The sequence below is a fragment of the Meriones unguiculatus genome, chromosome 5, assembly GCF_030254825.1.
Source record: "Meriones unguiculatus strain TT.TT164.6M chromosome 5, Bangor_MerUng_6.1, whole genome shotgun sequence".
NCBI lineage: Eukaryota > Metazoa > Chordata > Mammalia > Rodentia > Muridae > Meriones > Meriones unguiculatus.
This window is the reverse complement of record NC_083353.1, coordinates 132,743,134-132,884,969: the sequence shown is the minus strand read 5'-3', so window position 1 is coordinate 132,884,969 and position 141,836 is coordinate 132,743,134. Positions and strand designations below refer to the sequence as shown.

Below are 141,836 nucleotides of genomic sequence, written 5' to 3'. Positions count from 1 at the left end.
GGACTAACTGTAGACCAGTTGGCTAGAACTCGCAGAGGTCCATCTGCCTCTGCCTCTGAGTGCTGGGCTACAGGAGTGAGCTGCCACTGCCCGGCTGTTTAGTGAGTCTTTTGACCAGGTTTTTACTTCAATTTTGCTAGGTAGTGATAATATATTTAGGGTGCTGCAGAGTAGCTGAAAGTATTTCTTTCCTGAGGAGCTTGCTGCAGTTGCACTGTAAGTGCATACGTATCCTTACTAATGAGGGAAGTACTTTCAGGTGGCTACGTCAGTGTACTCGGCCTTGTTACCTGTGACTGCCACCCTGTCTAGGGAGAGGCATTGCTGAAACTGGACCAGCAAGTCTTTCTCAGTGAGCAGATGTTGTGTTCCCGTTGTACTCCTTACGTTGGCAGTTTTAGCTGTATAAAATGTTTAACATTTTAAGATAAATCATTTATACTGTTTATTCAGATGACACTCATGTTGGACTTTGTATTTTAATCCTGCTTAAGATAGCTGTTTACTTTTTTATTGTTTTAATTGTGTCTTTTTCCCCCTTTGTTGGATTTCTCAGTTTCTTTAATAGCATTTATCACGATGGCTTTATTGACAATAATGGAATTCTCAGTGTATCGCGATACATGGATGAAGTACGAATATGAAGTAGACAAGGATTTTTCTAGGTAACTAAGTTTTTCTTTTTAATACCTTTATTAAAAAAGTTTGTTAAAATAACATCTTTTTAAAATGTCCTTTATTTTGTTTTTGCTTTATCTTAGTTTTGAAGAAATAGTACTGGAAATTCTCATTAGTTGCTTGCATAAGATGAGGCATTTTAGAATCATTTAAATACTGGGTAAATCCTACTAAAACAGATTCAGTATGCATTTGTTTAAAAAAGAAAAGAAAAACACCAAAAAAACCTAAAAGCATGCTTTTTCTTAGCTGGGGATGTGGTGGCAGTTATGTCTCTGCTAACCTGAATTTTGATATAAATTACTTTAAACCTTGAAGACAAAGTACTAGGAGACAGAAGTAGCCTGACAGTCACTCATTGGTTCATGTTTCTGATGGGTTCACTCTTCTTCACATCCCAGCTCTGCTAATGACCACAACACATACATGATTTGGGCATGTCAGTAAGTCTGTGTTGTGTGTGCTTTGACTTTCTAGTCTGTAAAACAAATAGTAACTATAGGATTCTTCTCCTGGGTTTGATGACCAAAATACCTCACAGTTTGTACATTACACATAACTTGGTGAACATACAGTGAACTCTCGTTGGGCCTTGCCGTTCACCTGTAGCATCACTCATCTGCTGTTCAGGTGCTGGTTACTTCTCGGGGGCCTCACTGCTGCTTCTACTTGCTTTATGTTTACTGTCATTGAAACAATTAGCGTTGTGTTTGGTCTCCTTGGCTTCTTGAACTTGACATGCACTGACATGGAGTGGTTTGAGTTCCTGACAGCTTTGAGACTGTGCTGCTCTGAAAATTTTTAGTTCCTACTGAAATCAGTTGAAAATAATCACTAGAAGCAAAGTTTTGATGCGCAGCACGACTGAATATGTTTATGTTCTGTTAAGTGTGTATTAGGGCTTCTCTGCTGTGGTAATAGAGTACCTTGGCCAAAGATAGCTTATAGAAGAGTTTATTTTAGCTTTATGGTTCCCAGGAGTAGAGTCCATAATATTAGAGAAGGCGTGATGTGCCCTCAGGAGCTGGCTGGGCACGGTTCCATCCACATGCAGAAAACGAAGGGAAGTCTCAGCAGTCTGGTTGTTTAATGTCATGCAGCAGTTCTTGAAGGAAGTGGGTCTAGGCTACGCAAAGCCCTCAAGGCCCTCCCCAGTTCTGTGCTTCTTTCGACAGGACTTTGAGGTTCAGTAACCTCCCCAAGCAGTACACAGGCCTATTGGGGACATTTTTCATTCAAACCACGTGATGGATGATTAATTCTGATGTTTGAAAGTTAATTTTATGTGAACCAGTCTTTGAAAATGAAGTGTTGGTTGGATCTTGTTTAAAGGCCATGGAAAGTGAGCTTTGGTGTGTACATCTGTAATCCCAGCTCAGGAGCAGAAGCAGGTGAATCTGGGGGTCCAGCTAGCCAGAGCTGTACAGTGAGAGCCTGTCTCAGAGCGAAAGGACGTGAAACCTGTAAGCGTCACATGCTTTCTTGCTAGTTTGCTCTCCTGTGCCCTGACGTCCTGACACAGGCCAGTTTCTAAGGCTGGGTTGATTTCTGTTGGCCGAGTCTCTGCCAGCCAGGTGTGCTCCTTTGAGCACTAACGTCTGAATACCCGATGCGTTGACTGTGAAAGTCCATTCCCTGGTAAAGAAAGAGCACTGATGGGCACCCAGCATATGTATATGTATGGTTTTATGATAAATGGAAGAAAAAAACTTGGAATTCCTGCTTTTTGATTCAGGTTTCCTGTTGTTAAGGGACTGTTGTAGCTATGTTTACATGGCCAGAGACTGAGATTTCCCTGGGGTTCTCGTCACTATTGACAAAGGTGACACGGACGGGTTTCAGCTAGTCACTAAGTAGAACTTAGGGGGCGAGAGGGACGTCTCAGTGGTTAAGAGTTCTTGTTCTTGCAGTTCTCACATCAAGCGGCCTACGTAAAATCGAGTGTTTTAAAATGCTCTGATTCTGACTTCAAGGAATGCAAGTTAGGTCAGAACTTGTGTTCTGCTGTCAGAAATCCACATTTTTTGTAGGTGAGTTGATTTGCATTTCTGGTCTGTGCTGTTGACAGGTACTGACGTCCTGCTTTTCTCTTACAGCAAGTTGAGAATCAACATAGACATCACTGTCGCCATGAAGTGTCATTGTGAGTACACCCTCAGCACTGCCAGTATGTCTGCCCCTTGACCTCTGCATGTGACCTTAGTGTAAAAAGAATCAGAGCAAGGTTCTTGCAGTCCGAGCTGTGATCAAGGTGGCCGCTCTGTCCCGTGTGGAGTGGCAGGTTTTCTGCCCACACTTGGCGTGGTTTACAGGTTCAGTGGATTTGCCTTACACTTTCTTTGAATCCTTAAGATACTTCTTGTGATTAATAGTGAATTCAGCACCTTTAGTACTTCAAGGCTGTTTACTTTTGGAAAGCTGGTCAGTCAGTTAACCTTACGCGTTCTTACCATGTGTCATCTATTTTTCAGAACAAAAGATAGAAAAAAAATCCTCTTTAAATTTTGGAATGCTATCTACAAAAAAAAAAGCTTCATAGTGCTACTGTTTTAACTTTTGAACAAATGAAAGTCACGTCACATATTTTGAGTTTCTTTTCATCATCTCTGTTTTATAGCAGGTGATATTTTGATCTGAGTGCTGAGTGTAAAACTTTGCTTTAATGCAGATGTTGGAGCAGATGTACTGGATTTAGCAGAGACCATGGTTGCGTCTGCAGATGGTCTGGCTTATGAACCAGTAAGTTTGATTTATATGGTTTTTAAGTGTTTGCTGAAAAGACTTTAGACATTTGCTCTTAGTTTTGATTTTTTTTTTAATTTCAAAATTAATCCAAACTCTGTAAAAACTTGTGATGGAGAAAGGTTATACCTAATATCAAAAACTTGAGATAACCACAGATGGTGTTTTGGATCTTCTGTCCTATTTCAGGTTTCTGCTTCCCGTCAGGTTCCCTTTCTCTTTTTATTTGTCTTAAGAATGTAGGATTGTACTTTGCTTATCAGGGGACTTTATGACCTTTGCTACCTTCACCATGCCTAACTCTTTAAAAACATCTGAGCTGTGGCTTTCTTATCACAGCCTGAGGAATTTCATTGGCCTTTACCTCTTCCAGTGTTGGTACTCTGTTAATAGTCTCAGAGCACAAGCTGTCATAAAGTAGCTGACTCACAACATAGCCGTTACAGGATGTGTGCACTCGCAATGGGACTGGGTCAGAACTAGCCCTAAGACAGCGCCAGGAGAAGCGTGCAGCCCGCGGCACCATGGCGTGTAGTTTTCCTTTCCATGTTTAAAGTGATTTCCGTATCATTAAGCAGGCTTGCAGAATGATGAGCAAAGATGGAGGAAGAGTAGGATTCATTGACTGGGCTGAAGTGAGAAAGTCCCTGGGCTAGTTCCGATTGCTGAATGAACTCTAGTTTACAGCACGAGATACATGCGTGTCTTCGCTCTGTGCTGTTTTCGTTTTTGTTACTTTTGTATTCATTTATTATTTATATAGCAGTCTGCCTGCATATGTGCCTGCATGCCAGAAGAGGGCACCCAATCTCATTATAGAGTGCTGTGAGGGATCATGTGGTTGCTGGGAATTGAACTCAGGACCTCTAGAAGAGCAGCCAGAGCTCTTAACGCCTGAGCCATCTCTCCAGCCTTGTTTTCGTTACTTTTAAGTCACTGTGACAAGCCCTGTGAGAGACAGCCTGAGGGAGAAACTGTCCGTTCCGGCTCTCACAGAACAAGGTTTCCTTGGCCTCTTGTGCTTGGACGGAACATCATGGATACTGGAATGTGAGGCGTCCAAATATTCATCCCATGGTGACAGAGACCCCTAAAGTCCACACCCCCAAGTCCCTAGCACAGGGACTTACTTCTTTAGCTTCCTTCAGGCTTCCGCAGTTTTCCATCAGCCGGGGTCCTGGGTTTTAACTTAGGAACCTGAGGGGGACAGTTCAGAATCAGACCACAAAGCACTGGTAAAGTGAATGATGATAGACAAATACTTTATGGTTGCTACGCTTCTCCCACCTTCTCATCTCTTGTTTTCCGTTTGCAGTGTTTATTTTATAGTAACTTATGTGGATAAAGTTAACCATAAATTCAGAGGTTGTTCCATCATGTTAGAGAATGAGCTGCAGATTTAGATTCAGTGGTCGCCAGTAGACACCGAGGCCTTTGCACTTTATACTGTTGGCGGAATATTTAGTTCTAGTGCTTTCCTGTAGCCCTTGTATGTGCTCATTCACATACGTGGAGAGACCTGAGGTCAGCCTCTGGTGTCAATGGGAAAGGTCTTCCACCATGTCTTTTGAGATAAGAATCTCTTTCGTCGTCCTGGAAACCATTGGGCTAGCCTGGCTGGCTAGTGAGTCTAGACACCTGCCTGTATCCACTCCCATGCTGGGATTACAAACGTGCTGTTTGCTGTTTTACATGCGGCTACTGACACCGCATGGTTGGCACTTTCTTAGCCTCCAGCCTCTGACCTGTCTCTCTACTATTCATAAGTTTGGAGGTTTCTTTTTCAGCGAAGATGTGTGGTTGTTTTTGTGGCTATTTCCTATCAGGAAGAAGGGTTGTTGATGCTTGAGTTCCCACTTACTCCGTGTCCCATCTGTCATCTGTCCACCTACCTCTGTGCTGCCCTTTCAGTTTAGTCACCTCCAGACGCAGTGGGTTCAGGTGACTTTAAATCCCGAAATACCATTGCTGTGCTTCTGCTTGATTGCCAGCGTACATTTGTTTCCTATGCATGCCAGTGACTGCTCACAGGAAAATAGTTGTCATTAGCGAAGTCTCTGCATCTTGCCTTTGAATAAAACATGACAAGATTGACTGATGGATACTTCTTAGTACTACTGTCAGTTGATAGTTCTTATTCATAGAAAAACAGTTAAACTTGTCATGTATGAAAGCTAGGGGGGGTTCATGCTCCAGTGACTGTGTTCTCTTCTGTTACAGGCAGTGTTTGACCTCTCCCCACAGCAGAGAGAATGGCAGAGGTAAAGTGCGCACAGTCATCAGCGTAGAATCCTACATCACCTCTGTCTCCTGGAAGCTATGCATGTGTTAAATACTTTAGTATGTAAATAACCCTTAATGACCTCAAAACTGTCAGGTCTTAGGAGAGTCATACATAATCTTTATTATGCTTTGAATCATAAGTTCCAGTTTTTATTTGAAAATTTATTTAGCTTTTAAAAAAGTTTTCAGTATGAGAGTTTATATGAACATTGTTTAGAATTTGGTTTGGAGCCAGGTATGGCGGTTCACACCTAGAACCCAGCCCCTGGGGCTCTGAGACAGGAGGGTCGCAAACATCACCTCCTTTCCGGGCTAAGCAGTAAGTTCCAGAACGTGGGTTACTTGTGGAAACTGTCTCAGAAACAATAGAGTTGATTTGGACCTAGACAGCAGAAAGGAAAAGCTTCCTCATTCTGGGAACCGCCTCATGGAACTTGAGGTGACGTGCTGGGAACTCTGTGCCTGTGAACCTGTGGCTTGCCAGGGCACTGGGCTGGTGCATCTGGAGTGTAAACGTGTTTGTAAGAACTGCTTCTGTGTTGGGTGCTTTCTCCTTGTAGTTCCTAGGATGCCTTCTGTTTAGGGTTGCCTAATTGCAGATTATTGCCAAAAACGTACCTTATATGTAGGATTTTGGCAGACGTTTTGTTTTCTAATTCCCAGTATACTTGCAGAGTCTTTTTCTTTTAGTTACCAGTTTCCCTGGTTAAAAAGAGCAGTGACTATTAGGGCGCTCTGGGTTTCTAGCACTTTCATTAGAAAACTCTACCTAGAGATGAAATAGAGTACTTTTACCCAGAGATAGGAAGAGTCAGGTATGTGGTGCATACTTTAATCCCAGTAATTAAGAGTGTGGGCAGGAGAGTCAATAGTTCAGAGCCACCCTGTTTCAAACAGCTCGAACACACAAAAGCCCCAATTTTTAAGAGTTTTATTTATATGTATATGCTATATTGTGAGCTGCCTGAGGTGGTTGCCTGGAACTGAACCCCAGTGTTGAGGAGTAGCAGTGATTGGGAACAGAGACTCTTGGTGACGAGAGGCTTTCCATCCTGTTTGTGGGCACACCTTCTTGTGGAGGCCACGTGGCATTTGGTTGCTGTGTTCCATGCAGACCTCACATACAGTTTCCTCAAACTCTGAACATTGCCTCCATTAAGCTGAGTGTGAAGTACAAGACCGATGGAACACGGAGCAGCCTGGGCTCTAAATAGTTTATGTCTGTAGGTGTGTAAATCTGAGGATGGGACCTGCTTTCTAGACGCTTCTTAGTTACCACGTTCTGCTTCCAAGGGGGCCTTGTCACTTCCCAGTCCTGTGCACACTAGAGCGTGCTCATCTCAGAATTGGCTCTCAGTAATAATCAGGATCTCAGTCTCTTTCTTTATAAGCAAATTTCAAACCCTGCACTCACAGCTTTTTGGGATGTCTGCTTTCTTTTTCTAGATTTAAGGTTTATTTCAAATTAAATTTACTGTATAAAATTGATTTGTAATGTTAACAAAACAGGCCTGTTAACCTAGTATTCAAGATAGATAACACATAAATATTTGCTCATTCTGTGTCTGTGCAGTACTTTTACCATTGCAATGAGCTATGGTATGTTAGGAAATTAATATTTTGTGTTTTCTAAGATCATGTGTTTGTGTAAGTTTTTTTCTGCTTTCAAGTTCAGTATTTTTTAGAGTAGAGTAAGCTCAGAGCAGAGGTGAGTGGGAACTACAGAGTCACCACGTGTCACTCCCCTTTATCAGCATCAGCACCACAGTGTTTCGCTTGTGGTAATCGGCTGAGTCTGCAGGGCTCAGTGTGCCCCGAGGTCTGCATTCGCCAGGCACCCCCTGAGGAGGTCACTCCTGAGTGGACAGTCGTGTAACACTGCATCCACCACTGTGCCATTGAGCACCGTTTCAGTGCCCTGCAAGTTCTGTCTTCCCCGGTGAGGCTTTCTGTGCTTGCCCAGTTATGGCGTGAGATGGTACTGAAGGTCATGTAAAGGAGGTGAATCTAAGCATCGTTTCTATTTTTATATTTTAAGATTCACTCACATTTCACTATGTATGGTTCAACACTTTATTTATTTATCTTTTGAAGTTTTAGGTTTATTTCTTTTATATGTGTAAGTGTTATGCTTGAATCTCTGTCTGTGTAGCATGGATATCCAGGAACTGAAGTTAGGACAGTTTTGACCACCACCATGTGGGTGCTGGGATCAGCCCTGGGACCTCTCTGCTGGAGCAAGTAGTGCTTTAACCCTTGAGCCCTCTCTCCAGCCTGCTGTGTGTGTGTGGGGGGGGTGGTTGCCTGCACGTATGTCTGCTCCACTGGTGTGTCTGCTGCCTGGAGAGGCCAGAGGCCATTGCATCCTCTGAAACTCGCCTGCCAGCCTGTGGGGGCTGGGAAGAGCAGCCAGTGGTCTTCAGCGAGCCATCTCCAGCTCCTTAAGCATTGTCTTTTAAATGATTGTTATAAAGTTGTGTGAAGACCAACTATAGTGTTTTGCTGAGAGTGGTCCTATAGAGTAACGTTTCCTTCTTTCGGGAAAGAACATGCCAGGCAATGTGCCAGCAACCCAGCGTGTGACAAGCCTGGGGCTGTAGCACGTGACCTGCAGCCTCCAGTGTGGCCCTGCTGTGCGGCCTGTGCCAGCTTCTTCAGATCTGCAGAACTTACTCAGTGCCTGACAGGAGTGAAGGTTCTATAATGGCATGTGAAAGATAGCCCAAACACGCAGCAGGGCCACAGGAGCCTTTTGGGGCCTCTGCCTGCCCCTCTGTTAAACTGCCTGGCTTCGAGCGGTTAACTGAGTGCTGTAGTGTGCAGTCCTGTGGTGAGCCTGTGGTTCGGAGAGCCGTAGAGGGGCGTCTTGGCTGATGCGTCGCTGCCTCTGTCCCCGTAGGATGCTGCAGCTGATCCAGAGCAGGCTGCAGGAGGAGCACTCCCTTCAGGACGTGATCTTCAAGAGCGCGCTCACCACGGCGCCGGCAGTGCTGCCGCCAAGGTGAGAGGCCGCAGGTGCTCGCTGGCTTGCCCAGATCGTGCTGGACACAGCCTTCCGGTGGCCTGCTTTTCTTCCTGGGAGAGTGTTTTAGGCCTTAGCAGTATCTCGTCCTTAAGTTCTAGCCTGTGAGTTTGACCTTTTCAGCCAGTTATTTCACTTTTGTCTCCATTTGGAATTTTGCTGTGTTTTAAGAACAAATTGTAAGACTGTAGACATTTTGGTTGAGAATTTATTTTTACTCCTGTGTCAGAGTAAACCATGAAAATCATGCTGTAATCATGAAAATGATTTTTCAAATTTAAAAATATGCAGAGGCTTTATATTGGCTTAGAAAGAACACACGAGTTTGCAAGTGGGCCAGGTGCCTTTTTCTGACATCAGTGTTCTTTCTGTCCAGCCTGCACCGCAGTGCCGGAAACATAAGGAAAGCGTGCTGTGTTGCACGTTTTCTTTGAGTTCATAGTTCTTCTGCATTGGATTCAGTCCTTTGGGTGGGCTTGAAGATAGGTAATGTTGTGTTATGTAAGTGTAGCTGCATAGCAGCTGGAGGGGCACTGACACTCCCAAGCCAGTCCTGACATTTAGGACATTAGCTAAAAATTAGGGGATCTTGGTTGCCCTGTGTGCCCTTGCGCACGGCTACGCGGTCACTGTGTCTGCTGTGCACTGACACCTGAACGTGCCTTGCTTTACAGGGAAGATGGTTCATCTCCGACTCCAGATGCGTGCAGAGTCCATGGCCATCTGTATGTCAACAAAGTAGCAGGGAATTTTCACATAACTGTGGGCAAGTATGTTCTTTTCACTTCCTGAAGATCTCTGCATGGGCTTGGAGTGCGATAAAACTCCCATCCTCTCCCGACCAGGCAGTGTGTAGGCAGCCACAGAGGGGCTCTGCGGGTAGCCAAGAGTGAACACCTACCTGGTAACCTAGCAGCCGGAGAGCCCAACCGTAGACACGCCATCGGAGCATTCCTGTGGTGATGGTACGTTTAGCCCCTACGAAAAGTAGAAAGCTGCTGGTGTCTAGAATGAAGTAAATTGGGTGAATTTAGGAAAATTGTCACCTATTCTCCTGAATAATTTCCAGTGTAGAAACCATCACAAAACCTCTTGGTAGAGGCCATTGTGGATGAACATCTCCCCAGCTCCCTCCTTCCAGAGAGAGGTGGGGACTTCTTCCCTATCGAAGCCATCGGTTGCACGTTTGCTGTGTGTAGAGTGCCACCAGGCCAGAGCCTCAAAGGGCAAACAGTGAGAGAGAAGCCTTTCAGTCTTCCTCCGTGCTGAAGTCCTGCAGGAACCTTCAGACTTTGACCAGGAATGGTATTTACTGCTGACCTGGCCCTGTGTAGAGGCTGGGAGGAGAGCTGATAAGGAGAGCTGCAGCAGGTTGGAGTCCTGGGGAAACCTTGGAACTGTGGGGAGTTCCGTGCTGGGGAAAGCTGTGCAAGGGCGGCTTCGGTTTCTGTGGTTTAGAGAGAGAGAGCGTTAGGTTCTTATCCAGAAAGACTTCAGTGTTGAGAATGAGCACAGCAGACTTCTGTTTTCTTTGTTGTGCTTTTCTCCTTCAAACTCAACCTTTGTTGTTTGTCTCTGCTCAGTGCATTCAGGATGGTCATTTACCCATTTGCAGCATGGTCCTGGGGACTTTGAACCCTTGGCAGCACAGAGGCCACACATGATTGAGAGAGCTCATTACAGCTTTGCATGTAGGCAGCAGGAAACACACTGGGGCCTCTGTGTTCTGCATTTTCTTTTGGCCTGTTTTCCCCTGACTAAGGTTCAGGGTGGCTCTCCTTCCATTGCTAGGTCCCATCTGATAGGTTAGAGGGTATGTCAGAAAATAAGCAGGAACATTGAAGCGTTTTTAACAAGTGTGATTTTTAACATTTGTGCTCTTTATGCTTTCTAACAAGAAAGGGGAATTTATAATCTAAAGCAGTTCTTAGTTCCTCATTGAGTAAAGCTTTGGGTTAAGAGAAGCCGTTGAAGTCAGTACAACACTGGAGTTTGTAACAAGTTAGGACCGTTCGGCACATACCAGGACTTGGCAGATGAGCACAGTATGGGGAATTTTATTGCCAGTGTCTTCGTTGCTAAAATTGGTAGCTGGTAAAACATAAGTAAGGAAGAGTGTGGGGGTCTCAGGGACTGTGCTTGGTGCCCCACAGCATTGTTGCCAGTGTGCTGAACGTTGCTGCGCCTTACCATGTAAACGCCCTAGACACACGGGCTTTTGTCATCTTTTAGAGCACCATCTAACTTGGCCACAGAGCATTGTGGTCCCTACCTATGACACCGTGACTGCATCAAATCAACATGTATATGTTGATTCTTCTGGGCTAACGAAGCGTTCATTACAGCAGTCCCAGCTCCAAGGAGATGCAGCGGTCAGGAAATTAGCTTAAAATGTCTAGTAGATTTTCTAAGTGAAACCAAGTTTGTACGTGTGCCGAAAAGAGAGATCTTGTACTTGTAATTTAATGGAGTATGTTTGATAGCAGCACCTGAAGAAGTATGTTCGTTGAAAGCAGCCTGGCTTTGGACCATTAGTGTTGAGTGAGAAGGTGCTCCAGCAGCTGAGGACAGTGAGCCCAGGGTCCAGTAGCCAGCCTAGAAGACAGGGCTGGGGCGTGGCTCCGTGGTAAAGAGCTGCTGCGGCTCTGTGAGGCTCTGAGGTCCTTTCCTGCACCTACACTGGGCAGTCCACTCGGCTCCAGAGGGTCTGACGCCCTCTTCTGGCTTCTAAGGGTAGTGTGCTCATATAGACATACCCACAAACAGCACCTACACATAAACACATATAATTATAAATTAAGCAAAATATACTTTAAAAAAATCAAAAAAGTGTCTGACTGGGCTCCCTGGGATCCTGAAGAGTGCACAGGTGTAGGGTGTGGGTGTTGGTTAGTGGACTTGAGGATCAATGGTACTTTTAAAGTGATGGTGGGACTGGGCTCTCTGGACAGCTGAGCTGAGGGAGATTGTTAAGTCGTGGAGACTCCGGTTCCACAGCGTGAAGTGATGTCTCCTAAAATGTGTTGTCAGCTGGCAGTTGTTTCGTTTGCTCTTGTTGGACCTCCTGTTGTCATCTCTGTGACTTGTTAAAGCTCAGCATCCCAGCAACTGGTGTGGCTGAGCAGTGGGGAAGAGCTCTAACATTATCAGGGAAAACAGTATATATGTATTAAATAGTGTTTAAACATAAACTAGTGTGGCAAGGTGCTGCAGTGAGACGTGAGGGTCATGGTTCTGAGTGGCTCTGGTAGCCATTGGTGTGTCGGCAGACTGAGGTGGATGTTGTCATGGGGCCAGGGCCTCCAGCGTCAGCTCAGATCCCACTCAGACACTAGGACAGGTGCAAAGGAGGGCTTGCCATCAGCTTAATTGTACAGAGTTGGGAATTACTGACCTGTGATACACAAAGCATGAAGAGAAGACTAATAGTTGTCTAGACATGTCTTCAAGGGAGCGGGCAGGAGTTGATGCATGCTTATGGGTTTGTGTTTTCAGGGAGGAAACATGAAGGGTTATTTCAGGCCATTTCCAGACACACTTGAGATCATTTTTGAAATTGGGAACACCAACTTTAAACCTCAGTGAGCAAAGCAGTTTCCCCAGAAAGCATATGTGAGCTACAAAGTGTGAACTGGGTAATTATGGTTGTGTTTTACTAATAATTGTTTCTGAAATGGTGTTCTCATTCCGTAACTGTGATATCCTTGGTGTCTGTAATTTTGCCTCGTAAATACTTACTGTGTTTCCCATGTGGCTTTCTTAGCCCTCAGCTTAGGACCTTGCAGAGCTGGCTTAGTTGTAGGCCACGAGCTCTCCCGTACTTATGATACATGTTACTGAGTAGCACAGGGAAGGTTGGCCTTCTGTTACTTATGTGTGTTTTTTCCTCCTTTCAGAGCAATCCCACATCCTCGAGGCCATGCACACTTGGCAGCACTTGTCAACCATGATTGTGAGCAATTTTTGAAATTTTGTTTCAGCATAGAAAAGTTAATTTTGTCTGTGTGTTTTTCATTTGCAAACACTAATGAGCTTTAAAAGTGAATTGTTGGCTCATGTGGTGGCATACGCCTTCTGCCTTTAATGCCAGCCATCCAGAGACAGAGGCAGGTGGATCTCTGAGTTTCAGGCCAGCTGGGACTAAATAGTGGGATTCAGTCTCAAAATAAGTAAATAAAAAATGTTAACTCAGTGTGTCAGTACCTATAACCCCAGTACTTGGGAGGCTTGAACAAGGGGATTGCCGTAAATCTGAAGTTAGCCAGTGGTACACAGTGAGTGCCCGAGTCAGTGGCCCTGCTTCAGGGAGCAAAAGCCAGAAAAGGTTAAGTTGTTCAGAAATTAGTATCCGAAAAGAAAACAAAGACTTGACACCCATCTAGAGGAAAACACATTAACTGTGCTGCTTCTGATCTGCTGTCTGTAAGTTCACCATGTTCCATGTTTCTCCTTGTTTACTGCTTAGAAGTCACTGCAGTGAGTGCTCTGTGTCATTCTGCATAAATCCAATGACAAGAGAGTGTTTTAAGTTTAGTTCAGTTTGTAGATCCAGACACAGACACGTTCACGCAGACACACAATTACTTTGGGGTAATGATTATTGTAAAATTTAAGTGTTTTTGGAGAGTGGGGTTGAGACATGTTGTCATGTAGCCTGCCAGGTTGGCATCAGACTAACCTGAAATACCTAACCCTCTTGTGTCTGGGTACTGGGGCTACAAGCATGTGCCACTGTACCAAGCAAGTCTTCTCTTTAAACTTTGCTTTTGAGAACAAAGCAAACTCTTTAAAAACAATCGGTCATATGTACTGGTGTATCTTAACAGTATCTGTGCTCACTTTCATTATTTGACCACCATCATCCTAGGTGCTCTCAGGGCACGAGCTTGTATTTGTACGATGTTTAGAATCAAGAATGTTGTACGTTTTGCACATAAGAATTAAATAAGACATTTCATAGAAATTAATTTGTATACAATAAGATTTGAGGTGGCATTTTATTAAAATTATTGTAGCATCTTGTATATTTTTTAAACATGTTAAATATTGTTAAACTTGCAAATTTTAGGTGATTTTGAGAGTAGATAAAAAAGTAAAATCATTTGTAGCATGGCCCTTTGAAGAATAATGTAATTTCTCTGCCTTTTTTATCTTAGCTTACAACTTTTCCCACAGAATAGATCATTTGTCTTTTGGAGAGCTTGTTCCAGGAATTATTAATCCTTTGGATGGAACTGAAAAGATTGCTATGGATCGTAAGTATTTAATGACTCTCCTAGAACTTCCATACAGGACATTGCTCTTAATGCTGTTTGGTTGTCATTCCTCCCACACTCGTGAAGGTTGTCTAAGTGGCTGGTAAGCGTGTGGCAGCAGTGAGTGGAATTTGAGTATTAAAAAGTAAGTCCTTAAACAGATCGAAGAGATACAAAGGGTGAAGAGAGTTGATTTGTTGGTAATCGTGCAGCTGTCCTTTTCGTAGTCACCAGGGGAAGAACTTCTCGTGTCACAGGTTCAAGGCTCTAAATGCCATGTGCTTTTGTAGGAAGCTCCCTGGAGAATGTCACCAACATAGGAAACTTTCGTAAGGCTACTCCGATCTGCTTTGCTGTGAGTGTGCTCAGACGTTAGGGCAGCACAGGAACTGTGTTTGTGTTTCCCCCTCCGCTCCTATGCTTGGCTCTACTTAATCAAGCACTGAGGATTATTTTCTTAGTTCCCTAGCAAGTGGTGCATAGCCTGTGTTCAGGTGACTTTGAGACGGTGTCTTACCACTGGCCTGGCAGTAACCATGTAGCCAACGGTGGCCTTGCACAGTCCTCAGTCACAGACTTAGGTTTCCATGTCAGCTTGTTTTTGGACATTGAAATTTGTGACTTGTTTTAACCCTAGTGAGGCCCTGTGACCCTAAAAATGACCTTTGATCGCATAGTAATCACTGAGCTCTGCTGTCGTTTCCAAAGTCTGGCAGTTCCAGCTGACTGGTGTGTTTTGGACTAACAGATGAGAACTGTGGTCACCGATACATGGGGTTTTATTGGTGCTTCTGGTCTGAGAAACCCTTGCGGCCTTTGCCTTCTTAGGTTGCCTGCGTGGTTTGTCAGTGCCAGAACCACTGCGTGTGGGCACTGGGAGTCTGGTTTATCAAATATGAGCGCATTATTTTCACTAGCCTTTCTGTCGTCCATGACATCCTAAATTAAATGGTTATTTATATTAAATTTCAGGTTGATACTTAATAGAAGAATAGATTTGGTAGTACTCTATTGCTACTGGATTGATGAGAAGGCATATTTTGTTTTTATTATAGACAACCAGATGTTCCAATATTTCATTACAGTTGTGCCAACAAAGCTACACACATACAAGATTTCAGCAGACACCCATCAGTTCTCTGTGACAGAAAGGGTAAGTAGGACCTAACTGCTAAAATGATCAAGGGGTTGGTTTTTATAGTTCCCCAACTGTAAGATAAGGTTGAGGTTAAACTCTGTGGATGTTTTGAAATGAATTAACATTTTAAGAAAAAAAAAAAAAAGTATCAGAAATGGGTATTAGTGTGTGTGTTCTAGAGGAAAAAGGTTTTTTTTTTTACAATCTAAACTACGATGGCGGAGGTTACCGCATGGATTTCAATTCACGAAATTCTGTGGAGTAGAGGCAGCCCGTAGCCTGCCGCAGGCCTCCTGCTCTCTTTCTGTTCGTAGTGTGTCTTCGTCTGAGCAGGCTGGCAGTGCAGCAGGGCTGACTGAAGCGTACTCCAGGCTTCAGGGCCATGGGCTTAGCAGTTACGTGAGACAGAGAGCAGGCCTGAGCAGTGGCTGTCTGTCCTTGTGAGAAAGGAGGTTGAGGTTGGTATTCCTCAAGGGCTGGTGTGCAGGTGAGTTTCAGGGCATGTGAAAGCTTTGCACTCCACGCTTCCTCCTGTGATAATGCTGCCATTGGTCATCTCTAGGGCTTCCGTGAACATAGGGTGTCCTTGTGCTTCTGAATCCAATGTTATTTCAGTGTTACATGTCTAATTTTCAAGTGGTTCAAGGAGTGAAAACAGGTGTGTAGTGTGTGTGTCAGTAGATAAGTAAGTGTTGTACTTCCCAACATTTCTGTCAGCGCAGGAAGACACTTCTCACAGCAGTATTGACAGATAGCGGAGAAACACTGTGTAGGTTTAGCAGGGCTTCGGGGCAGAGTGAGCAGGTAGATGTGGAGGGCTGTAGATGGCTGTGGAGGTGCTGAGAGCCATGGTCTGTGAGAGGACCTGGCGTGTTTTCAAGCCGGTGTGTGCCTGCTTCTGCTGCAGATGTCTTTGCTTAGAAGCCCCTTTCCAAGATGCAGTGGGAAAAACAGAGAACTACTGCATTCTGAAGTGGTTTATTGTGTTACAAGGGTAGAAGACCAGAAACAGCTCAAGTTGTAAACCTGCTTGGAGGAAGGACGTGCGGCCATATAAAAGAAGTGTCTGGATGTGAGATTGTCTCCAGGGCATATTTGAAAATAGCAAAAAGAAATTAAAAATTCCCTGTGTACAAAGTGTTCGCTGTGGTGACTGTTTATTGTAAAGAGGTTACACCGCAGAGTGGGAGGGCTGGCCACTGTTGGTTGTGGAAGCCCACTTTAATCAAGGCCCATCTTCTCAGTGCTGCTGTGCCGCCTGCTCCCCAAGAGAGCTGGCATTACTGTAGGTGGGCACAGGTTCCGTGCCTTCAGCGTGATGCTGCGCTCCTGAGAGGTTTCGAAGGAATGAACTGTTGGAGGCTTGGTTGTTGGCTTGTGTATATGCTTCTCTTTATTGTAATAAGGAAGGGGTTTTGCCACTGTCCGTGTTCCTGATGCTTGCAGCTTAATTTCAGCTTAGTAAAATAGCAGGACAGGAAACACGTGCAAAGAAACAGTACAAAAGCATGTCACGGTGTAACTCGGTTCTTACTGCTTGCTTGGTTGTAAGCACATGAAAAAAAATGGTATGTTTAAGATTACCACTTCTAAACCTAGTTAAGAATAGTTCAGTTCTGGGTCGTTTGCATTTTGAAACAGGGCCTGGCTCTTGAACACGTGGCCCTCCAGCTTTCGCTTCCTAGCGCAGGGTTACGGCTTTACAGCACAGTGGCAGGATCGAGGTGGTTCTTTGGAAAGCTGACCCCACCAAGAACACGGTGCTTGTCTGAAGCGCGAGTGGCCCAGGGCAGTCCATCCTAGGGACAGTAGGATGTCTTGTGTGGCCCACCTGTAGCTTGTGAGGAGTGTGTGTTAGTGCCCACGTGATGTGCACATTGTTTTTCTCTCCTCTTCCCTCCTTTCAGGAGCGCATCATAAACCATGCTGCCGGCAGCCACGGAGTGTCTGGGATATTTATGAAGTATGACCTCAGTTCTCTCATGGTGACAGTCACTGAGGAACACATGCCTTTCTGGCAGTTTTTTGTAAGACTCTGTGGTATAATTGGAGGAATCTTTTCAACAACAGGTTAACATTCATTTCTTTGCCTAATTTCCTTTTGTTTTGTTCTGAGATGAGCTCTCACTGGGATAATAGCCATGAGCTGCCATGTCCTGCTGTCTGTCTGATCTCTAACAGTGTCTGTTACCGCAGATGTTGTAAAGATAGTTCACTGGGGAAGAAGCTGCTAGCAGCTGTTCAAGGCCCAGAACAAAAAGAAAATACATAAAATGGTTACTGTTAAAAGTCAACAAAATACACATTTTCATATTTTAATATTTGGAGAATTCTTTAAATTCTAGAGCCCTAAAATATATTTCCTACCCTGTAAGCTTATCTACTTCACAGGAATCAGTAATGTAAGGAAGATTATGTGCTAAGCCACACATCCCGAGTGTTAGTTACCCCTAGAGTGTCAGACACAGCTGGGCTGGGATCTGTTGCACCCTTGACTTGGTAGTCCTTAGTTAACCTGTCTTTTCTGAAACATTACCTGCTTTGTAGGTGTGCTATAGGTGTATGTAAGAAAACGCCCAGGAAGCATCCAGGTAGAAATCCCCCGCGATTTAAAATTCCTTTCCCTATACACTATTTGAAGTCATCTTTTATGGTATTTTGAGTAGATCAGTAATGCTTTGGCGTCAGCCCAAGATTCGGGACTGTTTGCAGAGGTCACCCCAGCCCTTGCTCACTGTGAGCTCACCCTGTCACGTGTGACTCGTGTGTCTAGGACAAGGGCATGGCTTTTCCAGGCAGTTGTCTATGGCTTCATTTAAGGTCATTTAAATCTATGTTACTTGCAAAGTTATGTGAGAAAGTCTTGAATAGGTTGTTTGTAGGTTGTGAGTTTTGTGCGTGGAGTGTGGTTTTGACAGACAACTGCTTGTTTTTTTAATTTAACCCTCGAGCAGCTTTAGCCTGAGCCGCAGCTGCAGATGGCTCCTGTCAGCAGCCATGCTCTGTGGTGGTGTGCAGCTTCTCAGTCTCACCTAACAACATCAAAGCAGTTTAACTAAACACTGGGACTTCTTTTACTTATTGCAGGCATGTTACATGGAATTGGAAAATTCATAGTGGAAATAATTTGCTGTCGTTTCAGACTTGGCTCCTACAAGCCCGTCCATTCTGTAAGTGACACTGCCCTCCCGTTGTGCATGTCCTTCAGGCATGGTGTCATCATTAAGTCCAAATAGAAAGGACCCCCTCCCCCAGACCTTGTCAGCCGTCAGCCCAGTAGAGCTAACACTCTTCTCCTCCCCACAGGTCCCCTTTGAGGACGGCTGCACGGACAACCACTTACCTCTTCTAGAGAATAATACACATTAGCACCTCCTGGGTGGAGAAAAACTTTTTGCCTGAGACATAAAACCTTTTCTAATAATAAAATGTTGTGCAATATAGTCAGAGAGAAGAAAATATGAGAACCCAGAAACATACTTATTTAGAAAAAGGAAAAGGAAAAAAAAAAAAAAAAGAAGAACCAGCCAAGGAAAAAACCGAAGTCGTCTTGTATATGTTGTGTCTGTTACAAATGTCCTAGAAGAAATTATGCAGCTAACTGGAGAGCCAGCGCAGCCCAGAGTGCCCGGCGACGAAGCGGTGATGCTCTCCTAGCAACTGCTCTCCCAGACAGTGGAAAGCAGCGTCTAGAGGACGTGAGTGGACAGTGCTTAAAGACCATAGCATTGAAAAATGCAGATGTGTGCGTCCTTCTGTTTTTAAAGATGTGAGAATAAAGTGTGTAAAACATATGGAAAACTAGTCTAGACTTTAAAAAGCTGTAATCAGCTCACGTGGTTAATAGAGGAAGCAGGGACTGGACCGACCTCACAGCCATATTAATGTTAAGCCATAATGACTAGCCCGTGTTGTCCAGTCCTGGGTTCTGATGACAGTCACTGCTTTCCTCAGAACTCCAGGCGCTGACTTTCCTTACTGTTGAGGGTGGATCTCAGAGAACTAAGGTGAAGTCTCCCGTGGGCAGGGACATAGTGCTATGCTGTGTAACGGGTGTCACGCATAGCTGTACTTGACATGGCATGGAGAGGAGAGCGTGAACACTTACAAAGAGGAAAGTTACCAGTGTGTGCTTGTGGGAAGTAGAGAACAGGATAGCTGACCGAGAAGGCTGCGGCAGTGTTCCGTGCAAGGCAGCGTCAGGTCTGAGGCAGGGAGGGCGCAGCTGTAAAACTGCACGAGGAACCCAGTGCTGCCCCGGCCTGCATGGGGCTGAGGAGGCTGTCGGACCAGGTGCCAGCGCGAGGGTTCAGCACGCCCTGAGTGGGAAGGCTGGGGTTCGGTCCATGTCAGGTACATGTCTACGCTGGCAGTGCTGGCTCAGGGTGGCTTGTCACAAACTAGTGTTTCAAGTAAATGTTTTTAAAGATTAAAAAACGCTTTCTTGAAAGAGAGTAGGCAATCAGGGAAGGAGGAGATAGCAGGGCACTAAGCAAAAGGGTAGGAAAATGGTGTTTTGTAGAAAATAAAAATTTGTTTAAAACACACAGTATTAAGAGTTAAGAGGTTAACTGACTAATCTAATGTTTTAAAAAATTCAGGAAATTTTAAACAATGAATGACTCTTAAGGTTTTGTTTCCTTTTGTTTTGTTTTTCCTTAAATTTTATAGTTGGGCTAGAAACAGAGCATCTTTCCAGGAGGATTTTGTTGGTGAGAACTGGACTGTTGGCCGCTCGAGAGAGCTGTTGTCTTCGGGGTCTCCGTGCTAGAACGTTTAGTCAGGGTTCAGGGAAGGAAACACTGATTTAGAATTATGTTCAGCATTGCAATGTTTTTAAAAGACTTAAAATTATTTTAAATTATTTCCATGTTTTCTAAGTGCCACGTTAAAGTTTTATTGAGATGTATCTTTTCCATTAAAATTGACTCTGGGAATTTGTTTAAAGCAAAATTTCTTTGCTGTTAATAGACATTTTAAAAGTTAAGGCTTTCATTTGCAAGTAGTCAGGGTCACACTTTTCATTAAAAGCATGAACATTTTGACCGTCTGTTTGGGTGAGACAGGCAGCTGCAGCTAGGATTTGTGGAGAGAGCTGTGGCCTCCCCGAGGCTTTTTTTTCAGGTCAAAATGTCTCTGACCGGACAGTTACTCAGCTTTCTTTATACGGTGGATCTGTAGAGACAGGATACCTGAGGGTTCAGTTTTTTCTTTTTATTTACAGGCGTGTGCGTGTGTATTCTTCAGTCCTAATACTTTGTCTGAGACCCCGTTTACTTGAAATGTGTTTTTATACTATGTTTGTATGTATATACCTTGTCCTATAAATAATGAGTCAATAACAAGGAGAATAAATACTGTCAAGTGTCTAAACACTTGAATGTCCACCTCCTGCAATCGCCTGGCTCAGGGTTAGGACTGCAGACCACTGTCCCTTGACTTGAATGATGGACACTTCCCTCACCAGATACACTAAGAGCTATTTCTTCATCATCAGAATTTGTCACCTGAAACACAACTTACACTCTCAACTTGAAATGCATGAGAGTAAATTGTAATAGTTTGATAGGTGTGCTGTGATTCAGATGCCAGGAAGTTCTCCTTCATTTCAGAATCCTCCTTACACTTGTAGTCAAGACATAGTTTTTGATGGTTTAAGAAATATATCACCCAGGGCCTTGAGATCCTCAAAGGTTCAGCATGCCATTGAATCTAACCACTTCTTTTCCTGCTTGAGTTCCCACGCCCTTTGTAACAGTTCTGGAATAACACTGGAGCCTGAGGTCGAGCCTGCGGTGGTGGCATGGCTGCACTCCCAGGGCTGGGGACAGACCCAGCCGCAGCTCCAGGGCTTGCTAGCTTTGCTGAGTCAGCAAGCTCCAGGGGAGCCCAGAGACCCTGTGTGAAGAAATGGAATGGAAAGTGGTTGAGGAAGACTCCCCGTGACTGCTGGCCTACACACACACACACACACACACACACACACGCACGCACACACGCACGCACGCACGCATTGAGGAAGACTCCCAGTGTTGACTGTTGGCCTATATACACACATAAATAGGACCACAAACAGCCATCTGTGAACACAACACCAAGTGGTTTATAGGATTGTGTCTGAGCATTTGAGAAGATCATAGTAAAGCATTTACATGTTCAGGCTCTTCTAACATTCCAGAGTTAACTCTTCTTCGTGTAACGCATCTGTGCACCTTTGTGTAATACCTTAAAAGAACTGCTCAGAGGCTCAAGGAGACCCCTGAAGCGCAGGCTAGTGCCTGCGGGTATCACTGGGAGTGCTGTTGACAGCCCTTGATTTATTCTACAGGTGTGTGCAGGTGCTTGGGTGCTATGAGGTTGGGGTGTGGTGTGTGTGTGTGTGTGTGTGTGTGTGTGTGTGTGTGTGTGTGAGAGAGAGAGAGAGTTTGGGTGTTGGATTCAGGCTCCTGAATATTGTCAGCAGGCGCTGTGCCCCTGAGTGGTCCCTGCTGGTAGCTCAGCTTTTAATTAAAGTGTGTTTTCTAGAGTCGACTGTGGTGTTCTACCTCACGTCTCTGACAGCAGGACTCAGTATTTCAGATAAAATAGGAGGACACGGCTCTTCCTAACCTCTGCTCCAGGTAAACGGCGTTTGCACAGAAATAAACACACTTTGTCATGTATCCAAAGAAGCTGATGCAGGCGGTGTCTGTGTCCCCATTTCTCTGGACGTAGGGGACCAACCTGGCCTTTTACTGACCCAAGTCAGCAGGGCTGCACAGTTCCAGGAAAGTAAGCATGTGAGCCCTGCGGAATTTAAATGTTACTGATGGTTTGGGAAACTGTTTGCTCTGATTTAATCTGGTTAAAAATGTCCCTATAGGCTCAGGGTTAAATGCTTGGTTACCAGAGAGGAACTGTCTAAAAGGAATACGGGTGTGGTCTTGGGGGAGTGTGTCAGTGGGTGGCTTTCCAGGCCCTCTCCCCTCTCCCGCACCGAGCTCCCTGCCCTGAGAAAGGGGCAGCTTCTGAAACTGAGCCCAAAAGGAAGCACTAGCTGCTTAGGAGGGTTGCCGTGGTCACAGAACAGTGGCTGGTGTTCGCTCTCTCAACATTCTGATGTAGTAACTGAGTGCTGGGTGAACACGGAAGTGTGAGAAGTGCTTTCCTGGGCCTCGGGTCGACATCACTTGTCTCAGTGGCTATCTGAGCAGTGGATCCAGCATGGTGGGTACAGCCTGCGCGTTCTCAAGACTTCCTTTCGGATGTTCAATAGCATATGTTAGCGGTGTAACGTGTAATTGTTTGCATTGGCACCTTGTCAGATGCATAAAGATGCGCAGTCACGGGCAGCCCTCTCTTTACCAGGACTTCTTCTCAAGCCTGAACTTTATACGCCTCGCCTAAGTAGTTTTCCCCATTGCTGAGCGTGTGTTGTTAGGATTGTGTGGTAAGTGGTCCTGGTGTGGATCTCAGCGGTGGGGACCTTTCTCACATAATTACCCACTTTTCTGCTTACATGTTGCCCGGTGTGAGATGCCGCAGTGCGGTGGTGCGAATACAGCCCAGTTGCTATGGCGAGAGAAGATGGAGTCAGTGTGTCCTTTGTTTGTGTTCCTCTGATAATTATCCCTGTGGTTTTATTTGCCTGAGAGGTTTGAGAGGTCCCCTTCTTTTTTTCTGGGGACAGGTGGCAGGAGGAAGTGCTCATCGGTAGGGAACACTGAAGACAGGAGTTGGAAATTCAGTTTAATTTAATCGGAAGTTCACACTAACACTCGTTCCCTGGAGTTCTTGGCTTGATGGACCAGTGATCAAAAGGTAGCGGAGTTCTGGAGCTTACTTAATCTAGTCCTGGATCCTGAGCTGCTCTCATCAGAGTTCTGGAGCTTACTTAATCTAGTCCTGGATCCTTGGCTGTGTCTTTATGTGACTGTGTCTTCATGTGTCTTGTGGATGTCACACATGGGAATCCACGGGGGCTTTGTGTCAGCGCTGGGCCTGGAGAGTGGTCACTGACCTTACTCCAGGTTGCAGGCAGTGTACCAGGAAGGGCTGCCCAGCGTGTTCCTTCAGGGTGCCAGACGCGCTTCAGCCACCAGAACCTAAGCGTGCACTTACCACCTGCTTGAGTCAGTCCTCAGTCATTTGTGCGGCACGCACTTTTAGGCCCCAGATGTTTTGTTTGAACATTCTTGTTTTTAGTGTGCAGAGACCCTGCAGCCCAGAGCCCCCTCATCTCAGTGCATACAGGTTTTTCTGTGTATGCAAGATGCTTAAGCAGAACGCTCACTCTGCTTTTGACTCTGTGTAGCCTACAGTTCCCGTGCAGCTAGGACGACTGGGGTACAAGGGCCTCAGGTGACCCCTCCAACTCCACACCTCAAGACAGAACTAGAACTTCAATTTTTATTTGAAGTTTTGCTTTCCTCACTGGCAAAGATCAGGGGTTTTTTCTGTGGTTGTAGTCTGGGAACTTGCCTCCCCATCAGCCTTTCTGACTGAGGCCTGAAGAAGGGCTTTGGCGACATGGATAAATGAGAACAGGAGAGGGTTGTCAGGACAGTGGAGAGTAAACGTGAGGGATCATGTCAGAACCATAAGAACCGACTCGGATGAGACGCCCTAGGCCTTGCTCATTAGTTCTTCCTCGGTGAGTACCTACACTGTTTGTTCCTTTCAGGGCCAAGATGTGGACATGGTGAGAAATGGCAGACATGAGCCCGCTGTTTCCATCCCCCCCCCAGGTCAGCTGGGACAGAGGCCACTTCTGTGGACCATGAGGACATTGAGTCCCCTCGTTCACAGTGGCTGTGAGCTTTTGCCTCAGTGCCGAGGGCTGCTTCCCCAGCCTGCTTCGGCTCTGCCGTGCGGGCTTCATGCTCACTGAGCTGAACTTTGTTTTGTCTCGAAGGGAAAGCTAAGGTTAGGGAGAGGGTGCTTCCTGCTCGTGTGATGTGGACAGTGGGGCCATCAGGATGGGAGGTGGAAGTTGTGTCTTTGTATACAGCTAGAGGCTGACTCCTCACTGAACAAACCCTAGAAACCCCACAGACACAGGGAGGAAGGAGAGGAGATGGATGGCAAGTTTGACTGGAAGCTTGGGTATGCTTCTCTTTACTTTCTAGAGTAAGACAGTTTTCTGCCTTAGAGGTATCTGAGGTCCAGATGACGGGCTAGTGGAGTGGTCTCAGGCCTTCAGCATGCTGGAGGCTCTGAAGTACGAGAGGAACTTGTAACAGAAGCTCACAATGAAGAACCAGACGTTCCTGGCCACCTGAGACCTTGCTATGAGGAGGCGCCAGATGATGAGGAACAGGACCGTGTTAAAGAGGTAGTGGATGTTCCGGAGCCTGAGGGAGGAGACAGAGCACTGTTAGGCCCCACGCCTGCACCCGTTGTGTGACCTGCAGCCTAAAAGTTATATATGTGCCCCAACCACCACCCCCCCTCCATCACCTGCAGCCTGTCATGTCCCTGTGGTGACCAGCCAGAACCAGGCTCTCTTGAGCCCATGGCAGGGCTTGCTGCTCCTTTCTTTTCATGTCTTTCATTTTCTGTTTCATGACTAACCAGGTTTCCTTCATGTTTTCCTAGCTTCTTACTCTTCCCCTACTTCTCTGAAGCTCTTGCACAATCATAGTTCACGGTTGAAAGTAATATTTTAGAAATACGTTCTGGTCTTTTAATACCAAAAATCCTCTCTGGCCAGTGAGACTGCGGAGTTTATTGCCCTTCTGGAGTGAGTATGGAACTTGAGTGGGAACACGTGTAAGGGTCAGAGGCAGGGATCTGACTCCACAAAGTTGTCCCTTCACCCCCACAGGCACTGTGGAAGGCATACTCACACCTGTGCACAGTTTGAAGCCTCACTGTCTTGTTGGCTGGAGGGTGAACAGTGAACTCTGCAGCCCCTTGGTTTCTGCAGGAATCGTGACCTGAATCCTCTAACTTGTGTGTCAGGAATTTTGACTAAAAGAAGTAGGAAGGAGTTTTAGTAGTTACCTGATTTTCCAAGTCATGTGGTATGACCTGCCCTTTGGGTATTAGGTCACGCTGTGATAAGGTGCACAAGAAGCAACAAACGTCGAGCCTGGCTCCTGTGTTTTCCCATGAACAACATTTTTGTCTTATTTGAATACTTCCGTGTTGATGGGAAACGGAAAGAATCCCTGCCTCAGGAGTGAGGTGAGATCTGCATTCAGTGTTGTGCATCACAGGATGGTTTGGAGTGCAGGGTCTGTACCACTTCAGAAGTGGGAATCCAGCCTCCTCCTAGGTGCTGCATGAAAGCTGACTGCCCTACGTCACATGCATCCTGCTGGGGTCAGTCAACAGCAGCACCTCACAGATGCCAGGGAATGTATGTGCCTACCTTCTCAGGTGCTGCTTCGCTTTGGGGATACCAGCCAGATCCTCTTTCAGTAGATACTTCTTCACGCCCAGGACATAATTTTCAATGTATTCCAGCCAGTTCAACTGACGCACATCAAAGTTGAATACCTGCGAAGCAAGAGCTATTCTGGGCTGCCAGGCAGCCGCTTGTCCAGTGTAGATACTGGAGCTCATCAGTATGGCTAGATCTGCTAGCCAGTGATCCTCTGGCACACAGCTATCCCCGTCTCCTCATCGCTGGGTTATCCAGCGTGCCACTACCCAGCAGCAAGGAAGGTCAAATCATAGCCCACCAAGTAGCTCTCTTAGCTGCACTGACTTGTTTCCTGTGCGTGCTAGCATTATTGCCTGCTTTTCTCAGGATAAAGCCATCTGTCTGTATACCCGGCACTACTGTAATTCGGAGTTCCCAAGGTGCACTGCAGTCACGTCATACGTACTCTCTGATCCTCAGGACTCAGCTCTGACAGAAGCATCTCTGTGTTGTTTGTGCTCCATTCCCAGCTGTTGTTGATGAAATACTCCAGCATGGAAATGGTTTTCAGCAGCCGGTTCATGAGCTTCGTCATCCTGAGGGAAAGACCAGATAGGAGCTGGGGCAGCCCACCCACTGCCTTTTCTGCCATTGTCATTGAGGAAGTACAATAATGCCAACCCTCGGGAGGCCATGGCAGGGAGACTATTTCAAGATCAGTTTTGTCTGTATAGTTAAATCTAGGCCAGTAAAACTGTCTTAAAAAAACCAAAACAAAAATTTGTCCCTCTTGCCTCCAATCTCTCAGATTTCGTGTGTGTGTTCTTGGGTCACCTCCCTTATGGCTAGTTTACAGTAATGACAGTTTCTACAGCTTCACATTTAGCTTTTGTAAGGTATCTTACATTTTCCTTCATGTATGAGCAATACATTTATCTGTGATACTAGAAGGGTTTTTGCATTTCTGTGAAAGTTAGTGTTCTCCTCCCACTTCCCATCTAATTCTGTTAGCCAGCAGAACGGGAATGACTCTCCCCGTGTCTACCACGCAGTTTACACCCTCTCAGAGCACCCATTCCTTTCTTACCACACATTGCTTTTGGTTTTAATTTTGAGGCAGATCTTGAGAAAGCTAATTTCTTTTTACTGTACGTTCTTAAATTTGTAAAAACAAAAATAAGATCTCGGGTCCTAGTATATAAACTTTTGGCAGTGTTGAATATGTTATCACTTGGGGAACAAAAGCAGGTTATAGTTCAGACTTGAAGAAAGACGTAACATTCCTAATCTGTCTGACACAGTGCTGACCCTTCTAGGAAATACTAATTGCGGATTCTTACTACATCCTTATAGGTAGCTCTTTGCCTGCATTTTTCTGAATATGGTTCATCAGCTTAAGAGGGTCAGCATTCAAACGCCACCCTTGTCCGGACCCACCCTAGAGAACTGCTCCTGAGTTCCATTTCTTCCAGTGGACTACGCTAAGCTCCACGCTCACAACACGAGCCAGCTCTTCCTAGAAGCCTCCTAGAACTGTGAAGTAGTTAGGATTTATTTCATGCTAACTTCAGAGAAAGGTTATGTTCAAACACATAGGAAACGCTCCAGATAGGTCTCTGGGCCGAAAGTGTGGTTAAGCTCTGCTAGTTACCAGAGTATAGTTCCATTACACATTGTGGTGCTCTGGGAATTTGGTGTTGTTCTTGGTTCCCACGAACTGTTGACAGATATCTCACGTATCATGGGAAATGTCCTGTTCAGGAAGTAGATGTAAATGTTCTGTGGACAGTAGTGGCATAGTGAGTGCATCGCTATCCAAGAAGTGTTGGAACTAAGGTAATTTTTACAACATGTTACTCTTAGGTATAGACCTTTTTTACATACAACACAAACACAGACCTGTAACAAAAATCTTAAAATGTAGTCAAACAGTGATTATCACATTCTGTGCACCTTTATGACACACAGACTTGGCTACTGTCCCTTCTTACAGAAGAGTTGGGATCTAGGAAGAAAGTAGATTTATGACTCCTGGATAAATCAGTGAAGCCAGGGCCTTAAGACAGACTCCTAGCTCTGATGTCATCCTCCAGGGTCTGACTGGTCCTATAAAGAGTCGTAAAGATTATTGTAGGGACAGGTGGCTCAGTGGGCAAAGGTGCTTGCCAAGGCCAGCAATCTGGGTTCAGTCCTCACAGTACACGTGGTAGAGAGATCCAGCCTTCCTCGCCAAGGTGCCCTCTGACCTCCACGCCTGTGCAGTAAGAGTGTGCACACAGTCAATGTAAACAAACAAACCCTCATGTCACAGAAAAACAGCAGCCCATTGCTCCAGTATGGTTTGGTTTCTTACAAATTGTAAATTGAATTTTTTGTCTTCTGCTTTTCTCTTACTCAGCAAACCTTGCGTTATCCTGGCATTCCTAACCCTTCAACCGACCTAACCTGAATGACTTAGAATTTCTGCCTGTGGTTCTCTCCTCCCATCTATAGTGGATAAAATTTGCACAGATGTTTTTCCACATACAGTGACTCCTCACGTGGTTGAGCAAAGCTAGGTGAGGCACATGGCCTCATGTCCCAGTTTCCTATGCTAGTACAGGGAATGCTGGTGTGTCAGAAAGGCCTCCCACTCAGAAAGGGGTGTGCAGGGCCAGTCCTACTCTGTTTGGCTTGAGATTAGTGGGTTGTGGAGGTCACGGGATGTGCTTGTCACTGCTGGGTGGTGACAGCTGGCCTGGCTTTGGCCCCTCGCCTCCCTCGGGGTTAGAACCCTCGTTTGTGGTTAGAACCCTAGTTTGTGGTAGTGGCAGAGGCTTCCTGCACGTCCTTCTTTGGTCACGTCCTGCTACACTAGTATTCTCACACTTCCTATTGCTGTGCTCCGTTAACACAGCTCTTCATACGGTGACCCCACCATAAAATCACTGCACTTCACAACTGCAGTTTGCTACCGCTGCCAGCTGCAATGTAAGTATCTGATTACGCTACCCCAGGGCTTGTGACCCACGTTGAGACCCACTTGTTACCCTGCCGCTTCTGCCCCCACTCGTCTTTCGGTGGAGAAAGCGTGAGCTGAGCTGAGAGCAGTGACCTAGGACCTGTGAGCTGGGAGGTGAGCTGTGACTTGACCAGTGAGCTGGGAGCTTGGAGCTGTGAGTTGAGTGCTGCGATGCGAGCTGAGAGCTGAGCTGTGAACTGATCTGTGAGGTGAGCTGAGAGCTGTGCTGAGAGCTATGAGCTGTTTGCTGAGCTGTGAGCTGAGCTGAACTGTGAAAATGTGACCATCGTGAGTCCTTGCTGCAGTGTGGCCACACAACTGCATCCAGTGAGTGAGGCTGGCGTATCGTGTGTGTGTGTGTGTGTGTGTGTGTGTGTGTGTGTGTGTGTGTCTAACAAGCGGCATTGTCTTGCTCAGTCCTCAGCCACAGGGAGGACTGTGCAGTGACCTCTGAACGCTGCTGCACCTCTCACCTGGGTTTCCTCCCGGTCAGCCTCAGGTAGAAGTCATAGATGATGGCGGGGGCGCGGTGGCTGACAGCGTTCCAGTACTGCGTGGTGAAGCTGTTGGTGGTAAAATCAGCGTTCGGCCTTCTGAAAGCACTCTCAAATGGGATCTTTTCCATGGTCGCCAAGACCTGTAACCCTGGAACAAAAGGAGAAAGTGCTAAATCCCAGAGCAGTCAAGTTTTCAGTGTCTGCTGTGCTGTGCGGAATGACAGGTAGTGCTTGCTGTGCTTGTGAGGAGGTGAGGCTGTGCAGGCAGGTGAAGGCCTGCACACGTGAGTAGTGTGACTGCTAAGAATGGGTCCTTTGGGCGTGTGGCCTCCCTATGCAGCTCTGGTAGTCATGAAACTCACTGTGTAGACCAGGGCTGGCCTTAAACTCACAGATGTCTTCCTGGCTGGATTATAGGTGTGCACTTAAAACATTTACTCTCAGATACAGGGAGGAAGTTTTTGTTCACTCCAAGGACAGGCTGTGCTTGTTCTGCTCTGGGTTCTCAGGTCTGCTCTAACAGGCCCTAGGCAGGCCGGGAGGAATCCTTGCAGAGCCATGGGAGCGTTTCTTGAGCGTTGCTTTTCCTAAGGTTAAATGTTTTTAACAAAGGCTGGCATAACATTATAAAGCTGGGTTTCCCTGGGTGGGTCACTGTAGATAGTGCAGAGGTTTTAGAATTGTCTTTTCATTTTCATATTGTTTAGATTAGCTTAAATTTTTAACATTTGTAGATGCAGTACTTCCTATTTGTTCATTTAAATTCAGTTTTAACTTAATTGGATCCTTTTAAACAATGCAGTTCATTATTTAATTATGATGAAGTTAATCAGTTACTGTGGTAATTCAGTTATTGATGTTCTTCAAATGATACTTCCCCAGAAATCAACATGTAAAATATACGTGTTCATGGTTGGCTCTAACTCAAAGAGAGGAGAAAGTTAGTTGAAAAATTGTGGTGGCACATGCCTTTAATCCCAGCACCCCAGCACTTGCAAGGCAGAGGCAGGCGGATCTCTGTGAGTTCGAGGCCAGCCTGGTCTACACAATGAGTTCCAGGACAGCCAGGCTACACAGAGAAACCCTGGGTCAAAAAACAAATTTATTTGGAACAATTGAAACATTATCAGATTGGCATGTAGGCATGTCTCTATGTGATTTTCTTGAATATTAATTGGTCTCAGATGGCCCGGCCCACTCTCGTATGGAGGTGTGAAGAAGAATGGCCCCATAGGCTCATACTTGAGCCCCACTACTTAAGAAGGACTAGGAGGTGTGGCCTCGTTGGAGGTGTACTCTGTTGGAGGAAGGATGGTCCTTGGGGGTGGGCTTTGAGGTTCAGAGCATGCGGATCCGCTTAGGAACTCTGAGCTACTTCTCCACAGCTTAACTGCTTGCAGACCTCAGTGTTTCCTCCATAACAGACTACATCTCTGAAACTGGAAGCCAGTTGCCATGAATTGCTTTCTTCAAGAGCTGCTGTGGTCATGATGTCTCTTCGCAGCATAGAGCCGTAAGTAAGGAACCCAGACAGGTAGACTTAGACTGTAAGAAAGTCCAGCATAGCCTGTGCAGGTGAGCAAACATAGTTTGCCCGGGTCTTCCATCATGCTTTAGTTGGCTGAGGGTTAGTTCCTTGTCAGAAGTAACGCTGTGCAGAACTGTGAGCGAAATAAATCCTTCTTCCTTTGAGTTGTTTTTGGTCGGTGTATTTAATGACAGCAGCATAAATGAAGCCATAGCATGTGACTTAAAGGCACCCACAAAAAGAAAAGAACAGAAACACACACAGGGAATTGTGACATTTGCACTGGCCTCATCTGTGCATCTGCACGCTCCTCCACAATTCATTTGCCTCTGTGTGAACATTCACATCTGACAGGGCTAACGTGGACCTCGTTACATTCCCACCACCAGCTGCATTTCCCTGACACACTTTACAGCACTGCCACACGAGAATTCAGTTTTCTTGTTTCAGTGAGTCAAACCTTTGGAGTAATCTTGATCCTCCTCTTTGTTCAGCAGCTCTCCTAACAGTGACCATCAGAATAACTGGCCTTCCATTTGCACTGTTATTGTGGGTAGGAGCTGTCCCTGTTGCTTGGAATAGTGGGGCCAGCATCACTGGTGGACTCTGTGGCTCTTGTGCCCAGTAGTCTGACCTCCATGCAGCAGCTCTAGTGAATCTTTGAAAATGCAGCTCAGAATGTTATTTGGAGGGAAGCATCTGCATCTTTTTCTCAGAGAAAATGTTCAGTGTGGATGAAGCCTTGCAGGATCTACCTGCATCCTCCCTCCTGTGCCCATCCTTCTGGGTTCATAATTTATCATTTACCTCTCGTTGCTTTTGCTTGAGACAAAGTGCTCGTCCTATCCTTGACTGTGAATAAAGAACTTTCGTATTGATGGTTCAGCTGTCTGACAAGCCCTCACTTCCCTCGGGTCTTTGCTGAGCTGTCACATGCTGTTTCCTTGGCCTCCACCTCAGAAAGCACCTTCTTACCTCCCTCTACTTTTCTTCTGCACTTAACCATATCCATTGTACAGTTTTTACTTTTGTGCTTACACAGACCTTAAGACGTGTTTGGCAGGCAGTTGGTGGTGCTCAGTAAATGCTGTTGGGCTGAATGAATGAGTATCCTGGTAATGCATAATGACTATTTCCTGACTATCTTGACCCTTAGTTGTTTCACAGTGACCTCATGTCACCGAAACAGAATTCTTGGAGCAGTTTAGATTTAGATTAGGAGATGATTAACCTGTGATAGTTTAGCTGGGTATAAGATCAATACACTAGTCAATTTCATGTCTCCCCAATAACCATTAGAAAATGTATTTCTAGCTGGGTGTAGTGATTCACACTTTTAATCCCAGCACTCAGAGAGGCAAATGGATGGAGGTGAGTTTGAGGCCAGCTTGATCTACAGAGTACTAGGACAGCCAAGGCTACATAGAGAAAACCCTGTCTCAACCCTCCACCAAAGAAAGGGAAAAAAAAATATATATATATATATACATATATATAACAAAATATATACATTTCTTAGGTCCTAGGTATAAATCTGATTTTAAAAAATGCTTCAAAACTAATATCCAGAAAATATAAGGAACTCAAGTAGTTAAACAGCAACAAACCAAGTAACCCAATTAAAAAAATGGCGTACAGAGCTAAACAGAGAATTCTCAATAGAAGAATATCAAATGGCAGAGAAACACTTAGAAGAAATGCTCGACATCCTTAGTCATCAGAGAAATGCAAATTAAATGACCTTGAGATTTCACCTTATACCCATCAGAATGGCTAAGATCAAAAACTCTAATACAGTACGTACTGGAGAGTATGTGGAGAAAGGGGAACTTTCCTCCTACTGGTGGGAATGTAAATTGGTACAACCACTTTGGAAAGCAATCTGGTGTTTTCTTGGCACTATTAGAAATAGTGCTTCTTCAAGATCCAGCTATACCACTCCTAAGCATATATTCAAAATATGCTCAAGTGTACAAGGACATTTGCTCAACCATGTTCGAAGGAGCTCTCTTGGTAATAGCCAAAAGCTGGAAACAGCCTAGATGTCCCCAAACTGAGGAATGGATACAGAAATTGTGGTACCTTTACACAATGGAATACTATTCAGCAATTAAAAACAAGAAAATCGTAAAATTTGCAGACAAATGGCGGGATCTAGAAAAGATCATCCTGAGTGAGGTATCCCAGAAACAGACACACACAGTATATAATATAGGATAAACATACTAAAATCTGTACACTTAAAGAAGCTAAGCAAGAAGGAGGACCCTGGGGAAGGTGATCAATCCTCACTCAGAAAGGCAAATGGGACGGACATCAGAACAGGGAGAAAACAGGGAACAGGACAGGAGCCTACCACAGAGGGCCTCTGAAAGACTCTACCCAGCAGGGTATCAAAGCAGATGCTGAGGTTCACAGCCAAACTTTGGCCAGAGTGTAGGGAATCTTATGAAAGAAGGGGGAGATAGGAAGACCTGGAGAAGACAGGAGCTCCACAAGGAGAGCAATAGAACCAAGAAATCTGGGCCCAGGGGTCTTTTCTGAGACTGATATTCCAATCAAGGACCATGCATGGAGATAACCTAGAACCCCTGCACAGATGTAGCCCATGGCAGCTCAGTATCCAAATGGGTTCCTTAGTAAGGGAAACAAGGACTGTCTATGACATGAACTCGGCTGGCTCTTTGATCACCTCCCCCTGAGTGGGGAGCAGCCTTACCAGGCCACAGAGGAAGACAATGCAGCCAGTCCTGATGAGACCTGATAGACTAGGGTCAGAGGGAAGGGGAGGAGGTCCTCTCCTACCAGTGGACTTGGGGAAGGGGCATGGGAGAAGAGGGAGGGAATGTCGGGTTGGGAGGGGATGAGAGAGGGGGTGCAGCTGGGATACAAAGTGACTAATACATATATATTAAAAAAAAAAAGAATAACTATATGGAGAGATGAATCTTTTTGAAGGGCACTAATGGAGACAAATAAGTGGATGTTGCATGTCCATCCACCCAGCTGTCAGTTGTTCTGCACTGTCACTTGAAACAAATGTTCAGCCTATGGTGACTTTGCTAATGGTTCCAGTTAGAAGCATTTGGATCATTTCTATGAAACAAATGAGTTTCAAATTAAAGGAACTTGAATTAGTGGATAACGACATCCTACTACATTAGGCTTCACATGTAGCCGCTTGGCCCTGGATGAAGAACGTGGGCACCCAAGCATGTGTGAGGGGAAGGAAAGCATGTGTGTGCAGCAGTTGACGGTCCTCAAGTTACAGACTATCAGTCAGCAAGCCGCAGGGCCTGGCTGTTCTGCAGTACTACTCCCCAGATAGGGAAGGCGTGGAGAGAGTTACCGTGTAGCTCAGTGGAGGACAGCTGAGCTGCCTCCCTCAGTCTGTCAGCATTGGGTATTTAAGTTTATTCCCAAGGATCTTGGGTACTGAGTAGACCTGTGGTGGTTTGAATGAGAATGGCCCCATAGGCTCATGTATTTGAGTGCTGAGTCACCTGGAAGCAAAGAGGAAGAATTAGGTGTGTCTTTGTTGGAATAGGTGTGGCATTGTTGCAGGAAGTGTCACTAGGGGTAGGCTTGGAGGGTTCAAAAAGCCCTGCAAGCCAGGCCAAGGTACCTCTCTCCCTCCCTCTCTCACTGCATGTCAGGACGGAGCTCTTAACTACTTTCTGGCACCATGCCTACCATGCCTGCTGCCATGTTTCTCCCATGGCGACAATGGACTAAGCCTCTGACACTGTAAGCCAGTGACAGTTAAATGCTTCCATTGTAAGAACTGCCTTCGTCACAGGTGACAGCAGCACATCAGTGACAGCCACAGCCAATGGACTGTGTAGTATGGGTTTCCTAAAGCAGAGGCTGCGAGCTCATGTAAGCACATACAGCTTTCCTTGGCACTGCCTACGTTCTTTGATCAAGAACTCTGGCTTTAGTTTTATCTTCAACTGTTACTTATATTTTCTTTTATAAATTAGTAGGGGAATGGTCATTCACCCAGAAGAGAGACAGAAGACAAGGCTTTTACTTTTATTTCAGGGAACAAAGTTATGAATCTAAGAAGCTCATTCACTGTCTCTGGGCCTCTTGTGAGTTGAGCACCCTAGATTCTTTTTAAATCATCTCTAATTCCAGGAAGAGAATTTTAAGAACTACTACATCCTCTGAGCTCTTTTCAGCAACGATCTTACTTTTAATTGTGTGTATGCATGCTTGTATGGGTGTGTGCACCTGAGTACAGGTGCTTGTAGACTCCAGCAGGCATCCTATCCCCTGGAGCTGGAGTTACAGGCAATGTCAGTCACCAGCCCAGACCCTCTGCAAGAGCAATGCACAATCGTCCGTGTGATCTTAGCTGTGGGCCCTCTGTCCAGCCCCAAGTTCACAACAGATTATTTGCGTGTATTAATACACAGTTATGTGGGTGGGGGTCTTAGATATTCTCCATTACTGATGCAAAAATAAATATCTTACTATTCTGAAATCAATTCTGATTTAAATATGTGATGTAAGAAACTGGATTTATGAAGAAAAGAACATAGAAGAAATATCTATGAAGATAATTTTGTGTTTGCATCTTTGCAAATACAAAACTGTGTGCTCTGAATGGGAGTCAGATCAACACAATGGCTAGTGTGTAAAATCTCAGATGTTAGTAAGAAAAGCAACTTCCAAGTCAGCGAATTTGTATACCGTTGGCCTAGGCAGACCTAGAAAGAGATCTGTCACCAGCAAAGCACTTTGGGGCTGCAGGCACTTCACAGTCAAGAGGCAGCTGCAGACGGGGGAGCCCTGCCACTGCCAGGGACAGCTGGACTGTGTGTGAGTTGGCCACTGCTCACCCACATGCTCAGAGCGCAGAACAGGGGAAGGCTGCTGGGAGGGCACGGGGGGGGGTCGTGCTGATTGATGTTCTCTGTCAACCTTTGCCAACTTTGTTTTTATAACCCTCCTTTCAGACTTTCATTCTGTGTGACTGTGCGTGTTCTCACAGACCATCTCCTATCACTGTGCGTTCTGGCTAACTGCAGCGCATTTACAGATTGCAGAGATTTTTCTCTGGTTTTCTTTTGGCTCCCTCCCCACCTGTTCCTGGCTGCAGGACATGCTCTGTTTTCCCCTGGGCAGGACAGGTAGTTAGGCACTTAGAGAGTTAAAGTACTTACCCATCTTATACCAGTTACATGGATTGAGATTACCAGATGTGGAATGGTAGATTAATGTTGATTTAGGTCTGGAAGATAAGGTCAAAGGTAAGTAAGTACAACGAAACTGACACTAATGGAGGAGAAAGGACAGGAGCACAGAGGCCGGCTCCGCTGTTCCTGCGCATCTGTAAGCGCACAGCGCTTTCAGAGTCTTTAAAAAGTGTGTCAAATAGGTGTGACCTGTGGCGCACACATGCGTGAGTTCGCACGAGAGAAGCCCCTTTCACGGGGTCATTCGCTAGCGGTGCCCCACGCACACCTTTTCTTTGTGTCACCGGATTTCCTGTCTCATCTCCTGGCTTTTATGAGCAACTGAGCTACAGCTCAGTAAAGTAACCTGTGCTGCCCTTTGACCCATCAACACTATTTTAAGATCCTGAATAGAAAACCCTTTCCAAAACTCCCACGGATTACCCGTGGCCAGGTGTTAGTCAGCGTCTGCACGCCTCAGCCTCCACGGGGTCTGTTAGGAACCCGACACACTGGCCCATCACCTCCCGTGGGCTGATCGTGGCTGACGTGGCCTTCGCCGCCCCAAGCGTGTGCACGCGCGCTTACCTGTGCACCGCCGTGTACCACCCCACGGCTATGGTGAGGTTGACGACCGTGTCAACCGGAATCACGTCTGCTACCGCCATGGGAGTCGCTTTTATGGAGCGAAGAAATCCTTTCCCAGTCTGCTCGGGAGAGATGGAGCGTAAGACAGAAACCAGATGCAAAACCCCAGCTAGGACTGGCCGCTGTGTGGGAGTCGGTCACTAGGCCTCTCTTCTGTGAGAGCCGCAGGCGGGCGGGCACATGCAGGCACGTGTGTGTGTGCGTGTGTAAACCTGCTGCTGTTCTTTGCCTACTAAACAGATGTGGCATGGGTGGGATTCGGTTAGTGTGCTGGCGTGCACTGTAATAAAACTGCTCCTAGCCCTTTAATTGATTGGGAATGGAAGCCATCAAAGGTCAGACAGGACACACCCACAAGCTTGTGTATTTCAGTGTCAAGGATTCTGTAGTCTTTGGGATAACTTGGGCTGTTTGTTTTGTTTTTTGAGATGGGCAAGCCTTGGACACTCTTCTGCCCCCCCGGGGGTGGGGATTGCAGGTGTGAGCTGCCACGCACTCAGCTTATAAAGCACTCGCACTCGGGGCTGCAGGGGTGCGGGACCAGGCCCTGTGCCCGCTGAGTACCCCCCCAGGGGCTGGCACCTTCCTGCATCCCTGACTCACACTCGGGGCTGCAGGGGTGCGGGACCAGGCCCTGTGCCCGCTGGGTACTCCCCCCAGGGGGCTGGCACCTTACTGCATCCCTGACTCACACTCGGGGCTGCAGGGGTGTGGGACCAGGCCCTGTGCCCGCTGAGTACTCCCCCCCGGGGGCTGGCACCTTCCTGTATCCCTGACTGGCTGCATTACTAAAGCAGTGGGAAGAAAACCCCTCCACGGCAGAGACCTCTGTCTCAGAACTGCAGCCCCTGCTGCCTTCACCTTTAGAGCAGCAGCTCTAGACTGGCCACTGCCCTCGTGCCCGCATTCATGTGCATTTTTGATCGAGGAAGCGTGAGTCAACACTAAGGTGTCGGTCACCGTTCTTTGTCTCGGGGTTGCTTTCTCATCGGTACCTACCGCAACAATGAGTCCGCTGGGGCCATTTAAGTTATCCACCCAACCCTAAAAGAAAGATCTCTGTCAGTTACTCATTTCAAAAGACTGTTACCCTTGGGCAGTCCAGTCTGTTTGGGGGGGGTGAGGAGTGTATGGGTGTATGGGTGTGTGTGTGTGTGTGTGTGCATGTGTACGCACCCACACACCCATTCGTAATACTAACCGATTGGTTGTAAAGAACAGAGGTCACGGGAAGAGGACATGCTCAATCCCGATACAATTTGATAATCTGGTTTGGATGGGAAAGGGGGGAGGAGGAAGAGGGATGTGGCTACAACAAGTATGTAAAGTGAATAAAAACATAAAGAACATAAGGGAAGAAGAAAGGAAGAGAAGGAGAAAGAAGGGTGAGCAAAAAAGGATGTGAGGAAGGAGGAAGAGGAGGATGTAAGAGAAGAAAGTGTAAGGGAGGAAAAAGGAAGGTGTAAGGAGGAAGAGGGGAAAGTATGAGCAGGAGGAAGAGGAGGGTTTCAGAAGAGGAGGATACCAGAAAGAAGCTTGTTTGAAGGCACTGGCTTGAAGCAAGGCAGAAAGTGCTGGGCTCACCGGGAACGGCTCCTGCCAGGTTGCTCCCACTATGGACGGCCTGACGATGGCCACATTCAGGTTTCCGCTCTCCTGCTGCACCACGATCTCTCCCAAGGCTTTGGTGTAGGTGTAGGTGTTGGGCCGGTCCCCAATCAGCTTGGGGGTGATCTCGTCTATGATGGCGTCATCCAACCACCTGCAGGAGAGAGAAATATTCCAGCAACAGCACTGCACAGCAGAGCAAGAAGACATGGAACAGCCAAAGAAAACATCCACCTTCCGTTTGAATTCCAGAAGACAACCATCCCAGGGTCATAAGGACAAGCCTCCTCCTCCTACCTTAGTTAAAAGCTTGCTTTCTCCACCTAGATACTTTGTCATTTCCACGGATATGTCATTTGCAGCATCACATATGACCCCTGTCTTTGCTCCTACAGGAAATCTCATTAGTGTGTCCACGGAACATGTGTATGAGTGCAAAGCCCATGTCCAAGAGCAAGCCAGGACTGTATGCCCTCCCCTGCCCCGGCTCAGGGGTGTCCGCCTTCCCCCCCCCCCGCCAACCCCCCCTCCCAGCTCAGGGACTCCTCCAAGCTGTCTCATGCAGTCAGGATAGCCCAGTGTTGTCTCCTTCCTCAGGTCTTAAACCTGTAGTTTTTTAACTTTGAAGATGTCAGTGTCTCCACGGACAAAGCAGCTACGTCAGCAAGCTTAAGGATCCTGAAGCATTCTGAACATGTAGCTAGATGCTTTTAAAAAGCATCAGATTTTAAATTCAACTACGGTATTGCATGAAATGATTCCCTGGCAGAGTCAGTGTGGCCACTTCTCTCCTGCAGCCATGGCTGTTCTGTCATGGCAGACTGTGCCCTAGAACTGTGAATCCAAATCAGCCCTTTCCCCAAAGGTTGTTTGTCAGGGTGTATTATCAGAGCAACAGGCAAGGTAACAAAAGAGGGCCACGGAGGTCAGAAAGGCTAACACAGTTGTAGAACAATTTCCACAGCTAGCGAGCTACCAGCCATGACTTGAACCCATCTTGGGCCAGCTCCCTGTCTTCTCTCACAGATGCTTTATCATGTGATCATGGGAGTGAGGACCACGTCCACAGCCCAGTGTTTCTGCAGCCCTGTGCCTGACAGACGTTTCCTGGGGGCTTTTCAGGGCTGAGAATACGCTCGCCATGCACAAAGCCCTGGCTCCAGGTCCTGTACATCAGTTCCTAGTACACACATGAAGTTTCCGCCTTCCTTCCCTGCGCGGGCCCATTTCTCTTTAGAAGAAGGAGCTAGCAGAGAAAGGTAAAGCATTATCCAAAGCACTTTGCTTTCACAATGTCCTATGCCGTAACTTCATTAACCAGTGCAGAGAAACCGAGGGCACCACCCACTGCTGCCCAGTCCCCGAGTCCACCCTACTCACTCCATGGAGTCGATGATCTTTCTGGGCTCCACAGGACACGGGTAGATGACCTCATCTATGTGGCTCAGGTTGCAGTTGGAGAAGGCGGTAGAGATGTGGACGAAGGCCTCCAGCTTGGGCATCTGGCTGGCCATTAGCAGGAGCTGCTGGGTGGCGGTGACATTGAGCTGCACAGCTTCTCTGCAGAGAAGCAGAAGGGAGGAACTCAGATCCTGCCCCACCGCAGGCACCCCATGCCTGGCACACCCACCGAGAGGACCCACAGCAACTGTACCACACTGTGCCTGGGCTGCTCCAGGCTGCTAGATCTGCCTTTGACTGGGCTGTGTGCAGTGGCTAGAGCTACTTCAGTAAACGGTGAGGTTTGGGTGGCATATCCTGAGACAAGGAGGGAAAAGGTGGATCCATGGCTTCATGGTCCCCTGACACTTGAAATTGTGGTATGTGTGGAGTCCTTAGTCCCAGACACTGAAGCACTAAATACTGTGTCTAGAGGTTACATTATTTTAATTAGTAAAACAAGAGAAAAACATGATCCTTTGAATTAACTGGCTTCCATAAATGACCACTAAAAGAACAAAACCCAACAAACCAAGAACCTAACTCAGATACAAAATACAAGTAACATGGAGGGAACTAGGAGTAGATACTTGAAGAACAGTGCAAGTTCTTGTCAATATCAGGCCAACCAGGAAGACTGATGCCAAATCCTAAGGTGCGGCCGACCGTAGAAAGCTGTGTAAACTCAGGGTAAGAAGTAAGAAGCCAGATTCGCCCTGCGGACACACGCTTACCCTGCGGCAGGGGACCAGAGAGAAGCTATACGATCACACGTTGCTAGGCACTGGATACCCTGGAACTAGATCACAGGCGGTTGTGAGCCACATGCTATGGGTGCTAGGAACCAACTAGCAGGGGCCCTCGAGTGGCGCACACTCAGCCTCTGTGTCATCGCTCCAGCTCTCTCTTTTTTTTTTGTTTTCTATTTTCCATTTAAGAAATTTACTGCTGACGTGATAACGTTTCAGGTTCTGTCCACAGCCATGATGAGTGTGAGCAGAAGCAATTCTGACTTTCCGGGTGAGGACGAGGCCACAGACATCACTGGCTAGTCCCCGAGGTCACTACAGGGAGCCACCCTCTTACTGGAGAAAAACAAAAACCAACAAGCATGTAAACCACTGAACGCCCGTCACAATGCCGGCTGTGATGTCACAGAATTATATATTTGGAAAATGATCAAAAGAAACAAAGCATTAGAACGCAGATGATCCATTCAGTAAAATAGCTACTAAAAATCATGGCAAAACGCTAACATAGGCTTCTACATCTATATGAACCCAGAGAACACAGCGGCCTGAAGGGCACATTCCAGTGGGCGTCTGGACTGAGATAAGTGGATCATCAGTTTCGTGGGTCTGATAAAATGGAGCAAGGGGAAAGATATTCTATCAAATGAAAACAAGTTTTAAAATGTTAAGTTTTTCTCAACAAAAATAGTAAAACATAAAAACAAATTAAAAGTACAAAACTTTAAAGCATTCCTTTCTTTGTAATTCTTTACTGTGGAATAGCTTAGGGTGTCAGCAGAGTTGATGACTGAGCAAGGAAACATAATTTGGATTATAAAATTCTTGCTTTAATAATTCCTTAAATAGTGAAAAGAAAGTCTTAACTTTTTCTAAGTGAATCTATATGAAGATAACTTGGAAAAATATGCTAAATTTATTTAAGTGGCACCACATGAAAATAAGCAAAGTATTTCTGTTTTAAAAGTTTACTGTGAATATTCATGGCCTAATCAGAATTGGATTTTAAAATGGTGCGATATTTTCTGAGAAAGCTTGATCAATGGCAGGTAGCTTAGGACAAGAGTTTTACTTCAAATAGACTGAAAAGTAAACCCTTTGATAAGCATTGAGAACTACCGTCCGTAGAGAAAAGAAAAGCTGCTGTCCTCACATTCTCCCTCTTCACAGTTAGTAAAAGCACTGAAAACAGGCCGGTGCGGTGGCATACACCTTTGATCTCAGTGCTCAGGAGGCAGAGGCAGGCAGATGTTTGTAAACTCGTGGCCTGTCTGGTCCACGCAGCGAATTCCAGGACAGCCAGGGCTATGTAGGAGACCCTTTCTCAACATAAATGAATAAATAGGTTAACGAATGAACTAATAAAAACACTTCAAATGGATCACAGACCTACCTGTAAAAACAAAACAACAATAGTTCAAGGAAAACTAACAGTAGAAAGACAAAGGTAAATTGAAATAATAGAAGATAAAGTTAATATGTGGAAGCTTCCACATCATCTTGAAATCACAAAAAATCAGTTCAAAATAAGAAAACAAGATGAATAGACATTTCACAAAATAAAATATCAATAAGCACTTAAACATGCCAAACTTTCAAGTCATCAAAAAATAAAGAAAAATGAGCAATGCCACGCCTACTGTCATTCCGGCAGCACTGGGCAGGGCACAGAATGCTCCAACGGGAAAGCCTTTCTTTGAAGTTGAGCCCAAATCTGCAAAACTGCAGAAGCAGGTAGAAATGCGAGTGTGTGCACCCCAAAATACACTGTCCCCTCTGCACAGAGGCACATGGAGACATTCTGAAGATTCTTTGTAGTTTCTTATTAAACTTCTCATTGGAGTATGTTTTGTGGGGTTTCTTTCCTTTTTGCTTTTTAATTTTACAGATTCTATAAAGATTCTTAGACACATAGAGAGACAGGAGAAAGAGAGAAGAGAAAGAGGAGAGGGAAGCAGGGAGAGAAGAGAGAGGCAAAGAGAGGAAAAAGGGGAGAGGAGAGAAGGAAAAGAGATAGCGAGACAGAGCTGATGATGAGAGAGAAGGTATGTGGAAATGGAGAGACGGACAGACAGGCGGCAGGGCACACCTGAGGCGCGCATCGAAGCGCACTGTGGCCGCACAGTGGAAGATGATGTTGGTGCAGGACAGCAGCTCCTGCATGTCCTCCTTGCTGATGGCGAAGTCGCGCTGGTTGAGGTCTGCAGAAATGGGCCTGATCTTCTCGTGCACGTTTGGACAGACTTCCTTGACTTTCTCAAAGAGCTGAAACAGAAATCCACACGCCATGTGCCTCATGACACCACAGAGCCCTGCCTTGCCCTGGAGTCTTCTGTGTTAGCACTGAGAATCTGGTTTGCACAAACACTAGTCTTTTCAATGAAGGTGTCTCTGTAGCCAAGAGCCCTCCTCTTGATTTCATGCATTTGGTGTCATTTGGATCCTAACTCTAGGAGCATCTGAAAAAGGTGTGCCTAGTCATCAGGTGGGTGCGTATCCTGAACCTTGCCTTGGAGATGAAGGGGTGAAAGTCACTGTACTGGCTGGTTCTATGGCATCTGGAGTCATCTGAGGAGCCAGCCTCAGCTGAGAAAATCCCATCCCAAGATAAGGCCGACCTGAAGGGCATTCTCTTAATCAGTGATTGATGGGGAGGGCCCGCCCATTGTGGGTGGTACCACTCCTGGGCTGTGGTCCTGCTTCTGTAAGAAAGCAGCTGAGCAAGCCACAGGGAGCAAGCTGGGGAGCAGCACCCTCCATGGCCTCTAGCTCCAGCCTCCAGGCTCCTGCCCTGCCTGACCTCCTGTCCTGACTCCCTCAGGGAGAGATGGTAGTGTGGAGGCAGAAGGAACCCTTCCTCCTGAGCTGCTTTTGGTGGTGGTGTTCATTACAGAGATAGAAAGCACAGCTAAGTCACCTCCTTCTGGCCTCACTCCCTTTGCCCGTGAGAACACTTTCATATTTATTCATGGGGACCGTGTCTACTTTTTGTATGAGAAATAAGGGTTTTCAGGGCAGGGTGACCAGCCTTTAGCAAACAACACGAAATTACTGCCTTGCCTAATGGGCTCAGTTACAGAGATGGAAGCAAAAATGTGATTCGAAAATAAAGTATCAGGCGAACGTGATCTGTGGAAACAGACATTTTCTGTGCCCTTTCTCTGATGTCAACAGCACTTAATGTTGAGGGTAGCATGAGCCTATGCGCTGTTTCTCTGGATGTTCATTACTTTTTTAGAGTGCTAATTTATACACAAAGGGGGAAGAGGTGAGCACAGCATTTTTAGTCCTGCATTTGCTCAGTGGGCCGATTCTCTGCCTTCCCCACCACACCGCGATTCTTAGATCAAAAGTATATTTTCTATCGTCTTGAAAACAAAATTTTAGTGACAATAATCTTGTTTCTGACCTCTACTAAGAAGATGGAATTTTCATGGAGATGAATGTCCGGAACTGTCAAGAGCAGAGAAAGTCTGTGATTTTTGAACCTAAGGCAACAGGAGAGACAGGCTCCCTTTGCCCCACCCTCGGAGGACTGTGCAGCTAGGCCGGCTTAAATCTGGGCTTTGGCTGCAGCTCGGCTGACAGAACGCTCGCCTACCGTGCACAGGGCCTCTGTGCGTTTGATGTACAGCATCGCATGAAGCCGGGACAGTGATGCACACGTGTAATCCCACACTCGAGTTCAAGGCCATCTTTTCTACTGAGCCAGTGTGAGGCCAGCTTGGACAGCATCAGACCCGGCCTCAAATCAAAACAAAATCCAGTAGTCAGAGAAATCTTATTCCATTGGCATCAGGCAAACGAGTATTAAAGACGTCCTTGGAGCCGGGTGAGGGGTAGGGAAGGGCACAGCCCCACAGGCAGCCAGCAGTTGCCACGCTTCTGTGCCCGAGTCCCCGTTTCTACATGCAGGAGTGGCCTGCGGGCCGTGTCACCACAGTTCTGAAGACAGCTAGGAAGCTGGCCAGTCCTCAGTGTGGACAGAAAAGGATATAAAATGTCAGCAGGGTCAGTCTCAACAACGGTCATTTTGGCTCTTGGAGACGGCCTTTTGCGGTTCTAACCTTGATCAGTCATGAGCAAGCTAAATGTGTGCTCTCACGGTCAAGGTGTTCTCCACGATGGGCCTTTCAGCTGTTCAGGAGATGTGTATGACTCCCTGAAGTGTTTGCGCTTTCCCCTGTGGTGATGGAGTCCTGATGGCTCTTCCTCACTGTGGATGTGTCTGAGGCGTGTGGCCGCTGGCTCCAGAAAGCAGGGCTGGGACAGCAGGCACACCAGCTGTGCAGCGCTTCTGTGCCAGCTCACAGCCGCACTGACAGAGACCAAGCCGCTGGTGTGAGAGGCGTCCAGGTGTGGGCTTTGTCTTCTAGGCGTCACTGACAACCTCCGCCAGCAGGAGCCTTTGCTCTCGCCGAGCCCTCTTCACACCGTGCTGGTGTGGTTAGGACCTCGACTCTAAGCCGGAAAATGGGGAGGTCTTTAGCCAAAGGACACACGGTGGGCTTAGAGTACAGGGGTGTGCTGTCAGCTCCAGGCCAGGGGCAAGCAAGTGCGAGTCACAGCGAAGAAGTTAGGAGTCCAAAATACAGTCACACGTGCAATTCACACATGGACACACACACACACACACACACACACACACGCCACAACCATCAGGACCTTACTTTTTGCTCTTTATCCCATGGGCTGCGAACAGTCAGTCTGGGGGTCTTAGTTTCTGGACCGTTGCATGACCATGTGTTTAGGACTGCCTGGAAGGGGTAGACGGCTCCGAACCAGCAGTTCCGAACTGAAGCGTGGGTACCTGAGCCAGCTGTGTAAAGACAGGAAGGTGCCGAGCTACTTCTGTCACACACAGCGGGGGCAGCCACACCCCTTGGCACACTTCACTTGTCAGAACTCGAGCTCACGTGAGCGTCTGCAGTCCATGCTAAGGACGACACACACCTCACTGCTCATCCTTTCACGCTGTGTCCCTAAGGGGGTTCCACGGAGGACCTCAAGGACAGCGCTGGACGGGAAGATGGAGGCCAACCCGGGTTACTTCCAGGCCCTGACAGGACCATGCTGAATTAGAAGGTACCCTGACTCTCGGGGCCAGCAGCAACTTTGCCTCGTAGATTTTGTCCCCAGGGAGGCAGGCTGTGAGGGATGTAGGCATGCCACGAAGGGCGCATGGTCCTCACAGCTACCTTCCTGCTGGCTGTGCCACTTCCCTGGCACAGATCACACGCCTTGGGGAGAGCACAGTTTTCTGGGATTAATTTCTCATCTGTGACTCTAGAATAAACAAACACTTCACAGGATTTCTAAGATTGAGTATGCAAGTCAGTGCTCAGCATAACACCTGTCACTGAACTGGTCCTTGAAAGCAAGAGGCTCATTCTGATTCATTGCTTTTTCTTTCCCAAAGCTGCCAAATGGACTGTCTCCTTCTCCTCTCTCCTCTCCTCACCTCCCTCACCTCCCCTTCCTCTTCCCTTCCCTCCCCTCCTCTCCTCTCCCCTTCCCTCTCCCTCTTCTCCCTTCCTTCCCCTCTCCTCCCTCTCCCCCTCTCCTCTTCCTCTCCCTCTCTCTCCTCCCCCTTCCCCCTCTCTTCCTTTCCCCTCTCCCTTTCCTCCCCCCCTTTTCTCCCTCTCCCCCTCCCCCTCTCTTCCCTCCCCTTCTCCCCCTCTCTTCCCTCCTCTCCCCCCTCTCCTGTTTCCTACCCTCTCTCCTCTCTTCCCCCACACCCCCCCTGTACAGTGGCACAAGCTCTCTTAGGCCGCCCTCAGTGGCCCAGTGCTGGCAATAGACCCTCAGCCTGTGTGCTTGCTGAATGTCCGCGATGTCAGGCTGGGATCTTGTTACTAATGCTCCCATTCCCTCTTGTACGTCCCATCATCCCTTCACACTCTTTCACTTGGGACAGACTGAAATACACTACGCACTAACCATGGGATTTCCTTTTCTTGCCAGGGTCAAAGAACACCTGACCCCAAATAGGCACCGGCCTCTGCTCCCACCTTCTGCTGCACACACAGGAATGCATTGCTAAAGACAAGGAGAAAGGGACCTTCCCCAACCATGGAGCAGTGAAGGGTGCAAGGAAGAAGCTGCAGAAGGAGAAGCCATTGGCCACAGTGATGGAAAAGAGGCCTCCTCCCAGAGTCCAGTCAGAAGGCAGGTAAGGACGTCCTCGTCATCTGTCATTTTCTCCAGGGGCCTTCTCAGGTCCTACCAAGGGTATTTCTTAGTAGATGCAGCCCAGTCTTGCTGCCCGCCATTTCTTTGTCTGATTTTCTCATCTCTCAAATGGTGATTGCCTTGTCTCTGTCCTCCTGCTGCACACACAGTGTGAGTCTAAAGACTGTCAACCAGAGGCTGGTGTGCCTGTACTTGTGTGTAACAGCTATCTAAGCAATGCTTGCGGGCGTGAACAGATGCAGCACAGGTCTGTGAACTGGGGGGGGGGGGGGAAGATTATAGTGAGCCTGGCATGGTGGCACAGGCCTGGAGTCCCAGCCCTTGGGAGGTAGAGCAGGTACATTCTGAGCCTGAGGCCATTCTAAGTGACGGAACAGGACCCTGTCTCAGGTACAATGATTCAAAAGTCACCTATTCATTTCTGCTCTTCTCTCTTACAGAAGCCATGGTGAACTGACAGAGAGTGTGGGGACGTATGCGTCTTTGATGAAGGTTTGAAACTGGTTCAGGCAACCATGACCTGGTTTTAAGGATAATGAACAAAAGAGCCTGTCTGGGTAAAGGAACTCAGAGGTCATTGATCATATCTTTGTATAAGCAACGCCATATTATTTTAAACGTTGGTACCTCATTTAATTCTCATAAACGCTTGTGAAATAGCTTTTGTTGTTTGTGCTGTTGTGTGGATAAGCACTTGTGGAAGGCTTGGGCAGCCATGGCAGGCACTCATGCTGGCCACTTCTCTGGTGTGAGAAGGAATGGGGAGGGCCACGTCTGAGCCTTTCTACGGTTCTGTGCTGTTCACTGTGCGAATCCAAGAGCCAAACCTGACGGTGGGTAGTGACTGGGCTTAGACTTGTGGCTCCATCAGCCAGCTAGACAGCAGCCATGAGACGAGAAGAATGTCTAAGGGAGCCACCAGAGCTGTGTTAGTGACAGCGCAGGGACTGAGCTTGGGAACTCTTCAGACGCGCTCAGGGCTATCAGCGTCCATGGCTGCCCTCTCGCGAGCCTCTTCTGCCAGCCTGGCCTCCCTTCACTGACTCCGCAGGTTTCACAGTGGAGACAGGAACAGTAAGAACACTCTGCTTCTAGCCGTGAAAAAGATGGTTTCCTTTCCTGCCCTAGAGATGCCCTAAGCACCTGTGCCGTCTTTGTGTCACTGTTGTGTGTTTTTCCTGTCCCCTGTGTGCTCCAGCCTGTGTGTGGGGTCCTCTGTGTTTCTTTATAGCGGCTGTGGTAAAACACCCCAACAAAAGCAGCTCGTGGGAGGAAAGGTTTGCTTTAGCTCACGGTTCTGCCGTAGCCAGGAAGTCAAGGCAGTAGGGCCAGTCTGAAGGAATCGGTCACACTGTACCCACAAATGGACTAGAGCGCTCTTGCGGAGGGTTTCCCCCCTCAAACACCCTAACTGAGATAATTAGGTATTGTCCCAGCGACCTAAATGCCTGTTCGCAGATGCCTGAGGCCTGTCTGCTGCGACTCTAGATCCCGTCAGTCAGCACTAACCGTCCGTTACGGAGCTGTAAGGCAACACGACACAGCCACTCCAAGGTGCTGCCCAAGTCACACCGCCCGCCCGCAGGACCCACCTTGCTGTTGAGGATCTGGAAGACCCTCTCCTGCAGGCTTTGTCCGGCCTTGGGCCTCACGAGGATGTAAATGGTTTTCAGGTGGGGGCTAGTACGGAACAGTTTCTCCATCAGCACCTTGCCCAGGAAGCCGGTGGCCCCCGTGATGAGGATAGACTTGCTGCTATAGAAAGCTGCGATCATGGACATGGCTCCTGCTTTCCTTGTGTGCTTCCGGGAAGAGGGTCCTGAGAAGAGAAAAAGCAAGTTAAGGTCGAGGGGGTGTTAGAACTCGCACCTGCGGTTTGTCCGGGCTTTCTGAGCTTTGAATGGAGGAGAGCACCGGGAGGGAGAGCCGCAGGCTTCTGGGAGGCAAGATTTGCGCCAGTCAGCATGTCTGCATCCCAGGCCATGCACTAGGGACCGTGGGAGGTTCGAGTGTGACCAGCTGCGGTCTCATGGAGGACGCAGACAGGGGAGAGCTGCAACTAGGGCGTGGCATGCGGACCAGCAGCGGGCACTGTCCACAGCGGTCCTGTCAGGAGAGGTGACTGAGCTGAAGGCAGGCAAGGGCTGGCATTAGGGTGGTTTAGGCTGAAAGCGTGAGGATAACCCTCTAAGATGAGAAGCCAGGGCACACGGCCACCACATACTTCAACATCACAATGCAACTAACACGTCAGCTTTAGTTAGCCACCATGTTGGGGCAGACAGCATAGTTCCTCCTGGCCTTCCTGCCCCTTGGACTCCTTCTGGGCTGAAAATGGTGGCTGTCACCTCCCGCATATGCCACTCTGGGGGTTCAGCCATGGTACACTACAGAGGCAAGGCAGACGAGGGAAGCTGAAAGCCACTGGCATTGGGGTGCCGAGGAGGAGTAGCTGGCACGGCGGCCGCCCAGGCCATTGGCTGAGGGCTGGAAACGAGCTGGGGAGTTCGCTGACCAGAGGTGGCCAGGATTCTCTGGCTGCTGATGTGAACACCCCCTGTGGGAGGCCGACTGACAGCTGCCAGAGAGTGCAGGAAGGCCCACCCCTCTGGCAGCTCAGAAGGTCAGTTTCAGGAAGGTTGTTCCACGTTCTAGTGTCTGCCTCAATCTCTCCTTTCCAGAGATTTGAGGCTTTCGTTGCAGAGGCCGTCTTCCTCCGTGCTTGGGCTGATTCCCGGATAGAGTGTTTATTTGAGGCTCTTGTGATGGGGTGCCCATGATTACCTTTTTCAGCACGGTTGTGGCTGATGTGAAGAAAGGCTAATGATATTTACAAGTTAACTTTGTATCTTGCCACTTTATAAACTGTTGGTTGCTCTTAAAACCTTTCCGGTGGACGTTTGGGGAGCTCTCACGTCTACTATCTTATCGTCTGCACATAGGAGAATTGGATTTCTTCTTTCCTATGCAGGTCTCTCTCTGTCTCCTCGTTGTTCCTGCTGGTGTTTTGAGAACTGTAATGTAGAGAAGTGCGGACAGTTGGTAGTCCTGACCTCTTACAGATTTTAGTGGGATTATTTCAAGTTTTTCTCCATCGAGGATGAGGTGTCAGTTTGTCACATATATAGCCTTTATTATGTTGAAGTTTGCTCGCTGCCGTCCTGCTCTCTTCTAGAACTTTTTATAAAGGCATGTGGATTTTGTCAAAGGCTTTTTGCATGAGAGAATCATGTGATTTATTATGTTTATTGGCTTGTATATACTGAATGCTTTCTGTTAGGTCACTGATCTTTTAAAAAAGTCTAACAGTGAAAGAAAAAAATATCGATCTATATGGTGTAACATATCTACTATCTGCCATATAGAGTTTATGATAGAAACATCACGTAAGACACATGCCCTGTGTACCTGGTATCCTCAGAGGACAGAGAGGACACTGGATTTGCTGGAACTAGAGTTAGACAGTTGTGAGCGGGAATCGAACTCAAGTCCTCTGGAAGAGCAGCTCCCAATCTCTCCAGCCCTCGTTTCAATACAGTTGATCAAATGCACGTGCTGAATACGTATGTAGTCTGTGTGTTGTTGAGGCCTGACCACGTGCAAGGCAGCAAGGTAAAGTCAAACCTGGCGTTCAGGGAGCCAAGTCCGTGTCACTCGGATGTGGAGATCCGTAAGCAGAGACACAGACAAAGGAGACTTCTCTGTTAGCTGGTTGGGAGAGCGGCTGAGTGAGCAGTAGAGCAGTGTGGCTGTGGTGAAAGGCTCTGTGCACAGATGACCTTCCGAGGGTCCTCCAGGCCAGCCATGCTGGCTCGCCAGGCAAACCCACCAAGTTCTGCAGGGAAAGGGCTGCAGAGCTGCGGCTGTCCACTGCGGGGCAGTGTCTGCACACCCATGCATCTGGGAACAGTCTCCTCCAGAGCCCTTGCTGCCCGGGTCTGCTGTGGACAGGGAAGGGAGCAGTGCAGGAGCATCATGGGAGTTGAGCTACTTTTCAATGCTAGTGTCGGCGGGGTCGGCACTCATCCGTTCACACCTTCCCTCGTTCAGCGTGAAAACCGTGAGAGGCGCAGTCCCAGCTCAGGCCCGGTGCACCAAGCCACACAGAGCCTGAGCCTGGAGAACGAGCCAAGGCGGCGGCTCAGTCTAAGAGACAACGAGGCAGTTCTTAAGGGATGGTATCCCGAGTATCTTCCTCCCTCCTTTCCTCCTTCCCTCCCTCCCCACTCTTTGTCTGTCTGTCTCTGTCTCTGTCTCTCACTTTGGACGTGCACACATGTGTGTGGAAGCCAGAGGATCACCTTGGCTTTTTTTGGACAGGATCTTTCCACAGTTGGAACCAAGTGGACGAGGCCTGCTTGCCACCCAACCCCAGGGCCGGCCATCTCCCCCTCCCTTCCCCACGCTGGGGTACAGCGTTTTGAGTGTCCTGAGGCTTTACGCTCCTGTGGGCGTGCCTCCTCCCTGACCATTGCCTCAGCCCTTGCACCTGAATTTCAGGGGCGGGCGTCTGTTGTGGCCTGCCGGAGGAGCGCATTCACGCCCACGGGATGTGCTGGATCTTAGACCCGCGTGGCAGAGCGCCGTGAGCAGAGCCTGGCTCCATTGCACGGCTGCCTCTTCTGGACCGCACCCCAAGCCAGGTGCTCTGGAGCGCTCTGGCTGTAGGAACACACCTAAGTGAGAACGGTGCTTCCTAACATCCAGAGGCCCACAGAGAACCGCACTTCTTATTTTGGTTTAGGAGAGGCTAGACGCCACAGCCTGCATCCATTACCGTAGAGGGAATGTCCTGACCTCAATGCCCAGGGGCTTGCCTGGCAGGAAGCCTGGGAACCCTGATCATCACCCCTTTACTAAATGTGATGGAGTCGGTGGCGGATACCGACCCGAGCAGCAGGTGATGGGAGGTGGCTGAGGTGGCGCAGGCGACAGGCAGCTGAAGGTGGGGTGTGGCAGTGCGCTTAGGGCCACTGCTTGCTTCAGTTGAGGTGGCCAGGGCTGTTCTTAAGGCTGAACTCTAAGCAGACCCATAGGCGGTTTGATCTGGATGTGGCAGAATCGCGACCCACGTCTTTCACGCCCGTCATGGTGGCACTGGTCCTGGAATCTGTGTGGAAATGAGCTCTTGCTCTGGGGACGCTGTCTGCTGGATGGGGTAGTCCTGGTGACCCGCGCTTGCCTTCCCACCATTCTGTTCCCACCCCGAATGGAGAGAGGCACACAGGCACTCTGCCCCACCTGAACGGCTCGATTCCCAGTGCATCTGGAACCTGAAAAATCACCACTGGCTGGTCCCAGGGAACCTGGCTAAGGGCAAGCAGGGCCTGGGCAGAAGGCCAAATCTCCTTCAGAGGTGGTTGCAGGGCCGCCGTCTCTGACCCAGTGTCCCCAGGAATGGAGCCTTTGGCGGCTGTGAAGTCTCCCGACACACCACGCTTGGAAGGATTGACTTGGGTTTCTGACCTCGGTCCACCAAAGGCGACCGGCTCCCAGTGAAGTGACACTGGGGAGTTGCCTCTCTGGATGGTGGCACTCAGAGGCCCTAGTGGCTCTGTCACAGGCATGTAGATTGTCAGAATTGGCTAGTGACAACTAGATACAGGTTTACTGCGTCTACCCTGGAACGAAGACACGGAGATTCCGGGGCCTCAGCCACTGCCACGGGCTAACAACCGTGCTTCCTCTACGTGGGAAGCTGTGTTTTTACAAAGGCTAGCACAGAAGCTAGCTGGATGGGGTATCGCGTGGTGAGCGAGGCTGGTTTTCTTAACGTGAGCCACTGGTCACACCCTGTGCTGCTGAGCCGACAGTCTCTCAGGAACCATCAGAACAAACACAGCGCGCTATTTGGAAACACACACCAGGCTCTGATAACGCGCTCTTTCTGAGTTGGTGCCAGTGCTTCCCCTTTCCAGCTGCCTCCCCATCAGAAGAGCCGCACTCACGGAAGCCTGCCCTTCTGGGAAGGCACAGGGAGAGAAACCCAGGAGGGCCTGAGGGACTTCAAGACCACACTTCCAGTCTGGGGAATCCCCTCCCGCTTGTGTTAAGCTTTAGGACGAGAGAAGAAAAGCGCACACCTGTCGTGCACGAGGCTGGTCCAGGAGAAGGGAGCCCGTCAGAGCGGAGGGGGGGGGGGCGGGGGGCAGTTCCAGATGGCTGGTCCAGGAGAAGGGAGCCCGTCAGAGCGGAGGGGGGGGGCGGGGGGCAGTTCCAGATGGCTGGTCCAGGAGAAGGGAGCCCGTCAGAGTTGGGGGGGGCAGTTCCAGAGGGCCAAGCTGTGACACAGGGTGGGACAGCCCCCCAGTCAGCGTTTGGGTGTGTGTTGACGCTCTTTCACCTCTCTTTTATAGTGACAAGCTCTGTGGTCACACTTTGCAGAGCAGTGAACAGGTTGGTAAAACGCCCCTTCTCTGGATGGTCCATGTACAGAGCATGTTTGTTATATAACGTTAAGGCCACTGTTGTGGTGTCTGACCTCTGCCCCCTTCATTTTTGTGTTTACGTGGTGATGCTGCTTACTGCTAGCCTTGCCTCACACCTAGGGCTGGGCCTGTGCTCACACCTAGGGCTGGGCCTGTGCTCACACCTAGGGCTGGGCCTGTGCTCACACCTAGGGCTGGGCCTGTGCTCACACCTAGAGCAGGCCTGTGCTCACTCACTAAATAAAAAATAAACAACTTACTTTAATTTTCATTCCTATTGCACCCCCCCCCCAAGTGATACTTGAAGTATGGTGCTTCTAAGCTCTGCCTCGCACACCTAGGAATCCACTCGGAATCCACGCATCCTGGGGGTAAATGACAAATGTCATATATATGTATAACGATTTGAAACATAGTCTCTCTCTTACACACACACGTAAAATATATTCTGTATGTAGCCATACAAAATATAAAAATGTTAATTGAAAGTGCCTTGGCAGGAGGGAAGACAGTCTAAAGAGATTCACTTGTGCTCTTCCCGTTGGCTACTAGATCACTAAAACAACTAAGGACTTGGAATTATCAGCAGGAATCGGACCACACAGGGAGGAGAAGGAAGGGCAGGCATGCAGGTGCAGCCAGCGGGCTCAGCCTCCCAGAAAGGCATTCCACAGGGCGCTGACAACTTGCTGACCACCACGAAGGAGGGAGGGAAGCTGAGTTAGCGATGGGCCTGGGGAGCTGGACCACAGCTGGCCAGGATGCCTAGCTCCGCAGACCTCTCGCCCTATATTGAGACCTGGACTTCAGGAACCCCCGGATGGAGGGAGTTGCTGAACCCCGCTGTTTGCTCTCTTCCAAGTGTGTCCTCGCCGGCTCAACCCCCTGTTTGATTTTCACCCCTGCTTCTTTGAAGTCATGAAGTGAAGGGCTGTCTGAGCCTGACTTGTTAGGTCAGCAGGGGCCAAAGCACGGAGGACCCTTTCTGCTCGGGAAGGCAGTGCAGAAAGGAGGTTTTATGTCTTTTGTGTTGTGCCTCCTGAAAAATTTGAGAAAGAAGGGACTGAAATGCAGAATAAGAGGTGCGGGGTTAGGGTTAGGAAGTATGGCTGAGGACAAAGGAGAAAGCGAGGACTCCCAGCCTAGCAGGGTAGATGGCAGAAGACAGAAGGTTCAGTGCTAAAGAGGCGGGTCCCCATGGGGGCTGGGGTTCTGTGCAGGGCCTGAAGAGAGAGTCAGCGCCCCCAGAACGAGCATTAAAGCTAGCTGTGAGCCAATCACTGTGGGCACTTGGACCCACAAGCCCCCCCCCCGAAGAGGCCAACTGCCTGTGTTTCCCACCCCACGTGGCTGTGAACCAACCAGCCTGAAGGTTGTTCCTGTGAAGGCCTTGAACACTGAGTGTGGTTGGTGTCTAAAGTGAGGCTGGTGCCATTTCACTTGGGTCCTAGGGAGAGTGACCTTTATCTTACCCCTGTCTGGGCTTTGCAACAGCTCTTCATGGGCGGCTGCCATTTTCTTCCTGGGATTCAGCATGTCAGCGGGGAGGAGAGGATAGAAAGTCATTCTTGACTTGGCCTGTTCTGTTAGACATTCCACAGACCACCACCTGATCAGTCTCACATGAGGGGTGCTAGCGAGAGAAATATAGGAGAGCCAGGAGGCAGCAGCCAACAAGGGTCAGCCGGGGTCGAGCTGGGAACTCCCTCCTTCCCTCCCTTTCTCCCTCCTTCCCTCCCTCCCCGTGCCCCTCCTTCTCTCCCTCCTTCCCTCTGCATGTGGAGGGTAAACCATGATCAAGCGTTGTGTGAAATGATACAAACAAAGAACACAGTGCCAAACAGCCCGGGGAAGTGCTTTGCGCTGCGGGCGAGTTCTGATCACGAGGCCCCTGAACGTTCTAACCCCTCCATCCATCGGGCCTCTGAGGACACCTGGAGTGTCTTCCGGCTTCCCAGACAGGAAGTGCACTGCGTGAGCACTGTCAGTTTCCCTGGAGGAGCTCACTGGTGTTTTGCTCAGGACAAGTTACAAGCCAATCCTCGCATCGCAGAAAACGAAACGAGTTCTGCTTGCATAATCTCAGCATGCTGCACACACATGCACCGCAGCGCAGGTCTGAGGACTGGACCCAGAGTCCTGTACGTGCCGGGCACGGGCCCGACACTAGACCGTGCCCTGGCCTTTGCCTCACTGTTAACTCTAAGGCAGGGCTCAGGCTGGGCCTGAAGTCACCCGCACACTCTGCCTCAGCCTCCTAAGAACCTGGCATTACAGATGTGCGCCACCAAGCTCAGCTAATCTGTCATCTGTCCACACTCAGGCACTGACATGAAAACATGCACCGCTGGGCCATTGCACATACATGTGAGGGCTGTGGTGCTCTGAGCTGAGCTCATGCTCTTCAGGGCACAACTGAGAGGCTAAGAGCAGACAGGTGGGAAAAACAACATCACAGTAGAACTTTAACTCACAGCTGAAGCACAGGCCTGAGAAGCTGTCCCTTATCTCCAGTAAACAACTGGGGCGCTACCCTGCTCTGAGCCTTCCTGGTGGCTGGGCTGCTACTGCTGGAAACAGAAGAAATGAGGGGCTTGATCTGGGAATCAAGAGAAGGAAGTCTTGATTCACAGAACTCAAGTATGAGATATTTAAAATCTCGAAAAATCAATTCCGCATCTTTCTGAGAAAGTCTTTGTAGCTCCCTATCCAATAAAAAAAACAAACTTGTAACTGCAGCCCGAGTGCAGAGCACTCACACAGCGAGCTCAGAGGCACACTCAGCGCCGAGTGCTCAAGTGCACACGATGGACCAGGCGCATCCTGTGCCAAAGGGCTCCCGCGGGAAGAAGGGCTCAACCTGTAAGGAGGTCAGACAGGCTCTGCATTAGCACAGGGCAGCCCTCGCCAGTGGGCAAGGGCCACGGCGCCGGCCCGCCCGCCGCTCAGGCGGGCTGACAATCTTACCTACAGTTTCCTAGGGAGCTGGTCTGTCGGTCCCCACCCCAAGGTAATTTTCTGTGTGATTAGGTGAATCCAAAGATGCAAAGAAGCTCAGTTACTCTAAGAAAAAAATGCTCTCAAAGTGGCTGACAACCAAGCTTGTTTCTTCAGAGCAGAAATGACCCCCAAAGGCTCACGGCTCACAACAGGCGGCAGCTCTGAGAAACGGGCTTACATAAACGCAGAACTTAAGAAAATAGGTCCTAATCGACTGCTCCTATTCCCGTGTCATCCAGGGAAGACGGTCAGAAAGCCACTTATCTTAGAATTGTGTTTGGTGACAGTGGAGGCAGAGCCCCGGGCTTAGCCTCTTTTCCCCCTCAGTCACCTGCACCATGGGTGTGGACACGCAAGGATGGAAATGCACACACTTCACTGGGAAGTTAGAACCATGCCATAGGTAGACAGCGGGCAAAAAGGAAACAGCCCAAGTCCCAAGAAAGCTCAAGTTCTCAAGAGAAGATATCCGAAAGGCCAGAGGCACAGGAAGAAGCTGTCCAGTAGCACCGGGCAGCAGAGAAGTGCAGGCCAGAGGCACAGCTGGACCCGAGCACAGGCAGAGCTGCTCGGCAAATGTTACAGATGGCAACACTGGGGAGGACGGAGGGCGGAGGGCGGAGGGCGGAGGGCGGGGGTGAGTCTACCTGGGACGGGAAGATGGCGTGGGTGCTCTTGAAAATACCACAGAGGAAAGATGAAAGATGCAGGAATCAGTTACACAGGAAGCAAATGACGTCGCTGTGGGACCCGGGTGCTCTCGGCAGCAGCCCGCACGGCCTCAGGAAACGGGAACCACCATTTACCCACGAACGCATGAGATGCTCTGGGCAAGACCGCACACTGGGCAGCTTGCGGACAGCTCTCAAGATGACAGAAGGAGAAATTCCGACAAGTTTGCCCCAAAGATCATTTGAGAAGATAGATGTTTGAGCAGCTGAAAGCACACGCAGGGAAACGTGTGACCTGTTACATGGAAACATGTATGATTCGTGGGTGTCAGTTGGAAATGGACACAGTCAGCACTGGAGAGTTGGTTCGTTTGTGAAGAGCTTGCGCGTAAGCATGAAGACCGGAGCTCGGATCAGAAGCATCCCTGTGAAAAGCCAGGCGTGGAGACGTGAACTTAGGAGCGGGGGAAAGGAGCTCCCTAGAGTGTGATGGCCAGCGGTCCGCTGGGTCAGCGAGCTTCAGGTGAGAGACCTGCAGCCAGCTGCCAGCCTTCACAGGAGCCCGTGCACGCGTGTGCCAGCACACAGACATGCCACACACAGACACGTGTGCATGTGTACTCCACACAAGAGTTAAAATAGTCACGGTCAGACAGTTGTATTTCTGTCTAAATTAATGTTATTTTAATCGTAATATGGTAATATGGTAAAATATGGTAATCGTATTTTAGCCATCATTTTAGAAAATGTTTATCATGTATGTGTGCCGGGCCTGCCCGAATGTATTGTGCCATGTGCACTGACCCAGAAGCCAGCGAGGGCACCCGGTCCCCAGGGGCTGGAGATAGACACTTCTGAGCTGCTGGGTGTGTGCTGGGGATTGAACCTGGGCCCTCTGAACTGCTGACCCTCTCTAGCCCTGTTGCCTTTCCAACAGTACACCATTAGTAAACCTCTCCCCAGGGAGGCATGAGGGTGCCTGCAGGCGGGCGAGGGCGGTGCCCACAGAGAAGCCTGGTGGCGGTAAGCGTCTGGACAGTTTGAGGTGAACTGGTCCCTGCTCTGTGGGACGTGCCCTCCGCCACCTCACCCTTCCAGGACATGCTTCTGTTGGTGAGATTCTTGGGAAACACAGCAGGGTGCCGTGGGAGGTGGTAGTGCTGAGGAAATCGGCAGAGGGAGGAGAAATTTCAAGGACATGGAGGTCGGAGGGAAACAAGACACTTCTAGAAGCGAGGAAGTGTGGAAATTCTTCCCAGTGTGCAAAAGCGGCTCTGGGTGTCAGAGGGCGACCACGCCTGAGCTTGCTGTGTGCTGACGCTGTCTCTGGCTCCTGCAGAGGGAGGGTGCCCCACGCCTCAGTCTGTGAACGTCCATCAGGGTGACCAGCACAGTCTCCCTGCATCCTCAGGCCTGTTCTCCCTGGCCATTCTAGCTTCTGTCAAGTTGACAGTGAACAGCGCCCTCATAGCTGTGTGGCGTCAGGAACAGTGTTCTAACTCCCCGAGTAAGGACATTCAGGGAGGAAGGGCGACAGGCAGTGCCTTAGGGAGCAGTCGCGAGCCGCCACGCCCATCTGTAGTGAGGGCCACCTCACTCCTGCTTTTGTCAGCAACAAGGCCAACCCAGCAGAAAGGTAGATGGCATGTCCGCGCTTCTGTGGGAGCAGCCCCCGCCCTGCTAGCCTCTGCGCACACTCCGTGGTGGAAGGCAGGGTCTCAGTAGCTTCCCCACGTGGTTCAGGGGAGGCTTTGTGGCTCAGTGTGTTGAGCGCTAGCGGCCCAGGCTGCCCTTGACCGCATCTGGAACTCAGCGTCCTCCCGTCTCTACCAGCCTGTGGTCACAGGTGTGTACCACCACAGGTTCGGTTGTGCCAGGGATCCAGGCAGGACTCCTGGGTGTGTCAGCAAGAGCTCTGCCGGGTGAGCGCCATCAGGGCGAACTCAGCGCTTCTGCGGTATTTTCAAGAGCACCCACGCCATCCCGGGTAGACTCACCCCCGCCCTCTGTCCTCCCCAGTGTTGCCGTCTGTAACATTTGCCGAGCAGCTCTGCCTGTGCTCGGGTCCAGCTGTGCCTCTGGCCTCTCCAGCAAGAAAAGCTGACTGCACTCGCCAGCGTGGAAGTCCTCACCTTTCTCGTGTAAATGTGCTGAGACAAGGCAGCAAGGAGTGTTCCTTACACGCTAGTCTAGGCCAGTGAGTGTGGATCACAGCCGGCCTCGCCAGCCCTGACTAAAGCTATCACCCAGCTTCTGGGGCTGTGGCTAGCGCCTTCCTGCGCTAATTATCCTGTCTCGAATTTCAGGATTTCTGTTCCCAAACCAGAAGCTAGACCTAACATCCAGAAGCAGAGTCCCTGCTCCTCTTCCTGTGCCTCAGCTACCCGGTCAGGCAGTTCTTTCGGACATTATGAAACCTTATGTCCTAAAGTGGATCTGGCCCACTAGCCTCACTCTTAGCCAGAAGACGGAGAAGACTGGCCCCTGGGGAGGCCATCTCCTTCTCTCACAGCCTCCAGTGTGCTGCAGCTCTGGCGTTGCTGGCCAGTGGCTCTCCACCCACCTCACTCACTTGGCTGGCTCCCTTCAACCACACCTTCCCTGGGCACTCCTGAAGCAGGCTGCTCCCCAGACAGGGAGCTCCCCACATACTAACAGTGTGGGAGCACGGCTGTGGCTCTCAGGTTCATCTCAGAGAGAAGAGGCGAGAAGAGAGGCAAGCTTTCTATTGGTTGGTTTTCTTGCTGTAGCTCCATAACAGATTTCAAGTGAAGGAATTATGGGAAAGTTCCAGGATATACAGAAGAGTACCCTTCCAGAATGTAGGGTGTCATATCTTTGGGTGCCCAGGCTGTGGGTGCCCGGGCTGTGCGTGCCCAGTGTGTCCCAGCGAGCATATGATGTGCCTTTCCAGCAGGCTCTTAGAAAACTGCAGCCACTGTTCTCCGTGCTGCTGTGGCTTAAGGGTGCTTGCCCGTGTTGTCTGGTCCCCGGAAACATCTTTCCCGGGTCCTGCAGACTGTGGCTCGCTCTTCCAGGCATTCGTTTGGGAGGCAGTCACGAGGGCCCATTACACAGCAGGCACAGGATAGTGGGAGTGAGAGGAGGTGGAAGCAAAGGCTGCTGGGAGGGCACTATTTTGCTGAGAAGTAAATTAGACTAATAAAAGTAATTTGATAAAAATTTCTAGAAGCTTGCTACTCTGAGCTCAGTTCCTGGAGCTTGTGAATCAGCTCCACAAAGCTGTCTCCTGCCACTCGTGCACACATATACGAAGACATAATACATGTGAGGAAAATGTATTTTAAGGAAGCTAATTATTTTTTTACTTTACCGAAGTATACCAATTATGCTGATTGGTTTGCACTGTCATCTGCAGGTCAGCTGGGGAGAGGCACCTCAGGTGAGGAACTGCCTGCATCAGCTTGATGGCCTAAGGACTGAGGATTGCCGTGCAGGCCCCACCCACTGAGGGCGGCGCCATCCTTGGTGGTGGGCTTGGGCTGAGAAGCTCAGCTGAGCCAGCCAGAGAGAAGCCAACCAGGGGAGCGGTGCAGCTTCTGCCGCGTCCCTGCCTGGCTTCCTCAGGTAGGGCTGCGGAAGCTGAAACCCCTGCGTTGCTTTTGGGCGGAGTGTTTATCTCGGCCACAGATGGCAAAGCAGGGCAACGAGAAAATGTACCTGTTTTGGCCCTGGTCTTAAGTCTACTTCGAATTTTAATAGCTGTGGGACCTCAGGAGACATCACCACTCCTGAGTGGGACACTGCTCACGCCCCAGCCGAGGAATACTGTTGGGACATTTCCATTTTAGAAAGTGGGCTGGTTGGCAGACAGAAACTGTCCAGAAAACACAAAGTTGTAACAGTCCTGGACAGATGATGTTAGAAAAGACGGCACAGAAAACTTGGGAGTGCAGCAAGCACCAGGAGCACCTGGTCCCCAAAGTTACCAGACAGAGGAGGGCCTGTGCTGGTCTCTGGCCTGAGCAGCTCACATGCGCTCCTCCTTCCTTCCCCTGTCCCCTCCTCTCTCACACAGTTTAAACTGAAGAAAGCTGTCAGAGCCCATGCCACTAAGTGAACACAAGCACAGAGACCTTGACTCTGGGAATGGGAGGGACATCTAATTTCTTATTGCAAATATACCCCAAGGAATGAGCAAAGGCAGTAAGGGCGCTGTTTTTGCTGAGCTTCCCGTGGCGTAAGCAATGCCTCCTACATGGCCTCATCTCCTCAGGTGATCCTTGCAGTAACCCCATAGGCGGTAGGAGGCTCTGCTCGTCTCAGGCCGCCGGAGGGCCTTGTGTAAGCCCGACAGCAGAGAGCACGCAGAGGTGGCGAACCTTCACCTCCATGGCCCTGAGGTTTGGAAGCGAGAGAAACTGCAATTAATTCTGGGACTGAAGCAAAAGGGCCGGAGAGGCCTGAGGGCTCATTAAAATGACATTTGTTGAACGAAGCTGTGACCCGTGGTTGTGGGGCTGCCGGGCTGTCCCTAACTCTGACTCTGGACTCCTCTGGGATTTCGACATCAGCATTTGTCTTGGTATCCTACTGCCGGTATCTGCTGCAAGGTTATGGCTAAGTGTACAGGGACATTCCTGGTTTCTGACTCCATCCCTGGCTTCAGGACAGACTCCCACAAGAAACAGCACTGCCTTCACCCAGGCGTCAGGTCGAAGAAACACCCACATTAACCACTTAGAGCATTACATAATTGGTGTTATCTTGCAAATTAATCTTTGCTCAAAAGCACAACCCCTGCCGTTGGTGTCGTGACATCTTCGACGTTTTTTGTGCCAGCCGCTTCCTGAGACATCTGCACAGCACCCTTCCAACCCTCCCAACAGCCCTGTGAGGCAGGCAGCACCGGTGTAGATGCGAACAGGCCGCAATGCTGGCGAGTTCCACACAGTGAGCATCCCCAGGGCCAGCCCTCCTCTGTCGTCCAGCCCACGGAGCTCCGAATTACCGCTCACGGCTGAGGTCACTCGCCTGCCGTGTGGTGTGTACAGAATGTGAGCATGGCCCTCAGAGAGGGAGGAGGCTGTGCAAAAGAAGGCCCCATGGAATGAAAGTCTGCTCTGGTTTCCCAGACCCACCAGAGTGACAGCAATCAGCCTTTGAACATCATTAATTAATAAGAAAAAACCAAAAAAAATTGCATGGCCAGATACAAGCTGGAATTTATAATCTGTGCTTTGGGTATGAAAACTAAGTGTTGACATTTAATTGATTTTTCTATGCAAATTTAATAAAATGATCAAGTGAAATTGAAATATCATGCCCTTTTCTGGTGCTCTTAAGATCCCTTCTTTAATCTGTGTTTAAATCCCACATGAAATCCCTCAGACTAAATGTGCCCCAGATGTGCCAGAAGAAGCCTTGGCAGTTCACATTCTCACGGCAGAGTTGAGTTTCAGATGCTGGAGAGAACAGTGCCCTCTCCACCAGGACCCTCTCCCTGCCGCCCGCCATGGCAGACAGATGCCCCAAATTTTTCCCATTTTGTTTTAATTCAAATGCTTAACCGTCAGCACTTAACTGGCTCAGACTTCACAGCACACACTAACCCCGTGCTCAGTCTCAACCAGAACCCTGTGGATTTCTTGATCTCTTACGAAGGAAATTAGTCATTGATTTTCTTTTTTAATGATGTCTGCTGAGCTATGGTGCAGAGCAAGGAAATGTGCAAATGAGAGAAGACGGCAGTGCGCCCTCCCCAGACTCAGCTACCCCAAGAGCTGCTGGGCTTCCCTTACCTCTCTGTCTTCCTTCCCTCTGGCAAGGTGTGGAGAGGGCTGAGCAGAAAATGTGGCAGAACTGAAGTCAGCTCCAGAGAGCAGGGAGCCTCACAGCGTTCCCTGAACAGCAGCTTTTACTGCGAGTCTCCAGGAGAGCAAGTGCCTCTGGTACCATTATATCCCCTGCCCGAGGCCCCCAGCAGAGCTCAGACGCTCTGTGGGCTGGGCTGGGGACACCTGCAATCCTTTCTGGGTTGTGACACAGTGCCTTCTGGTCCTACAGTGTTGCCAGTGAGCCCTCAGCATGCCCAGGTTTGGGAAACAGCCTCCGTATCTTTTCAGACATCGGGCACAGAGAACACGGTCACCATGTGAATTCACTCAGCCAGGCCCTCAGCTCATTAAAGGACCTTTATCAAAGTCCGCTGGGCTCGGTAAGTAAGGGTTCAAAATGTGCCAAAACACATAGGCATCCGCGTTTGCAGGCCACTGCACTTCCCCGTGTCCTCCCTCTCCACGCCTGTGTTCAGCGGGGAGGGGAGATTCAGCCGAGCCCTCGGTCACATGCTGGTGTGCTGTGGCTGGGTCATTTTGGACAGCATTGTACTGGCTGTGTGCTTCAGCCCCGTGCAATGCTGAACCGGAGACAATACAGCCTCCTATCGGACTCGGGAGGCTAAAGGACTCAGTTTCTAAACGAATCAAGACAGGAGCAGCAAGCGACTGCCCAGCATTGATGTTCAAGTGTTTGCTGTCCACCCAAGTTCACAGCATTGATGTTTAAGTGTGTTTGCTGTCCACCCAAGTTCACAGCATTGATGTTCAAGTGTGTTTGCTGTCCACCCAAGTTCACACTGCCTGTCTCCTCTGGGCACCTGTGTGTGATTCTGCTGAAGGATTTCACTCAGAGGAAGCCAGCTGGTGACAATCATGGATAATAGCGTCCAAATAAAGAAGAGGCGTAGAGTCTAGAGCTTTGGGTGTTTGTTTGCTTGTTTGAAGCCGGGTCTCTGTGATTAGCCTTAGCTGACCTGGAGCTCACCATGTAGATGAGGCTGGACTTGAACTCACAGGTATCTGCTCCTGCTCCTTGCCTCCCGGCTATTCCCGTTCTAAGGGGGGAGTGCAGCGCTCACCTCTTCCACTGTGGAAGTGTGTGGGCAGGCTGCACTTGTGTTTTCAGGTGAGTGCACAAGCACACACAGCTGGGGTGAAGCCTGGCTGCTCTTTCTCAGGAGCATCTCACCCTGGGTTCCGAGACCGTTTCTCTGAAGCGGCCTGGATGGCCTCTCCAGGGCTGCAATCACAGTGCAGGATGTCCTGCCCTGCTGTTCTCTCTGTGCCTTCTGGGTACAGAAGTCAGCTCTCCTGCTCCACACAGCTCGCGCTTTCCCAGTGTGGGGGTCTGGGCCCATCTTGCCCAGGCTTCTGTCAGGGGCCTCCGAACTAGCGTTAGCCACATTTGTGCTGGCCACTCTTGACATCTGAGGAGGTTATTGCCCACGCCATCCTCTGATAGCCACTCAGCTTCCTCTAACCAGCTTTCTCCCTTCCCCACCCACTACCTCCAAACAGCTGCCGTCACACCAACCCAGCTGGGACTTGCGTTGTTGTTTTCACAGTTTTGCGACAGGGTCTCAGGAAGGCAGACTGCCCTTGACCAAACTGCAGCTCGGGCTGGCACTGGCCCTGCTGCCTAGGTCTGGAACACCCTGGTGGCCAGTGAAGAGCCCAGCTGCACGGGGCTGGGTCGAGCTTTGGCCAGCTGGGCTGCTGTCCCCTTGGAGCATCTTTGGGAGCAGACCTGCCCCGTGCGTGCCGGGGCTGCTGCCTCTGGGGTGGCTTTGGGCTTTAGGTGCTGAGAGTCAGTGGACGCCTTCCTGTGCCTGTGTAGTCTACCTGCCGCACACCTGTGGCTTCCTCTGTGCACCTGAGGTGGTTGCTCATTGGTGTGCTCAACTCTGGAGCACACCGAACCCTATTCTCACCTGCTGATGTGTAAAAATGTTTTTAGTGTCTATCCCCCTACTCCCCACAAAACAAAGCCTGGTTATCCAGAACATTACAGTCCCCCCCCACTTTAAGGCTTGTCAGACGGGGGCAGCTCTGCAAACTGCTGTCGCCTGTGCTGCCTGCACCAGGGCCAGCCAGAGCCATTCACACTGCACGGAGGGAGCTCCAGGACTCCTGACAGGGCGAGCCTTCCTGTGTTACCTGAGTTTCAGTCACTTGGGGTCATGGCAGAACACCGCTTTCCAGGCTGGTATGTTTTAGGAACAGAAATGCCAGGGGTTGGCTGGAAATGCAGTGCATCATGGGATGGGGAACTTTTGGTAAGCACGAGTTACCAGTCTGCCTTGCCCTCTCTTATTGGTGATTGTGAAGCAGGGGTGGGGGTGGGTGGGTTGGGGGAGACAAAGTACAGGGGTGGAGCTGGCAGGGCTGTGAAATTTTGTTCAGGAAGTCCCCCCTGAGCCACGGCTGCACCAGCACCCAGGATGGAAGGCTGAGGACGCCTCACAGCCCTCCTGCCAACGCACAATGGACGATGGCCTGCAGGAAACCCCAACAGTATGGTAGGCTGTTTGGGCACACAAGCAGGTAGGACAATCTCTGAGCAGGATAGCTGAGGGTCTCTTCAAGACCCCATGAAGAGAATTACAGCGCAGTAGCCAGGAAGTGGACACTGGCTGAAGAGAGTCGCTTCAAACTGCCACAGCAAGAACCCCTGCCACTCAGACACTGGCCACCGTGCTGTCTGCTGCCTTTGAAGACCACCCAAGGCTGCAGTGGAACTTCCTTAACCAGAGGACCAAGGACTCGGGTGGGGAAGTCCTGGGGCAAACAGCACAAATTGTCTAGGAGGACGCTGAGAAGTGGACAGTGAGACAGGGCGTGCAGAGAGGGTGAGCAGCACCAGGGGGCCAAACACTGCCCTTGGGGACCACACTCAAAACAACGTAGGGAAGGCGGCTTTCAAACTCCTTTACGACTAACCGACCCAGATCCCCGTCTGAGCTGGGTAGTAACTGTCTGTCTTCAGCCTTGTTATACTGTTTGTGAACCACAGTGTGGCTGTTTCAGGCCTTGGTGAGCTCAGAACACGAATAGAACTTTTGGGTTAGATTTAAAAAGCTTACATGATGATTAGCATGGAGCAATTTTACAGCGCCCCTGCAGAGGCTCTCAAAAGGAGCACCATGTCGCCAGGCTGCTCTTAGCACCCCAGTAACTCTTTCCAAAAGACCCGAGACCCCGTTTCTGTGGGAGATGTGTTTCTTATTTGGTTGACAAACAGGTTTGCCTGTGGCTCTGACCCAGCAGTACAGTAAGAAACATCATGTCAAAAAGATTTGACAGCACTTTATGTATTCCTGTCTTTCACATTTAAATCTTTCTAAACTCTTCACTGCAGTTTAAGGCCTGTGCAAGCAAGCTCTTGTCCCATCTCTTTCTCCTCCACAGTGACAGCCTAGGTCCTGGGACATGCCGGGCTCCTCCCAGGTCAAGGACTCTGAACTTGCTCTTCCCTGGTTAGGATAGCCTTTCGCCAAACCTTAGCAGGCCTATTCTTTATATGGACCCCAGCCAAACCTGAGCTTTGGTCACTGTCTGTAACGTCACTCATGTTTATGTTCTCACCGGCTTTTTTGACAGATCAACTGTACCCAATACCGTAACATTTATGACAGTAGGACACCAGTCCCCGTTTTTGTGACTCATTTTCCCAGCAATTCAGACACTTCCTGGAAGACATCAAAAATGAGTTCTTTCCTGTCTCCACATATAAGTATAGACTAGGTTCTAGTTAACCCCGGCAAAGAGACCCAGAGTCTGGATCGAGAAAATGTTGCTTAAAGAGCCGCTACAGCAAACACTCTTGACTAGCACCATGGGTTCATGCGCAGGAGCCCGCAGTCTCTTGGAAGGCAGGCTAGAACACTGAGACAGGGCTACATGGCCTTGCTGGTGAATTCTGCTTAAGTGTGGTTGGCTACACTCAACCACGATGGTTCTGGGAAGATAATGTAGGAGAAAACCTGAGCCAAGGAGTTAAGAGTAATAGAAGGTGGATTGTGGGATTATGTGTATTATCAATCCAAGTCTCTTGATGTTTCCCGAACTACTGTTGGTTCTAGTAGACTTGTGCCTTGCACTGCCGTGAGCTGGCCACCCTGGGCCTATCGGGAAAGAACCGGGTGAAGTCAGTTGAACGGTTTATTTCAAGACCTTCAACATACGAAGGGGGTGGGGTGAAGGTACAGCTCATGGACAGAGTAGTTTCCCATGGCCATATGTGCAGGGGATGTGTGCACCTGCGTTCGTGTCTTCCTGACTTGTGCTCTCGTCAATGTTCCACAGCCGTTGCAGTTTCTAAAGTTGGATGGTTTTTGTATTGCTTTTACCCACAGAAACGCTATTTCAAAAACAACTATCAGGAGACTTTCTTCCGTTATAGCTATAGAGGCCGAGGGCTCTGGCCTTTGTCAGAGTGTAAGGGACCATCAGATGCAGCGGAGCCACGGGTCAGATCTGTTTGAGGTGAGTTTATGGAATATGAATGACACGTGGGAAGAGACACACAAGGAGGAAGGAGCAATTAGTACCTCATTGTTATTGTTGGGCAAGAAATGAAAAACCAGCTGTCATCACTGTGTGGGACGAACAAAGGATGAATGAAAGTGACAGCATAAAGCGAAAGTGACAATCACTCATTATACAGATTGTGTGCCAGCTACTCGGATATCTAACGTGTGGCCAATCCTTAGTCGGTCTCTAATATTAAAAAACAAAAAACATGCTGGAGACGGTCAGCTATTGAAAGCAGGACGGGACTTGAACCCAAGTTTGACTCTTACAGAGGCAAAATCTTCACCATGAGGCAATACCAGCTGGCTGCCAGGCTTGAGGAGGAACGCACAGTGAGGAGACCGTTGGTGACAGGCCTGGCAATGCACTTACGGGGAAGGTCCTGTCTGGATAGTGTGTCTTTAGTGTTGATGGGGATGCAGGCAGAGATGTGTAAAGGCAGAAGCTCAGACTGGGGATCTGGAGTGGATGTGGGCTCAGTGCAGACTTGGGGGTCACCTGTGTACGAGGATCTGTGACGTGGTGTACGAGGACAGCAGAGAAGTTGGAGGAACGTGATAGTCTAAGGAACCCTGTGTGTAGAATACACCTGTCATCACCAAGGCTAGAGGACCAAAGAGGAACAACAGAGGTCTTTGTTATCTGGAGCCACTGAAGAGAGATAGTGACTAAAGTTTCAGAGAACAGGAGTGAGAGCACTGGATTTTTTTTTTTTTTTTAGTTTTAAGGCAGAGTAGAAGTCATGGATTTTAGGTATTTGCTTCCTATTTCAAGATCCAATTCACAGGCTGCCATTCACAGTGGTTTCATTAAAATATGCATGTTCTTAGTACACGGAATATAACATAAAATATTTCTGAACATTCATGTGTTAGGATGTCTTTAAAGGATCTTCAAAAATATCATTAAGGCAAAGACAGGTTGTGTCAACCACTGATTTGTAATATATATTTTCACTCAGACAAAGAAGAAATGAGTCTTCATTTTTCTATGAGAGCATCCTTCTCACAAACAGTGGTAGGTTTTGGAAAGAGTTCAGTTTTGAGGATATATTTACACCCCTCTCCTGGTACCTTTCTCATGAGTACTCTACATTTAGGGATCCCTCTAATTTCACTCAGACTTACACTCTTTCTTCTTTTCCTGGGACAAGAAGGCTTGTCTCAGGTGTAATACAATTCTACTTTCCTTAAAATCTTATCTTTGTTCATTGTGGCCGTGTTTATGACAAGGGAAAAGACTTGAACAAAATGCATAACAGGAAACTAAAGAATTAGTTCAGTCACGAGGTGAAATGTTACACGTCTATTAAAAATGGCTGTACTGTAATTAACAATCTTTTAAAAGTTGATATTATAAGGGGAAAATATGCATGACCTGTGTTCTGGTTATTATGAAACTAATAGAACATTAAAGGTTGGATTTCCTTCAAGATGACATATGGTCACAAGCACCACATTAAACATCTCAGGACGTGGAGCCTCACACTGTGCTTCAGTGTGTGACATTCCTGTCAAGCCATGTGCCATAGCAAATAGCTACCAAATGTCTCTGCATGTCTTTTTTTTAAAGACATTTCTATAGCTTTGAGTGATTTATAGATTATGTCCTGTCCCAACAAAAACTTTCATCTTAGGAGATTTAAAAACATAATCATATTAGCATCTTTCAGGAAAGTTTAGCATGTGTTCTAACAAAAGCCAGAGGGAGGCCCTTTAATCAGGGCCATTATCACCCTGGGCTGAGCAGGGCGCTCACGCGTGTGGCCTGGTTCACAGATCCTTCTGCACCATCTGCTTCTATGCTTTGTCTTGGGGTTTGTAATAGACATTTAACAGAAAATTGAAGCTTTGTGTTTTGTTTTAAAAGGAAAGGGTTAACACAAAACACTTTCATATTAAAATAACTATAGTTAAATTAATTTGATAGTAAATCAAGTTGTAAAGGAATTCAGGAAATCCAAAACGTATCTTTTGCAAACCAGCTATTGGCAAAGAAATTTTCAAACATTGATTTCTTTTTGTAGCCAGGGCATTTCAGCTTAGTATTGAGATACCTAACTAACTCACAGAGCACCCTAAAACACACACCAGCAGCCTCCAGCCTCCCTGTGGGGTGTGGGAAGGAAGACCGCTCCTCATTCTAAACATAGGACACCCCGTCGACACACCAGCTACTTTATTTTAGGAGGCTGAATAATTCACCGGGGAAACGGAACTAGAATGTGACTCACACTTTGCTCCTTTACGTGATATGAGGCTGCAGTTTGGGGCTGTGATGGATTTCCAGCCAGAAGACGGGTCCACAGGACACTCTATCATTACTACAGCCAGTCACACACAGGTAGGGCAAAAGGCCTAGCCTGTCGCCGGCGCGCTTACCCACACACAGCTCTCTCCACATCCACCACGGTCGGTCAGAAGGTTAACGCTGGCCCAGGGTCTGGAAGAGACGGCTCAGCAGCTAAGAATGCGTGGAGACCCCAGAACCCACGCGGTGGCCCCAGGTCTGGGGGATCGTATAACCTCCAGGCATGCCAGGCACCTGTGCGGTACACACGCATGCACACATGCAGGCAAAATGGTCATCACAAAACAAGCTGACCTAAAGAAAAGGAAGGGAAAGTGCAGACCACAGGGTAAAGCACACAGCAAGGGCAAGACGCCGGAGCTTCCCATCCCCAGGACCCTGTCCTCCGGAAAGGTGCTCAGGTGGCCATAGCTTGCCAAGGCCTTTGTGGCGCCCTTCCTGTCATCAGGGGAATGACACAGGCAGCTGAGGGGGTTGCACCTGAGCAGGAGTCCACCTTATTTGTGTTAAGCTGAGGTCCCACTGAGGCTGCCGTGGGAAGGAGGAGTGGTGGGAGGCATGAAATCTGGGGCGTTCCAGCCGTGAGTTGGTTCCTGGCAGCACAGGGCCAGGCTGTTTCCCAAACCCTTTGGCCAGGCCGACTAGGGCCTGGGGCAGTCAGATAAAGCGAACTCTGCCTTTCTTGTTCTCCTTGACACCAGAGCTGTGCCATGACTCAACATTTCTTACAGCCAGGAGGAGTCTCCGGGTCCTTTAACGCTAACTAGGTATTTCCCACCCAGCTGTCCGGGCCTCAGGGCGTCTGAGACCTTAGGCCCTGAGGTCCTTCCAGCCCTTCAGGCAGCTTCTCGGTATCAGGACTCACGGTCTGGCCACGAGCGTGTTTCTGTGGAGTGTAGTGGCTCATGAAGCCTTTGCTCCTCTCCCAAGCGCCTTGTTCACACCCAATGGAGACATACTGTCCTGCCCACAGCAGGGAGCCTTCAAAACAGGGATGTGAGCTTCGCACACCCCTTCACCCGTGTTTCCCTGGTGCGATCACTGTAGTCACTGTGCAAGGCTGCTTGTGCCCCTGAGCTGGGGGGAGGAGCCGGTGCTTGCACAGCATGCCTAGAACGGGAGCCAACTAGACCCAGGCTGTGCCAAGAGCAGAGCACACACTTCACTCCAGGGTCAGGCTACCCTCAGCTCTGAAGACTCCGTACAGCTCAGGGCTAGGGGCAACCAGCGAGCTTCGTTATCCACATGCAGGGCCAGACAGCACCAGGCAGTGAAATAACTGGGGATGGAGAGTGTGTGTGGGGGCTAATGAACCCATTCCACCTAGATCGAACGATGTGACCACTGTGTGCAACCACTGCAGCAGATAGCAGACCTGAACAGCAGGCTCGCTCGGGCCTGGCCTCCTCCTCAGCCCGGGCCTGCCGCCCTCCACCAGCCCGGGCCTGGCCTCCTCCTCAGCCCGGGCCTGCCGCCCTCCACCAGCCCGGGCCTGGCCTCCTCCTCAGCCCGGGCCTGGCCTCCTCCTCAGCCCGGGCCTGGCCTCCTCCTCAGCCCGGGCCTGCCTCCCTCCACCAGCCCGGGCCTGGCCTCCTCCTCAGCCCGGGCCTGCCGCCCTCCACCAGCCCGGGCCTGGCCTCCTCCTCAGCTCTGGCCTGGCCTGCCGCCCTCCACCAGCCCGGATCACACTGCTGGCAATCCTGCTGCCTCAGCCTCAGGTGTGCTTTGCCACTCTACTTTTCAAAACTCTCTCCCCAGCTGGAGATGGCTACGAGGTTAAGATCACCTGCTGCTCTTTCCGGAGACCTATCACCTAGCCGGGAACTCACAGCCATCTGTGACTTCAGGGTCAGAGTGTCTGAGACCTCTTTTGACCTTTTTTGGTTCTGCACACACATGGTGCACATACACACATGCAAGAAAAACACACACATAAAATAAAAAATAAATAACATTTAAGCCTCTTGTGTTTCATTCTGCACACCTCGGCAGGTGAGTGTCCCAGCCCGGGCACCTTCATGGCACCGTTGATGTCCAAGTGACTCCTCTTTTTCCATCTGTTCTGTGTTGATTCTTCCATAAAATGTGCAAAGATTTTTATTTCTTTTCTGAGATTTTTGTCAGTGGCCTCATTGTACTATCAGCCCCGAGTGTGTGGGGCCGTGTCCTCACAGAGAGGCAGGGATGAGAGACCCGTGCCGACCCAGAGCTGTGTCCTCCTGGGAGCCATTTCCTCAAGGAACTGTGTATCCTCACAGGGCTGTGTCCTTCAGGAGACTGTGTCCTTCAGGGATGTGTCCTTCAGGAGACTGTGTCCTTCAGGGCTGTGTCCTTCAGAAGACTGTGTTCTTCAGGAGACTGTGTCCTTCAGAAGACTGTGTCCTTCAGGGCTGTGTCCTTCAGAAGACTGTGTCCTTCAGGAGACTGTGTCCTTCCGGAGACTGTGTCCTTCAGGGCTGTGTCCTTCAGAAGACTGTGTCCTTCAGGGCCATGTCCTTCAGAAGACTGTGTCCTTCAGGGCTGTGTCCTTCAGAAGACTGTGTCCTTCAGGAGACTGTGTCCTTCTGGAGACTGTGTCCTTCAGGGCTGTGTCCTTCAGAAGACTGTGTCCTTCAGGGCTGTGTCCTTCAGGAGACTGTGTCCTTCAGAAGACTGTGTCCTTCAGGGCTGTGTCCTTCAGAAGACTGTGTTCTTCAGGAGACTGTGTCCTTCAGAAGACTGTGTCCTTCAGGGCCGTGTCCTTCAGGGCTGTGTCCTTCCGGAGACTGTGTCCTTCAGAAGACTGTGTCATTCAGGGGACTGTGTCCTTCCGGAGACTGTGTCATTCAGGGCCATGTCCTTCAGGAGACTGAGTCCTTCAGGGCTGTGTCCTTCAGGAGACTGTGTCATTCAGGGCTGTGTCCTTCAGGGCTGTGTCCTTCAGGAGACTGTGTCCTTCAGAAGACTGTGTCCTTCAGGAGACTGTGTCCTTCCAGGGCCGTGTCCTTCAGGGCTGTGTCCTTCAGTAGACTGTGTCCTTCAGGAGACTGTGTCCTTCAGGGCTGTGTCCTTCAGAAGACTGTGTCCTTCAGGCCCTTATGTGCATCATATTCTCTGGTGTCAGGCTTTATCCACACGTGGGAAGAGAACAGTGAAAAGCTAGTCTTCAGCGTCTCTCGGGGGGAACAAACTCGTGGATTTTGGTTTTTGGGTTTTAACTTTTACTTCATGTGCATTTTCCCCCCCCACATTCATTGTGCCACAGGGGTTAGGAAAAGGTCTCAGATCTCCTAGAAGCACTGACAGTGAGCCACCATGTGGGGACTGGGCCCAAAGCTCTGTCCTCCACAGGAGCAGCCACACTGTCAGCTGAGCTTCTGTCCAGGCCTTCACAACTGTGTCCACAGAGGCCAGCTTCTCGTGTGCTGTCATGCCCCTCAGCTTGCGCCACTTCCCCAGGACCTTATCTTTGGGAAGGAGGTCCCTGCTAGCTGCCCTCCGAACCTCGGTAACTGCTCACGCAGGGTCTGTTTGTGGGACCTGAGGCAGGATGCCACCTTACCTCTCACCCTGAGCTCAGGACTGTCTGCAGTGTGTGAAATGCCGGAGGTTACCACACCCACACAGGTGTGCCCTTTGTTCCCGTGCCGGGGCTCAGGTTTTCATGCGCGTGAAGCAACCGGGTGAGGATGACATGTCTCTGCTGCCCTCGGAGGAGAGTCGCCCAGTACTCACGGTGACTCTAGACCCTTCTCACCAACGAGGATTCACCAGGGGTCACTGATACCCAGTCCTCTCTGCGAACCACAGACGGTGCCTGCAGCCTCTCCTGGTCGTTTTTCTTTGGGAATGAGACCTGCACTGTGAACTGAGAGCTGCTTTGTTTTTTTGGGGAGTGTGGATTTAAAGTAATGATTTCCAACTTGCAGTGTTCCATAGTGTGCCTGGTGGTGCAAGCCCGTACTCCCAGCTTCTCAGAGGTCTGGGGCAGGCGGGTCTCGAATTCAAAGCCAGTCTGGGCTGCAGAGAGAGCTGAGACCATGTAACTTGATGACGTGTGACTCAGAAGTGGAGAGAGGCGTGAGTTCTGAACCATCTCTTACCGTTTAGGACACTGGGCTTCTGCACATCACATCCGGAGCTGATCACACTCCTCAAGGTCACCAGTTCTGGAGGGAGGCGTGGGCTCTGAACCATCTCTTACCGTTTAGGACACTGGGCTTCTGCACATCACATCGGAGCTGATCACACTCCTCAAGGTCACCAGTTCTGGAGGGAGGCGTGGGCTCTGAACCATCTCTTACCGTTTAGGACACTGGGCTTCTGCACATCACATCGGAGCTGATCACACTCCTCAAGGTCACCAGGACAGCTGTCTACTGTGCGCCCCTGCTTGTGTAACCTGCTTTTAAGAGCTGTGCACCGACCAGCTGGCCTGCCTCTGCTTTCCTCCGCAGTGGGCTCCTACAGCCTGAACAAACACACAGCAGCTCCTAGCTCTTTCCTCTCCACACCCCTGGCCACACTTGTGCTTGTGCATCCTGTGGTGAAAGTAGCAAATATAGAGGGTGGGACAGCTCCCTAAATCTACCGCAGAGCTCAAGCATGCGCGGACACTGTTGATCAACAGCGGCGTTCCTCTCCCGGGTTGCTGCGGCTGTGGGCGCTCTCTGAAGAGAATGCAGTCTCTTCCACGCGACGCTGTTCCAGACACACTGTGCACTGATGGCCGCACAGCTTATGAACAGACACAGGGACAGACACAGGGTCAGACACAGGGACAGACACACGGTCAGAAGGCAGACTCATGAAGACACAGGAGATGGAAGATGCAGACAGCCTGAGCTGGAGAATTCACATCTGGATTTGCTCTGGGGGAGGTGCATTTCCGTAATGCACACCAATGCGTCACTGGTGACTTGGAATTAATCACTAGTGCACATGATCCACACATGTGGGTGAGCCTTGGGTCCAATATCAGGACAGGGGAGAAGAAAGAACAGTCAGAAACCACAAACAAGAGCTTTACGACAAAACTCAAGCAAAACCAATCATGTGTGGCGTCTCCTTCTCTGGGGACGTCAGGTGTGAGTGTCAGGGCCCCTCCGAAGTCACCTTCTCTCTGAAATGGGCAGCCTCTTACAGGCCTCCTGCTGCTCCCCAGCACCTCCTGTGGAAAGCCCAGAGGCCTTCTGATGACGTGACAGCAGGGACAGTGTAGGCAGGCCGCACGGAGGTGCACTCCCACCCCAGTCCTGAATTAGGCCCTTTAGCATCCTAAGGCTGCACCTACGCCCTCTTCCGTGCCAGGCACGCGCCATTCCGCCATCGCCGTGCTGGACCATCTGCTCTCCTGGGGCCCAACCTCGGTGCGCGCTATCCGCGGCCTGTAACCAGGCAGCTACGGTCCTGACACACTCCACAAGGTCACTCACCCTGGACTGCTCCTGCACCCTCAGCACCCACAATTCACTCCTCCTGAGCACCGTCCACAGCCTCGACCATCCATCCGCCCCCGCCCCCGGCCTCTCGCTTATCCCCAGGCTCAGCCCCGCTTCCCCACAGCTGCTGGCTGGAGGTTTGAAGTGACTCGGGCCCGCCCTGGCCTCCGGATGAAGCTTCCCCCCTCACCTTGAGGAAGGCACGTGGGACAGACCGTTCCCACGGTGCTGTGAAGCGCGGCCGTCACTCCGGCTGCTGCCCGCTATGGCCCACAGCAGGCGTGCACTCTGGCCACACACGTCACCTTTGCCTTTCTTACCAGGTCCGGCTGCGCTGAGACTAGGTCATCGGCCCCCACGGGACAGTCTGCCAGGGATATGACAGCAGTTTCCAAACCTTCCCTGAGACTCTCCATGCCCCGGAGCAGGCGCTCACATTATCTCCCCGCCTCTGCCGCCCACATGGCGCTTTGAATACATGCTCGACAGGAGGATGGGAAAACGAATGCTGACCAAATAAATGCCTCTGAGGGCTGGTCACCCAGAGGAGGAGGGACAGGAAGGGAAATGGAGGCCGAGACATAAACGATCTTCAGATCTAAAAGCTGCGCTACTGTTTGTGTCCTGGCAGGTAGGACCAGAGTCCTGCCATCGCCCACAGAGGGAATGAGCTTCAAAGCACCAGAGTTCTAAAGCCTCTGTCCTCCGTGACGACGATGGGAGGAAAGGGCTAGGATGTTTGAGAGAGTGTGAGGTGAGCGGGAGGGCCATCGACGAAGCGAGATGTGAGGGGCGGGGTGGCTCTCTCAGAAAGGCAGCAGTTTAAAGCTGGACAATTGTTGGCTTCAGATGAGGGAGGGGCCTACAACCGGGACATACAATGAATCAGTCTTTTGACATTTTCAGGTTGTCCTTGGCCATGGGTAACTGACAGCACTGTGAAGGTGTCAACAGATGCCCAGATGGAACGTTAAACGCTACGGAAGCTGCGCCCATCCTGTGATAGGCCGGCTGATACGCCATCCTGGCACCTGTGTGGGCAAATGCAGAAGTGAACCTGAGGCTCACACACATGCTTGTTCTGTGCACAGGTCTTTGCTCTGCCTTGGCTTCAGGTGTTGGGCCGTGTTCCTCGCTTCGCTGTCATGGTTGGCTCACGTCTTAAGGCGGCACCCAGAGTTTGGGAGGAAGCCAAACCTCATTAGGTTGGGGTCAGAGTCAAATCAGAAGTTTGATTTGCTTTTATAATCTCAAACAAACACAGATACTTTAAAACATTAAGTTCTGTTTTGGCTTGTTTTGTTTTAATTTTTGAGACAGGCTCATGTGTAGCCTAGAAAGTTTTGGCTAGACTATATGGCCAGAGAGACCTTCGGGTCTACCAGCCTGTCCCCCTGTGGTGGAGTCAGGGGCCTGTGCCGCCTGGCTTAGCAGTGATGTGGCTGCTGAGGCTCTGGACTCAGGTCCTGAGGCTTGCACAAGAAACGCGTCACCCGGGGAATGATCTCACCACCCTGACACTAGCTTGTAAAAATTTCCAAAGCTATAATTTGCTTCCCTTGAATTCTCTTCCACAGTGCAGGGTGCTTAAAGAGTTGCTTAACGAATACTTAGGCCAAGTGCTTCACCCTTCTAAATCTCGGGTTATTGACCACATGAGATTAATGACCATATGCTAAGGTTGATGTAGGATTATCTGCTTTTGCTGGCCTGTGAGGGTCAATTTCTCAAAGGCTGCTCTTCAGTTTCTTTGTGTGTCCAATTCTTGGGAGCATGGTTCAGAGTCACTTTCAACCTTGTCCTAGAAAAACAGCCACACATCTGACATTTCAGGTTAGGAAATCATGGACCATTTGAGTAACAAAATTCAGGGCCCATGAAAGAAAACTAAGCAGACACGGCCAGCAGCAGGAAACGGCTTCTGTAAGGAGCAAGCCTGTGACAGAGCCCTTACTCCTTGGGACAGGTTTTGCTTCAGTAGCTTAGTGAACAGTCCAGGAGGATGGAAAACTTTCCTTTCTGTGAGCTTTCTCCCCACCGAGGACATCCTTCAGTCTGCAATAGACCCAGGGTCTTAAATACGCCAACAGCCTCTCACATTCCCTCCTGGAATGCGCCCTAAGTCAAGTCAGACATTGGGTTGTTATTCCCACAAGCTTTGTATCGCATTGCTCTAGCATATTTTGCAGGCAGGACAGACTGGAGAGCAAAGGTTCTGTGGCTGAGCTGGTGTTTGTGTGTCTCCTTCAAAAGCCTTCAGAGTACCTTCTCACAACAAAGACACTAGGATGTGGTGGGGAAGGTGTGTAGGCCCCAGCTTCCCTTCTCAGTTCAGTGAGTTGTGGAGGTGTTCCCCTCAGCAATGCGGCTCTGCTCTCACCTTGCACAGAGCAACCTATTGTCTTGGTAACAGACTGGGTTGTTTGGGAATTTCCTCTTTAGAAAAAAGTGTTTCAAGTGTCTTCCAAACCTTCCCTGCTTCTCTTTGAGTAGGCTCTTGTGTTCATGTCTCTGTACTTGGATGAGTCAGCCACTGTGTGGTGGTTGAATAGGAACAGCCCTCGTGAGCTCACAGGTGTGAATGCTTGGTCAGAGGGGCATGTCTTTCTCATCCAAGGAACAATCCACCAGGAGGACAGCACATCCTGAACATCTGTGCACCAAACAAAAGGGCCCCTGCTTTTGTCAAAGAAACATTATTGAGACTTAAATCACACATCAATCCCAACACCATGAGAGTGGGACTTCAACACCCCACTCTCACCAAGGGACAGATCATTGACAGAAATAGTGAAATAATGACACTTACAGAGGTCATGAATCAAATGGGCCTAACAAATGTCTACAGAACTTTTCACCCAAACTCAAGAGTACGCCTTCTTTTCAGCACCTCAAGGAACCTTCTCCAAAATGGACCATGTAGTTGGTCACAAAGCAAGCCTCAGCAGACACAAGAAGATTGAAATAATCCCTTGTATCCTTTCTGATCACCATGGACTAAAACTAGACCTCAACAATAACAGAAATAGGAAAAAGCCTACACACACATGGAAACTGAACAACTCTCTCCTCAGTGATACATGGGTCAGGGAAGAAATGAAGAAAGGACTTAGAGACTTCCTAGAATTCAATGAAAATGAAGGCACAAGTTACCCAAACTTATGGGGCACAATGAAAGCAGGGCTAAGAGGAAAGTTCACAGCACTAATCGCCTCCAGAAAGAGGCATCTTATACAAGCAGCTTAACGGCATACCTGAAAGCTCGAGGAAGAAAAAAAAAAAAAAAAAAGCAGATGCACCCAAGAGGAGTAGACGGCTGGAAATAATCAGACTCAGGGCTGAAATCACTAAATTAGAAATAAAGAAAACAACTCAAAGAGCCAAGGAAGCCAGGAACTGGTTCTTTGAGAGCTTTTAAGTTCTCGAGCCAGGGAGGCCCAGGGCCACTCTCCTTTACCCGATCCAGACACAGAGCTCTTGGCTGCTTTCCAGCTTCGTGTCCACCTATGCTGCCATGCTCCCGACCTGGTGATGACGGCCTTCCCGACCTCCTGATGACAGGTTTCCCGACCTCGTGATGATGGACTTCCCATGATGATGATGACAGACTGACCCTCTGAGCCTCAAGCCTGCTGCAGGAAAACGCTTTTGCGCACCCATGGTCACAGTATCTCTTTGCAGCAACAGACAACACAGCCAGGCAAAGCTCTCTATTCGTCGTGCACCCGCAGATTTGTTCAGATATTTTCTGTTTTCCATCCCCTCTACTTTCCGAATGCACACATGGTCCTTTTAAACGCTAGCAGCCCCCTGGTGCGGGGACTACGCAGGTGGGCCTCTGTGGAATCAGGGCTGGCACGGAGGCCAGTGCACCTCAGGTCTGTGCGTACCTCAGGTCTGCACGTACCTCAGGTCTGCGCGCACGGAGGCCAGTGCACACCTCAAGTCTGTGCACATGGAGGCCAATGCACACCTCAAGTCTGTGCGTATCTCAAGTCTGTGCACACGGAGGCCAGTGCACCTCAGGTCTGTGCGTACCTCAGGTCTGCACGTACCTCAGGTCTGCGCGCACGGAGGCCAGTGCACACCTCAAGTCTGTGCACACGGAGGCCAGTGCACACCTCAAGTCTGTGCACACGGAGGCCAGTGCACACCTCAAGTCTGTGCACACCTCAAGTCTGTGTGCACGGAGGCCAGTGCACCTCAAGTCTGCACACGGTTGCCCTGGCCTCAGCCTATCAGCAGCCATGGCGGCCGTGTTGGGGACGGACACAGATGTCACGGATCCAGAGTAAACACAATTCTGCACTAAAGAGAAAAGAGTGCAAGCTAGGAAGGGACTTGGAGGAAAGATACTGGAGCGTGAAAAAGAAAGAGCAGCCGGTAGACCAAACTTTGTGTGTCCGGATAGTGACACACCCAAGGGGAAGATCAGAGTCCCCCACCTCTGCCCTTAAGCTCCAGAACTTCAAGCACTCGCTGCCACACCCGGCTGTATGTGTGCTGGGCCACGGGCAGCCCTCTGCCTGGTGCAGCCACGGGCAGCCCTCTGCCTGGTACAGCACTTTATCAACCGACCCGTTTACCCGGCCTGGACATAGGAACTTTCTTCCTTTTCGCTCAGTTTTGCCGGGATCCTAACTGCTCTGAACTCATCGTAAAATCAGCATGTGGCCAGGCTGGCTTTGTGGCTGCGCTACAAGTATGGTCAGAGCTTGCGTGGTTAGAGGTGTGAAAACGTAAACTTCTTCCTAGAATGTGCATAGAAGAGAAGATAGGATTAGCCACAATTTGAAGGTGGATCTCTCTTAAACACTCACAAATAGCATGTGTGCCCTATTGCTCACAGTTCCGGGGGCTCAGGTGCTCATGAGCAGAGTATAGATGAGTGTGTGTGTGCTTTGAAGCAGTGGCTTCGGCCTGTTCTTACAGGTGAAAAGAAAGCTCCTCGGGTATATACAACCAGGGCATATAACATACAACATACAACATATGTTCAGGGTGCAAAAGCAGCGCCGGGAAGGAGCCAGTGTTTGTCCTGACACTTTCTTGCTTCCGTTTCCTCCTTCACTTTCATGTTGACACAACAGCTGACACCACCAACCACCATAGAGACCAGAGACCATAACCGTAAAGACCAGAAAACACAAACTTAGAGACCAGAGAACACAATCATAGATACCAGAGAACACGACCTTAGAAACCAAGGAACACACCGTAGAGACCAGAGAACACAACCATAGAGACTGGGAGGACACGACCTTAGCAACCAGAGAACACAACCTTACAGACCAGAGAACATGACCTCAGAGAGTGACCAGGGAGAAGACAACCATAGAGATCAGAGAACACGACCTTAGTGACCAGAGAACACAATCTTAGACACTAGAGAGAGCACGACCTCAGAGACCAGAAAACACAACCTTAAAGACCAGAGAACATGACCTTAGAGAACGACCAAGGAGAATGTAACTCTAGATATCAGAGAGCACAACCTCAGATACCAGAGAACACTACCACAGTGACCAGAGCACATGACCTTAGAGACCTGAGATCACTACCATAGAGAACGGGGAACACATCCTCAGATACCAGAGAACACGACCATAGAGGCCAGAGAACACGACCTTAGAGGCCAGAGAACACAACCTTAGAGAACGGGGAACACATCCTCAGATACCAGAGAACACAACCATAGAGGCCAGAGAACACGACCATAGAGGCCAGAGAACACAACCATAGAGGCCAGAGAACACGACCTTAGAGGCCACAGAACACGACCTTAGAGGCCAGAGAACACGACCTTAGAGAACAGAGAACACAACCTTAGAGGCCAGAGAACACGACCTTAGAGAACAGAGAACACGACCTTAGAGAACAGAGAACACAACCATAGAGAACAGAGAACAGGACCTTAGAGAACAGAGAACACGACCTTAGAGAACGGGGAACACATCCTCAGATACCAGAGAACACAACCATGGAGGCCAGAGAACACGACCTTAGAGGCCAGAGAACACAACCATAGAGGCCAGAGAACACGACCTTAGAGGCCAGAGAACACGACCTTAGAGGCCAGAGAACACAACCTTAGAGAACAGAGAACACAACCTCAGATACCAGAGAACACAACCATAGAGGCCAGAGAACACGACCTTAGAGGCCAGAGAACAAGAACTTAGAGGCCAGAGAACACGACCTTAGATACCAGAGAACACAACCATAGAGGCCAGAGAACACGACCTTAGAGGCCAGAGAACACAACCATAGAGGCCAGAGAACACGACCTTAGAGGCCAGAGAACAAGAACTTAGAGGCCAGAGAATGCGAACATAGAAAACAGAACCTTAGAGTTGTCAGAACTCAACCTTAGAGACCCGAGAACAAGCCTTTAGAGAAAACACGACCATTGAGACCATTGAACATGATCTTAGAGAAAGGAGAACACGACCTTAGTGACGATTGAATGAGACATTAAACAGAGAGAACACGACCTTAGAGACTAGAGAACATGACCTTAGACACCACAGAACACAACTTAAGAGGTCAGAGAACACGACCTTAGTGACCAGAGAACACGACCTTAGAGATCAGAGAACACAACCTTAGTGATGAGTGACAAGACATTAGAAACAAGAGAACATGACCTTAGAGATGAGAGATCACTACCTTAGAGACCAGAGAATCTAAAATTAGAGACCAGAGAACACGACCTTAGAGACCAGAGAACACAACTTAAGAGGTCAGAGAACAGGACCTTAGAGAATAGGGAAAACAGCCTTAGAGACCAGAAACACGACCTAGTTACCAGAAAACACCACCTCAGAGACCTGAGAACACGACCTAAGACACCAGAGAGAACACGAGCTTAGAGATCACAGAACACAACCTTAGAGACCTGAGAACATGACCTTAGAGCCCACAGAATACAATCATAGGGACTGGAGAACATGATCTAAGAGACCAGAGAACATGACCTAGAGACCAGAGAGCAGGACCATAGAGACCAGAGAATATGACCTTATAGAAAAACCAGGATAAACACAATTATGGACATCAGAGAAAACAACTATAAAGACCAGAAAACATGACCTTAGAGTCCAGAGAATACAACCTCAGAGCAGAGAGAATATGACCTCAGAGCTCAACCAGGGAGAACACGACCTTATACCAGAGAACACGACCTTATACCAGAGAACACAACTTTATACCAGAGAACACAACCTTGCTCTCTGAAGTTCCCAATTCCAGCTGTGTGCAGCGGAACAGTGAGAGCGCGTTTCCAGAGTGTGTGCCTTTACACACATGAATAGGCAGGAAGGAAAGGGCAGAGGAAGGAGCTGAGATTCTGCTGAAGCTCAGAGAGAGTGACATTGTGGGAGAGTGTGCAGTGGAGACGGGGGGGCTGGGGAGACGGGAGAAGTGGGGGAGATGGGGGTTGGGGAGAGGTGGGTTCACTCACTGCCTTGTACAAGGACCTGGGTTTTATTTCCAGAACACAGAGGAAGAATCTGAGCAGGTGGTACACGCCCGCAATTTCTGTGCTGGCAAAGCGGAGCCAGACATTTCCTTGGGGCTGGCTGGCTGGAGCCCAGCCACACACACCAGTACATATGAGCATGCATACACACACACACACACACACACACACACCATCACATTAGAACATGCATGCACACACACAACCTTTAGGAAGCACGGAAATGTCAGTCTTGGACAGGAGGAGGTGGTTTCATTCTCTTGAATGAGAAGGAGAAGGAGCGGCTACAAGGTGGAGTTGCCCTCTGCCTTGTGCAGAGCACAGGGAATCTTCTGAAAGAAGGGGGAGATAGTAAGACCTGAAGAGAACAGGAGCTCCACAAAGAGAGCAACAGAACCAAGAAATCTGGGCCCAGGGGTCTTTCCTGAGACTGATATTCCAACCAAGGACCATGCATGGAGATAACCTAGAACCCTTGCACAGATGTAGCCCATGGCAGCTCAGTGTCCAAGTGTGTTTCCTAGTAAGGGGAACAGGGACTGTCTCTGACATGAACTCAGTGGCCTGCTCTTTGATCACCTCCCCCTGAGTGGGGAGCAGCCTGACCAGGCCACAGAGGAAGACAGTGCAGCCAGTCCTGATGAGACCTGATAGGCTAGGGTCAGAGGGAAGGGGAGGAGGACCTCCCCTATCAGTGGACTGGGGGAGGGACATGGGAGGAGAAGAGGGAGAGAGATGGTGGGATTGGGAGGTAAAGAGGGAGAGGGCTACAACCGGGGATACAAAGTGAATAAACCGTAATTAATCATCATCATCATCATCAATTTACAAAGGTGGGAGCAGAGTGAGTGTGCTGCTGAGCAGAACCTCGGATCACAGCTCCTGTGCAGTGTGGCAAAGTCGTGCAGTGCATCACCGCAAAGCTGTGGGTGAAGCATGGAGCTTGGAGACAGGCGAGTGTGTAACAGTGTTTCAAATGAGACGAGTAACACCAGGAGCCCTCGGAGAAGCAGACACAGGTCGCCTGCCCTGTCCCAAGCCCCCGTGAATATGCTTGTGTTTTTGTCGTGAACACCAGTGTTTCTGTGACGCTGCAGCAGAGGGCACAGCTGGTGGAAGGGTCCAGGGGCTGCAGGCGGCCTTGGCACATTGCACGCCGTTCTGCAGAGGCTCAGGGGGCCCTGTGCGACTCCAGCTCCAGGGGCTCCGAGGATGCCTGCACTTGCGTGTTGGTGTAAACTCATTCAGGCACAAGCAAATTAACAGATGGTTTTTAAAAGGTCAACATTTGGAGATAAAGGTGGGACAGAGCAGGGTAGCGCTAGGGAAAGGTCACAGATGTGGCTACATGGAGGTCGACAGAAAGCCATGCCTGAGCAAGGCGTGCTTGCCAGGGTTTGGCTGTTTTCTGGGGAGTGAGAGGAAAGGCGGCATCAGGGACGGGGGGGCGGGGAGAAGCACCCGAGAGCAGCGTCCCCCACAAGTGTTAGCTCAGGTGACAGGCGCAGACGTGCTGCCGTGAGTGCAGGCCTCATGGGGGCGTTCTGGAGCCCTGTGTGCTCAGAACAGACGTGGACAGGCATGCACGGCTGCCACTCAGGGTTCTGGGCCCGTCGTGTGGAACGTGCTGTCACGTGTGCTCTCTGCAGTGGGAGCGCAGCTAAAAGGGAGGTGCCCAGGAGTGGGCTGAGGCACAGCAAAGCGAACTCACTCCCTTCGGGTGAGCAAGCAGAAGCCCGTGTCAGTGACACGGCCAGAGAGGACGACTCCCAAGGAGTGAGGTAACAGTAAGAATGGGAGGGACTCGAAAGCATAGGGTTGTGTAAAATTGTGGCTGTTGTCTGTGTATAGAACACACACACGCACACACACACACGCACACAGCCTTCACCTACCCTCAGTCACACTTCCTACTCACACCAGCAACTCGTGCATTAACAAACTGTGGTGCATTTCTTGCACACATCTTGTTTTCTGAGCACCGGGGTGAGCTTAGCCAGCGCCATAAGCAGCCCCGCTCCTGCCTTTGTGTGACCTGAGCCACCGGAGGGCCAGGCCAGAACCACCGTGGGGGTGAAACCACAGTGAGACCGTGGAGAGTCGGCAACTAACTCGTGCAGCTTCAAGAATGAAGCTGACAGAAAGTTGGCAAGGCTGGTGAGCTCACTGCAGTGATCGTTTGTCTGTCACAAGCCAGCAGAGAGCAGAAAGGAGCCGGACTGCACTTCTGGCTCTGCCATGTGTCCGCAGAGCAGCAGCTGGGGACAGTTCTGCAAGAAGATGCGGAGTCCTCCTTCCACCTCGGGGAGCATGCTTTAGATCTTCTCTGTACTTCCTTCCGGCTGTTAGGCTCAGTTCGTGCCCGCTCGCACCCTTATCACTGTCACACTTGGGGCCACGCTAGGACACGCTGCTCCCCAGACTCCGTTCACACGACCGTCCAGTGCCTGGCCGAGCCCGGAGCCCTTTCCAGCCTCCTCAGTCTCTTTTCTCCAGCCTCTCCTCAAGACCTTTTCTCCTCCTCGGCCTCCTGGAAGGCCAGCGGGGAGTCACCCAGCGGCTTTGAGCAGCTCAGGCCAGTGTCACACCAGCAACACACAACAAAGGGTGCTGCAGCCAGCTCACGGATGCTCACGCCTGCGTGAGGAAGGGCAGAGGTGGAGGAAGAGAGGACGGAGAGGCAGCTGGCCTCAGTCCAGGGGGCTTAGTATAAATGTCCTTTGGGGGAAAAGCAAAAACCTTCCGAGAGAGGCACTGGAGACGGGAAACCGGCTGTGGCCGTCGGCAGCGAGGGCACACACAGCTGCTCCCAATGGACCAAGCTCGGCCAAGCCTGTGTGTCTAGATCACAGCCCGGGGAGGAGGGTGCAAGAGCCACACCGCCTGGCAGGGAGCCAGCACACTGACCACGCTGCGCCCCTGCCCCTGGCCATCAGACGACAGAGGAATTTCCCTAGGAATCTTGTGCTGGCTGAGGGAACGGGCTGAAGTCTGGGGCCAGCCAGAAGAGGGACTGGCCTCCCAGACACGACCTCACAAGGCTCTCCCCACCTGTCAGAGCACCAGCTCGCAGGACGGATGGTGCTGGGCCGGTGAGTGTGAGTGTGACCTCATCTGTGGAGGCCTCTTAGCTACTCCAGGTCGGGACTCGGGGACACTTCTCGACCTCTCGTTTCTCTGCCCAGCTCGGCCACACTGGCACCCCTTCTGTGCTTTTGTGGGCATACTGAAGATGGTTGGGCAAGCCCTGCTTGGCAGACCCACAGGGCCCAGGCTCTGACCCTCAATCTAGGGACAGAGTGACGTGGAGACAAGTGTGTGGAGAAGGGCCCCATCTGAAACCAGCTCCCTGCTCAGAGCCCCGTGTCTGCTCAGGCGTGGGGCGAGTGGTGGGTAGAATGGCAGCCTGGTTTCCCTGAGAACGCCCCCCGAGAAACACTGGCCCAGAAGACAGCATGGCGGCGGCTAGCCTGCGGAACACAGAGTGTGGGAACTTCGCTTCTGGTCTTACGTCCTACGCACGGTGAGTCCTTGGCCCTCCAAGTTCTTTGCCCAGCCACGCTGACTGCCTTGGAAACAGTTGGCAAGCCTCACACCAGAGACTTACATCAGTGGACGCTGAGTGGGAACAAGGAGACGCTCTCTGTCATCCCCCGGTCAGCACTCTCGGCGTGAAGAGTGTGTTAACGAGAACGGAGTCTCCTCCTCACTGAATACCAGTCTAGAAGGGTGTTCAGGGGACTCTGCGCTCGGAGCACGCACTTCGCGGTGATGGCAGGCCGGCTTCCTCTAACCCCAAGGCTGTGGCTTTACTTACCGAGGTCGCACCTTTCCCCATGGCGTGGGGTAATACCCAGCCTGGGGCCTCATACAAGCTCGGACGTGTTCTACATGGCGCCGAGCGGCATTTCCAGCCCTCATCTCATTCGTCACAGATGAGTTTGCGTGTTTGCGTATTTCACAATCTCTCTGCTGCCGGAGGGCCATGCAGCCGGCCGTGCAGCCCTGGACACGTCCGTGGAGCCCACTGGCCCCGCTGTGGCTCTCTTACCTGCCTGACTTTCCACCCCTTAATGCATGAACCAATGGAGCACGCAGTGGTGATGCGGCCTCGCCTAGTGGTGACTGGAAGGGCCCTGGCCAAGGTAAATCCACGAGGCTTTGGAAGTCTGGCATTCACTAACCCATCTCCAGAGCAGCCACGGGGAGTATGAGGTGAGGGCCAGCCGCAGCCTACCAAAACTTGACTTACAGATTTCAATATCTAAAGTTCATGCAATTTACTGATGCCACAGAATATTCTTGATTATTTCTAACTTCCAAAAAAGATGTAAGAACCACTTCTAGTTTGAAAGATAACACAAAGCTGGAAGCCGAGTTGGACCTCAGGCTGTTATTGGCCAGCACTTGGGACTGAGCTCCAAGCAGATGAAGTCGGAGGTTCCAAATCTGCAGCGCCTTGCAAGAACTGCCAGGGTTCTGCACTGGCAGGTTACACCTGCCTGCAGCCGCCATGAGCTTGTTGTGGATCTCAGGGAAAGTGATGTATAGGACTCGGAAAACATGGCTGCCCGATTGCCCACACCATGTCAGCCTGGGAGGTTTCACATGAGGCCCAGAAGATGAAACTGTGAACTTGAGAATCCATGGCTCTGCCTGGAGCGTCCTCCCCCCTGTGGAGTCCCCTCACCTGGAAATGCTAACAGACTGAGTGGATTGAGCCCTACCAGAAAGCAGATGCTGGAAACAAACATTGCAAGAAAATGGTCCTGCTTATTCCTGGGGGAGTGTCTTCGTATCCCCATAACAGAGAGGATTCCAAGCTGGGCTTTGCCCTGGGAGGAAGCATTAAAGAGCCTGCTAACAGTTAGCAGAGCGCGGTGCTGAGGGCTGATCTGCTAATGTAGGCCAGTGCTTCCCACAGGACTACCGCACACGAATCTCTAGACTCCTTAGATGCTCCACCAGAAACACTTGAAGGTCACAGGCTTAGGGAGTGCCACAGGAGACACAGTTCACCTTTGATGACTTCCAGGCACCACTGATCTACTGTAGTCTCTGAGGATCCCTGTAGTAAACCACTTAACTGGGTTAAGTCAAGGATTTTTCAGAGCTGTATCAGCAAAGCTTTCTTTTTTCTCCTTTTCTTTCACTTAACTGTTAATATCCCATGAAACACTGTCCCACAAATGACAGGCTGCGGAGCCTGCTGCTGAGAGAAGGAGAGAAGGCTGCGTGAGGGAGTGGACTGTCTCGGAGCAGACCCTTGATGAGGTGCAGTCTTGTCCTCCATGGTTTTTGCCATTTTAGGAAATTACACCACATCCCTTCTAAGCTCAAGGCAGAAAAATAAGAGCTATATCTGTCGCGGTGATAACCTTTAAAAAGTACAAAATGCAGTGTGGATTTAAAAAATTCAAACAGCAGAAGAACCCGAGATGCAAACTTTCTCCTTCTTCCTTTCCCCTCATCTGCTCAGTTGGCAGCCTCCGTTCCGTTTGGTTTCTGCTCTTGTTCCAGGCGCTGCGAATGAAGCGCGCGTGCGCACACACGCACACACGCACACACACACACACACACACACACACACACACACACACACCCTCCCTCCCCCGTGTGCACCTAAGCTCTCAGCAGGGCTGGAGGGGCCAGGCAGGGCAAGCAGTGCTCCTCAGGGGGTGGTTCTCACTCCCACACAGGGGCTCAACTTCCTGTAACGCCAGGGCACTGGTGCTTCTGGCTTCCACTGGCACTCAAATCCACACTTACACACACACACACACACACACACACACACACACACACACACACACACATCATTCAAAATCCAAAATACATAAACAAAATCTTTAAAAACAGCAGTCTCTGCACAAGCGTTAGCCTCAAGCTTCCTGCAGCAGCACCCCCCATCCAGCCCAGCACCCCTGGACTCAGCCACATTCACATGGGGCACTGAAGGCTCAGCGTGTCCTCCTTGCACTGCCTTTTCCTCACAGCCAGCCCTGAACACTCCCTGATTCTCAGCCTCTTTTTAAATCCACACTGTATTTTGTCTCTCCAGTCCATTCTCCTTACTGGCAGTGTGTAGATTTGCTTTCTTAAAACAGTTCAGCAGAGCCTCTGGCTGAAGAGCCTTCAGTGCTCCGCTAGAGCAGACCCAAAGCTTCAAGAAGCTCTGCGGAAGAAGGTAAAAAATGTTGACTCAGGGTGGAGGTGTCAAGGGAGACGTTTCCTCACTTCCTTAGCGGGTGTAAAAGTTACAGAGGACCACGTGGTGAGGGGAGGCCGGCTTGAGCTGATTGATAGCTCTTAGATGCTTAAAGGGCAACTTGGTCAAGATTTTAAGTGTAAGGATCCTCCATTAACTGACTCAAAAAGCCAGTCACACTCCTGAGGGAAATGTCACCGGGGCACTCCTGCTCAGTCCCTGTTCTATCTGAGGGTGAGCAGGACTCAAGCATTGGCTCATAGCATGTGTCTTCCAAGAGGCTGTCCTTTGCATTCGGTTCACAATCCCACTCCTGTACATGTAACATTTAACCAATATTTAAAACCTCAAACCCTGCCACCTAGACATTCTTCCTCTGAGTTTCTTATGGAGATATGAGGAGTGTAAAGATTGTACAAGCCCTTCAAGGAGCTTGGCCAACAGTCCTAAATCTCCTAAAAACACAGTAAACGGTTCCCTCAGACCATCTCTGTCAGCAATCAAGGCGGTAGGCCGCCTGCAACTCACTCCCTTTCAATCAAGACTGGTTCTTGGCCAGGCCGGCCTAGATCCAACCGTGAGGCAGAGGGCAATGGTGAGGTCCTGAACCTGCCGCCTCCCTCTCCTGAGGGCCAGGGTTACCCACATGTGCTACCAAGCATGGCTTGCTTCTCTCTCTCTCTCTCTCTTTCTCTCTCTTTCTCTTTCTCTCTCTTTGCCCAAAGGTAACCCAAGTATCTTTAATATAGTTTGTCATCCTCATGCCAGTAAAGAACTTGAGATAAAGAAAAGCTTCTTGATGTGTTCAAAGGCACCCAAGAAAGCAGCTACAGAAAATCTCCAGCAGAAAGATGAGTTACACAATTACCCCATTAAAGCAAGCTCTATTTAGTATAGCCAGGAAGAAAAACACCGGCCAAGCCCAAATTTGGGATTCCCAGAAAGCGGCCTGGTTTTTAGGTCAGCCAGGTGACCCATAGGCTGTGGCACCTCCCGCCCTCCTCCAGCCAGGGGTAAGCCTACTTCTGTTTGTCTCTCCCAGCCACGAGTGACCAGGCATGTCCCATACATTTGGGGCAACCAGCCTTGTTTCCTGAAGTGACAACACACACCCTGTTATCTCACAAGAACCACGCCTCCCAGCACTCCAGGAAGTTCTCTGTCCTCGGGCAGGTGCTGCCTCCAGGAAGCTCACTCGAGTTAGGGCTGGTGTGAGGAAGCACCACGACTCACTGAGCTCTAGCACAGCCGTCAGCCTGGGGTTGGGGAATAATGAGATCCCAGTGGAAAATGGTAGTTAAGACGGTAGTGGCCGCTGCAAGGTTAAGCCAAATAACCTAGATGTGGGGGTCGGCGCAGTTCTGGACCCTGAATTCCCTGAGCTGGTCCCATGCAGAGCCGCTGGGTATATGGTACCAGGAAGCTGAGACCTTCTGAAAGTGTGTCTGATCTGTATTATCAGATACTCAGAGCGGTCTGTGGACCAAACAGAACAGGAAGACGACCCTCACACTAGTGAATGCTCCCACAGAGCCCACAGCAGCAGGGCAGGCTGGAGGAGCAAGCAGGCTGGGGGCTCTGGCGCTTGTGAAACCTTTGGGGGCTGGTGATGGAGCTCAGGAAGAGCGCTTGTCTAGCACCCAGAAGCCCAGGCATACCCTCAGCCCTGTGTAGACTGCGCACAGGGAGGCAAGCCTGTAGTTTCAACACTCCAGAAGGAGAAGCAGGAAAGGAATATATTCAAGGTCCTTTCATCTACATAGCAAGTTCAAGGCCAGCCAGAGCTATGTGAAACCTTGCCAAAAATGAATGGATGGATGAATGAATGATGAATGAATGAATGAGAACAGCGAACTCTTATGGCTGACTGAATGTTGCCAGGGGGAAGTGTAACATGGATCTTCAAGAGAAAAGAAAGAAAATGGTGACACGCTCAGGGCCTCTGTATCCTTTTCTTCTTCACACTTCATTTCTACTTACAGCGACTTACAAGTATGAGTATTCTGCCCGGGCACAGGTATGTATACTGCAATAATGCCAGGTGTCCACGCCGGCCAGGAGAAGGCATCAGATACCTGGATCTGGATCCAGGAGTCATGGATGGTTGTAAGCTACCGTGTGGGTGCCAGGAACCAAAAACTCAGGCCTTGTGCAAGAGCAGTGTGGTGGCTTGAATAAGAACGGCCCCCACAGACTCGCTTTGAATGCCTAGGGAGCTGCTGTAGGGAAGTGTGCCTTGGAAGAAGTGTGTCACTGGGGGTGAACTTTGGGGTGTGAAATGCTCAAGCCAGGCCCGGTCTCTCTCTCTCTTCCTCCTGCTCTGGCACCGTGTCTGCCTGTACAAGGCCATGTTTCCTGTCAGGACCCTAATGGACTAGGCCTCCAGTCCTGTGGGCCAGCCTGAATGAGATGCTCTCCTTTAAAGAGTTGCCGTGGCCGTGGCATTTCTTCACAGCAGCAGAAACCCTGACTAAGACAAGCAGCAAATGCTCTCAGCCACCAAGCCATCCCTGCAGCCCCCAAGACATGTACATCCTTGAGAAACCTGGAAGGGATGCCGAGAGATGAGCTGATGGCTCCTCAGCCCCTCTGAGGCAGTCCCTCCGCCAGCAGGGTCACACTGTGGCTCGGTGGGGAGTTTATTGTCACGCATCCTCCTCCATCAGTGTTGGTGCTGACCAGCTCGCTGCAAGCTGCTTCTGGCTAACAGACTAGTGCGGCCCACCACTACCGTTTACGGGGAGTGAAAGCTCGGACAGGAAGATGCCCTTAGAGGTGAGGGAAATGAGGAGAGGGCAAGGTTTCGGGCCCCCAGAAACACCACGCGTGAAGTTTGGTCAGGAGAAACCTCTCGGTCGTCTCTAGACCCCAACACCCCAGATGCGACATTTGCCGAAATGACCCCTGTGCAGTTCGTAAGCTGCCTTAAATTGATCTAATCTCTCTGTCCTGCTTTATGACTGGAGCAGCTACGGCCCCGCGTCAACTCTAACTCCCATCAGTGCGGATGCCGAGAGAGGCTAGTTTGGAACTATAGGCTGAGTCTTACATTTCCATTTCTAACATCAAATGCTGGACACCACCTCCAACCAGCAGAACACGCAAACCTGGAGTTTCCTGCTCGCTTGGCCCTTTGCCCACCAAGTGTTCGACATGATACGAAGGGTAGCCAGAGGCTTGCAGATAAACGGAGAACGATCACGAAGGCTCAACGGTAGGTAAATGACGCGCGGAAGGCAAAAATGTTCACGATCTTCCCCGAAAGGAGACAGGAAGGAGACGGGTCAGGGGCCTGGCAGGGGGAAGCTCCGTATGCATTCTGCCATGGCCTGGGGCTCATGTCACCTGGGGCGGGGGGCGGTTGTGAGGGCAGCCTTCCCTAAGCCACCTGTCCTAGCGAGGCCCTGGTACCTGCCCCTGTTCTCCTCATGCCCAGTCACTGGGGAAGCCAGGAACTTCTACAGGCGACAGATCTACTTGGCCACCAGCCCCGTTTCAGCCTCGAGACCCTGGAGAATCTGTGAGTGGGAGGGCCTGAATGCTCACAGCCCGGGGTGGGGCCAGAGGCCCAGGGAGGACAGGAAGGGACCACAGCACGCACGGGCCTGGAAATACAGGCTGTCTCCACGAGCAGCCCCTGGACCAGGGAGGCTGGGGTGGGACCAGCCACGCGTCTGTCCCTTGGTCCCTTGTCACAACTGAGAGGTCCCTTGTTCGCCCTGCTCAGCCCTTCGTGGCTCTCAGGCTCTCTGCCAGCTGTGCTTCTCAGCCAGGGGACTCAGCGATGTCCAGGGCCACCTGCAGGCCACAGCGTCTCTCCTGGCACCGGAGGCCCCCACCCAACCCAACCTCCGGGCCCCCCACCCAACCTCCCGGCCCCCCGCCCGCTCTCAGTCCAGGTACCTGCTGCTTCGCTGCGGGCGGCCGGCGGTCACGGTCCTCCCGGGCACGCGGGGACTCTGGAGCTGCTGGGCACCGCGCCTCTGCTCTCCGGGCTCCCAAACGTGACTCTATATATCCTGCTCCGAGCTGGGTGTGGGGCGGAGGAGCGCACCTCCCTCCGACCTTCCTGGTGGCTGCTGGGCACCCAGTCGAGGCCTCTGCCCGGGGCGGGAGCGCGCAGGCCCCAGGACGGCATCGCCTGGGCTCCGGGTGGGTCCCCGCTGCCGTGCATTGTTGGGTGAGGGGAAAGTGAGCCGGGAGGGCGCCCCTGTCGGGAAAGGCAGAGGCGGGAGGGAGGGGGAGAGAGAGAGTCTGATGCGATTCATTGCAGTAGCGATCCTTCCCTTTGCACCGGCAAAGCGCGTTCCAGATCCCATTTCTCCATCTCCGCAGCCGCGCAGGGTGGGTGGAGGCTGCGGAGGAGCGCCTCGGGGACCCGCTGGCTCGGGAAAGCCCAGGGGTGGCAGGCGCGTGGAGGGGGCGGGCGGGGCCGCAGGGAGGCCTGGGCATGCTTCCTCCTTCCGGGGGTCTGGGGCTGGGAGAGCCGAACCTGGCTCTGCATGCTTGCTTTCTAGTGGGCAGGGATCACACGCGCCAGGCCCTGGGGGAGGCAGGTATACCAGTCCCTGGCCCCTCCCCAAAAAGGCTTTCTTTCTTCTCCTGGTAGCTTTGACAGTTTTTATTTTATTTATATTTGGTTTTTCATAAATTTTAGGCAGAAATTCAACAGCCGAGTCATAGAGTGATGGACAGGCAGGAGAGCACAACTCCCCCTCGAGCTGAGAGAGGAAAAGCGACCAACGCCCAGCGCTGTGCTCTTCACGGTGTGGAAGGTCGTCTTCCAAATTTACAGCCAGTTAAGGGAAATGGGAAGGACGCCACTCCAAAGTCAGCCTCTTCTCATTAGGACAGCCGGTAGACACTCAAAGACGCAGATTTTGAATCATGAAAAGTCGAGATTAGTGAAATAAACAACTTTAAATCAGGAAGATTGAAAACTTCACACTTCCCTTGAGCCTCTGGACTCAGAGTAATTAAGTATGAGGAGGGAGTGTGACCCGGGGACAGCAGCAGTTTGCTTAGGTGATTGTGTGAAAACAAGAGAAAAAAATGAGTAGTACCAGACAGACATGCAGGTAAACACGCCACGCATGCGCGCGCGCACACACACGTCAATTAAAATACCTGAATGTGTCTTCAGCCCCAAATTCTGTGAGTGGACTTGAAATGGCCCAGGAAAACTATGGTAACAAGGTCTGGAAATCTTTCACCTGAAACCCCAGCTCTTTAGTACGCTGGGCCAGGAAGGTGGCAAGTTCAAGGCTTGCCTGGGCTACCTGGAGAGCTCAAGGACAGCCTGGCTGAAAATGTGAAGATCCCATCTCAAGAAGAAAAAAAAAAAGGAGGGGGGGCTGAGAATGCAGTTCAGGGGTAGAGGAAGCTCTTCTACCACACTCTGGCTTTAACCCCCAGTGATGCAAGATAAACACAAAATGCAAAAATTGCTAGTCACACAGGTAACCTAAGGAAAACTGTCACTTTTCCAAAGCAATTTAGCAGCACACTTCCTTTTCATTTTCAAATCCCTTTGACAAAGGAGTTCTAGTTATTAGGGCATATCCAAAAGAGTGCACAAGCTGAGAAAGGTGTGGAGGGCTAATTGCTCCTTATAGGTATTTGTAAAGTAGGAAATTAAGAGGCCCACTCTGAGGAGTGCTCACAGGCGAATGTAACATTATTGTAAAATAAAAACAATAGATGTTGTCATGTGACTTGTGCTCACACACATGGTGGGCTGTACACTGTGCAAGCTGGGAGGAGGCAGGGCTGCGGTCCCGGGGGCTGCAGGGCGGATTCCTCATGGGGGCTTCAGGGAGAGCCAGTTCTGCAATTCTCTCGTACTCGTGGTGGTCTCCCTGCCATCTCTGGTGGTTCTGGGGTGCAGAGGTATAAAGCCATGTGTTAGTTAGGCATCTCTGGGACAGAACTGTGTGTGTGTGAGAGAGAGAGGATGCACACACACAAACACACACATGCACTCTTCATACCCACACACACAATCACACACGACCTCTTACAGTGGCTCATAGGCTGGGGCCTGGTTGTCACTTGTTGGAAAGGCCAAGCATCTGATAGAGGTTCAGTCCACAAGGCTGGGCACCTCAAGAGGATTCCTGCAGAGATGCTGGTCTTCAGTCTGCACTGGATCCTGAAGAAGTAGGTTCTAACGCCAGTGAAGGATGGCTCACAGCAGGATGGGTGAATGTGCTACCAAGAGTGAGGGCAAGCAGGGAGGAGGCCCAGAGCTCTCTTCTTCCATGTCTCCATGTGCGAGCTGACACCAGAAAGTGGGGTCTTCCCTGTCAAGAGCAATCCTTCACAGGTGTGTCCAACTACTTGAACTTTGGTTTATTCCAGACGTAGTCTGGTTGACACCAGAGTAGCCACTGCAGCCAGATCTGCCTTCATCCTCACGTGCCCCTCTGGGTGTTTCAGGTCTGCAGCCACGCTGCTCCTTATGGGTCGTGATGAGTTTTAGCTCACTCACGCCAGTGTCTTGGTTTGAACAGCCACACCTGCAAGGACCCTGTTGCAGAGAAAGCAGAGTTTTGGAGTGCTGGGGTTAGGGCTTCCCCATGTGATACGTGGGAAGGAGGTGACTACATTTGCAGTCATGTGGGATGGATGGAAGGGCCCATGATCTTGCAAATTTGGAGCTTGAGAGGAAGGCTCTTCCGGGTGGGTTCGGGTCCTGCAGCAGGACCATTCTGAGCCACTCAGGGAGACTCCCAGCCGAATGGCAAATCATCGTACAATAGCAAGTCCGGGGGAAGTCAGACATCCACCACCAGACGATGAGTAAACACCAGACATGAGCATGACGTGGACCCCAAAGACAGTGCCAAGAAATGCAAATGGCTGCAGAAGCCGAAAGAGCCGGGGTGGGGGAGAGGCCTTCCTACAGCTTCTCACACACACAATCACACACAAGGCAGCCTGGTGCTCCACCCACCGAGTCTCATAAAGTCCGGGAAGGTGAGAGAATGAGTTCTGTTGCTTAAGCCACCCACGCTTTGATCTGTCCCAGGAAATTAATCCGTGTACCTTTCCTGGGCACAGTTCTATGTGTCAGCTCTTTATTTTTACAGGGAGTTGTATGGTTCACTAGCTTTATCTGTCCTGTATTGATTAGTTATTTTCTTTGAGGTTCCTTACATCCTCTCCCTTCCAACCCCCTAACCCTAGGTAGGAGAGAGAAGGATAGTGGGAAGAGGGGTGCAGACCCCTTCACTTCTCCTGGTTGTTTAGGGTCAATGGGTTCTTTTGGGGTTAAACCAGTCTCTATCAACAGCAGACGCAACAGCGGTCTCCTCTGTCTGTCACCTCAAAGCCGCTGTGCCACAAATCGTCTCTCCTGTGTCTTTCCAACAGCCTCACCGTCAGCCTCTGGTCTCTCCAAACTGCCACGGGCCACCGCGGCAAGCCACCACCGAGCCGAAGCCACCACCGAGCCGCCGTGGGTCATGCCTTCTCTCTTTCCAGGCTCTCACATTCGTAGCCTCAGAGCCCTAGGCCACGCCCCTCCCCGAGCTGCAGAGCAGGCCGTCTTCAGCTGTCAAAGACCATGCCCCGATTATCAGCTGCGGGCAAGCTAGAGCCTAACGTTAAAATCCCACACTTGGGATTAAAACAAAAACAGTTTAGATAACATAACTGAGTTTTCAAAGAAACCAAAACTTTATTGCAATTAATTTTCTTCTTCGACAGTTTCTGATTACTCTCTCCCGACTCTTTTCTTCCTCCCATTGCTCTCAACCCTCCCCTTTCTAATCCCTCTCTGCCCTTCTTCAGATTCATGCTTGTGGAGTTGTGTTGTGACCCTTTAGTTTGGCCCAGGCTGTCCGAGTGAACACTTGGATCCTGGTGCGGTGACAAGAGGGTTCACCACTGGAAGCAGTGATCCTCCCTCCCTCACCTCTCTGTGACCCTATCACCAGTCAATCGCTCAGCCATGAGGGCTTCCCTTGTGAACTCTCCCTCATCCATGTCAGGCCTTTCCTTGTGAAGACGCAGTGCAGGCTGTGTGAGAACCCTTAGCTTCCGTGGGAACTGTCCTAAGAGTCTCAGTCTGCTTTCAAAGGGCTGAGCAGACATATGCTAAGAGTGTCCTGTTCTTGCAGAGCACCTTCTTCAACAGCTAAGCCGGAAGCACAATGACAGCCTGGGCAGTGGGCTCCATGGCTCTGGGTACTCTCAGCACAACTCACCTTCACAGAGGCTTGACCAGACGACATGCAGGCCTGAGCCTCGAACCCTGTTGCTCTTGGCCAGCGCTGAGAAACAGTTTATCATACTGACCAATCTCTACCTTCAAAACTCCTCCATCACCGTTGCTCAACAGCTTACTGTTTTGTACAACCCTGTAAAACAAGTATTTCTTTGTAAATCTACCCTGGGGTTCTTTTTACAATACAGAAGACCTACAGGATGTTCCAGACACAAACTCGTTGGCAGATCGCTCGCCAACACCCTGAGCTCTGAGTGAAACCAGAGCTCCACAGGAATCTCACTCCTGGTCCCGTCTGTTGCGGCGTCCGTTGATGCTATCACAGGACAGCTGATCTTTATCTACCCAGAACCATAAAAACACAGTGTTGAACAACCAGAAAGCTGGTGACTTACGCCTACAATCTCATTCCACAGCGGAGGACTGGACTTTACTTCCTGTTCAAGGTGACTGTGTTAGTTCTCTGTTCCTAAACAAACACTTAGTTAAACAAACAGTGGTGTGTAAGAAGTGCCCGGTGCCCGCTCAGAGGCTGGCCGGAAGCGCTCCAGGCAGAAGGAGCCCGTAACTGGAGTCCTCGCTCCCGGCAGCCAATCTCCGCGCCAGCTCATCAGCGGCTTCTTTGGGAGCCCCTTCCCCAGCTGGTGGTGGGTGGAACGTACAGCTAGTTCTTGTAGGCTTTTCTAGGACCCAGGTCTTCATCTTGTTGCTGGCTATTGACCAAGGCTATTGACCAGGAGCCATGCTCGCTCAAAAGGACAACAGTCCTTAGTGAAACTCACAGCTACTGATTTGGAAAGTTGATGGTCGGTGTCCTTGATGTTCACAGTTGCACCCCACTCCAGGTTGGGGGATTGTGCAGGGATGGTGAGACTGGGCCACATCAGATCTCTCCTTGCCGCAGTCACGTGTGGAGACCAGATGTGGAGCGCAGACGCGCACTGCCGTCTCTCATCAGTGAGTTTCCTTTCTTCTGCACGTGGAAAGTTAGCTTTCAGTATCTAGTCACTTTGTGATGCAGCGAGCTGTGGGAAGGCTTCTTTTCTCTTTTCCTCACCAGTATGTGTGTGAGATGTGTATATGTAAGTATGCCAGCTCACCATGTGTGGGTATGCATGCGTGTGCAGAGACATGGGGTTGATACTGGAACATTTCCTCCGTTGCTCTTCTACCTCTGTCACTGAGACAGGGCATCTCAATCAAACCCAGAGCCTACCCTCTCTGCCCACTTTCTCCAGAGATCCCGTCCTGGCCTCCCATGATGGGTGACAGGAATGCCTCCAAGCGGACAGGGTGCATGTGGGCTCTAGGGGCCAGACTCTGCACAGTGACATTTCAGCCTGAGCTCTCTCCCTAGCTCTAGTTGGGTTTTCCCATGACTTTTTTTCCTGGTCTTCCTTCCCCTAGAGACATGTATAGCTCTCTGAAAAGTACAGTATATTGGCTCGTATGTGCGTGTAACAGGTGAGGGCAGAGCGAGAGTGTGCCCTGGGAGCCCATGGTGAGCTGGGTGTGGTGGTTTGAGGGAGAGCCCCCTGGGGTTCGTCGCTTGAGGACCAACTGTGTGGGAAGGGTTAGGAGGCGAGGGCCTTGTTGGGAGAGGGATCTTACGGCGGGGGCAGGGGATTGCTGTGAGGGTTCAAAAGCTCATTTCCTGTTAGTGTTCCCTGCCCAGTGGGTCAGGATACAAGTTTCTCAGCTGCTGCTCCAAGACCAGGGCTGCCTGCCCTCTCCCCACACTCCCCACCATGACAGCCAGGACTTGCCCGTCCTTTGAAACTGTATGCCCCCAACAAACTGCTTCTTCTGTTAGTTGCCTTGGTCGTGGTGTCTTCCTCAGCAAGAGAAAAGTAACCAAGACAAGGACCCAGCATGTTCCGAGAACAGTGTTGATGACATATAGAGCACCCACAGTGAGCCTGCAATGTGGCTACATCGTCATTAACTAAAGCTCTGTGTTACATATTAACTACATATTAAAGCAAACAAGGGAGCTCCATCCGTTAATTGCACTACGTTCTAAGAACTTAAACTTGGGAGAAAACAGCATGTAGAAAACACGTATAATATTAACTTCTTCCTATTAAACTTCTACCACATAACTTTGAGTATATGTTGTGGTAAATTAAAAAATAAGTGAGTGTTGGGATACATGCTGTTTATTATTAGCCCTAAGATTATCATGGCATTATTATTTAATGCATTATCACAAGTAATAAGACACAGACACTGTTAGAATTGAAAATTGCCTCATTTACCTTGGGCCTGGCAGATATTTCGCTTATTCAATAACCTCAGCCCCCATTTGCCAGCCCCCACCCAATGCCATACTCCTTGACCATCCTCCTCACAGAGCAGACACCTGTACAGGGCATTTTGTGCCCACAGTGCAGTATGAGACTACAGCATACTAAAATATGAACCAAAGTAAAAATAGGACAGGAAAATGCCATAAGATGAGAATGTGCAGGCATCACAGCCAGGGCCAGATACAGCAGCAATGTGAAAGCAGCAGACCAGAGGAGACATTAAAGTATGAGTAAAATGCTGACAGCTCAGAGTGAAAAGCACAAGACAAGAGGTGGAATGAGGAGGGGAGAACTTCCGAAATGTTAGAGGTTTGAGGCACGTTAGCGGAAAAGCTGTTAGGATGCCGAGAGCAGTGAGGACAGATTCTCTGAGCTGAGAACACAGCTATGGAAGCCATCCATCAACACTGGAAAGCAAAGAAGAGGAAGCACAGAAGGAAGTCTCAAAGGACTGTGGGACTAGAAAACACGTGGCACCTGTGGAAATCCCCCCGAAAGGAACGAAGAAGCAGAAGTGACAAAGTCTACCCTCAAATTATTGCCAGAGGCCAAGTTACGGAACCTCGAAACACAGAGAAGATTAAGCAAGCAAACGGGAAGAAATGGGAGCTGGGAGGAACCACTGCGTCACAGCACATCTGAGCTTCAGACCATCGAAAGATAAAAATTTTAGACAAGCCAGAGGGGTTAAAAAGCTCAGCGTGAAGAAGGGAGCAATGGTGAGTGTTGTCTGATATCTCAGAAATCCTGTAAGAAGGACAGGATAGGATAGAGACAGGTACTTACACTGTGTAATTATTCTTTTAAAAGGGGAAAAACCCTTCCCTTATAAAACATAACTTAAATGATTGTTGTTGTGGCCGTTGTTGACAGCAGATCTTCTTTTGAAGCAATGTTAAAGGGAATTTTCAGAGAGAAATACACATTATGTGGAGAACAGAAGACTCTTGGTAAATTAAATAAAGTTAAAACATTTTCTCTTACTGTCAATTGGGCTGATAATTTTTTTGTGCAAAACAATGTGAGCAATGAGATGCTCAACTCTGTGTGTATATATATTCGTTCAAGGGCGCTGGAGCTTACAGGAAATGCAGCAATAAAATGATGGACAGGGTGGAGGAATCAAGATGATTTTGTCATAATTTCCACACATCTCTGTACTAGTGTTGTATTTTCTGAACACGGGTATGAAGTTCGGAAAGTTTGTTCCCAACTCCAGGGCAGCCACTACAAACATAAAAGGAGGCACACTAACTGAAAAAGAAACTGTGCTTCAAGTTTTACACACTTGCAGCATCTCTGATGATGTGGGGAGCTCCTGTCCCTCCCCACATCAGACCGTTCTCCAGACAGCAAGAGGGTGTTCTCAAGTTCAGTGCTCACAACTGTCTGCTTGCGGCGCGTGTGCTATCGGCTCAGCCCGCGAGAGCGAGAAGTAAGCGTCGTCTACATTCTAGCCAGAGAGCTCTTGTGTGCCCTCCTGGGCTTTAACTGACAGCCTCACGGAACGCCGGCTTATTAGTAAGAACACAGCTGCTTCAAGCCGCTGTAACCGTGAGTTCCCCACGGTGGACCTGTACTGTGAGCCAATGTGAAGTCTCTGCCGTTAAGGTGCTTTGATCATGCATTTTGTCACACTGCAGGCCTCAGATCGAGCAGAGTTCTCAGGAAGAGAGGGGATAACAGACATGATAACATGCCAGTACTTGAACTTGACCTAACCATGTGACGACTGTGTTTGGGGGAAATTGCAGCATATTCAAACACTTGAGGCAAAAACTAACATCTGAAGCAGAATATGCAAATTACCATGAGTTGTAGATTCTGAGACAGCTTTATCAGAATTGGGCAGATTTAGCAGGAAGAAGAGAAGCAGAGTTTGGTTGAACTCCAGAGTTAGAACTCCATTAATAAAATAGATGGAATGGTGTCTCCAGGCTGCTCCAGATGATGGAAGACACCATTCCCATCCTCAAACTCACATGGAACATTTGCTGCAATGCACCACACCTAGCAACACAACACACACACGCAGCTAGAGAGCATAGAAACCCCACTTGGCTCTCAGAACACAAGGAAATCAAACTGGAAATCAATAACAGAAAGATCCAGTTGGAAAATCCCGCACTGTTACAGACTTATGTGTCAAAGAGGAACTATAAATGGTCATTAACCTATTTTGAAGTGTGCAAAAAATAAAGACACAATTAACGATATACATGACATGGACAAAAGCAGTGCTTATGGAGAGATTTATCACATCTTAGAAAACACAGAAGTTTTGAAGTCCCTAATCCAACCTTCCTCCTTTGGAAGGAACAGAAAAACAAGCCAAGTCCAAAGTAACAAGAGGAAAAGTGATAATAGAAATTAAAGCCATTGAGTAAAAGTGGAGAAACAGAAAAGACCAACAAAAATAAAGAAATAGATAAGTAAAAGTGGAAAACTTCCAGTTGGAATAGAGAGGAAAGGAGAAGGGAGGAAGAAAGAGAGACAGACAGAGACAGAGAGACACAGAGAGAATCCTACAAAGGAGTGTGTGATTTTCTGCTACACACACAGTACCTAAGCTTTGACACTTTCTAGAACAAGAGCATCTACTCTTTATAGCTCTGGGCAGCGGCACAGCCTGGGCGTGGTCGTGGCATCCACAAGGGCCTTCTTTCTGCATTGGAGCCCTTCAAGATGTCTGTTCTCCCCAACTTAATCTACAAATTCAGTGAAATACCATCCCAAACACCAACAAATTATCTTGTGGACACCGACAACCATCTCTGAAGTTTACATGGAAAGGCAAAAACTGAAAACAGCCAACTCAGTATTAAAGGGGAGCAATATTAGAGGATTTTCACACCCCAACTTCAAGACTTATGGGCCTTCACTCATCAAAATGGCATATTTGGGGTGAAGAAAGAGGTCAGTGGGCCAGATCCAGAAACAGGCCTCACGAATAGAATCAACTAATCTTTGACAAGGAAGGCAGTGCACGAGGGAGAGCGTATTTCAGCCAACAGCAGGAGAACGGTGAAGCACAGGCATGGGTGAACAGAGCCTACGCCTGCAGAAGATGAGTTCAAAGTGCATCCTAGACTGACGTGTGGAGCCCAGAGCTACTGTGCTGAGCGACAAGGGGAAAGATTGCAGAGCAGGGCTGGTGGCTTTCCTGGGTCGCACTGCATGGAGAAAAACTGTCTGGGCCATGCATGAAGGCCAGGAGTGTCTAGCCCGTGGCTCAGGTCAGCATGGCCCCAGCAGCAGCAGAGATATCAATACAGCCTCTGATGGCGGCCCCAAACAAGAGCACAGTCCTTGTGGGTCATGCAGGACACAGACATCAACACAGACCCCGCTGTGACAGGCCATGGCCCCAGATGTGGCCCTCAGCAGCAGCCAGGGTCCAGGCGTCACAGCTGCAGGCGGCAACTCAGCCCATTTCTCACTGTCTTCACCTCTCCAGCGCAGCCTCTGTCTGCACATAAGAACCATCCCTCTTCTCTTTCTCTCCCGTCTCTCCACCACATACTTGCTCACACTATTGGCATCCACCCATGGCTGCACCGGAGGCAGCCGGAGTGCAAATGTGTGGGCCTCGGAGCCATGGAGTTCAAAGGAACGCCAGAAGACAAACTGTAACGGCCAGTTCTGCACAGATCTGCACTTCTACCAACACCCCCACGCTGTGAGGTTTGCTGACGAGCGCCTTTGCAGTTGGGCCATCTCATTCGCCCCACGAACAGAATTCACTTCCAAACCTAGATAAGGCTGTCTCCCATATGCAAGGAACTCCACAGAGACAGCTCTGCCCTCGTCAGCTTTTTGTGGAGAAGCCCTTTCTTCTTACACAAGCAGTGCTGCGATTTGTCACTGCAGAGACAGCTGTGGTCTCCTACAGCCCTGTTGTCCTGTCAGGTGAACCAGCAAGAACCGGCTTCTGAGAATATCCCAGCTTTGAGAGGAAGAACAGCTACCGATGATGCCCGCTGGGTGCTACCCAGTGAGGCTACCCAGGCTAGCCTCCACCACCCTGAGGGCTGAGGTCCAGCCTCCGCCACCCAGGCCCCTCCAGGGCAGGCCTGCAGCCCAGCCTCTGCCCATCCTTTCCCCTCTTGTACACCCTCCTATTTCTTACAACAGTCTCAGGAAGCTGACAGTATTGCATGCCTAGCTGAAATAACTGAAAAGCTCACTGATAACTAACAGAAAACAATTTGAAATCAGTCTTGGTGGAGAATGGGTCTACACATAATTGAAATAAGAGTGTGTTAATATGCGGTGTTTTTGTGTATATGGGTGTGCCTCTGTCTCTGAATGTCTCTGTGTGTATGCTCCTCTGTGTGTGTGTAAATGTGAGTGTGCACGTATCTCTGTGTGTGTATGTGGTGAGAATATAAGTAAAACTCCTTTTCTCCCTTTATGGTTTTGAAATATTTGATCTCTTAGAAAATGGTCCAAGAACTTTTTACCCCACGAGTAAGAGATAAAACAGAGCCAATAGGACAATTAATTAAAAATTCTCTTTATTTGAAAATGAGGTCTTAAATTGTTTCTCTCACTACATTTACTGTGATGGCATTTACCACAGGAGATTTCACACGGGAAATGAACAAGGGAAGCGCTTGGCACAGCTTGCCCCTTCCACTGTGAGGTTACTGTGCAGGGAACTCTGAGCATCAGACGTCAGACCCCAGGGGCAGTGTATGTCTGGTGTGTGCGTGCAAGCATGCATGTGTGTGTGTGTGATTGTGTGCATGTGTGTGTGTGTGTATGTACAGCTGTGTTTGTGTGTGTGTTCGTGTGTGCATGTGTGCATGTGTGCATGTGTGAGTGCATGTGTGTGAGTGCTGAGAGAAGAGCACAGGCATGCATGTGCACACAGGCACATGTGCTTGTGGAGGAGAGGCTGACACCATTCTCCTCCGTCATGATCCACTTTACTGACGCTGTTGTAATTTTGGCTTATTCTCTGACACTCTTCTGCACTTTTACCACCAGCACCGTCACTGTCTCTCCTGGGCCTCTGCCGTGGCTGACGCCCCACTTCCTTTCTCTCCCCTTTCCCTGCAGGAAGCCCAGCCCCGTTCTCTCCCCTGCTCAGATGGCTGGTCGAGCCTCTTTATTTACGTATCAGTGTGACCAGATATGGAGGCACAGAAATCAGTGTTTGAATCTGTGCACTCTAACATGGCTACACCCAGTCACTGCCCAGCCTCACATTCTTCTTATTTTTGGTTATTAGTAAGTCCAGCTTTTAATGAGTTCAGTTTTGCTCTCCATGTGGGCACTGGTGTGAGCCCATCCACTTGGTCGTGAACAACAACGCCCTCAGAGAAGCTCGCTCTCCTCCCTGAGGAGCCATGGCACACTCTGGATGCTCCTCCAGGGCGGGGCGTCAGGACCTCTCCCCCCCACGCTGGAATTCTCAGGCTTGAGCTTGTGCAGGTCTTGTGTGCTCAACCTCAGCTTCCGTGAGCACGCCAGCCACACCGTGTCCAGAGGCAAGCATCACAGTTCTGCGTGCCTACCAGCTCTTATGTTCACTCTGCTCTTGCTTCTGCAGTGTTCCTTTAACCCTGGAAGGGGAGGTCAGCACAGGCGATTCACCCACCGCTGAGCAGCACACGCACACACACTCAGAACCTTCAGCAGATGTGTGTCTCTGCACTGCCTCGCACCCACTGCGAACAGAAGCTTCTCTGACCAAAGCTGAGGGTGCAGGTCTGGGGTGCAGACGTACATACTAAAAGGCACACTGACAACGCGATCATTTAACAAAAGTGCAGTGAGGTCCCTGCGAGGGCCTGCGACCCTCCAGCCACGGACCTTTGAGCTGCGCTAAATCCTCAGAGCCAATCAGAAAGCAGCCATAGCAGCGCCTTTGCTCGGATGAGTACATCATTCAAGACTGATGCTGCAACGCTCAGCATCCAACGCTGGATGAAGCTTGAAATCTTTCCCCCCAGCAGCCCGCACGGGCTTTTCTGGCACTAGAGAGACAGCAGGAAGAGAGTTTCCTGGTCCATTCAGGTCCATCTCCCCCTGTCATGCATCCAAAGGGAGTCTTCAACAACCGACTCTTGCCACTTAGCTTTGGTGGGCAGCGAAGTCCAATGGCGATGGCTTGCACGGTTTTAGGGGCCTCTGGAGCCTCCCTGACCTGGCTCATGCCCCATAGAGGACCCATGCCCGCCACTACGTTGTTCATTTTTAATCCATGTCTTATTGGGACAGGATTTTCACCCATGGAGGAAAATTATGTCGGAACTCCATGCATTTGATTAGCCTACAAACTAGTGGACTTACATAAGCTTCTTCATAACCCTTGGATTTAGCTAACCTAACTCTACTCGGCCTTCTCATAGCCCGCCCCATCCCCACTGAACCTTTCACCCAGACGGTCGCTCTGTCATTTCATGTCAGCTGTATTCACTATCCCCACTGACTGGATCTGTTACTTAAATTGCAAGATTATAGATTTCCATATGGTGTTTCCTTAAAGCCTTCATTTTGCTCAATCCTTCCCCATCCCCACCCCACATGCCTGGTCCCTCCCATGCTGAATCCGCATCCCCTCTCTGCTTTCCTTTCTCCCACGCTCTCCCATGCTCCTCCTTAGAGCATCTGCTCTCAGTGGCTTGTTTTTGATGACCTGAACTCCACCCGTGATTCAAGTCAGTCACACAAAGTAAAAGACTGAAAGCGCGGTGCACACAAGGGAAAACACGCGGCTCTGTCCTTCCCGAGCCTGGCTGACGTCACTCAGTGTGAGTCTCCCGTTTTGTTCACTGATGCCCATCGATAGCTGAGCAATGCCCGTCGTGTCCACACCTGGGCTGGTTCCCTTTCCCAGAGAAGGTGAGCAGCAGCAGACCGTGAGTGTGCAGGTGTCTGTGCGGCTGGGCGGGAAGTTCTTCCTGTGTGTTCACAGGTGCGGTGCAGCCGGCAGCTCGACTTTCAGTTTTGAGGACCCTGGGGACTAGTTTCTGAAGTCTCTGCATCACTTTCTTGGCCTTTCCTGGTTTGGGTATCAGGGTTAGGCTGGTTACAGAAGGATGAAAGCCTGCTTTGGTGATGCGGGGCAGTTCCTCTCTGAAGCTCTGGCAGGGTTCTGCCGTGAACCCAGAGCTTCTGCAAGCCCATCAGCTGCTCGTAGCCACGAAGCCACCTGCCAGCCCGCACCGACTCTTCAGTGTTGGTGGGTAGTTTTCCAGGTATGGCCGTCTGCGAGGGCAGCCGTGGCATTTCAGAACCTGGGAAACCACTGGATCTGCTTGTAACAGTCTGCTGCGCTTGGGTTCTTCTGCCCTCGTGAGCAGCTCCAGCTTTCCCGCCTCCAGCTTTCAATCTCCTTTCCTTATTTCTCCGTTTTTCGTATTTTAACGGAACAGGCCGTGAGGAGTTGTTTTCTGGCCTGTCTGTCTGTTCGGTAGGCCCTCTTGGCTGAGATTTTTCCCCCAGGTTTGGGAAGTTTCTTAAGCGTGTTTATTGAGAATATTCTTGGCTCTGCCCTTCCCTTTCTTTTTATTTCTATGCCTGTAATTGGAAGGATAGCTTTTTTCATGGTGTCCCAAAGTTTTCATTTGTTCTGCTGATATTTCTTTACTTGTTTCACTAATCTTTCCTGCCTGATCCTATCCTTCTGCATCATCTTCTGGTCCTGATACTCCGTTTTCCACGCGATCCAGTCTATTTGTGACGCTCTCCACTGAGACTTTTATTTGGATTACTGAGTTTTCATTTTCTCTATCATTTTAGGTTGGGTTTCCCTCAGCAGTTCTGCCTTTTTATTAGACTCTATTTTCATGTCTTGGATTGACTTCCTATTTTATTCAGACTCTTTGGAGACGTGTCCCGGTTTTTTTTTTTTTTTTTTTTTCCTGCATTGGGATTTGAACACCTGAAGGAGTTTGTAGATGAATCTTCCTTCTTGTTCAGATCAGTTTTTTGTTTCTGTGGCGGTGTGTGCATGTGTGCAGTGGTCCAGAGGACAGTGTTTGGGCTCTGGGACAGTGCGTCCCTCTTGGGCGCTGACACCTGAAGCTCTATTCCTAGTTGTGTCTTCTGAGCACAGCTTCTGGAGGCCGCAGCAGTCCCTGTCCTGGGTCAGCACACCCTGCTGGCCCCTCCTCTGCCACCTGCTCCTGGCTTCCATGCCAGATGCCCTAATTTGAGTCATATCCGGGCAACCAGAGGCGGGGGCAGCCGGGTGTGGAGCCGTGGGGTGTGGGGTTCCAGGAGCGGGGCTTCCCTGGAAGCATGGGAGGGCCCAGAGAGGCTGGGTGGCCTATGGGGAGGGGCAGATGACTCCATCTTAGTTTGACATAGGTCTGTCATTGTGCCCGGATACCACACTCCAGCTACTCTCGGGACAGAGCTGGGAATCCTCTCTGCTTCCCTGCAGCCCTGGGTTACCAACATGTACAGCACCCCGAATTTCTGTGGAGATGCTAGGAATCCAAACTCTGCCTTACGCTAGCCTCACAGGCACTTTACTAACTGAAACATCTGTCGCTCTGCTCTATTATTTTCATTGTATGCATTAACACTAAAGAGTACTGGCTTCACTATGACGTCATACACACGGACACCTGATCACATTTGCTCCCCCATTACCCTGTCATCGTCATCTCTGCCCTCCTCCTTCTCCCACACCCTTGGCAACCTTACTGTTAATCTCTGTGCTTTTTTCCTTTCTAAATTTCACATACCAGAGGAAACACACGCTCCTCCCTCTGTATGTGCTTTGTTTTGCTTAGCGCAGTAATGTCCAGCCACATCCACTTTTGCACCAGCAGCACTCTGTTCTTCCTCATGGCTGAGCGAGGCTCGCCGCTCTGGCAGGTGCTGTTTATCTCCGCACCGCCGACAGGCAGGAGCTCGGCCCGCAATGCGGGCAGCATGCCTCTGCTCTTGCTGGAAGGCCGGCTTCTGCCTCTGAGCGGAAGGAAAGGAGTGCACACTCAAGTTCTAAACCTTCACTTCCTCCGCAGGGCTTTGTGCTGAGCAAGCCAAGGCTCTCAGGAGATTCTTTATCAGTTCTTTGTCAACAAGCCTTCCAGCCTATCTCACAGGAAGCAATAGCTGTGTGGGGACTCCCAGCTGGCTGGTGGGGTGGATAAACGGATATTCAAATCTGCTGAGCGCATGCCAAGAGCGAGGTCTGTCTCCACGTCTATGAACTAACACAGCGGGCTCCCTCCCCAAGATGACCTTTAGCCCTTTATTTTTAATCGTCAAAGCAGTCTTTGGTAGGCAGTCTTCCACCTAACAAAGCAGACACATGGCAACAGTCAGGCTCCGGTTAGCACGTGGCAGGTGCCGGCATAAGTGGGTGATGCCATGGGGGTCATCAATGGCCTGTCGGGAAAATCCTGCACCTTTTCCCCATTGAAAACCACAATTGGTTTTATTCCAGTGAGCAAACAGAAGCAAAACAAAACCAAAACAAAAACAAGATGAACCCCATCAGAGTGAAAACGGTAACAGGAATTTAGCTGATTCCTGCAGAAGAAGGCCGGCCTTCCTGCCACCCACTCTGATTTCAGTTTGCGTCATCACGAGTGCCGTGAGCTCACAAGAAGCTGAAAATGGCTTTGGTGTGTGTGCAGTGTGTCCATTGGTAACGGAGACAAGCGACACAGTTAGCAGCTACGGCTCTCAGATCCGCTGAAGGGATTATTCCTACAATGCCAGCTCCTCCTGGCTGCCTGACATGTGCCTGTGTGTGTCTGTGTGTGTTTGTGTGTCTCTGTGTGAGTATCTGTGTATATGTGTTTGTGTGTGTGTGTCTCTGTGTGTTTGTGTGTGTGTGCGTGTGTGTGTATGTCTGGCCGAGCGCAGTGGTGGGCAGCACAGATGTGAGCCCGCTCGCTATCTGTAATCACTTCATATGTGTCTAATCTCCTTCTGTTTGCTGTGCTTTACATTTTCTGTTATTTCACTTCGACTAGGATGTTGTGTGTGTGTAACATGTGTTGTGCTGGCAGGAGGCAGCGTGATGATCAACGCCCTTTTATTTCCCTGCATGTGTCAGGCACAGTGGCGAGCAGCTTCCTCCATGGAGCCGCACCGCAGGAGCTTGTTCTCATGGGTGGCTAACGTCCCGTTTGTATGTGTTCACGGGTGGCTAACGTCCTGTTTGTATGTGTTCACGGGTGGCTAACGTCCCGTTTGTATGTGTTCACGGGTGGCTAACGTCCCGTTTGTATGTGCGCCACCAATGCGTTTATCTGCGGGCAGTCATGACTGAGAACGTATAGAAAATACAGTATAGCACACTGAGCGTGTTTCTGCAGAGCCCCGGGGGTCACGCAGCTGTCACTGCCTGTCGCCTCCACATTTCATCCTGTAATCCCCCCATTTCAGCCTTGAGAAGTGAGGACCTGGGGGATTATAATCTTCTTGGCAATGTAATTTCAAAAACATATGTATTTAATTTTAATTTTATTTTATTTGTGGATGGGCATGCCCATGCGTGTGTGCGCATGTATGGTGCCTGTAGAGGCCAGAGGAGGGTAGCACCTCCCCCTGAGATGGCGTCGTGGGTGGTTGGGCACCGCTGACGTGGGTGCTGGGAGCTGAACTTGGGTTCTCTGCTGGAGCAGCCTCAGTCCCTGGAGGGTGAGGACGGAGGCAGAGCCCCTCAGGATGTGCCTGTTAGCATGATGAACACAGCAGCGCTCTCTCCTTTTAGTTCTTCTGTAGTCTATTTTAGATGATGCACTTGACTGAAAGGAAGGAGGTTTTTTCCTACCAAAAGCACTCAGTCTATTAGATAAGTAGACTAAAATACTCTAAAAACTAAGACAAGACAGCAAACTATAACTGGTCAGAACCTCCCCGCCAGAGAGTTTGTCTGTGAAGTTTCCCCTGTCAACACAGATGTAGCAACAGCCCAGGACTTTAAGGAATGAACTGTTAAACATGAAACAACAAACTTCCAAGAAGGAATATGAGAAGCATTCCCGTGGGCTTTGGTTTGTTAATAATTTCTTAGATTCTAAGGAGAGTAAAGGATTAAAGAAAAAAAATGAAAATGTTGGATTTAATAAAAATTCTGAAGTTAAAGAAAACAGCAAACTACATTGAAAGAAAGGGGGGAAGCGCAGAGGCAAACCCAGATCAGACACAAGTCAGTGCCCAGAATACAAGGAACTGCAAGGTTCTAGCCATAAGCAACAACCCTGTTTAAAAGCGAAGCCAGAACGGGGTGCAGTCACCTCCTGGGCTCTAGGTGGCGCTCTGGTCCCCGCCCGCCCACCTGGCTCATCGCAGTCCACTCAGTGACTGGATGCACAGTGGGTATGCTCAGTAACAGTGTGGAAAATGCACAGTGGACAAGGGATCTCAACAGCCCCTGTCCTCTACCACCTCGCTGACCACCATCACCCCCAACCCTGCTGCTGGCCAGCGCTGTGCAGGGCATGCCAGGCCACTGGGAAGAGCAGGCCAACTTCCCTCAGGACCTCCAGTGTCTCAGGCGGTCACACGTCTCCTGTCCCCACTGTGATGGTGAGCACACCCATTCACAGCCTTGATGAGCCTGTCCTCGGGGGCAGCAGGAGCAGCAAGGGCGCTCACTGCTGTCTTCGCACTCGGGCTGCCTGCTGCTCCGCATCCTCCCTGCTGCCGGCTTCTGCTCTCTGTGCTGGGCGCTTTTCTTCTGGGCTGCTCTGCATCTGCCTGGGGTCTCCACTTCTCAGATGCGTGCTGGTGCCCAGCCACCACTTGTCCTCGTTGTCTCTCCCACATGCCAGAGTTTCACTTCCTTTTTGGGCAAAAAATACTCTTTCTTCTTCTTCTTCTTTTTTTTTTTTTTTTTTTTTCTGGTGATAATGATTGAACACAGGACACTCACACAAGCCAGGCTCCATCTCCAGCAAATATTTGCGGTGTGTGTGTTGCACACAGCACACTTTGCTTACCCACTCTCTACTCTAAACACCGGCCTCCGGTCAGCTCTCACTGTTTGATGGGCAGTGAATACGCTCCTGTGACGCCTGACGCACAGACGCCTAGTCCCTTCTCTCAGTGCTTTTGGGCGAGCATTAACAAACAAGCATTGCTGATCGCCTCTTTGCTTTTGAACAGGGCTCCAGAGTGCATCGACACAGCCATTCCCAGTTCTCATTTCTGTGAGCAAAGTGGCTGTGGAGCCACCACGGGGAGGCACAGCAGCAAGATCTGAGCTCTGGGACTGGCAGGCTTTTCACCTCTGCCGATTAAGTGGACAAACATTGGCAGGCCGCTGCCTCGAGAACCAGCTCTGCGTGTTCTCTGCCTGCCAGTGGCTCTGCCCGCGGGCAAGTGGGGTGAATCGGGGAGAAGGACAGCTTATGAAATGCCTTTGAGAATGAGAGGCCCCTTAGCTCCTGCAGAGAGTGAACCCCAGCTTCAGACAGAACCCTGATCAAGCAGCATAGAATGAAAAGACCCCTGAAAGACCCAGAGCATGGCTGAGACCTCCTCTGTGCCCCCCAACCCCATACCCGAGGCAGCCACAGCTTTGGATACTGGTTTCCCCCGTGCAAAACTAGTTTTCTGTCTAATGCTCAAAGTGCCAAGAGACAGGCCAGGCCCATCAGGTGGACACACAGGGAATGGCAGCAGGGTTTACAGTGTCAGTCCTGCCGAGGCCAGCCCTCCTCACGTGTGGTGGACAGCTGTTGTGTGCCTGTGGAGGCGTGTCTCCATCTAGGGCCTGCTCAGCTTCTACCAATGAACAAGCCAGTGTAACTAAAGTCCATGTTAAAATTTTTCTAGTCATCTCCGTGACTACCCTCCATACACACACTAACTGTGGTGAAAGCTGTGCTTGAAAGCTTTCCTTTGAGTGTGCGTGTAAAGGTTTGGGATGTCATTTCTTTGAAAGAACATATATTCCTTGTGTAGAGAGGAGAGAGCTAGAGAGCAAGGCAGAGAGAAAAGAAAGAGTGACAGAAAAAAAGAAAAACTGGACAAATGGCCAGGGAGATGCTGCTCAGCAAAGAGTGGACAGGCCTGAGCGTGGGCTCTCAGCGCCCGTGTGAAAGCTGACAGGGCAGGCGGCGGTTCTCAGTGCTCACTGCAGACCAGTCTAGCTACAGACAGGCTCCAGAGTCACTGAAAGACCATCTCCAAGACAAGGTGGAGAGTGAGCCAGGAAAGCACGCCCTGGCTTCCGTTCACCCCTGCCTCCGGACACACGTGCAAACCTACACACAAGTCACACACAAACACAGACACACACACACAGACACAGACACACACAGACACACATGCACACACACCCACACTCAGCTGGCAAGAAGCCTAACAAACACACAGACAGACAGACAGACACACACAGACATACACACAGACAGACAGACACAGACAGACAGACACACACACAGACAGACAGACAGACACAAATACAGACACACACAAACACAGACAGACACACAGACACATACGCACATACACCCACACTCAGCTGGCAGGAAGCCTAACAAACACACACACAGACAGACAGACGCACACAAACACAGACACAGACACACAGACACACACAAACATAGACACAGACACACACAAACACAGACACAGACACACAGACACACACAAACACAGACACACACGCACACACACCCACACTCAGCTGGCAGGAAGCCTAACAAACACACACACACACAGACAGACATAGACAGACACAGACACACACAGACACACACACACACTAAGCTGGCAGAAAGCCTAACAAAGGCGTCCTGCACTGTGATGACACAAGTGGCATGCAGCTGAATACTGAGCAAGAGGAGTGAATGAATGAATGAACTAATGAATGAGGATGCTATCCCCTATAATCGGCGGGCTTATTCCAGAGAGAGCGAAACGAGGAAGAAACTTTTAGCAGTCTGTCGGTTCACGAGAGCAGCACTCAATCAGTCGCTACTGGAAACCTCAGGACAAGATCTGGACTCTCTGACTTTGCTTTAGCATCTTCAGTGGTCCAGGTTCTCGCCGTTCTCTTGGTGTTTGCTTGAACAGGGAATGGTGTGGTCACGTGTACAGAAACACTAAACTCAGAACCAGAGTCTCAATAGCCTTGCTCTGACCTACTGGGACAGTCTTCTGATCTAGCTTCGGGCACACGCAAGTCTCCTGTCGAGTTCAGCTTTTATTCAGATTTTATTCTCTGAAAGTCTTCAGACTAAGTGAAAATCCAGACAGAGGAAGAGGGTGTGGGGGCGGGAGGGGGAGACTGAGCATGCCCAGCTCTGCCTGAAGGCCCCTGGAGCCGGATGGAGCCTGTTAGTGACGTTCATGCCCGCACTCTGGAGCCGAGGAGGATGGACGTGGCAGCCCAGCCCGGGCCCTGTGTCACAGGAGCCTGTCTCCAAACACAATAACAAGTAGGAGCAGGCTCCCAGCTCCGGGGGCCTGACTGAGGTTTTAAATGTGTCCTCTCTCATTCTCAGGCCCAAGAACAGGGAACAAGCAAGAATTTAGTTTTTCCACACGCTTTCCTCAAGACTGGGTTCCGACTCAGTCCAAGCATCAGGCCACTAGAGTCAAGACATTTTCTTCTGGGTCAGTGTTTTCCAGACACTTTGGCTGAGTGACGGCCAGCACGGAGTTCCTGTGGGCTCTGGACGCTGGGGACCTGGGGTCACTGACGCGGGATGCTGAGCTGGGGACCTGAGGATGCTGAGGCGGGACCCTGAGCTGCCTGCACTTCAGTGTCAGCTTTGCCTGACACCACAGGGTCCAGCAGGTGGGGGCTCAGGCCTCTCTGTCTCCTCCCGCGGCCTCCCTGGCCCATGCTCCTGTGTCTTCCACGAGGCTCTGGAGTTGGTTCCTGTCCTCAGCGTCCCCGCCGCGGCCCTGCAGCTTAGCGGTGGGATTTAAGGCCAGGGACTGCAGCCGGAGGGTGGAGCAGGGTCCGCAGCGCTCTGGGCGCTCACCCTTGCCCATCCCAGCGCCATCCGCGGTGCGTACCGGGAAACGGCGCAAGCCTGCCCTGTTTCGCTCAGGGACAACGCTCAGCTGTGCCCAGAGGAGTTTGTTTTTCCCGAGGAAGTTTTGTGTGTGTGTGTGAGGACAGGAGGCTGCAGGCTTTGGGCAGTCAGGGCTGACGCGGTGACGCCCGCGCTGCAGCCGCGCTCCGGAGCCACGGCTGGGAGACCCCTGGTGGCCCTCTGTGGAATTGCACGTGCGCTGAACCGCGCTTTCCACCCTTGGATTCCAACAAAGCTGAGGTAGGAGGAGACAAGCACAAAAGGCCTGGTGCTGAGTCCGAGCCTGAGCCGGGTCGCTAACTGCGCTGACAGACCTGGCCCAGAGTCTCAACAGCTTCATCTAACAGTTTCGGTTGCACCTTCACAAGGTTGCTCAGGCTGGTGACCCTCCAAATAATGACGCGAGAGGAGCTGTGGGCACGGAGAGACAGAAGCTGTCCTCAGCCTTGGATAGGAAGAGTGAAAACCAAACGCGCACACAAACTATCACGTGTGGAAAGGGTGCAGACATTAAGTGAGTAAAGTGGACAATTTAATATGTACTCACATTTATATATCTGTTTATAGTAACATATGTATTTCAATATACTAAAACTATGGCTCGATTAAAAAAATAAAAGACCATTGGTATAATTCTGAGAAAGAAGAGCAGTGAAGGTTTGGGACATATTAAAGTTAATAAAACCTCAATAATTAAAAGAGAATGGTGCTGTGATTTACTGACTACTTATTGAGAAAAATAGTTGTTTAGAATTGTGAATAAATAGATAAACGAGATAGGATATAAGCCCCAAGTCATAGAAAACTGTATATAGTGATTTAATAAAAGTAAAGTAGCCAAAGAACTCCAATCCACTCTTCAGGAGAGGCTTGGGGGACAAATGAAGATTTCTGCATTGCATTCTGAAGACAGGAAGAGGAAGGAAAAGACTGTGGTAACCCCAGGGGCTGTTCTCAGGGCTTTCTAGTGGTCAGAGCCAGCGGCTTGTGTAGCTGGGGTTTGAGGAGCTGTGGTTTAACCTCTTACAGGGTCTGTGGTGGGGAGGGAGGGGCAGGAGGCAGGAAGCCAGAGACAGACAACAAGCAGAAGGTTTGGTTCTGAGGGAAGGCCAGCGGGTGTGAGCCCAGTGGGGGTTGAGGTGGGTTCATACGCAGGGCAGCCAGCCCCTCAGGTTGAAGGCAGTGGACAGGGGGCGCTGCTGCTTGCTGAGGGTCAGCTCTTGTTTTAATTACTTACAATTTGGATCATAGTCTCATCAGAAATTGTAACAGTGGACCCAGGAAGATGTTTGCCTGGATATGTGGGCATCTCAAAGCATACTCTGTGAATATATTTCATCCCCCAGGCATCACAGGTCGGAGGCCTCCGACAGGTCCCTTAGCTGGAAGGGGCGAAGGTGAAGAGCTGCATCTTGAAGCATTACCTCATGCCACATGAAGGACAGCACACAAGTATTAGTTGTAATTTGTAAACTTAAATTGTTCCATGTGTTTCTTAATCATTCGGATCGTACTATATAAACAGTAAGCCGTTTTAAAGAAGAAAGAAGAGATATGGAACAATGATCCTTCCCCCACCGTGTGGGGACACAGCAGCAGGACTCTCTCTGACCTTTGTTTTCTTGGCTTCCAGAACTTTGAAAGATGAACATATTTTGTTGATGCTCTTTGGACTGTAGTGATTTTTTTCCAGCAGTCCAGATAAGACAACGTGGTAATCAAGGAAGAGTGAACGAGCAGACAGTTAAATGGGACAAGCTAGAAAGCCAGAAAGCCAGCGCAGGGATAGACAATGGATCTTTAGAGCAGCACAGGGGAGTAAGGCGGTCTTCTCAGGAAAAGGTTCAATAACTGACCATCCACGCATACAAAAATGAGCTCAGGCACAGACTGTGCTCCACCCTTCATGAAAACCAATTCAGTGTGGAGGACAGACTGGCACACACAAACCCCAGAAGGTGACAGGAGAAAAGCTAGGTGACCAGATGACAGGACACCACAAGCTTGTTGAGGATCTGCTCACATACCAGAGAGAAAGCACCTTCTCGTGGAAGAATAATTTTTTCTTGGATCACTAAGTGAGAAGCAGCCAAGAGAATAGGAACTGGGTGTCTCAACAAAAAGAATAGGAGAGAGGTAAAGAAGGGGGGCAATGCATTTAAGTGGTTATATTTAGCCCAAACCTTGACTTCATGCTCCCATGTCAACAGGGACTCCTTAAGCCTGGGTCCTGCATTCTGTTTCCGGTATTGCTTATTAGACCCATCTATCTGCTGTAAGGAGTCTAGAAGGAATATTGAGCAGAGGGTGAATAGTACCTAAAACAGCAGAACACTGTTAATGCCCAGAAAACTAACATTACACAGTTCAACACATTGTTTTCAAGTTAGATAAATCCTAGAGATTCATTAGTTGATTATTTTTTATCAACACAGTTTTATTCCTGATTGCGACAAGGCTGATGATGGAGGAGGTAGGGTTAACCAGAAGTAAAACCCTACAAGAGCAGACTCCAGACAGATTAGGGCTTGTAAAGCAGCTGCCTTGTCAAAATAAGTTGTTATAAAAAAAATCACACACGTTGTAAAGATTACATGTTAGAACTATGGAGCCTCAACACGATGACCAATAATTTTCAAATACTAAGTTTATTCCGTATGACCACTAAATAAATGTCTTTTCCAGCTGTGCTGAACACTGCAGTTGGTGGTCGATACAGGTCTTGGTGCCAATTTGAATTTCTTTCTCTTTCTATCTTCAAAGGTGAGAAAAGGAGAGGCACAGAGACTCCTCCCGAGGCTTCAGCTTCCCAGCATGCACGTCAGCTCCCCAGTGGCAAGTTGGTGCTGTGAATCAGGCGGGATGGACTGCAGCCTCTTCATACGGAGGAATCTCTGCTTCACTCACTTTTAAATGTACATTTGATGTTCTAGGGTTTCTTGCTGTCTGAATGTAGCATACAATACAGTCTATGTCCTTGAGGTAGTCCTGTCTCTTCTCCCCTCCCAGTCTGTCCTCTCTCCCTCTTCCTTCCCCTCCCCATTTTTCCCATCCACCCTAGCTCATCAAGTTGCATCAGGACTGAGCATGTCCTCTTCCCCTGTGGCCTGGCAAGGCAGTCCTGTCAGGAGGAAGTGATCAAAAAGCTGGCAAGTGAGTCCTTGTCTGATGCAGTCCCCACTTCCCTTACTAGAGGACCCACATGAGGCCTAAGCTGTCCATCTGCTGCATCTTTGTAGGGGGCCTAGGTGCAGATCCTGCGTGGTCCTTGGCTGATGCTTCAGTCTCAGCGGGCCCCTCTGGGCCCTGGTTAGTTGGCCCTGTTGGTCTTCTTGTGCAGCTCCTGTCACCTCCAGGTCCTTTTCTCTTTCCTCCCATTTTTCCACCCAAAGAAGATAAGTAACAAGAAGGATCCAAGGGAGGATGAATAAATCTCACTTGAAGGGGAGATAGAAGAGACAAAGGTAGTGGCTGCAGAGAGGGAACAAAGTAGGAGAGGGGGCACAGAAAGTTAAGAGGGTAGAGATCAGAGCTGGGAAGAGAGGGCAAGAGGACTGAAGGCCTGTAGAGAAAAGAGAAACTGAGGGTGGGGGTTTCCCTGTGACAAGCTGGAGACCTAAGTCAGGATCAGCTCCTGGGAGGAAATGAGGAGGACTCAAGCAAAGACTCCTAGTAGCAGGGGTCACAGAGACTGAAGAGGACATCCTCTAACTAGACTAGCCTCATAGCAGAGGATGAAAACACCAACCCAAACACAAATATTCCAACCCAAGATTTACCCTACCTATGATATATGCAAGGATAAAGATAGAGCAGATTGAGTGATACCCAACCAATGCCTGGCCCAACCAATGACCCACCTATCGGAGAGCGCCAATCCTGACACTATGAAAGATACTCTGCTAAGCTTTGCAGACAGGAGCCTGTCAGAACTGTCCTCTGAGAGGCTCTAACCAGCAGGGCCTCAAAACAGATGCTGAGACTCACAGCCAAATATTGGGTGATACGAACAGTCTTCATTCTGAAAACCTCATTCATTATTCATTTTCACTGAACACTGAAGCACCCAACATTACCAAAGCGTTGGAAACTAAGCATATTGAAATTATCATTGATTAGTTAACTGGTATTCGATGTCAACCTAAACACACAAATGGGTCTTTATACATAACTTTTTCCTTTTATGGAGCGAGGTGGGTCCCACTGCAGGAAGTCCCTCAGGTAACTAATGAGCCATCTCTGCCAGTCTCCTAGCTGCATCTCTGTCATTGAAAAGTTACCTAAAATATTGCTAATGCCTAATCCTAATTATTATTAATGTTATTATTACGTTTATCTGTTTCCATTTAATTAATTATGATATTTATTGTCATTTGTATTTATGGAGACTTACCAAAACATATAATTTTCAGACAAACACCAGCTTTATTTTCTCATTCACGGTTTGTACACTTTTCAGATATCCCATTAAGTTGTATGTAATAAACATGTAAGTGGCAAAACCAGATTGTTTTTGGACATGTCAGTCTGGGTGTGAACATTCAAGACCTTTGATTATTAGCTGGCATTTGTCATAGTGGGAGAGGAAAACTCTGAACCAATCTGATTAATTGGTTCAGGCAAGCCTGGTTCTTTTTTATAAATATTTTGTTAGAAAAACGAGCATTTTATGTGAAGGAGACAGAAGCCGTTAGAAGCATGATGGAAAGTTTCTAATGTTCTTAATGATTTTTAAAAGTCAGTGGAGAGCAGAGGTAAGCATAGCAGTCTTGGTGAAATACACACCGCCTCTCAGGGAAGGCAGTGCCTTGTCCTGGGACTCTTCTGGAAGGAAAGGATGGTTCCTTTCATGAGAACCAGGTTTACTTACCCGTGTCTTTCTGCTTCTGGGTTACCTCACTCAGGATGATCTTTGATGTCATTGTTTTTAATAGCTGAGTTATACTGGATTGTGTAAATGTACCACAGTTTCTGTGCCCATTCTCCAGTTGAGGGACATCTACATTATTTCCAGTTCCTGGCTATTACGAATAAAGCTGCTATAAACACAGTTGAGCAAGTGTCCTTGTGATATGGTGGAACGTCTATGGACTATATGCCCAGGAGTGGCATAGCCGGGTCTTGAGGTAGAGCCATTTCCGATTTTCTGAAAAATCCTAAGCTTGATTTCCAAAGTGGTTGTACAAGTTTGCCCTCCCACCAGCAATGGAGGAGGGCTCCCCTTGCTCCACATCCTCACCAACATGAGCTGTCATTTGAGATTTTAGTCTCAGCCATTCTGATGGGTGTAAAATGGAATCTCAGGGTCATTTTGATTTGCATTTTTTGATGACTAAGGATGTTGAGCAACTCTTTAAGTGCTTCTCTGCCATTAGGGATTCCTCTGTCAAGAATTCTCTGTTCAGCTCTGTACCCCATTTTTTAATTGGGTTATTTGGTTTGTTGATGTCTATTTTCTTGAACTTTTTATGTATATTCTGGATATTAGCCCTCTGTCAGATCTAGGGTTGGTGAAGATCCTTTCCCAGTCTGTAGGCTGTCCTTTTGTTCTGACGACAGTGTCCTTTGCTTTACAGAAGCTTTTTCAGTTTCATGAGGTCCCACTTATTGATTGTTGCTCTTAGAGCCTGTTCTCTTGGTGTTCTGTTCAGGAAGTTGTCTCCTGTGCCAATGAGGTCAGGTCTCTTCCTCACTTTTTCTTCTAATAGACCTAGTGTGTTGGGTTTTATGTTGGGACCTTTGATCCACTCACTTAGTATTGGATATTAGCCACACAGCACAGGGCAACCACACTGCAATCCACAGACCCAAAGAAGCCAAGTAACAAGCAGGGCCCAAGGGAGGATGCTTGAATTTCATTCAGAAGGGGAAAGAGAATAGACATGGGGGGTTGGATGGGTGGGAGATGGGGTGGGGATGGGAGGGGGGATCAAGTGTGAGGAGGATGGAGGGAGAGAGAGAACTAGAATAGGGGTGGGGGTCATCTCTGGGATGAGCAAGGAACCTGGGACAATGGAAGCTCCCAGGACTCTGTGAGGGTGACCCTAGCTAAGACTCCCAGCGATAGGAGATATGGAATATGAAAGAGCCACCTCCTGCAAGCAGGCAAGGCTTCCAGTGGAGGATGGTGACACCAACCCAGCCACTAAATCTTATACCCGCATCTTTTCTTCCTTTATTCCTAGTTCAGGGATAAAGAAGTAAGAGACGTTGAGGGAATGGCCAACTAATGACTGGCCCAACTTGAGACCCATGCTGAGAGAGAGACAGAGACACAGAGACAGATAGACAGAGACACAGACAGAGACAGACAGACAGAGGCAGAGACAGAAAGCACAGCCCTGACACTATTCATGATATCCTGCCATGCTTGCAGACAGGGAGCTAGCGTAACTGTTATCTTAGAGGATTCACCCATCAGCTGATGGAAACAGATCCACAGCCAAACATTAGGCAAAGCTCCAGGAGCCTTGTGGAAGAATTGACGGGGGTTGAGGGGTCAAGGAAACCACATGAAAACCTACAGAATCAACTGACCTGGCCCACGGGGGCTCACAGAGACTGAGCCACCAACCACAGCATGCCTGGGATGGACAGATGTGCAGCTTTGTCATCATGTGGGACCCCTAGCAGCAGACCCGGGACCATCTCCGCCTCTGTTGCCTGCCTCTGGATCCCTTGTGAAGCCTCAATAGAAGAAGATGCTCCCAGTCCTATTGCAGCTTGACATGCCAAGGGTTGATATCCAAGGGAGGCCTCCCCTTCTCCAAGGAGAAAAGGAGGGAGGATGGAGGGAGGTGAGGTGCGAGGGAGGGACTGGGAGGAGAGGAGGGAGGAAGCTCCATTGGGGATGCAAGGTAAAGTAAGTTAATCAGTTAATCAATAAAAAAGAGCCGTGTTAGTCCTGATTTTCTTCCATAAACTGAAACCATCTCCAATGGTGTACATTCAGTGCGTCACCCGCTGCCACGTGAGGTGCTGGTGATTCACAGCGACCCATTTGCATCCACGAACGCTGAGGTTTGGAGAAATGAGGTCACTTTTCAAGGCTCAGACTTGCAGTGAGTGTGTGGCGCCATCATGGCCATCGCAGCACGGACCCACAGGCGTGGGGCAGGCAGACACACGTACCCCGGGTGTGGCTGTCTACACAGCAGATGGGTTCTTCCTCGGTGGTCTTACATACTGGTTCACGGACGTTTCTAGATGTCCGAGTAACACCAATGACAATGTCTGTATCAGTTTGAGGAGGGGAAATATTTCCAAATCTTGTCACACAAGCAGGAAATCCATAGTTAAAGAATTACAGCTAATAATTGAAGGCAATGGGTCAAGTGTCCACAGTGATTCCAACTGTAAATTAATTTCCATATGGTTGTGCCAAAGCCAGATTGTTCAAAGGTGTTAATGCACGAACCTATGAATGGCCACGAGTATGGTCCTCTACACACCCACCTGGACTTCCGCTTCCCATGAACATCCGCTGTCAACATTCGGGAGATCCCAGAACCAGACATTCATCAGCTCTGTGTGGCGCGCTTTTCTGCACAGTGCGATGCAGTCCATCACTGTGCTTGTCCATCTTGTCTGTCTGTGAGTCTCCCCTTGTTCAGTGTCTCCATGCTGGGCATGCTGCCTTCTGTTAGTGCTGCCACAGTGCTCGTTCAACAGCAGTGCAAGACTGGTGACGCCAGACATTCAGACACACTAAAGAGAAAGCAATGGTGCATCTTTTCCATGAAAACATAAATGCTCCTGGCTTAATAAGGAAAGGAAAATTATATGCTGAAGCCGCTACAGTCTACAGAACACGGCTGCTACAGTCTATAGAACCCCAATGCACCGGGTTCCTAGCTTGTAGATTCAACTCTCTCCTGAGTGTCACTTTGGAGTGACTGGCGGCATCTGCTGTGGGTGTTCACAGCTGGTGGCACCTCTCAGACACTGGCTGCTGCTGACTTGCTGCGTCCTGGAAATAAGCTCAGTGGTGCTTGGAAGCAGAAGTGTTGCTGGGTAATCCCTGGAGAGTCTGTCGAGGCTGCAGTTACGGGCAGCGCTTTTTACTTTATTAAAGACATGAAGAAAGCACTGCGTAACTCCAGTGGGAGTGAAGGGAGTTTCATCTCAGTGCAGCAGGGAAAGAAGCCAACGACGCAGTGTCCCAGGCCAGCTGCTGCGCTGAAGACGGTGCACACGGCACGCAGGCCCGGCTTGCTCCCAACCTCTGCTGAGTGTATATGAAAAGGAGAGAATGAGGAGCCACACAGGAGGGCCAGGGTGTGGCTTAGTGGAACACACCTGCTTAGAGTGCACGAGGTCCCAGAATTGATCCACAGCACTGAAGGAAAAAAAAAAAAAAACCCACAGGAATTTGTGGCTGTACCAAAACCGTCAATTCAGTTTTCCAGTTCGGTGCCCAGTGTAAGTTGGCACATTTCTGATGGCCAATGTCAGACTGTTTTCCTAACCCTCATTCCATGTATTGAACCTACTGAGTCTTTGAGTCTTCTATGGATCCTTTATTTAGAAGTCCTACTTGTGTGTGTGTGTGTGTGAGAGAGAGAGAGAGAGAGAGGGAGGAGGGAACCTTTGAAACAATGTGTATCAGCTGTTGAAAAGTTATGTGTATATTGTAGTTATGCTTTAAAACTTTTGGAAGGAAAGGTATTTGACTTATACTTCATCACTGCTTATAAAAGGAAAATGCTCAAAGAGAGGCCATTAGTAACTGCTATATGAACAAGCCACTTCGAGCTGAACGTATCTTTCCAACCTGCCACATATGCCTGCAGTACACTGGCCAGACTTAAGCAGTGTTTATCTATTTGACAAATAGTCCAAATGGCCATTCTTACTGGTTACCTAGTATGACTTAGGTAAATATAAGAATAAACATACTTTTCCTAAGGAGATCTGAGCCAACATCTACTCCCTGAACACAGGAAGCAATGGCAGATGAAAGAAACGGTTTTGCCCAAGTCTCTCTTGGTGAACTGATAGCGTATTTTGGTTCCTTAAGGGATCATGGCCAAAGTGACTTTTCCAAGGCACACAGGTGAACCTCGGGTCAGTGTATCTCCAAAAAGCCCCTTCCTATCATGAGTGATGCTCTCTGAGAGAGGATCCCTGGAGTTTTGACACAACTTGCAGGCAGCTCCACTGAAGAGCTGGTCTCCTCCTTCTTGGATGACTTCTTGCTTATTGTGATGCCAGGGAGGGTCTGTGTGGACCTAGCTTCCTGAACATCTCTGCCAGCTTTGCACACTCACTGAACATTACTAAGCCTCGGTAGCTGCACAGTTCTTACTAACCTCCATCATCCCTACAGGAAGCCATGTTCAATCGGGAGGACATAGTTTTGGGGCTGCGGTTTGAAACAAGCTGCTGGAAAAGCAGAAGAGGCACAGGAAGAGCAGGTGGAAGACGGCACTGAGGTGGGGCCACACCCATCTTGTAGGTAAGGACACCACCAGACCGGAATTCTTCTCAGAAAACTTCTAACCTATTTTTTGTCTTCTTGAACCCGACTCCGACATGTAATTGCTCCCTCCGAGGCTGCCCTGGAATGCGGCAAGTGCGATTGCTTCAGCTCTGCCCTGACAAGCAGCTGTGGTCATCTTCGCCACATGAAAGCGTTTGTCATTCTTCCGTCAGTCTGTGGCAGGACACAGCGGTTGTGGCTACCTTGACAATTAAGCCCGCCTGGAGCTTTCCAGTGGAGGCTTCAGCGTGTGCCATCTGTTCTTCATCACTTAAAATTGTGGTTGTTTTCCTGAAAGGCCAAAGATGGCCAATTTATCTTGAAACTGAAAATCAATACGCCTCTAACCTTATGTGGCCCAGATTTCAGGAATAACATCCAGGCTCCGTTCGGAAACGTTCCACCTTGCTTTAATTCTTGGAAAATAGGGATCATTTGGCATTGCTCTTTCCAGATGTCTTCGGCCAGCATCCAGCCGGGCCAGAAGCCTGTCTTGGTGAGCACAGGACATTGTTAATCATGTTCCCTGATGCTCCTGTCAGGTGCCACTGCAAACGGCCAAGGGCTCACAAGGTTGGGCAATTGTGGGCCCCCCTGGGTGGTACAGCTGGGGTGATTTTCACTGAGGGAGACTGCAGGGTAGAGTTATGTGCCTGAAGGCTAGACCCAGGGAATACCAGGCAAGTGTGTAAACTCAAGAAAATCAAAGCACCCAGATTCCTTATCGCTCCACGTGGTGTGCTAATTGTGTAATTTGCTGTACTGTGTCAGGAAGACTTACCACCCATGACAGATGGTTATTATGGGGTGTCTTAAGTGCACAGATGACCTTTCCACTACATACAACATTTCACATTTATAATCTCTTTTCATGATCTCAACAAATATATGAAGACAGTGTTGCAGATCTGAGAGCAGTTGAAATCAATCAACAACCAGGAAGTAAAATCCTATATTAACAGGAAGCCTGGAGCAGGACACATCTGGGATAATCCTACTGCCGCAAGCCCTCTGTCTCTATTCCTGTCTCTTTGTGTTTGTCTCTGTCTCCCCTCCCTCCCTACCTATCCATCCATCCACCACCCACCTCCTACCCTTCTGTCTCTCTTCCTGCCCTTGGCTTTGCAGGCTTGGATCTGAGATGGCTTAAGTGTTCCAAGCGTCACGAACATTAGTCTAGAAATATTTGCTTAACGAACCCCAACTTGTGCTGACTCTGCGCTAAATGAACAGATAACATCTCTTGTCACTGAATTCGTGTTTCAGTGAGGAAAAGTGAACCACAGCCAGCAGGAGAAGAGGAAATCCCTGACTCGTCGTTTAAGTTAAGGTGAGGTAGAGTGTGGTGTGGACACATGAACTGTGAAGACCTTCAGGTGTGAGCAGGGCTGAAGAGTACGACAGGGAGCACGGGGCTTGTCCTCTTGTCCTTCCTGCTCCTTGTCCTCTTGTCCTTCCTGCTCCTTGTCCTCTTGTCCTTCCTGCTCTGCAGTTTCCCACTACATGGGCTACTTCTGAGCAGGGGTCTAGGTCCTCTCCAGCTGTGGTCCTTGGTTGGTGCATCAGTCTTCACAGCCCCCACACCCAACCCAGGCCCAGATTTGTTGGCTCTGTTGGTCTCCTTGTGGGGCTCCTGTCCGCTCTGGGTCCTCCCTCCCCCACTCTCCATAAGACTCCCTGTGCTCTTCCGCCATGCTGTGGGTCTTGGCATCTGCTCTGATCCCCTGCTGGGTGAAGTCTTACAGAAGACATCGATGGTAGGCTCCCATCCTTTCCCCTCTCTTCTGCTGCTTCTGGTGTCCATTCTATTTGCCCTTCGGAGTGAGAATTAAGCATCCTCCCTAGGGTCCTCCTTGTTTCTTAACTTCTTTAGGTTTGTGGATTGTAATATGGCTGTCCTGTATTATATAGCTAACATCTGCTTATAAATGACTTTATACCACTTGTCTTTCTCGGTCTGGGTTACCTCACTCGGGATGATCTTTTTCACATCCCTCCATTTGCCTGCAAATCCCACACTATCCTTGTTTTAAACAGCCGAGCACCATTCCACTGTGTGGATGTACCACAGTTTCTTTACCCATTCTTCAGCTGAGGAACATTTGGATTGTTTCTAGTTTCTGTTATTACCAATAAAGCTGTATGAACATAGTTGAACAAACATCCTTGTGAAATGGTGGAACATTTTTTGGGTATATGCCCAGGAGTGGTATATCTGGGTCTTGAGGTAGAGCTATTCCTAATTTTCTGAGTGCCAGATTGATTTCCAAAGTGGTTGTGCAAGTTTGCACTTCCACCAGCAATGGAGGAGGGTTCCCCTTTCCCCGCATCCTCACCAAAATGAGCTGTCATTTGAGTTTTTGGTCTGCCATTCAATATTCAGCTAGAGCAATAAGACAACTCAAGGAGATCAAGGGATACACTGGAAAGGAAGAAGTCAAAGTATTCACAGATGATATGATAGTATACATAAGTGACCCCCAAAATTTTACCAGGGAATGCCTACAGTTGATACAGTTTACAGTTTAGCAAAGTGTCTGGATAAAAAAAATAACTCAAAAAAGAAAAGAAAACCAGTAGCCCTCCTGTTCAAAAATGACAAACAGGCATTAGGGAAACAACGTCCTTCACAATAACTATTGTGAACCAAAAAACATAAAGTATCTTGGTGTGACTAACCAAGCAAATGAAAGACCTGTATGACAAGAACTTCAAGTCTCTGAAGAAAGAAATCGAAGAAGATATGAGAAGATGAAAGATCTCCCATGCTCATGGATCTCTAGGATTAACACAGTGAAAATGGCCATCCTGCCGAAGGCAATCTACAGATGCAAGTCCCACCAAAATGCCAACACAATTCTTGATCCTTAAAGGGAGTTTTGCGTTTCCTGAGTTTTTTTCCTCCTGTAAATGTAGTCCCCTTTGGAAGGAGTTTTACTTTGCCTCATTTGGAACAAAAATGACGAGGCACATCTTATCCTCTGAGGGGTGTATTTTAACAGGGGTGTGGGCTCTTCAGGATGCAGAGGAGGGTTTAAAAGCACAGTCTCCATTTTCTCCCAGAAGGAGTGTCCTGCACACTCTTCCACACTGCTGACCGACAGTCTGGCCTCTAACCAAACTACCCTGGGAGTTAATAGCACACATACTGGACTTCCTGGAGCCTGGACACCTGAGTGTGAACCAAACCCTTCCAGAACCTTCTCCCTCAGCTCCTCCCAGGAATGAACATAGGTCTTTTTATTTCTTGAAGGAGTCTATTCATACACGAAGTACCCCAACATCTACAACGCCCGCTTGAAGGACTATATCCTAAGTGCCCTAGCTTCCACAGCAGATAGGACTAGACATCATGAATCTCCCAGGGCCATAGTACAAAAAGTTGGTTTTGCCAGATATGCTAGGATACCTGGGATACCAGCATGGAGGCCAAGTGTCAGTATCAAGAGCATCAGCAGTTCAAGGCCAGCATCAGCTACATAGTGAGTTTGAGCACAGCTTGAAATAAATGAGACATGGTCTCAGAAGAAGAAGAAGAAGAAGAAGAAGAAGAAGAAGAAGAGGAGGAGGAGGAGGAGGAGGAGGAGGAGGAGGAGGAGGAGGAGGAGGAGGAGGACGAAAGAGGAGGAGGAGGAAAGAGGAGGAGGAGGAGGAGAAGGAGGAGGAGGAAAGAGGAGGAGGAGAAGGAGAAGGAGGAGGAGGAGAAGGAGGAGGAGGAGGAAGAGGAGGAGGAGGAGGAGGAGGAATAGCATCACTAAAATGCCTCCACGGGCTACACAGCCCAGAGATAGGGGTGCTCAAATTACAGTCCCCAGTTAGCTACCAGAGGGGTGTGTATATGTGCTTGCTGCTGAGAAATGAGGGTCTACCTAGTTTGAGTAACAGAATCACCAAAGCCCAAAATCTCTAGAGACCTTCAGTCCTGATTCTTCATCCTCAGCAATTCCTGTGACCTCTTCCCTGCATACCTGAGAGACGAATCCAGGTCTACAGATTCTTCCTGGAGCAAGTGTTTTCATGCACTGAGCTCTCCAATTGTCACGGTGATGTTAGAGGCACTGTATCTAAGAACGCAGCACTAAGAGATGTCCTCAGTGAGTTTATAAAGACTTCCCTGGGCTAGACCACAAGGAAGCACCATGACAAGACGCTGAGCAGACAAGATCCCAGTTTCCTGTCAGAGGTAAGACTCTAGGTCTTCTTGATTGCCTCCCCAGCTTCTGGGCACTGAGCAGGGCCCTGGGTTCCTCAGCCTAGAGCTTGCTGCGACAGTGGAGTCAGGCCTGCAGATTCTTGGCAGGCACCACAGTTTGTACAGTTCTCACCAAGAGGCAACCTCCTTACCCTTCTAGCTCAGAGAATTAGGTTCTACATGTCCGAGTCTCCTTAAGTCTCTGAAACTCAGAGGTTTTATATCTCCTTAAATCCTAGACATTCACTGTGTTTCACCTACGGCTGAAACCTCACCAGACTGGAAGGCCTGTGGGAACCAGCACAGACCTTCACCACAGACATTCTTCCTAGTTCTGTGCAGACAGCGTAGGAGTGTTGTATAAACACTGTCCTCAGCGATACACTGAAGACAGAGAGACTGAGACACACACAGAACACCTTGACCTTCCAAACATCACATCTAGCAATTTGGCTTCTCCTCACCATCCTGGAAGGGCTTGACATGCCCTAACCTACAGGGAGCTACTAAGAAGAGGTAACAGTGTGGATAAACACAGACCTTGTGATGACTTAGCTTCACTGCTTGGACTTATTGGTGAGTTCTTTCTTCATGAGGTCAGTATGACAGAACTGGAAAAATTGTTGTCCCTGAATAAAACACAGACAGTCAAGGAAAAAAGAAATACAGGACAACATGCTGCAAGTGAAAGAAAACACATGTCTAGAAACAACCCTAGTGAAATGTAGATCTGTGGATTACCTGACATGAACATCACACTAATCTCGCCAAGATGTTTGCCATGATAAAGTCAGCTACGCAAAAGCGCACAGCTGGTTTAAAGAGAGAGACAGGAAGTGCTCTTAACCCCATCACAGCACTGAGGAATACTGCGACTGGATTGATGACTTCAGGGAGTTCAACTGCAGACTACATTAGAAGAAAAACCAGTGAACTAGAAGGTAAACCAGTTGGCCATTCACGTGCGAGCTTATTTCTGGATTACCTTTTGGATCCACTGATTGTCATGTCTTATCTGGGGCCTCCCTCAGAATGCCATTGTCAGATTACTCCAAACACAGGAAAGGGTATTTGGTATAGAGCAATTTTGAACTACACCATTTTAGGTTTGTGTTAACTATCTGTGACTCCCACTCCCTCTGACTTTCCCATGTAAGGCAAATATATTTAAGCAGAAATTGTTAACTGATTCTCATATTAATTTTTGTTGTTAGGGCTTTTCATTGTCAGTAACAGAAAAGCCAGCCAATAGTGGCTTTGATTTTAAACGGGTTATCATGTAAAAAGGGTATGCGGCAACTGGTATTGGTCCAGCCGCTTGAGGACAGGCGGTCTGGCATTTTTGCAACTCTCTTGACATTTCCTTTCATACTACACCTCCTACATTCCAGAGACCACGTGTGCATTCAAGTTGTGAAGAGCAGTTTTGACTATGACCACTTCTATCAGTGAATAAACGCTCCTCAGAGGTTACCTGGCAGACTTCTACTTCAGTTACTTTGGCTAGAAAGATGGAACATGTTCATATGTAGCTGCAAGGGAAGCTAGATAAATCAGTTTAGTTTCTTCTACTTCAAGGTTAGTTCATAGGATGCTGTCTAAGTGATCACCAATAGTGCTGCAGGCCCTGTTTCCAGGTGCCCAGAACTGCCTCCTTCATGAGGCATTTCCACAGTTACAGATTTTATTAGAAGTGTTTACGCAGCTGTGGGAGAAAAGTAAATACCTGGACTTTAAACAAAATATTACAGTCAGCTTATCTGTGCATGCCATAATTGGACTTAGAAAACTAATAAGACTAATTATCATACTCTTCTGTAATTAACTATTGATTTATGCTTTAATGTCCAGTTTCACTATTCATTGGGCATTATTTATAGTTTAGAATTGTACAGAACTTCCCAGAAATGACAGCTGAAGATGGCGGTTGGGATTTTACAACTTCTGGATAGAGGAGTTTTCAAACTGAAGGACGCACTATGAACATGAATGGGAACAAAAGTCAGATTTGATCTTTATTGCAATTTTGTCCTGAATTCATTCTTATTTGTAATTGACCATAATGGTCTACGATTTGACTGTAGCTGTGGTCAAGGTGGACTCTGCTGTCTTTTTCAGGAGGGTGTCCCTAGAGTGTCTTTGTATAACAGTCATGAGCTGCTTGCTATGTCAAATGTTGAGTTGTATTTCATGAAGCCACAGTGTCCTTTACCTTAGAGAATGGCAGTCTCCATGCTCCCTGTTGCGAAGACTTTCGTGCTATGTTTTTTATGTTTAATGGTTGTTGAGTTTTAAGTTCTACTTGTAACAGGGTCGATTTCTAGAGCAACTGAGCAATAGAAGTCAGTCACGATGGCTTGAAAAACCCTTGGTCAGAACAACTTGAAAATCTTCTAATTCTTGCACCAGCAATTTTCTACTTTTCAAAAGAGAGCTCAGATTTGAGAACATGTGTTTGATTTGTTGTTAAATTCTAGAAACCTGATTAAAAAAATGAAGAAAGATTATATTCACTGAAATAGATACAAAACAAGAGTTCTGAGTGTTTTACACACAAGAAAGTCTGGTGAGCAGTGGTTTACTAGAGTGATGTTTTTAATTGTGTGAACTCAATGGTTCACCTTGGTTACTTGTAATGAAGGGTGTTTGTCCCTGTGTTGTAGCAACCATTCCATCCGCTGGTGATACCCACCAGCTGAGCCGCGTTCCCTACCCTTTGCCAGGAGAGTGGATGACTTAATAAAAATCTTGGTGTTTCTACAAAATGTTAAAGTATGTCCTATTTTCTCCTGATAAGTCATTTGCTCCAGGCCAGGATTCACAGTTAGTGGCCCACTTGTTTCTAGAAATGAATCCAGAGCAGCCTCAACCAGCAGACAGACGGAGCTGTTGAAAGCTGGGAGACTACCGACCAAAGAAAAAGGTTTTCCGTGCCCTTGAGTGCCGCCAGGCAACATCATGATCATGACCATCATCATCATCATCATCATCATCATCATCATCATCATCATGATGAGTCAACTACTGGGTACTACCTCATAGATGCCACCTTGATCAAATCCTTATGAATAAACATCTCTGGAAGAAGATAGAATTGTTAAGATCAGCATAAATAGTGATTTCCACTTGTTTGTTTGTTTGATTTTTGAAATCTTGCTTTCTCTTGGAGGCTAGGCTAGGCTGGAGCTCACTATGTAGCCTGATCTGGAATTGGGCTTGGATTGCAGATGAGAGGTCCCACAGCCCAGTTTTGTCCCATGAGCCGTCCGTCGATCCTGAAAATGCCAGTTTCAGGTCCCCATACTCTGCATCAAGAACACGCAGGCTCTTTCTGTGTTGCCTCTGACCCAGCATTTTCTTACTCACGGGCTTAGGAATCTGTGATCTCATAAGCTACCCCAGGCGGGAAGTGAAATAATTGTGAAAATTTCAACCAAAGTCTAAAAATATCATCGCAGTGAAGGCGTGGCAGACAGAACCTCGGAGGTGTGGGCCTCCTGACTCCATGTCCTGACACTTCAGGTATCCTCACACTGTGGACAGCTTAGAAATAGAAATCTGGAGAAAGACAGCAAGGGGGGGGGCATTCTAGAAGCCTCCAGAAGTCACTTCTGCCCCAGCAATTCGAACCTCCAGTCACAACATTTTCCATCCGATCTCACGCCAAAATCAGATCCCGCAAGTAGGTTAAGTCTTGAGGCTGCGATGCCCCCTGCTTGGGCTGAGATCCCAGTTCCTCTCATCTCTGTGACGCTGTCTGTCATTGCGCCTGCGGAACCCCGACTCCTTGCTTGCTGAAGACCAGGGTGCCGATCAGAGACTGGTCTCTCTTCTGTCAGGGTGTCAGCACATTGTCTAAGGCTTTGCTTCTGAAATGGCCTGGAACTCTTTTGCAGGCAAACGTCATAGATATTATTGTATTTTATTATACTAGAAAGAACCACAAGACGTTAGTCACAGCTCGCTGCATTCCTACGCTGTGAAGGAAGGTATTCCTTACACGTCTGTGCCGAAGAGTGTCCCATTTGCCCAGTCACTCCTGAGAACAGCAAATCAGTTCTCCCGTCCTCACACTGGCACACATTCACTCCACGAAGCCTCCGGCCAGGGTTCTCCGGGAGCCCTGGTCCGAACCTTCCGGGGCTTTGCGCTCTTTTCATCTGTGCTTTGTTGGCAGCCTGAGTTTTCAGGCTAGTGGCCTGTGAGCCCGGAGCTGCACCAGCCAGAGGCTGACACTCCTGTTCCCGTGAGCCCACGTGGAAATCAGTGTCTTCCCTCGCACCACACTGTTCTCGGGCCGTCAGAGTGGGCAGGAAGCAGACTGTTCACTGTGGTGTGTTTCATTCTTTCTCTTTTTTTAAGGAGAGGTCTCACTAAGTCGCCCTGGCTGTCTTGGAACTCACTATGTAAAACGGGGCTGGACTCAAACCCACGGAGATCCTCCTGCCTCTGCCTCCTGCGTGTTGGGATTAAAGCTGTGTGCCACTGTGCTCAGCAGCATAAGTAATTCTATGCTTCTTGAAATGTTTCATTGTGTGAAACTTTTAATGACTTTGAAAAATCTAAACAGCCTGGAAATTGCTAAGACTGTGACAGCTTTGAAACATAAACTTTGGAAATATTTTAGATGTTCATAATAATTCAAAATGAAGCAGAATGCTGCCTGGCTCCCAGTATTTTAAAATATAATCATTTATGTGGTGATTTGCTTAGTTTTTATACCCACATAGGGTGTGCATGTGTGTGTGTGTGTGTGTGTGTGTATGTGTGTATGCATTTCATTTATACATTGATTTACACTAATTGACTTATTCTTAATTTGTATTTGGTGGTTTATTTTCTGTCTTATGATTGAGTAGCAAAGTGCTAAGAGAAATTTCTTAACTTTGATGTTATTTCACTTCACATTTGTGCTGAAGCTTCGAGAGAGTAGAACTCAAATGAGTAGCGTTCGCTTTTCTAAGCAGAAATTCGCCGGTTAAGTGGAAGAGTAGGAGCGAGGCTGCCGCACTACCTCACGGCCAGCTTACGTGGTGTTCCTCGGGGTCCGGGTCCCTCTGCAGCAGGTCAGGCTTGCATGCAGCCAGCCGACCTGCTTGTAAGTCTCCTAAGGCAGAGATGGACTCTTTTAGGATTTGTCTGGGTTCAAATGACTCAAACTTCAGACCACACTTTGGAAGGCAATTGTGACCTAGAAAGCACAGGCCAACAGCACGGACCCCGCCTTCCCCGCTGGACCCCTCAGCGTGCAGTGCTTCTTTGTTTTTTGTCTAATGCTCGTTGTTTGTGGGGCTGTCCTGTTGTTCTGCTCAGCAGCCTGAGGCTTCTGCACACTTCACACTGGTAATGCATTTTATTTCTTTGAAAATGTATGAGCACCAGTGTTTTGCCTGTGTGCGTGCCAGAAGAAGGCATCAGATGCTCTAGACTGGAATCACAGATGTTGTGAGCTGCCACATGGGTGCTGAAAATTGAGTCCACTTCCTGTGCAAAAGAGTAAGTGCTCTTGACCACAGAGCCTGCCTCCTCCCCAATACATGTGTTTTCTATTCACATGTACATGCATGGATTCACTGTGTGAGTGCAGATGCCTTGGAGGCCAGAAGAGGGCGCCAAGTGTGGGCGTAGTGAGCTGCCTGATGTGGGTGCTGGGAACTGAACCTGGGTCTTTGCAAGAACAGTACATTCTGTTAACTGCTGAGCCAGATTTCAGACATAGAATACATCTTCTTTCTGCATCCTTTGCTCCTTTAATTATGTCTCTTGCACACTGAGTAACTACTGTTGGCCCCTGTTCGGATCCAGCCACAGTGAGGCTGATAACTCTGCCAACTGGAGAATTACCGAGTAATGAATAAGAGCATCCCGCTTTAAAAATGTACCCCACGTCGCTTCATCCACGCTTCCCTCAGAGGTTTCTAAACTCCTCTGGGGCCTTTACAGTCTTACTTGGTCTCTGAAGAAACTGAAATTTCAGAGTGGTTAGTGCCTGTCCATACACAGGGACAAAACCAGCTTGGATGAGGCTTATGTTTTTTTCTCTTACCCCATCCTCCACTTCTTCTCATTCTTTTACTCTTTTGTCTTGGGACAATATCCATAATTTTATATCCATCTTCATTTCTGTCTGTTTTTAGGGGATGCCAACCAAATTGCCAGAGCTCTGGTTTCCAGAAGCCAGTGAGAACTGGTCTTAGAATTTGTTCTCTCACCAGTTAGGAGCAGAAACCCTCGTTGCTGTGCTGTGCAGAGGCAGCAAGCTCCAGGTGCTGGCTACTGCTTCAATCACTGAGCTTGGAGGAGGCTCAGATACATACACAATAATCTATGGAAGGAACTGGTTTGCTGTAAACTCTGGGCCATCCATGAGTGACTGCTTAATTTTGTGGTTAAGATTGTATTGAACATAGACAGCATTATTTAAGAATTGTCCATGGCTGCTTTCTAGCAAAAAGAGAATTAAGTATTTTTTTGTTTAATTTTTATTTATTTATTATTTATTACGATTTATTCACTTTGTATCCTGGCTGTAGCCCCCTCCCTTGTTTCCTCCCAATCTTGTCCTCCCTCCCTTCCTATTCTCCTCCATGCCCCTCCCCTAGTCCACTGATAAGGTCCTCCTCCCCTTCTATCTGACCCTAGCCTATCAAGTCTTATCAGGACTGTCAGCATTGTCTTCCTCTGTGGCCTGGCAAGGCTGCTCCCCCATCAGGGGGATGTGATCCAAGAGCCAGCCACTGTGTTCATGTCAGAGACAGTCCCTGTTCCCCTTACTAGGGAACCCACTTGGACACTGAGCTGCCACGGACTACATCTGTGCAGGGGTTCTAGGTTATTTCCATGCATGGTCCTTGTTTGGAGTGTCAGTCTCAGAAAAGACTCCTGGGCCCAGGTTTTTTGGTTCTGTTGATCTCTTTATAGAGCTCCTGTCCTCTCCAGGTCTTTCTATCTCCCCCTTCTTTCCTAAGATTCCCTGCACTCTGTCCAAAGTTTGGCTATGAGCCTCAGCATCTGCTTCAATATCCTGCTGGGCAGAGTCTTTCAGAGGCCCTCTGTTCCTGACCTGTTCCCTGGCTCCAAGATGTCAACAAGCAGTGAGCACTGTATTTGAGGGGCAGAGGATCCAAAACGCCGAAACTTCGGCTAGACAGCTGGCCCCACCGGTGGAACCCCAGCACTTCATGCGTCCTGGTGGGCAAACAGAATTTGGTATTTGAAACCCAGACTGTGTCCTCAAAAGTCACAGGAGCAGTTCTGCTTCCTTATGGAAATGTTCTTGCCTCCCGCGTGCAGGACAGGTGAAGCCCAGCTAAACTGGCTCCCTGCTTGCCTGCTCATCCACGGTGGTACCAGGAGCATCATACCGGCCCTTGACCAAAGCTACAGACAGGAGGAACTGAGACCACCGTGTTTTGACCTGTGGTCTGAAAGTTGAACATGACCATTTAGGCTTGTTTAAAAGTGTAACAGGCCTTGACTGTGTTCAGACTTACGACTGCGCAGGCTGCAGCAACCATCACCCACGAGCCCCATGCAACATGCTGGGATGCACGCCCATGAGCAACTCCTGCGGGAGATCTTTGCGCAGACAGAGTGAGCTCTGCTGTGTCTGCAGTGTCACTGCTGAGAAAGGTGCCTGGGCCCGGACACAGCGGAGGCTGGGCTGCACTGAGGGAAACAAAGAAGACGACAGAGATAATCAGAACAAACTTTTCCTGTTTGAAATGACCACGAGTCATCGTGTCTCTTAGGTGCCCAAGTCTTCCACAATCTGTGTGGGGAGAAAACTTGCTGCTCCTGTTCAGAGGTGGCAAGTTTGGATCTCAGGGAACAGCAAATGGATTAAAAGAAAGATGTAGATTGGTATCAAAGTGGAAAAGCATTGTTAGTTGCTTAGTTAGTTTGGCAAAATTTAAGAAAATGTAATCATAAAACAACCAAGATCAATTTTTTTTTTACTTTTTGTCCAGCCAGTTGTGTTTCTATCAAAAGAACTATAGCAGATCTAATATTTAAAAATTGTGTTATTTTGTGTATTGGCCTTTGGCCTTTGTGTATGTCTGTGTGGCATGTATATTCTGAGGCCAGGCTTGATCCCCTGGGGCTGGAATTAGAGACCACTGTGGGTGGTGGGAATGGACCCCAGTCTTTACTTATAAAAGAAACACCCACAATCCACACTGGCACACTGGAACCGGGAGAAATTCAGCTAGGAATGTGAGCTACTTCATTGACAGTGGAAGGAGTTTCTGGGGAGCTGAGGCCAGCACTCCTGTCCCCTGCTCAGAGGTGCTGGACCTTCCGGTGTCCCTCAGGCCTAGTCCTCATTGTTTTCTCTGGCTCAGATGTGGCAGAGTTAGTCCAACACCTACAACATGCCTCAGGGATAAGCCTTCAACCTGTCAGATTCACCTATAGAGAAACAGCTGAGGAACTTCCTACCCCACAGGACTGAACTTGCCCACGTGGTGGCGAGTGACCTATGACCTAGAGGTCAAGGGAGGCTGGCGTCTGTCAGACGTCATCCCCTTTTAATGAGGTGAGTGAAGCCAAACATGTCACAGGACCGCTACTGCTTGGAAATGAATGTGTTTACTTGATGGTCAGGGTGCTGGATTTAAAATAAATTCTAGCTGGAAAGAAGGCAAAATAGTTTCAGATGATGAGTTTTCACGCATTTTCCTGTGTGGCTGTAGGCAGAGGTTGGAGTCTCACATGTATGTACAAGCGTGACGTCTTTGCCAAGCCCCAAGGAGAGACTTGCAGTTTCTGTCTCCAGGGGTACAGGGAGGGCCATGCTCTGCGCAGCTCAAAACACTTCATCTGAGAAGCAGCTTCTGCTGACCTCCTGGGTGCAGTGAAATTCAAGTGCCACGGGGCATCGAGTAGGTTGCATCAGCTGAGTGTGAGGGGCTCGCTGTGAACTGGACGGCTCAGGCCCGTGGACCCCAACACTGAGTGGACAGACACAAGTCCTACGTGTGTGAGAGACGCAGGCTGAACGTTCAGGTGTTTGGCTGAACAGGTCGAGAGGCGGGAGTGCAGTCTTCGTGTTCATGTCCTGATTCTCATGACGTACGCTTTGGTGGTGCCAGTAGTTTCCTGAACATCACAAAAGTGGATTCACTAGGTGGTCCCCCAGGGCTGAGGTCACAGCACTCTCACACCACCCGCCCTCTCTGTGGCAGGGTCCTCTGGTTGCCCCTCCCTGTTGGGAGGACAGGTACTTTAGTTTAGGCTAGTTTAGTTTTAACCCTGCCTCATTTAGCCTAGTTTAGTGTAGGCTAGTTTAGTTTAGTTTTAGCCCTTCCTAGTTTAGGCAGGGCTGGGTATCAGAACCCAGGACTTCCTGCATGCTGGACACACGTTTACTGACTGGAGCACGCTCTCCTGCATCACGAGCACAGTTTGAAGAGAAGGCTGCTGGCTGGAGGGTTAGAGACACGGGTTCTAACCCTGCGCGTCCACCAGTACTTCAGATGAGTTATTAGTCTTCTGAGCACTGGTTCCCTTGCCTGTCACCTGGGTCTCTGCCACTCATTCAACCACAGGGTTCTTACAAGGTTAAGATGAATGTGGTCTGAGAAAGCTAAATGTTACTTGAGTGTTCAGTGCTATTAATCATGATTTTCCATTGCTGAATTTCTTATGCATCTGTTCTGAGGCCAGGGCTATTTATAGTGGAGATCATCTTTCGATTAGTCAAAATAACCCTTTAGCCCACGCTGTCCTTAGTATCCTCGGGGTTAAGGCCATGGCCTTAGAGATGACTCCGTGTAAAAATGCTTAAACCCCCGAGAATGCACAATTGTGTTCTTCCTTTCTCTTGGTGCTCATGAGGCCAGGGAGCGGTTTGTGCGTGCTGCCTCTGGGTGAGCGTCTCAGCTTCACTGGCTGTTTTTTTTCTGGAAACTTGTGATGCAGTTTGTGTAAGGGAATCCTTAGGGCCGTTGCTCATGAGCTGCAAAGGACGTCAAGTGGGAGCATTGGTCAATTTCCTGCTTGTCCTCCAACCCAACTTAGCCACCACAAGAACGGCCAGGCTTCTCCGAAACCAACGCGTGGGTGATTTCCAAACAGAGCCGAAGGCCAGCTCTCTGCCTCATCGACCTCACCCTTCGAACCAGGGAAAAGTGGAAGGAGAAAGACAAGGCCGCAGAGAGGGGAACGGACGCTTCCTCAGATCAGATCAGAGGTGCCACAGCACACAGGCTGTGTCTAAGCTGGTAGACATGGGCATTGGTTCTATGTTCGCAGAGCCTATGAAAGCACATGGCAGGCAGTTTTGTGATTAAAATGTTTAAGAACAAATAGACATTCAGTCTTAGAAAATTGGGATTAAGGCTTCCCTTCCTTAGAAACTATTGTTTACTCAAATTCTTAGATGGTAGGATTGCTCTTTTGTAAAACAAGGATTAAGTTCTTCTGCACAGGAGTGACATAAAGACCCTTGCACTTTATTATTACTATTTCTTTTGTTTGGTTTTTCAAGACAGGGTTTCTCTGTGAAACCCTGGCTGTCCTGGACTTGCTCTGTAGACCAGGCTGGCCTCGAACTCAGGGGCCTGCCTCTGCCTCCCTGAGTGCTGGGATTAAAGCGCTTGCCACCAAACCCTATAAAGGCCCATTTGAAATTCAAATCTGATCAAGATACTCTTGCTGCTTAAACTATATGTCATGTCTGCTTTCATTCCCTCGTCAAGTGGCTTCTGGCTTCCTCTCAGCGTTTGTTCAACAAACTCTTAAATTGTACATCAAAACAACTGGAGAGTTCATGGCCATAAGAGTTGGCAGGAAGCAAAGGCCATAGATTGCCAGATGGTAGTGATGATTCTGCTGCAAACAGCAGAACACCAACTGCAGTGGCTGAAACAGAGAAGGAATATCAAGTGCAGAGCACCAAACAGTGGGGGAGGAAGAATGGACTCAAATGTTCACGAGTCTGAAAATAGCCATGTTGGATGGAATTTCGTGCTGCTGTGGAACAAATCGGGAGGATTTTAAAGCAGGTCAGAATAAATGTAAAGTGAGAGCCAGGAGGTATTCAGAGGTTTAGCTTCAAACTAATGAGAGAAGTGCAGTTGCTACTCAGGAGTCGGAGAGAGGGGGATTTGATTGGCAACGCTGCTTGGGAATAGGGGGTTAGGGATGTTAGCCCTTAGTTCATGTGTGTCCACTGGACAGACACTGGCTGCACAGGTCAGCACCTGCTTACATGTAGAGTCTGGACCTCAGAGGAAAGGCCAGGCTGGAGGAGCCCCACCTCTTCCACAGGGATTTGAACTTCTGAAATTGCAGGTTGCAGCATGGGCATGAAGACATTGGAGAAAGGGCAAAGCGGAGATGCTTCTGACATTGGTTCCCCACATGTGGATTCCATGTGAGGTTTCATGAGAAAGAATTAGGACAAAAAACTTGTGTATAGGGCATGCTGTATGTCACACAATGCCCTAGCATGAACAGAGTACATGTGTGTCAGCACCAAGAGCCTATCTGCCATCCATCCATCATCTGTCTATTGTCTACCTATCACCTATCTATCTATCTATCTATCTATCTATCTATCTATCTATCTATCTATCTATCTATCTATCAGCCATCCATCCATCATCTGTCTATTGTCTACCTATCACCTATCTACCTATCTATCTATCTATCTATCTATCTATCTATCTATCTATCAGCCATCCATCCATCATCTGTCTATTGTCTACCTATCACCTATCTATCTATCTATCTATCTATCTATCTATCTACCTACCTACCTATCTGCCATCCATCCATCATCTGTCTATTGTCTACCTATCACCTATCTATCTATCTATCTATCTATCTATCTACCTACCTACCTATCTGCCATCCATCCATCATCTGTTTATTGTCTACCTCTCACCTATCTACCTATCTATCTATCTATCTACCTATCTATCTGCCATCCATCCATCATCTGTCTATTGTCTACCTCTCACCTATCTACCTATCTATCTATCTATCTACCTATCTATCTGCCATCCATCCATCATCTGTCTATTGTCTACCTATCACCTATCTACCTATCTATCTATCTATCTATCTATCTATCTATCTATCTACCTATCTATCAGCCATCCATCCATCATCTGTCTATTGTCTACCTATCACCTATCTATCTATCTATCTATCTACCTACCTATCTGCCATCCATCCATCATCTGTCTATCAAATATCATTTATCTATTTATCTATCATCTACCTATCATCCATCATCTGTCTATTGTCTACCTATCATCTATCTATCTATCTATCAGTCATCTATCTATCATCTATCATCCATCATCTATCTATCAATGCATATATCATCTATATGTCTATCAGTCATCTATCATCTACCTATCATCTATCTGTCATCTATCTATCATCCATCATTTATCTATCATCTATGTATCTATCTATTATCTATCAGTCATCTATCTATCATCTATCATCCATAATCTATCACCTATCATCTATCTATCTATCTATCTATCTATCTATCTATCTATCTATGTATCTATCTATCTATCTCTATCAGTCATTTATGTATCTATCATCTATCTATCATCCATCATCCATCTATCTATCTATCTATCTATCTATCTATCTATCTATGCATCTATCATCTATCTATGTATCTATCTATCTCTATCAGTCATTTATGTATCTATCATCTATCTATCATCCATCATCTATCTATCTATCAATGCATATATCATCTATATGTCTATCAGTCATCTATTATCTACCTATCATCTATCTATCATCTATCTGTGTGTCATCTATCTATCTATCTGTCATCTATCTATCATCAACCTATCACCTACCATCCATCTATCTATCTGTCATCTATCATCTATCTATCATCTATCACCATTTATATGTCTATTTTAAACCTATATATCTTGTGTAGTGGATACTATTTTTGGACCTAATTTAAGAGAAATTAAGAGAGGTTAGGTGACTTACCCAAACTCATAAAGATAGAAACAGGTGAAGTTCAGTGTTTGATTCTCCTAATTATTACTACAGAGTAATACCGAACATTCTTACCAAGACGCTCAGCACTGTAACAAGCTTCTTTGCCCCACTGCTGCTACAAACACGCCAAGCAGCCCAGGCTCTGCCTGTGCTGGGCTGAGTACTATTCCCTCAAGGCCGCCATGCTCAGTCTTGTATGGCTCCCTTCCTTACAGCTTTATAAAACTCAACCAGGGGCTGCGGGTGTAGCTCAGCTGGCAGAGTACTAACAAAGCAAGCATGAAGTCTTGGGTTCAATTCCCAGCCCTTCATAAATTGGGGAAGGGGGCATGCATGGCTTTGATTGAAGGACTCAGGAGGACTGGAAATTCAAGATCCTGCTTGAGTACATAGAGAGCTGGACGCCCTGTCTCAAGCAACAAAGATCAGCCCAGGTTGGCATAAACATCCGATAAGGCTCGCTTGGTTCCCATTTTCTGAGCGTGGAAATGCCACAGGCTCCTTTAGACAGAATGCTTGCTGCTGCTGCTGTTGTTGTTCTCCTCCTCCTCCTCCTCCTCCTCCTCCTCCTCCTCCTCCTCCTCCTCCTCCTCCTCCTCCTCCTCCTCTTCTTCTGTCTACTTCCTCCATCTTGCACATGTGCCCTGAGGTGTGAAAACCTTAGAGAAATGCTTGCCCGCCTCTGTTCCTGGAGGTTACAAGTTCTCTCCAGAAGGGGCAAGTTGGAGACCCGGGCAGAGCCAGAGCATCTCGCAGGATGAACAGCTGACTGAGGAAATGCTAATTCACAGATCCATGAGTACAAACACCGCAAGTCAAGATCCCTTTACCTGCTTCCCAGACACGAGGCCTTGCTGGCCTCCCTCGGCCCCAGTGTATGCCTTTGTGAGGCACATGAGAACAGCCCCTCTTTACAGTGCTCCTGTGAGGATAAGGGTTACAGAGCATGTGCCAGTGACTGGCACATACCCCTCATCTGATAAAGCCTGGGGTGATTTCATTACCTTGCCGAACTTGTGGCCCTCGTTTGTATGTTTCACTGTTAAACGTGTGAAGGCTGTACATGTACTTGAAGGCTTCAGCGACTGTGCAGGCCACACCCACTGAGTCGTTCACTCACAGTCACTATTGTCCGTCTGCATCGCCTGTGCCTGTGCTAATTTCTGAGGATTTACTGGTGACCCGCAGAGGTAAGGAAGCTGCCTGCTCAGTGATGCTCACACGTAAGCATCAGAAGCCAGAGAGCAAGGCCAATCCGAGAAAACTAAACACTCACTGCCAGGCCTGTGAGCGGCTCAGCCACTAAGGCGCCAAGCCAACAACCGGCGTGGTCCCTGGGACCCGCACGGTGGAAGGAGAGAGCCGCCTGCTGCAGCTCGTCCTCCATACGTGTGTCCATGCACACAGAATAAGCGAACCTTCTGTTTTTAAAGCTCACTGTCGACAGGGGCAAGGCAAGGGCCAAGCCCAGAGGAGCATAGCGCTCTGCTAGC

General features: G+C 49.2%; 3 protein-coding genes and 1 long non-coding RNA gene across 6 annotated transcripts in view; 3 read left to right on the top strand and 1 right to left on the bottom strand.

The window, feature by feature from the left end:
* The window catches only part of Ergic2 (ERGIC and golgi 2), a 26,252-nt gene extending 5,759 nt beyond the window's left edge, over positions 1–20,493 (top strand). The window contains exons 3-14 of the mRNA XM_021659941.2: positions 557–665; positions 2,775–2,821; positions 3,347–3,417; positions 5,641–5,681; positions 8,603–8,704; positions 9,400–9,495; positions 12,622–12,677; positions 13,882–13,980; positions 15,036–15,133; positions 17,026–17,188; positions 18,206–18,288; positions 18,425–20,493. Coding sequence (XP_021515616.1) covers positions 557–665; positions 2,775–2,821; positions 3,347–3,417; positions 5,641–5,681; positions 8,603–8,704; positions 9,400–9,495; positions 12,622–12,677; positions 13,882–13,980; positions 15,036–15,133; positions 17,026–17,188; positions 18,206–18,288; positions 18,425–18,487 — 1,028 coding nt within the window. The 3' untranslated portion in view covers positions 18,488–20,493. The remainder of the gene's footprint in view (positions 1–556; positions 666–2,774; positions 2,822–3,346; positions 3,418–5,640; positions 5,682–8,602; positions 8,705–9,399; positions 9,496–12,621; positions 12,678–13,881; positions 13,981–15,035; positions 15,134–17,025; positions 17,189–18,205; positions 18,289–18,424) is intronic.
* Positions 20,494–23,492: 2,999 nt separating this feature from the next.
* Far2 (fatty acyl-CoA reductase 2) lies at positions 23,493–92,204 on the bottom strand. 3 transcript variants are annotated; one of them, XM_021659938.2, is made up of 12 exons: positions 92,067–92,204; positions 47,905–48,131; positions 42,210–42,385; positions 39,312–39,491; positions 37,908–38,085; positions 37,323–37,367; positions 36,264–36,382; positions 35,664–35,731; positions 28,941–29,112; positions 25,933–26,062; positions 25,473–25,600; positions 23,493–24,450 (listed from the first exon to the last, which is right to left on the bottom strand). In XM_021659938.2, the coding sequence occupies exons 2-12, from the start codon at positions 48,091–48,093 to the stop codon at positions 24,288–24,290; spliced, it is 1,548 nt and encodes a 515-aa protein (XP_021515613.1). In that variant the 5' UTR covers positions 48,094–48,131; positions 92,067–92,204; the 3' UTR covers positions 23,493–24,287. The 3 variants fall into 3 exon arrangements, with proteins under 3 accessions (XP_021515613.1, XP_060240512.1, XP_021515612.1); XM_060384529.1 differs by lacking the exon at positions 92,067–92,204 and adding an exon at positions 74,666–74,687; XM_021659937.2 differs by lacking the exon at positions 92,067–92,204 and adding an exon at positions 62,174–62,293.
* On the top strand, positions 91,317–100,334 carry LOC132654168 (uncharacterized). The gene is made up of 3 exons (XM_060383426.1): positions 91,317–91,377; positions 91,728–92,315; positions 95,538–100,334. Exons 1-3 carry the CDS (start codon positions 91,317–91,319, stop codon positions 95,759–95,761), a joined length of 873 nt encoding a protein of 290 aa, XP_060239409.1. The 3' UTR covers positions 95,762–100,334.
* Positions 100,335–113,510: 13,176 nt separating this feature from the next.
* Positions 113,511–118,727, top strand: LOC132654337 (uncharacterized). The gene is made up of 2 exons (XR_009592037.1): positions 113,511–114,191; positions 116,441–118,727. It is a non-coding gene; the product is annotated as an uncharacterized LOC132654337 (long non-coding RNA).
* Positions 118,728–141,836: the final 23,109 nt, after the last annotated feature.

Excerpts from the sequence above, each read along its gene's own strand:
- LOC132654168 (XM_060383426.1), top strand. The coding sequence starts at position 91,317 with ATGATACGAAGGGTAGCCAGAGGCTTGCAGATAAACGGAGAACGATCA. Across the intron at positions 91,378-91,727 it reads ACGATCACGAAGGCTCAACG|AGGCCCAGGGAGGACAGGAA; the intron begins GTAGGTAAATGA and ends GGGTGGGGCCAG. Across the intron at positions 92,316-95,537 it reads CGGCATCGCCTGGGCTCCGG|CCTCACCGTCAGCCTCTGGT; the intron begins GTGGGTCCCCGC and ends TCTTTCCAACAG.
- Far2 (XM_021659938.2), bottom strand. The coding sequence starts at position 48,093 with ATGTCCATGATCGCAGCTTTCTATAGCAGCAAGTCTATCCTCATCACG. Across the intron at positions 36,383-37,322 it reads CCAGCGGACTCATTGTTGCG|ACTGGGAAAGGATTTCTTCG; the intron begins GTAGGTACCGAT and ends TCTCCCGAGCAG. Across the intron at positions 29,113-35,663 it reads ATGTAACTGGTATAAGATGG|GGTTACAGGTCTTGGCGACC; the intron begins GTAAGTACTTTA and ends CTTTTGTTCCAG.